Source organism: Dromaius novaehollandiae, chromosome 10 (assembly GCF_036370855.1).
Source record: "Dromaius novaehollandiae isolate bDroNov1 chromosome 10, bDroNov1.hap1, whole genome shotgun sequence".
In the NCBI taxonomy this organism is placed as follows: Eukaryota; Metazoa; Chordata; class Aves; order Casuariiformes; family Dromaiidae; genus Dromaius; species Dromaius novaehollandiae.
This window is the reverse complement of record NC_088107.1, coordinates 16,443,702-16,587,880: the sequence shown is the minus strand read 5'-3', so window position 1 is coordinate 16,587,880 and position 144,179 is coordinate 16,443,702. Positions and strand designations below refer to the sequence as shown.

The window sequence follows — 144,179 nt, the reverse complement described above, 5'->3', positions numbered from 1 at the left end:
CTGTACCACCCTGAGAATTAATCCGAGATATCTGCTGATCATTTCTCAGATGAGTGCTTGTAGCCGACTTGGAGCTAATTTCGCAAAAATGATTCTGATCTTTTATAGCAGTCTTTATTTTATCATTTTTTCTCCGAGTCCTCTGATTTTCAGAAGCCGTATTTGTGGCATCTTGCTGAGTACATTCTGCCTCCTGTCTTTGGGAAGCGATCTTAGAGACTTCTTTAATATTAGAATTTTCATTAAAGGCTGAGGAATCTTCCTGGCTGGGGACGTCCTCATTTCGGGTTGCCTGCTGCTTGCTCTTATGAACCTCCTCCCGTTTCGCCTGGAACTCCAACCTGACAGCGGACAACAGCTCGGCTGTCTTTGCTATTTCTTCCTCTTGTGAAATGGCAAGTGTCAGCTTTTCAACAAAATCAGAGATCTTCTTACCCTTATCTGGAAGCCTAGCAATAAATTTCCTAAAAGAAAATAAGTAAGTTACATAAGAAGGTATAAAAAAATTGTATTTCAACTGGAGAGACAGATAGACTCTACTCCATTAAAGCAGCGAACGCTGCTTTAAGCCTCACTGTGACAGTAGGCTTCACCTCTGCGTATCGGGCTTCTGCAGACCGAAAGGGCGCAAAGGCAATCTCAGGCGCAATCTCGGGCGCGTGCTGTGGTAAGGCGAGCGCCACGCTTTCCTGCTCGGATACGGAAGCGCTGCTCCGAGCGGCGCAGCCCGCAGTTTCCCCGGTGCCTCCGGCGGGGCGGCAGCACCGACCGCTCCTGCCCTCCCGGGAGCAACCGCTCCGGTTTCACCGTGAATATCCGCAGGCCACAAAGTTACAGCCTGAGCTTGCGCCTGCCCCCAGCCGCGACCCTCGCACAACCGCGCGTCCCCAGAAAGCCACAGAACCGAGGGGGCCGCTAGAGCCAAGCGGGCGCTGCCGCCGCCCCGGCCGCTGCCGCCCGGCCTCCCGCCCCCCAAAGCCCAGGCAGCTCCCGAGCCGCGCGGCGGGTAGAGCCGTTCCGGCACACGCAGCCGCGCCCCCGCCGCGCTCACCGGTCCGCCAGCAGCCGCTGCTGCCGCCTCAGCATGTCGCGCAGCTCGGGGAGGCTGCGGCCCCGCAGCTCCGCGGCGCGGCCGGCCGCCGCTGCCATGCTGCCGCCGCGGGCCCGGCCGCATGTCCCTGCCGGAGCCGCCCGGGCCCGCCGCCGCCCGCCGCTTCCGCAGCGCACTGGGGGCCGCCATCTTACCGGAAGGGACGGCGGGGCGGCAGGGCCGCACTTGGTTGGAACGCGAACGGGGCGGGGGCGGGAGTGGGCCGCGCGCCAGGCGAGGGCTGCGGCCGTTAGCGCGGGCCCGGCGAGGACCGCCGCAGCGCGGCGCTGGCGGTGCCGGCACCGTGCGGGAACCGCGCCGCAAAACGGGGAGGGGGGAGCATTAGAGGCACAAAATGGAGATGATTCTCACAGTTCGGGGGGCCTATAGGTAGATTTCACCCCAAATCCTGGGGAAAGTCTTCCTGATAGATAGACACGATCCTAAAAGTAACGACAGGAGTGTTTCCTGCGCGCTCAGGCAGGCTGTCAGGCTCCAAGGGGGAGCGGAGCAGCAGGCCCAGGGCTAAGGCAGGCAGAGAGGGGACCGGGGCTGGGACGCGGCTTCCTATCTCGGGCTGAGTGTCGCAGGTGGTGGAGGAGATCTGCGGCCCGGGAGGCGCCGACTGGCAGCTTCTGCGCTGGACCCATCGGGCAGCATCGTTTTTTAGCCGCAGGGTTCTGCAGACACCTGAATTAACGTGAAGTTGGATCCCTGTGTCACAAAATCCCTGTTCTAGAAAGTTGACTTTGTATTCAAGAAACATATTCCATGTTAGCTGGGGTGTGGGAAACAGTGTAGAGCAGGGGCAGATTGCTCTTCCTTGAACTCAGCAGTCCTACTATACTCAGAAGGCTGCAAAAGCCTATGTTTTTCTTACTTACCTTAATTATTTTGGATTTTCATTGATGAAAGCCTTGCTATTTCCAAGGTAGGTAGCTTTCAGCTGAGTATAGATTCCTGTTTAGGATTTAAGGTTTAATTTTCACAGAATAAAGTTTTCTTTATATTGTATTTATTTTTAAACATATTTGTGTATAATACAGAGATGGAATGTGGAAACGCAGACTGTAATACTGGTTTGTTTACTCCAAACTTTCCTAGCTGATACAAGTGCCAAGAGCTTTAGTAAGTCTATTCCATCTAGTAGTAATAATAATAATAAGGTAATTAGCTGAATGGTGGTTCCCAGGTGGTAGATCTTGGTCTTTTTAAGTTGACCCCAGTAGAGGATTATTGGTCCAAGTAATAGTAAAGAGACACATTTCTCAGAGATTGTTAAAACAGTTGTTTTATGAACAGGATGAACTGAGGGTCTATCCCAGAGGGATTAGAGGAGGAAGCGTTTTAAAATGGCTACCCGCCCCTTTGTTTGCTCAGCTGGAAGGTGAATGGAGAGGCTGAGGGCCAGGGGAAATGAGATTAATCAAGTAGGCAGCTACCCATGGAAAAAAATACCATGGCCAGGGTGAGAAAAGCCAAGTTAACTGGCTGGTTCAAGAGACTGTTTCACTGTCTGTTGCTCGCAGCCTGGATCATCTCCCATGGAAAATCCCTCAGGGGATCTTCCCTAAGAGTTCAGGGAAGAGGCAATCACTGTGAGATTTTCCCAGGAGAAAAGCTCACTGCTGTAGGACACAGGTTCTAGTCGTCTGAATTGTAGCCTCTGTAATGCAGTCCTAAATTACCTTACCTATGTTAACATTTCTGTGACTTGCAAGAAGGAACTCTTCACCTTGTTTTTTAGCCTTTCTCCTGTGCAGATTGGAGAAAATGGAAGGCAAAATGGAAACACAGCACTGTTTCTGCCTGTGTGGAAGTGATAAGTCTGGAAGAAACCATGCTCATTAGACTGCTGTTCTGCAGTTGCATGATAAAGGTTCATCTCAGTTCAACTGCTGTTACTACATGTGCACAGAAGTAACACCAGTATTTACAGTGAGTTTCAGCTTATGTGCTGAACTGCATAAACACAGCAAAATAGAGCAAAAGATGAAGAGAATAAAGTGTCCTAATAACATGACTGCTGGGCGTCATGATTAATTGATTGCTGTGTAGCCTTACTTGGAACACCTTTCACCAAGTCTTTTTTTGAAGAAATAGTGTTCGTCTTTATTTACAGTTTGGGAGTGCTAAGTTTTGGAATACCATAGTCCATTTATGGATAACACACAGTTCAAGAATGATGATCAAATAGCTGGAATTCAGCAAGTGCTGGAACAAACATGCTCTTCTTTATGGAAAGATGGGCAGTAGATAATTTAGATACAAACGCTCAGGAACAAAAATCAATTTAACCTTTCTCAGTCAAGGAGCAGAGGTAAGCAGTTTTGGGACTGAGGAAAGTTACATAATTTTAGGCTTTGCTAGCCCTGGGGCCAAATACAGGTGTGTGGGAAAATCCTTAATAGCTGCATGTTGAGCATGGATAATCACTATCCAGCAATGCCTTCTGCAAGTTTCATCTTAGGACTTTGCTGGTGTTTCTCTTGGGAAACTGACACAATGTCATATTTGCAGTGCACAACAATACCGCTTTTCTCTAAGAAGGCTCTTAGATAGTAGAGCATGCTTTGCCTCTTGATTAGAGTTTATTTTCTATCACTTTCTTGAATATTTTGATCAGCATTCATGTGGGCTAAATATAAAACAAAATTATCTTTTTATTTCTTACATAATGGACTTTCCCATGTTCCTCCCTTAGGACATTATCTCAAGAGCTATTATTAGATACTACTTTAATACAGTCTGTTTTCTGTCACATATCTGAAGTTAATTATAGTTTATTCTAAAATAACATGTCTGGAATTGCTATGCAATTTAGTGTTATTTCTATGGCAAATGTCTTAGACACCATAAGAAAAGTAAATTATTAGTACAGCAATGGAGGAGAAAATTGGGTACACTAACAATAAACTACCTGAAGAAGAGACAACGCAATCCAAGGCTTGACAGAGAAGTATTCATCTTCGTAGAGCCTAGCTAAAAGGAAAGACAGGCATTCAGATAAGTACTGTATTCTAGCATAGATTTTTTTAATAGCTTACACCAGTCTATGCAATGGACATCTATGTCTGAATTTCTAGTATCTCTGTTTTATTGATGCCAGTTACTACTAAGCTGATGTATTCTAGTCACATATTTTGGGAGAGGTGGCCATGAAGTGCAGCTGGCTGAATTTTTTCAGGTGGAAAGATTTCCTGTCAGAAATATTTAAGTTTGACCAAAATTAATTACAACTTCTGAAAACTGAGAAGGTATTTTGTTACATAAATCATTTTCCATTGTCTTTTTCTCATTTCTTCCATTTCAGTTAATACATATCACTCTTCCTTCCCCTTTCTTTGGGAAATGGGGGAAAGGAGACTTTAGAAAGTATGACTGGGAGGGGGGGGAAATGTATTTTTACAGTTTCTTTGTTCCTAGGTGGAATTTTTTTTTTGGAGGGGGGGGCGAAAATCAAGCCACACATACAAAGTAAACCACCACCAAAATAATAGCAAAAAGGGGTATGAATATTTTGAATGAAAATGAATCAAAAGGAAAACTTTTTCATCAAAAGAATGCATCTTTGTAACAGAATTGTTTTATTTCTCTTTAACTTAAGAACTCCTCCATTAACCTCATTTTTCTCTTAAAAAAAAAATCACACTTTAAAGGCAATCCTACATATCCTTATATCCATCAATGTACTGTTTTAAATTTGGGAAGCAACTATCAGACTATTGCAGCATGTCTACACATCACTCACCTTTACAGTGTACTGTAACCTTGCTGACATTCACTTTTACATATTTTCTTTTTAATGCACTGGTCCCTTTTTATTCTGAAAATTTTCACATACCTCAAATTGTAGATGATTGCTACCACTTCATCTTGTTTTTCTTTTTTTTTTTTTCTTTTCCTCCAAGTTCTAGTGCTTGAGGTGGGGTGGTGAGGCCGTATTCATCAGGGTTCTTAAGCATATTTCTGCATGTGCAAATAGCCCCAAGTGTTTAAATAGCTTGTTGAACAGGAATGAAATAAAGTGTATTAAGTGGAACCAAAATCTCAGCATGTATGTCTCCATTCTGTGGAGCAGGTATCTCCTGTACAGAGATATGGTCTTAACAATATGGAGAGAAGAACTTACCTATTCAGTTTATCTATCCATGTATAAAAAATTTCAAATGTCTAAAAACAAGGATTTAAAGTATGTCTCCAAAACTTTAGTATGTAACTCATAGAATCTTACGTTGTAGAGTTTCAGCATTAAATGTTGTTGATCTCGACAAGATGTTATGAAGGCCTTTTGGCAATCTCTACACATACACAGGCAACCATTAGTTAAGTAAAAACTTCACATTCTTTAGCTAAGCATTGCAAACCAGTAACACTGTGATTATCATATTTCAAAGTCATCTTTTTATTTATTTGACACGTAGCTTGTTACACTGTGACTGTCTAAAAGATAAATCTCTATTATCAGTGAATGGGTAAGAATTGTGTAAAAAAAAAAAAGAAAGAAAGAAAAGAAAAAAGAAAAGATGGGCCACATTCATATCACTCCCATTCTGCTGAAAACAGAGCATCACAGATATATTTAGATGTTACCTGTGGGATTGGGAGGGTGGGTTGTTTTGTTTCGTTTTGTGAGAGCTACATTGCCCTGTTCTTGTTTATCCAATGCAATTCAATAGTTCTTTATTTGAAAAAAGACTTCATCTACTTTTGTTATTTGGCTTTGAGAAGAGTCTTTAGTCTTTAACGAGGGAGTGTCTTCCTGTTCTCAAGAGCCTGTCTGCCAAAGGAAACACTGACAAGAACATCAAGGCTCCAGAGTAACCACTTTTGCGTTCATACATGCTTTGAACAAAAAAGATTATGTAGAGTAAGAGTTTACAAGTTTTTAAGGTAAGTTTATTTCTAAATGAGTTTTGACACAAGAATAGAAAGTTTAAATACAGTATTTATTGCAATTTATCCTTTTCAAGCCCTACATTCAAGATGTATTAAAAGCATACAATGTAACTGCATTATTTATACAGCATATATGAAAACTGTATCCCAAAATACTTTCCAGGAAATCTGGAATAAATCCCAGAAGAACACTTATCACGGTACAAATGAAGTCATACAATCGACTTAAATATTTAATGCACTTCCTGGGGCCTACCTGTATGGCTTTTATTGAGGGCTACAGAAATTTTACTAATTTCTAATGTTATAGTACTTATTAACTCAATCCCAAATTGACAAAATTTATACTGATGTATTACAGTCTTTTCAGTCAGATTTGTCATTACCTATGCTAATTTTCATTGCTGCTGATTTGACTGGAAGGCTCCATATTCTCATGTAATATACTCTTACGTAAATACTCTTCCTCTTTCCTTCACAGTTATCAAATTAAGGCCAGTAGTCCAACCAAATGATGTTCATCCGGCTCATTGCACATCAAAATACTCTAAAAATGTAGCATAGGCTTCAGCCCTTATTTGGTTTAGAAAAAAATACCATATTCTGTCAAATAGTTCAGACAGATTTACACAGAAAATTTACAAGAAAGCTTAAAGCCTTGCTGCAGTCTCTGTAAAGTTTTGAGCGGAGGATCATTTTGCAAGTCTCAGAGCTAGGATATCTTGCACTATTTTCAGAAGAGACCCTCAGTAATTTATTCAAAGCAGAATGAACTTCCTTTTGAAGTCTGTATCAAAACAGCATTTTTGATATTTCATCCTGCTCTCTCCTGCCATTCACTAAGCACCTCACAATCATCAAGTTCCATTTTCTCAATTTTGGTCAAAGCCGTACAGAGGAATAAAGTATTTTTAGTTATTTAAACTTTTCAGTTAACATTTTTTTACAATCACACACATTTCAGCTCATCTATAAATTTAGCCTTTATCCATTCACCTTAAGTTTGATGGAAACTTTCAGAAACTATGGTCAAGAATTAAGCCCCAAAATACAACAGGATTATTCTGGCACATAGGATGGTAAAAGGGATTATGTATGAACTGAAGCTGTATCTCAAATGGACATCAGCATGGTCAGTTGGGATTAGTCTTCAGTTTCTTTCTCTTCAAAAACAGATTTGTCCTAATATTTGCCGTTAGCAAACACTAGAGGGAGATAAGATCACACATGTACAATGTTTGTGCCTGAAATCTGGGTTGCATCATTCCGTTATCTTTTGGGCTTGTCAACATACACTTCCAATTTAAACGTTTTTCCCATTTAGAGTTTCACTTCATGATCTCAATTGTCCATAATTAACCAGTATTTCAGAACCTTGTTGAGCAAACTCAGTCTCTCAAATCCACTCAAGCATCAAAACTTCATTCAAGGAAAAATACTCTATGCAAGATTAGAACTAGAGCTTCTCCACATCTCAGATGTTTCTATACTTTTGGTATTCAGGTAGAAGACAATTCCTCTGCTTTGCATAATGAGAGGGTGCTTTATCTGAAGGACTGCTTTTATAGGCAGCAGAATTCCTTATTCTCAGGGACTTTCTCGTCAAGCCCTAGCCCACTATAGAAGTTTTGCACCTCATCTCTGGAAGAAGCAACTTAAGCAAATATGTGGCATTATTTCTGTTCACTGATGTGACAGCTGAGGGATTTTCTTTGCCCTTTTGATATCTATGAGATCTTTCTCAGTCCCTCGTTGCACCCAAAGTAAACAGATTTTCCTTTTAGCACTATTAGTATTGATATGATATATTTTAGAATTATTCTTTTGAAAAGAAACTTTGAACAGATGTTAGTATTTACAACTTCTATACCAGTGAAAATTACAGGCCTCTGTCAAACAATAGTTAATTTACCCTTTTGTTATTGGTTTTCACTGCAGTATTTCTCAAATTTTGTGCATACAAAATCCAGAATGTTATGTAGGACTTTTTAGAAAGAATGAACATTTTAAGCTTTTAGGAGTTGAACAGTATGTGAGGGAAAAAAAATAGCTTATATGTAAATGGATGATGATCTGATCATAAAGGCGAGGGAATTTTGAGCTTCCCATTTTATTCTGTTTATATTTTGATTACATCAAGCAATTCATGTTCCTGCAAGGTACTTACACTGGATCAAAATATCCTCTAGTCCAGGCTTCTTTATTTGATAGTTAAACAGCACAGTTACAGGATAAACAAAGTTCTCTAACAAATTCAGAAAAACATGAAATACTGCAAGAATAAGTTTGTGATTATGAGGTGAACATTACTATTTTAAATACAACTCTATTGAGTTTGAATTTGAACAGGCAGTACTGAATTTAAGCACTTGCACTAGGCTGGAGACAAAAGCAATCACTTTGTGAAACCCTGTGGCAAGGTGAGTGCCTTCTAGGATTAACATTCAATGCAAGAACAACATTAATGATACAAAACATAAGTTGTTGGTTTTCTACAGCAGTAACTAATAACAACAGAAAAATACCCTTCACTCATGTTAACAGAACCACCAGGAAATACTTGTAATTCATTTTAGTTCATTAAAACTGGGAGATCAAAATAGAATGTAAAAAATACCCTATATATTAAAATAAGTTCAGTAATAGAGGCAGTAGTTCCTGCTGGTACATAGAAGTCAGGGATAAGATTAAGTGTTTTGGAAGAAACAGTACTCAAAATCAAAATCCTTATTCAGATGAGAGAGAAACCAGCGATTGCTGTAGGTGAAATTCTGTTTAGTGAAAATTCCTTCCTCCAGTGCAAAAGGAACTTAAAATCTAAGCGACAGGGATTTTCCTACAAAATTACTGTTGAATGCAACTTTTGCTTTACCCCATAACTGGGGAAGTACAAACCAGTGCCTCAATCCCACAAAGCAAAGTTCATTATAAAGCTGCTCTATTGCTTACTGTTTGGAGCAACAAACATGATATTCACCTGCATGTGCTGAGGGGATTCGTGGAGAGCAGCTGCAGTTTCCTCTCTTGCTCCAGCAAAAGGACACTGGTTATTAGTGGCCCTCTCCCAGGTGACTGGAGCCCCAGCTACAGCAGGTCTCTGCGAGAGGGGTGAGGAGCCCTCACGCTGTGTATACGGACAAGAGGGGAGCTCTCAGATTAATGCCCTTTGCCAGGGTACTTTCAGATTCTGCTTCTAGTAGTATTGAAAATAAAATATATTAGAGCTTCATTGTACAAATAGAATTACAACACAGTTGAAGGAAAAAAAACTGTACAACTATACAACTCCCTCCTTACTAGTATTTGAAATGACCCATTGCACTACATAGCTTCTCTCAAAGAAGCAATATTGACTGCTGTTTCACTCATCCTGTTTCTTCCACATCCCCCTCACAGTTAATGTCAGTAATAACTTCAGATACGAAGTTACTAAAAAGCTGCTTTCAGGATAAATTTAGCAAGACTTCATGCTGCTGTTCTTCTCTATGGCTTGATAAAAATTTATCTAACCAAGCTGCAAAGGCGCAAGATATTTGCTTATATTTAAAAAGCACATTGACTTGAATGCTCAAGATGTACTGTTCTTTGTGCTAAACTCCAACACTCTCTTGAATGGGGTGTACGTCCTCACTGGCCTTGCACTTTCAGGAGATCTTCCGTTCTCAATACTTGTACTGTTAAGGAGACAAGAAAAAGCTTACAGAGAGTTTAGTGTTAGATCATCAGACAGCTGGCCTGGATGTGCCACTGCAATAAATTTTTGTTATTGATAGGCTAAAGAGTTTAATTTTAGCCTATTTGATATGTTCCTTTTTTTTTTTTTAATGCCACAAAGAATACTTGATAAAAGCTATGGACAATACTGACAAGTTTAGATGCAGGCATCAGCTGGAGCTCGTATTGGAATGGACAGCTAGGACTAAGGGTCCTGCGCTGATAAAGACAGCAATGTTACATTTGAGAACACAATTAATTGTAAAGTGCAATTGCATAAAAACTAAACCGCATACCTATTAAAGATAAATCTCAAAACCAGAAGAAAAAAAAGAGGTAAGTAGAGGCTGCGTTTATGCCAAAGATACCACTGAGTGAAAAAACTGTTTTCAAGGTTTCATAGCTTATGCCATTAAAATATGTTCTAGGCTGAGCACTGGCAAATATACTCAAAACTGACTGTATTTTAAAGTGAGAAGGGAAAATTTAGTTTGTATAGGAGTTTGCTGATTTCACATACTAATTCACACTGCTCAAACTAAATGATTCAATTTGCAGGACAGTTAAGATGAACTAGTTTACCTGTGAGTAGTAAGAGTAATGCATAATGATCGTCAAGAATTGGCCAAAGACATTCACTACCTTACTATTTTGGTTTCTGTTTTCCCCTTCCCTGTGACGACTTGTTGGAGGAAGAGAGGTGCAAGTTGACAGCCTTGCTACCAGGGCTCAGTGCAACCCCGCTGCAGTGCCCAGAACCCAGGAGGAGGAGGAGGAGGAGGAGGAGGAGGAGGAGGAGGAAAGGCACACATATATGCCTTAAGTTTTACAAAGCTGGGCTATGGAGCCAAGGGCCACCACAGAAAATCGACACCCCTCCAGATAAGGAAGCACTAACGTGCTTGCACTGCTTACTTGGCAATCCTCCACTTAGGAACAGGGTATTTCCAAAACCTGTTGCAGCCCTGAGCTGTACTGTAGTGACCAGGCAGCTCTGTTGGAGTTACTTGCCCTTTAAAACAGTCCAGGAAGCTTCTGCCAGAATACCAGGAATAAAACATGCATGAAGCCAGCACTAACCAGGCTTGGGGCAGCACTGGACGCTGCAGCAAAGCTCTACCAAGATTTCCCCTATTTCACAAAATCACATCTCTTGACTCCCAGCTTAATTTCTTGCTTAAATCATGTTACTGCCAAGAAGTACACCCAAGGGTTTGCATCTAAAAAACCCCACACAACTGTCTATTGTAGCTATCAGAAATTCAAGTCATTGGTAGGTCGGCTTCATTAAATATCCTACTCCACAAATCATTAAGTACATTACAGCTCGTAGATATAATCTTTAAAAATTACTAAAATTTTGCAAAACTCCACAATCTGCTCCAGCAGTTTACTAATATAATGGTTTATTACTGCAGCACCAATAAAGGACACTGTGAAGAAGCTTGCTATGAACAAGTAGAAAAACTGAATACCTGAATGGAAGATCACATCCTACACCAGTATCTCTGGTTTCTATATTAGTCTTTGGTTGGTTTTCCATTAAATAGTCCAATTTATCTTGTAATTCTTTATTCTGGAAAACAGTAATTTTCAACACAAGTTTGTTTTATTTAAATAATAATAATTAAAATAAGAAAATAAAACAGCAAACTGGCTTTTCTCCGTAAGAAATATTTTTATTAAGAAAATACTTTGGGGAAAAAAATAAATCAAACCAACAGTCTTTGTTCAGAATCCTCTGTTTTAAGTACTTATAATATTGTTATAAAATTATATATTAAGAAAACTAGCATGAGTACTGAGCCTTTGTATTACATACATTCCTGATGTGATTGATGTCATAAGTTTGATTTCCATACTGAAGAACAGTAAATACATGTAGTAAATATCCATCTGGATAACATTAGACAGCATCAAATCTACCTTTAATGGGTTTCATAAAATAATCAAAATAATATAAACTTAAAGGGTCATGGCTTACCTCGCATTCTAAGAAAGAGATTTTTTCTAAAAGCTGTATTATAAATAATTCCTTTTCTTTTACTTTCTTCCTTAGCATTTCAATCTGGGGAGAAAAACAAAACAAAGACATTTAATCTAATGGTGATGGGAAGAGGATGAAAAAGATGTAGATGCTGCAGGAAGAAACGAGGTTTAATTTCACTGTTCAGCCACTACTGAATACCTTTCAAATTGCCTTAATCCATGGGTTCTCTACCATCCCATATGATTACGATAGTATATATAAAGACCATACATGCCTACTAATATGACTTTTAAGAATCTGTATTTCTTTGGAAACAGAAACTCAAATGTTGTCATGTGACAAAGTGAACTAAGGAAAATGCCATCTCTCACTCAGAGGCCTTTGCTCTTGTCCCGAAAATAAATTGCACATTTGCTAGTTTCTTGAAGGTCCTATTTATTTAATTTTTCCCTGGTATACCAGATACTCATTGAAAAAAAGCACATTTTCATTTTATACGTCAGTGAGAGGGAAGAGGTTATTTACAAGTGAACATGAAAAAAAGTAAGGTTAGCTGCGTCAAAAATATTGTGGCTTAACACTGTCTAAGAAACCTCTTGACTAGCACAGACGTCTGTTGTTTTCAGGTGACCCCATTCAGAGGACAATAGCAACTGAGCATCTCGTGCAAACAGATTGCAGTTTCTCCTCACATCAAAGAAAACCATGTTATTCTCTCTCAACCCCTGCTGACTACAGCTACTAAAACAATGGCTCGTAAAAAGAGCAAAACGAAATAACAGCTAAACAGAAGATGCGAATGTTACTACTGCTCCTCGAGGAGATTCAGGTTAATATTCATAGACAGCTGTAGGCGTGCACAGCTTTACAAGCACAAAAGACAAGGTGCTCCCTAAATCCATAGTTACAGTCTACTTCAGATGCAGAACACAGTGTAAAATATCTCTGCAGAGGATGTTCAGAAGTGCACTGAAAGATCAGCCTGCGGGGGAAGAGGGATCGTCTGCGTGCAGGGAGGAGCGGGGAGAAGGTGGATTTGACGCTGCCTCCTGGGCTTGTGCAAGGCTTGTCCTACAGCAACAGCAGTGAAAGCTGGTAATGGTGGATGATCATTTTGCTCTCAGTGTCAAATGGTGTCTAGTCAGTAATTTTTCCAGCTGTATTTCAATCCACCTTCCTTGACATCTTCCAAGTCTTTTGACTTGAAATCGCTTGTTCAGAAGACAGGATTCTTTCCCCTGTTCAAGTCCCTGGGAATGTGCCTCTTTCCGCTGAGGTCCCAGAACGCCACCGGCTAAACCCCTTTCCCTGGCAGCCGCTCCGTACCGGCTCTTAAACTAGGCAGAGCCCAACCAACTTCTGCTTTACTAGACTGTGCATTATTTAAAGCAGTTATCTCTACAATTCATTAAAGTATATTAGAATAAATTAAGATACAAAAAGCTTCTGATCTTAAGCCTGAAAGCAGAAATAAAAGCAAACCAAGCCAGTAAATGGATGGCCCACACCACAAATGGAACGCCAGAGTCTGCCACGCGCCATCTTTAACGAAGCCTTTATTACTATATATATAAATAAAAAAGCGCACACCCTAAAGCTGTGTTAGATGAGGAAAGAATGATATTCAAACTGCACTGAGCACTAGAAAAATGTGTACCCCACACATTCCTTCACATTTTTGGGTAGTATGCCAACAAGGACATTAGATCTATGCCTAGAGCTTTTTGTCACAAGAAAACTATAAAAATACCCATGGGTAATAAAAGATAGGTATTTTCTATAAAACTTCACATAAATGAGGTAGCCTTATTCTGGCAGGTTATTGATTGGCTGTGGGCTTCACTGACACAATTTTAAGGAAAAAGTAGAAGTATTTGTTCAGTAAAACGTAGTTTAGTGGACTGTAACTTAAAACGATTAAATTTTATAGAACAGCCAAACTGAAATCAAGCAAAGCTCCAAATACATTCTTTTTTCCAGCAGTCTTTGCATTACATTGATGCACAAGAAAGACAGGCCATTTCCAAATGCTTGGTCAAATTTCCCATCTGCTCTTGCCAGTTACTTTTTAATTCTTTATTTTAAAAATATTTTTAATCAATCTTGTGAAAGCCTATTAACAAATCCCCTCAAAATCACCAATACAAAATTTTTCAGTGCATCTGGAAACAATGACCAATAGAAATGGTCACACCCTGCTACAAGAAAATGAGAATTCAGAGATACTCAAAAGTACAATAATCAAAACAACAGTATTACTATCATGCCCTGCTCCCCCCTCCAAATCTATTGCAAGGTATTAAGAAGATTGCAACCAATCCTTACAGGAGTACCAAAAAAGCTGCAGCAAAATAGATGTATAAATTAAACCAAAGAATGAACAGTTATAAAACCACCAACCCAACTTTAATTCACAGTCTTCATGATTTCAATTATCATGTATTATTTAACACTATAATCAGTTATTACTGGGAAAAGATAAAATGTAAATTCAATACAGAAAGTGTTTTCAGGTGAATAGTAACATAATACATAAAGTAGGCATAAGTGCACTCATCATCTGTCTTTCTCAAAATCAGGCATTTCCTTTCATTGCATGTTCTTTTTTCTTTCACCTTAAAAGTGCATACAAAAACTAGCCATGTAATCTAAAGCTGTCACCACTTCAGTTTTTGTATCATAGAAATACAAAGCTTGTAGCGTATGCAGAACCATGCAACATGTTTTGATCTCTGTCTTCAATCACAACTACGTTAATAGTATGGCTAGATTAAGTTCTGCTGCATCTTCGTTATGAGTAGGTTAAATCCTGTCAGTAAATTCCACCTGGGAAAAGATAAGGTGCTGTTCTAGGGCTTTCAGGTGGGTCTTCTCTGGTAATACTCTGTTCTCCTTCTGTGCATGCAAGGAAGCAATTTGAACACCAGTAACTGGGATGCTCGCAAAGAGCAGAAGACTGAAGCCAGGTACAGCTATGTGATCAGCACGTTTTGCCCTTACTGATATCCATTCCTGTTATTGAAGTTAACATACCTCATCAGCTGCCTGTTCTGCTTTTTAGATCAAACACAGATACTGCTGTTTTCAAATTAGGGATCGAATCAGGCACTAAATGCTTGGCCAAATTCTTTCATTTCATAAAAATTTAACAAAAGTTATATTCACCCTATGATACAAAGGCTTTAAAGAAACAGTGAACTAAACTGTGACAGGAACCATTATGTTTACCGTTATTATGTATAAATAGATTTAGTCTAAGTTACAATTAAACTCGTATCTATTTATTCTTCACATTGGATACAGACATCTGTATGGATGTTTCTGAATGACTTTAACTAGAATAGTCTGATGGCAAAAATGAATGTGGACACCTCAAAATCCAGTGAAGAAGCCAAATGGGAAGACTTTGACAAACAGCTTCCTCCCCTTTCCAAACACAAACCTCATCTCCAAAAAGACATTTTGCAATTTGACAAGAATGTTGCTGCTTTAAAATTTTTTTTGAGAATCATCTAAGGACTGACAGATTGAAACATAAACAACAGTACTCCCTGACACCTTTTCACATGTTTTCATAGCATCAGTCAGAACCCATTAAATGTTCTACTTTGTCCTTCTGGAGAATTATGACAGAATTTTAAAATAAACCTTCTCTTCCACAGCATGGAGAAGAGGCAAAAGTTGTACTATATCATCACATGCACAACAAAGTTACAGAAAGCTTTAAACCTACCCACAGGCCTGATGTGGATGACACGTCCCACCAGAGTTGTCTACTACATAAAAGTTAACTTACTGGATAAGGATTTGAATACACATCATCTTATGCCATTAGCTTAGGGAAGATCAGGTGTGATCAAACCTGATTTGATTACCTTTCAAGGGAACATGCCACTTACAGGAAAGCAGGCAAAACAGGAATAACTTTGGTGGATTATAAATCATTTATTATATGAAATAAAACGAAACCTTAATTCAGTACATTTGCCTAAGTTACACTGCATAAAGTAAAAGTGCAATGGCTTCCTTTGAGAAACGAATGTAACAAGGACACTGGCTTGTAACACTGGTATCGGGTAAAGCATTTCAAAAATAAAATGAATGCCTTCCTACTTTACACTGTTTCAAATTTTCCATAAAAATGTTAGTTATGGCAATCTACTCTAAAATGATAATGCTTGCAGCACCACACACACACGTATTGCACAAATCTAAGTCTGGAGAGGGTCTTTGTTCCAAGGAGTTGCATAAAGTGAAAGAACAACTAGGCAGTGATAGAGCAGTAGATTTTGACTTTTGATTGAACATAAAGTAAAGAAAAAGAGGAGAAGCAAGGCAAGTCAAATGCAATAATGAGTTGAGGGCCTGAGTGGTGGCCAGAGCAGTCTTGTGTCAGACAAAAAAGTGTGACCCAGAGAATCTCAAATTCCTTGGACTGACTCTTGGATCTGAGTCACTTCTTGACTGACTCCAGGCCAAAATTATCACCAAGATGTTCTGACATTTTTTTTGGGCAAAGCCCAAGGCCTATAATCCACCTCAGCCTTGCTGTGTCTGCAGACTTTAGCACTTCATTTCATTGCTGGCTCAGCAACCTGCTCCCAAATCTGGCTTTTGTGTGATTACCCTCTCAGATTTCTCCATCATTTTCTCTGAGCACTATTCGGGCATATCCTTTAAATTCTCCTCTGCCAATCTGCCCTACAAGGGCCCAGACAGACTTTCCCTAGCACTGGTCTCTTCTCTTGCCTTGTATTTTTGGAATCACGAGCCATTCCTTTTCCTCCAAGCTTCTACCAGCACTTTTACAATCTTCACACGCACATTAGGCAGCCAAACAAAACTGGCAACCTGCTCAGTAATACGATAGGCATTAATGGCCCACTCCTTTGAGGACAGCTGCCCTGACAACAGCACTCTGAATTTAGCAGTCCTGGGCCACATCATCACCCTGTTTTCAGACACGGCATTCCCTTGCCTCCCCCACCTTGCAATATTCTCCATCCTGCGCTGATTGTTCCTGCATTTCCCCCTTCTGTTGGAGGGCAGATGACTATTCCAGAAACTGGGTGGGAACAGCAGCAAGGCCCAGTTGTCACCCATTTGGTCTGTCAGTGACTGAAAGGCATCGCATGCTCTTGGACCACCCCAGGGCTGAGGAGCAGAGCACAGTCCCAACAGTGCCACACAGTCAGGAGTGACAACCGCCATAGCTCAGTCGCTCGGCACGTGCCCACTGCTCGGGAGCATCGCGCCTGCCAACGGGCTGGCGTGGCTAGGAGCTCTGAGGCCACCGCGCTTCATGCCGTGCCACCAGGCTGCCCAGTGCAGGAGAAGGCACCTGATTTTCCTCAGCCACGGGCCCAGCGATGAAATCCCCAGCAGACCATGCTGGGTGTGCAGCTGCCATTGCATACGTTTACTGCAGCGCTAATGATGCAATTCAGGACGTGAGGTCCCACATGCAGCAGGAATCATCCTGAATTTACTCACTGTCTCAGGCTTAATAAGGCCTCAGCACTTCTTTCCAAGCTCTCTCCTTCTTGTCACTGACCTACTGTTGACCACCACTATACTTTTGCCTCTGTTTTAAAGTTCAAGATCATCACTCGCAAACTCTTTCTACCTCCAGATTATCACCTTATCTTGTAGCATCTCCCAGATAATTCAATTCCTCTTGTCCATCGCCTTAGGGAAGATATGTTTCTTTCTCACTGCTGCACCTTATATGGTCTCCAATGTCTCCTGAAATACCAGACAAGATTGTCATGGTACTTGCATGGACTGTGTAAATACTTCTGGGAAGAGTTCAACTTCTGAATGCATCTTGCTCCATCAACGAACCAAACTTTATTCCAGTAAAGACTGAAAGCTGGATGCACAAGTCAAGAGCATTAAACCGACTTCCTGATAGACCATCTAAGAAGAATAGTCAAGAAGAGAATTGTGAGACCTAAAAGAAATGTAGAATCCTTCTCTAAAGAAATGCTGGAGAAGCGAGTAGTGAAATTAGAAGGGAAATCAAGACAAAGTAATTACAGCAGAAAGAAATATAGTCTTAAAAGAGAGTGAAAGTTGTGCCCAATTGTAGAGCTTTCATAAGGAAAGTGAAATAGCAAGCTTTATTTTATTCTGTCTACTCAGTCACAGTACTGGAGGCTTGAAATACACATTGATCCATTGAATTGGAACAGATCCAGCTGTTACATAAACTCAGTCAACATTTACCTCTTGAAATTATCATCCATTAATTTAAAATATTTATCAGAACATGACATAAAATATACTTAAGTATTATATATTATTCAAGTATTGTGTATTTTCCTTATTCATCTACCATTAATGGATCTGGCATCTGTAACACTGATACACAGACATGAACCAACTGGTCATAAATATGACTAAACACAGGACAAACACTTATTACATTATACAAAACAAGAAAGGCAAGACGTTACAACATCAGCCTGAACTCTCAGACATAGCTGCTGTACAGGGAAAGATTTTACTCCAGAGTCCACTGTTTCATTGGACCTTAAGTGATACTTATCAGAGCCTAGACAACAGTATTGAATTTTTTTTCAAGTATATAACAAAGTAGGTAGGAATGAGCATCTTTTCCTTTAAACTGCTTTAGTCACCCCTCAATACTTTTGTTCTAGCATTTTAAAATTCCTACTACATATAAAGAAAAAGTGACAACTTAGTAACTGACTTAAGTTATTGCACTTATATAAGAGAGCTTCCTAAGCTAGTGAGCTATATGAATACATTACATCAGTCTTTGATGTGTGTCTGTTGCTAAAGCAGGCCCATAGGGCCTAGATGTCCTAATGGGTTATAAATACCTGCACATTGGCTAACAGTTCAACCCACCTTATTAAGAGCTACCTTAGTAATGTGCAAGTCTTCTAATTAATGACTTGACCAGGAAATCCCCAGCTGAGAAAGCTGATGCTGTGCATGTAGAAACACTCTCCCCAAACACCAGCAGTGATTCTATTTTTGCCAATAGATAAGCAATGCATTGCATTGCTCAAGTCCACCGAGGCAGTCCAAACACATCGGATTTTGGGGGGAGTGGGAGTGGTATTTATGTGCTGCTGTTTATCTTTGGCATCTGTCACTGATAATTCCATCTTCTCATCTTCTGTTTCTGTGTGGCTTCTTTTACTTGAACTAAAATTGAAACTGTACCTCTATATTAAGACTGGGATATTTTGCAATGCATCTGGAGTTGGAATATCTTGACAGACAAATTTTCAGCTGGTTAAGTCTTTGCTGGGGAAATTTCTTCTTTATTCCACATTCGTGCAGTACAATGGATCTTCTGTATTTGTGATACCATTTGCTTGCTAGCAGGCAATATATAAACTTTCATGCAAGCGTCTTCCACAACAGAACAGGATACAGCTTCTCTCTGGTGTTTGGTCACCATTTATTATCCAAGGAATCTGAGACTAAAGGTGGAGAACAGCTCATGGGCCATGACCTAGAGACAGTTCAATTCAGTAGTTAGGGGAATTTCATGTGAAATCTGAGTTCTGTAAATAATCTCTTGCCATGGAATCAAATATGCTTTTCTCCTTTCAGTCACTTTCAGAACAGCTCCTTACATCTGTATCTACTCACTAGCCTTGCTTACAAATGTAGATGTTTGTTTTCTTCCCTCTCCTGCTTCTTAGCAATGAAACACTTACATATAAGCTTTTTGCGCCATGAAAATGCGATCCATTTCTATTGCACAAACTTCAAAACTAAAGCTCTCTTAAATCTCTCCAGCTTTGGAATGAAGATCAAGTCAGGAAATATTTCTGTTGTTGCTGATTTAAATTTTGTATTTCTTTTGAAGTTTTAGTGAAGACACTAAACAGTCTCCCATCTCCTACACCGGCACAGACAGATAAACAGATTGACGATATAGAATATAAAAGAGCGAGCTTTTACTCATCCATCTGAACAACAGCAATTTCAGTCCCTAAGGAAACAACATGGTAGTAGCTTCCCACATCCTCCCACAGGGCCTCTACAGGCATCTGCCTGCCCAGTTGAGTCCCTGCTCTTGAGCCCCCTTGGTGGAAGACTTGAAGCTTGGGTCTTTCCGCCTTTCACACTGGGAGTCCTGCTGCGAGCTCTGCCTCTGACCAAACAGGCTTTTTCCTGAGCTGCCTCAGAAAGCCTGTCGCTGCCCAGCTGTACTTTAAGATGGCTAGAAAAGAGAGCAAAAAGAAGACTAAAGGGAGAAACTAACCGAGTCTACCATTATTAATTTCATAGATTTCACCACTGAGTGTGAGTGATCTACTCTGTCTCTTCTCACTCTTTTTGAAAGCCAGAAGTGTACAAAGAGTATGAGAACAGAGTTTGGGTTTCTGCACATCTGCCAGTGCAGGTCCTTCACTTCCAACCATCAGCACTCCATGTGAAATGTCCTGCACCAAGCTGGGAACAAACAGGTTCATTTAACAAACAAGTTCAACACTGCGAAAAACCTGTTCATCTTAAATCATCTGTAATGAGAGCATCGGGCTGTAAGACTGTGCAGGAGAACCTTCTGGTCAGCTGCTCTTCTAACCAGCTGCAGCCTCAGTTCCCACAGTGGAGAATCCCTATGTGGCCCCAAAATTGCTGTGACTGGGATGAAGGCTTTAATACTCTTTTCCTCCATGGCCTCCTACATTTGGTGCTCTCTGCCAGCTTCCCCTTTCATGCCCACCTACGTTAGGGCTGACTGCAGCCTTCTAACTCATTTTTAAATGCCATCAAAGCCAGCAATAGAGGTGTTAGAGCTACCCAATGCACCACAAGACTCCACTAAAAAGCATCTTTTTCACTTCCTTCTGACTGCTTCTGACCCTTCAGGATGCCTCACATCCTTCACTTGCTAAGGGTCTGTCATCTTTCCCTAAAAATGGCCTGAAAAGGAATCTATTTTGTGAATTTTCAGCCACAAAACTCTTCTCTGTACTTCTTCAGCTTTGAGAGTTCTCCATATGAGTTTGAAGTAGCATATCTTGTTTGTTCAGCAGCCCTTTCAAATGGGGTTCATTGCTGCTGCTGTGCTTTGTTTAAATTGGAGATGCTAACAGCACAAACCTGTTGCTGTTTACACTGAAAGAATAAACTCCCATTTACACTTCAAATCTGTATCTGAATATACTAAGATGAATACTTTTACTAAATAAAGTTCATTCTGTAGTCAAGTAAGCAGATGCTGTCCCATCGTGCTTACCTGGTTCGTATAGTATGTTTTGGGTCAGCTTCTGACAAAAGCACTGCTGATAATTTTGACTTTTTACATTCTTTCCACTACTGTTGTGGGTTTTCCAGGTTAGCCTGTTCTCAGTCTATTCTCATGCCACAGGGAAGGTAAGCAAAGCAGGCTTCCTAGATGCTTTGGTCATTCTTTCTCAATTACATTATTTAAATACAAGTTATTGATCATTGTAGTACCTTCAGAAACCTTAAGATCAAACATAACTTTATAGATACCAGCTATTGTTGCACTAATGAGTAACACAGCATTTCTGTGACTCTTCTAGATATTCCTAGCTATTATACTGTGTATTAGGTTAAATTTAATGCAGAGAGATGTGAGTTCAAATACACTTTGATGAACATGTTTTCTGGGATTTAAATAGTAGCACAATTCCAAAATCTTCTCTATTTACTATATAAAGTATATTTTAGTGCTACTGCTCACTAGTTTTTAATTTTCCTCCAAAACAGTGTCTTCAGAGCACATTCCCTTTCAACATCCTAGCTTTTAAGAAGTATTTTTGGTCTGATCTCTCAGCATCTGTGGCATAGTAAGTGATGCTGAAAGTCAGCCTAAGAATTCTGTTCTAACATTTACTTGCAGAGGCAAAAAAGCATGACAAATACCATGCATGGGTAGCTCAGGTATTTAAAGGGATGCACATCTGCAGTGCTCTTTATCTTCTGCATGCTGGACAGCTGCTCCATTTTGTACCCAGACAGAGCTGCTATTTGTAGGCTTTTAATTAAAAGAGTTCAGTTTAAAATAGAGCACGCGAGCAACACTGTAGAGATTTTGTGAAACAGAGTACTACAAACACCATGGATAGCACAAGATTAAAAATCCCAAAGTGCCAATTTGCTTGGCACTGTCTAACCTGATCAAACCTCTTCTACAGGAGTCATTAGGTAGCTCACTAACCAAGACATAGATATTGTTACTGGTGTACATGTAGCTCTTAAGGAAACCGCTTAAAAAGAAAAACTAAAATATACATGGACTAAAAGAGAAAAATATAGTCCCTACAGCTACATGGCAATAAAAGAATTCTACAGAGATTGAACCGATACTGAAAATCAGGTAGTCAGACATCAGCTAAAAGCAAACATACTTGAAAGTTAAGAGAGTTAGTCATCTCACATTCTACTCTTTAAAATACGATAACCAAATGTATGAAAAGGCTTGCTGTGCAGATGAAGGCACTAACAGAGATATTATTACAAGGAATGATCAAGCTAAACACACTCATTATAACTGATATTTATGAAATAAAAGTCACTGGCCCAATCTTTATGCGTGCTTTTGCCAACATACTCCATGGAATTGAAAGCATTTGTTATACCAACTCTGCCCACTAGAGGTCAAGTTATACTGAGCAGTTTACTATGCATTTGGCAATAAAGAAGAAAGCTTAGGCCATCATCCTCATATTATCAGAATCATCTGGTTGCCACAGATAGCACGAAGTGACAAGTCCTCTAGTACTTTTGGTTTGAAAAAAGAGAAGCCCATAAAGTGATAGTTGGCTTACGCAGACATGAAACAGCCTCTGGATAAATTGTTTGTTCCAGTGAGCCATTACTTAAAGAGACATGATTATTAGATTGGAGATGGATTCCTTAGTAGAATATTGTTGTATAAAGATTTTCAGTCCAGTTTTAGACTACCTGCCATGTTGCTTGAAAATTGGGAAAATTGCAAGCTGGACTAGAAACAAAACCGTAAATCTTTATATCAGTCTTCTGTACTGAGGATATGACAGAAGAACTTTAACACAAAATGATAGATGCTTTTAAGTTACTTTTGCATCCCACTTTTTTTCCTGCTGTTTTTGCATCCTTCTGCGTGCAAGACAGGATCGCTCAGTATCACATATCCGATTATACAGCAGGACTACCTCAGAATCTTACAGCCAACTTATAAAACAGGATAGATATAGGTAAAAAATTATTATACCACCTCGACAAAAAAAGGAAAAACTTCATGTCTAATCAGAAACCCTATGATAGCAAATCATTAAACATGAACATATGAATTGAGAAAGAATGCCTTAGATTATAATCAGTTCCAAATATTTGGTATTGTGGATGTTGGATATCCAAACACAAATGAAATTCAATCCTCCCCCCACTCAAGGTATGTCACTAATGCCTACCATCTCTGCAGTCTCAGTATAATAGTGATGCCCATCTGCTTTGTGAAGCTCTAATTTAAACTTAATCTACCTATTTCCCATATCACACTGTTTCTCTGGAAACAGAGAAAAGTTTGCAATCACAGCCTTCTCCTGGCTGCTGGAACAGTTCCTGGGCATACAGGTGGGCAGCAAGTTTAAGTGGCTTTCTAGAAGAAAACTGCTTAAAACTTTTTGGAAAATTAGATCAGGGAAGCACAAGAGTGATGAAAAAGTGCTTTTGTGCCTCTATTTCTGTGAAGAACCACATTAAAAAAAATTAAAAAAAGCAGCTAATGCCTGAAACAGAAGTGCTTTTGTACAGGAAGGAAACAAATCTATTTTACTTACTACTTCCACCCCTAATGACTAGTCTGCATTGTTTCTTCAGTTACCCTCTGAATGCTTCAAATTAAGTTGTATTTCCTGAACTACCATAAAGAGCTCCAGAATTAGAGTTAGCCTAAAGATCACAGTATATAACCTAAAACAGTGGTTATATAAACTGGATTAAATTGCTTTCACCTAATCTTTCTGCTTCACTAGGTCCAGATGCTTAACTCATGCTTAACTCTTCTATTGCCTCTTGTAACTATGGTGGTATAGGGAAGTCTTACACAGCACACAGCTCTCTTTGGGTTTTGTACTGAAAAAATTAGCATCCCCCAAGGACTCGAAATACATTGTTTTACAAAATCTCACCTCCTCAACCATGTGCTTGACTTTCTTCTGTTGGCAGTGGACCATATCATCCAAATGTTTGATTCGCTCCCTTAGGCTAGCTGCTACCTCCTCCAGATGCTGTGACCTAGCAGAAAATGGAAAAATTAAGCACATTAAGTGGGGAGCTATGCAGTCTAAGCAAAACAAGAACCCCCACTATCTCACCATGAATCAGGAAGACTAGGTCAAGAGGTACCTCACTAGCAAGTCAAATTCCACTAACAGATGTCACTTTTATTTGTCTAAAGTACATTTTAATGGCAGTCTTTCAGTCAAAGTGTCTGTCCCCACCCAAGTTAGCTCACCTTTGTCTTACATACTGGCTTGCTTACTCACAGCTCGAAGTGCTGACAATTAAATAAGGCGAGAAGCTCATCTCCTTGAGATGTCTCTTTTCCTTGAAGTGAAAGGCATTTAGACAAGTAGATCTCTATCACTAGAAAGGCACACTGATTCTGACCTATTACTGCCTGCAAACTTTGGGGGAATACATACTAAATAATCAGGAAGCACATCTGCTGGTATCCTTCTAAGTGCCTTCCGACTACAGAGCAGCCTTGGGTCAACGATTTGGCATAGCTGCCAACAGCAGCAGAACACTAACTGGAAGAGTATTAACTCATCAACAGTCAGCAGTAATTGCTGTGGTTGTTTTAAGTTTACATGTGTGAATCTGTAGATAGACTCTGGATTTCTTCAAATCCACTCTACACAGAAGTTGAACACCCACAGGACTCCTGCCACAAGCTGATTTGGCAGCCTGACAGAAAAGTAGTTTTAGAACGTGCAAAGGAACAGAAGGCAAGGTTTTTAATAAGTTTTTGGCATGTTGGCCATGGGAGCCTCCATTTTTATCTGAATGTACAATTCCTGAAATTATTAAAAGAAAGCAGTCTCTTGCCTGCAAAATAAATTCCTCTACTCCTAGGTTCAAGTCTAAAGAGAATTTGAGAAGTGGAGGAGGGGAATCAAAAACAAAAAAGCTTTCTCATCTTGCACTGTGAACAGCAGATGAAAGTGCTGAAGCTGCAAACAGAACAACCATTTTAAGGCAAAGCAGCAGATGACACACTGTATGACACAATTCTAATGAATGACTGAATTGTAGGCTGTTCCCCCCCACACACAAGAAAGAGTCCCTATTAAGAGTAAGGTACTCTACAGAACTGTAACTGCAGCACTTTGATAAAGACTCAGAATCAAGACATTGCTGTAGGTTTTTCAATCCTGCATGATATGGCAAAAAACACAATTTGTATTTTGATTACAACTGTAACATATATTTGGTCTCTCAAACATGCAGAATTTTAAACTCTGGTAGCAACAGAGCAACAGACCAGAGGCTCATTCTCACCGGGGGATCAGAGGGACAGTCAGGGGCTGGGGGCAGACAGGTGACCAAGGAATAGACTTCAGCATCTAAACCCCGACTGCTTTCTTGCATTGTACAGATCGCAACTGCTTGCTTGTTTGCTTGCCCTGCACAGGTTCCTGCCTGAGCATTGCATCTGCCTTTTTTACTGCAGCATACTCTCCATGCTGAGTGGGTAGGGCAGGCTTCACTGAAGGGAGAAGAGTACCTGTTACCCAAAGGTGAAGGAAGAAGGCAATTATCTTCGATCTCCATGTTCTGTGTTAATGGAACATCTGTATACTTGAGGTTGTTATTTTAACTGGCTGATGTGAAAAGCTGTTATTACCCTGAAACCAGCTAAACTGGTCACAGACCCATACAATTAGGCCTGGAGATGCTCTGGGCAGGGACTTCCTTTTATGTATATACTTCCTACAGAACAGCGGGATGCCAAAATCTTAAAACTGAGTTTCTGGGTGCCACAGAAATATAAGTAGTAATCAAGTATGATTATTCAGTCTCTGCTTATAATTCATCTTTACTCACACAATTAGTGTCATATAAATAAGCCTTTGAGAGCACTGGATGCAATTCCAATTCCAATGCCGGTTACACTACTTCAGTGCTGGATAGGTTTCTCTTGAAACTTTGCCTCTGCCTCAGCTTCAAACTTGTCTTTGCCTGGCCATGGTGGTCTGCCAGTCTCAAAAAATTAGCAATGGATGCATGTGCCATCGGTGGGTACCACAGTGTGCCCAGGCACCACCATGCCACTAGATCCTCCTAAGCCTCATGCTTTCCACAACAACCATTTACAGTAGTCTAATTGCCAAGAGCATCGCCCTCACCTGCCCCAAATAACTTCACAGTATTTCTGCACTGTGATACCACATGCCAGAGTCTTCCACACCTTCATTTTATTCATTCAGCTGGACAATCCCTACTAAATTACAATTTTAAAGTTAGTAAAATGTGTCTTCAAAAACAAAGAGAATCCTAAAGTTTCCTAGCTATGCTGGAAGTTCCAGAATTAAGACAGATCTCACCTCTCACTGTCCGAGTTAGTTTCAGATTTTGCTCCTGATATTTGTATTTCATTTAGTTCCAGTTGTTTTTGCAGCTGGTGACGCTCCTAAACAACAAGAAATGTTATCCTTCAGTTCTCCACATGTTAAAATGTAAAGGCTTAACTAAGCACATTTCACTGCAATTCAAAAGATCGTTTGTGAATTTAAAATAGAAACTAAAACAAAATTTACAGCTGTCACACAGGATCCCTGCATTTCCTATAGCCCAGGAGAACCGAATACAAATAATAAAATCAAATTCCCAAATAAGCATGAAAATAAGATCAGTGTTTTCAATTTCCCATTTGAAGACATACAGTTGCTCTTGAAACTGAAATTTTTGAATAAAGACCTGAGTCATCACCATCCTTAATTACATGAGTGTCAAATTGCCATGTTATCCCTCCAAAAAGATCTCTCAATCCAAGGCAGAGATGAAATGTACTGCTCTATTTTCTTCCCCAAAATGTCCCTATTTATTTTTAGGTATCCACCAGCATTTTGCTTGTGAAGATCTATGACCACTTGGAGACTGACTCAACACAAATTAACACGAGTCTGCTATTCACTTTAATTGGACTTTAATGGAGGCATTCAATTTTACTCTGCAAGTATCAGCTGGATAACAGCAAATTAAACAACCAACATGAATAAGCTCATCTATACTTTAAGAACTATACTGCAATCCTTTACTCACTGCATAATACTTACAAGTTGTGGGCTGAAGCCCAGATGAAGTCTACTAAAGGGGCCACTAAAGGGGCACATTAAGCTAAATCGATTCCTCAGTGTTATCACTAATTCAACTAATAGACTTGCATGAATTGGACAAAAGAGGCTCAAATAAACGTACATGGGACTAACCAGTCAATCCAACAAGACTGGCTTATAAACATCTATTTCTCAATAATATCAAATATTTACTGTATTAAACTAAAGTTGGTTAAAAATACTTAACATGGAAGAACAGAGTACTGTATTCTCTCCGCTTATTAGAATTTTCCAGTATGTTCTTCACTTCTGTATTTTAGATAGCAAGGCCCAGATCTTTAAAGATAATGAGATGCCTGCTATTGAATGAAATGACAGACACCAAAGTACATCTAAGAGCACCAGAGTCTTTTAGAAGGACCATTCTTATCCCTTTTAGAGTGAGACTATTCAGTCTAAGGACTAAACAATAACATTCATTCTCAATTAGGTGAATGACCCCAGAAAATGAAGAGGAAATTCCACTGTAACTGTTAGATACAGGGGAGGTAAACCCGTTCCAGATATCTGAGAACGTCCAACAAATGAGGTTCAGATAATAAAGTATACTACGTGGAAAGAGGTATTGTGATACTCTGTGGCTTAACAATACTTTAAAATAATCATCATCTGAAAAACAGTGTGAGTTTTGCCCTGGAGCAAAGTCCATAGAAGAGAAGAAAGGCAGGGCAGGAAATAAAAAGAAGCGACTGCTACAACTAGTTTTACAGTAGTGCTGCCAACGTCACAAGGAGAGTGTCTCAAAGCATTTCGACTTTCAGAGGTTTAAAAGTCAATTGTAAAAAACTGCTCTCAACTACAGTTTGGTAAAGAATATTTAGCCAGGGAGAGAAATAATTGAAAGTGTTTTAATGCTGGCAGGAAAGGAAGAACCTAGAGCTTGGATTAAGAGGCAGTAAAAACTGACTGTTTTTCTCCCCTTCCCAAAATACTGTAATTGAAACCAGTAAGATATCTGCATAAACGATTAAAAGCCCTCTACAAGCCACAAAAATCTGAAGTCAAAATTTCAAAACCTTTCAGTCTGAAGCCTTCGGTTTAGCATTTTGTCCAAATGTGGAGAAACTTGGAGATGCAATTCCAATTATTTAGCTATAGATAGCTAAATAATAAGGTAGACTCCTAATTAAATTACATTTTAGTGGACCTACCAACAGCATTTCTAAGAGACTTTGGGTCATTTATGGGCACTAGTTCATTTGGCTCAGGAGACCTTGTAGACTCGAGGAGGACAGAATGGCCTTTTAAAACTCATTCTTTAAAATGATGGTTTACTAAATAAACCCTCACACCTTAAGCAGCCCTGACTGTAAACACCAGAAGACAGACAGAAGAACCACTTACAAGTGTCTCCTTGGTAGTCCAGGTGCATACTTATATGAATACAGTAACTAAGTGAGATATAAACAGCAATAGCATGTCATGGAGCAGGGTACTGAGTAGCAGGCAACACATACACACACAAAAAATCAAACTCCTTCCTGTACTTCTCCATTTCCTTCAAAGCAAGTGAACAACTAACTCTCATACCTCTTCCATGCGTTCAATCAGCCGATCCAGCTCACCAATTCTCTGGTCTTTCTCCTGTATGCTTGTTTCTGTAATCTGCACCTTCCTATTTGCCTCTTCAATAGCCTTCAGAAGTCGATTTGTTTCCTCCTTCAAAGAAAGACATTTACAGCCATATTAACATACAGCATATAACTGTGGAATAAAAATTTTTAGGCCACAGAGTCAGGCTAATAGTTCTGAAGCAGAATTCATAAAACTTTTCACTACACCTGCCCTAGAAGTCTGGAAGATTTGTGACCCTAAAAGTGAATACTATAGAATATTCTATAGAGTATAAAAGATTTGGGGCACTTTGAAGTGCCCATAGGTACTTGTAAAACATGATTATGAAAGTCTGAGAAAAGTGCTTACACATTTCTTGGATGTTTGTTCTCCCTTCTGAGGATACATGCTAAGTTACAGCAGGAAAAAACATGCTACTCCAGAAAATAGTATTTTAAACAGCAAAGTTTGCTAGGTTCAGCTCTGTACTTTTCTCACATGTAAAACAATATGAATGAAAAGAGGCAAGAGAATCTACCTTCAGTTTCAGTAGTTATCTATCTTTGTCTATCAGGTAGAAAAACACAAACTGCGAATAGAAAGGTTTTACATGTGGTGGAGGGAAGTGGGAGACAGGAAGAGTTCTTGCCCCAGTAGCATCCAGGTAAGTTGACTTTTTCCATCCTTAAACTATCACTAAAACCAGACATTATATTTTACACTTCCAGAGAATCAGAAGTAAAAAACAACTAACTTAATTTCAAGTTTTGAAATTTACATCGTCATTACTACGATTGTGTTTGAGCACATTCTTTTGTCAGCCTTAGACCTCCAATAGCTTGCAAAGCTTGGTAATGGTGGCATGACAAATCACAGAGACTGCAGTGAAGAAATGTATGTCAGCTCTGGAGTATTAGGTGATTGAGAAGCGATGCCCAAGCTGAGTGCCACTCTTGCAGATGGGCTGTACATACTAGGAGGATTTCTTTCTCAGCTTTATGTTTCTGCTCCTCTTCTCGCATTTTTTCCTCATACTGACTATACAGTTTTCTTGTCATTTCTCTCATGACTTCAGCATTGGCTTCTTGCGATGATTCCACCTATGAGAGGGGGCAGAGAGAAATGCACAGTTGATCCACAAGTCACTAGAGCACTGCTGGCAGCAAGAGAAAGGAGCTCACATAATGCGGGGACGGCACCTTGAGCTTCAGTCCCACCTTGTTGTAAAGCTCATGCTGCTGCAGCAGTTTTCATTGGCATCCAGACCATTTAAAATATTCCTCCAGTCTAGAAGTCATTCAGATTTGTACAATGCACAGTTACATCAAGTTTCAGGTTGCCTGAATTTAACTGGCCGTTGCTTAGCCAAGACCAGGCCACTCCTCTGCAGTCAGCCCTTCCGTAACAGCCTCCCAGTTACTCAGTTTGCTCCCCATTGAAAAATAAAGTCTTCCCTCATATTACAAAAGTGTAGGTTAGAAATGGTCTAGACTCAACTCCTGTTTCTAAATGGCCGTGAACTCTCAAAGTGATGCTTACTTTACGCTGAGCCTAAGTATGGGTTGCTAACTGTAAGCTGCACCCTCCCTCCTCTCTCTTGCTTTTTCCTGCAGTGTTATTTGTGCAGGCACAGAACTAGGGTGACCATAAAGCAAACTAGATCAGGGAACAGATCTGGCTGAAAAATAATATACCCACAGGTGGGGGAGGGTTAATTTTTAACCACAGGACCAGAAACACTGCTACTGGCACAGGGAAGAGGGCAGGAATAGTTGTTCAGAGACAGGATTTCCCTTTATACTGGTTTAAAATGCTTGCTTGAACCACACCCTCAGTGATTAAACACTAGATAGGACGTTCACAGCTTAAGCCCATCTGCACTGTAAACTTCAATAAAAGCAAAATAAAATACCTTAGCCATAACATAGTTCTCATACTTGAAATGCTGTAAATCAGACAAGGCTATAGGGACGTGCTACAGCGGTGTCGGGGGGGGGGGGGGGGGAAGAACACACTTATCTGGGAGAAGATTACAGTGTTCCCTGCTGGAACCTGTATCGATCACAGCCATGAAATATCTGGCTTTGATGATCAAGTTTTTTTCATTTCAAGGACTGAAAGATTTATTGAACCCTTGCATCTGTCTTGCCCAGTGGGAACCAGATGTTTTACTGCCCTGTAGAATAAAAACAGGGTATGCCATCCTTGGAAAAGAGACCGAACTCTGAAAGACTCCACCTGTACAGCAATCGCCTCCTCCAGCATCTCACCTAGACCTACACCGGTGCAGAGGCAACAGTTTGCACTTTGTGAGAGGGGCTGGAGTTAAATTAAGTTTCAGTACCACATGAAACCTCCAGTGTTACAGGAAGCCTGAAAGAACCACATCATTCAGAAAAGGTCAACAATTCAGCCGTAGAGCCCTTAAGATACACTGAACTTGAACATGATCCCTGACATTGTGTCTCCATCACTCCTTTGCTTATAGTTTGAGCAATGAGAACAGTGAAAACAAGCATAAAATGGAAGATGCAGCAGGGCAGCTGCTATAATATTCTTAAACCTCTCCAACCTCAGCTACTCGGTGCTTCTATGAATAAATCAAACCTAGTAAATAAGAACCATGGGTGTGGTTCTCCTACCCAGGAAATAATCAGGGCGTATGGTAGTTACTGCTTTTCCACTACTAACCCCCTATGCTCTACACCGTCGTCTTACATTCTCCCCTAGAATTAAATCCCAGGTGTGATGGGACATAAAATTTCACTTTTAACTTTCAAAGACAACAGCAAGGTATTTTATCCACTAACTCTGTAATAACACTGCAACTTTGAGGGCCAAATTTAAACACCTTCCTCATTAAGGTAGGGCTCATACCCACATTCTGCTGACCTCAGCGTGCTCAAAGATAAGCATATCCTTAAGCACTCAGCTGAGTTGGGACTTATCTGCTCTTGTCTGCCCTTAGAAGCATGCATACCTTTCCCTGACTTGTTGGTGCATGTCCTTAAGATTACAGTAAAGTCCAAATTTCTGTTTTGAAGTCTAAATAGGATCAGATCAGCTTTCTTCTTTTAATTGGCTTTTCCCTCTTTTTGTTTCCTGCTCACAGTATCAGGCACAAAATATAGCTACTTTTACAAACTTTAAGGCTTCACTATGAAAGGAAATTAGAATATGTACTGTAAGTTGGAATACGCTTCTGTTAGTGTTTTCTCTTTCAGCCATTAATCATTAAGCATGAATATGTCACTAGAGAACTAAAAAGAAACATCTGTTCCAACAAAATTAGACATGAGTAAACTAGCAGTTACAGTGATGAATTCTCATAAACTACTATATCCAAATTATTCTATTTTGAGCAATTTCAAGGGACAAGGGTTTCCAGAAAAGTTTTTTTTTTTTTTTTTTTTTTTTTTAATGAGACTAAAGGAATATATTTGTCAGGAAGGAAGAGAAAAACTGTTAAAACTTTCTGGCATACAAGACCTTCCAGTTTGTGTTTTATTCCCTTGCATTTCTCTGGAAGAAATAGCTTAATTCTCTATCCAAGACGTTTGCTGTTACAGTACATCTCTGCTGACTGTATGTTCATAAAACTGAACAAGTTACCTACTAAAAATTGGACAATACCAAATAAATAAACTCAACACCAAGACATTTTTAAAGCACTGCTTAGAGTTATAAAGTTTCTTTACTTACAGTAATGGACCCTAAAAAACAATTAATAGTTTGGATTTTCACCCGCCAGCCTGCCTGGTTAGTAATGCCATGTTATGGAAAAACTAATTGCTGTCATCTGTGATTCTTTACTATTAATATAGTATCTATTCACAGCAGTATGCCAGCTCTAGGGAAAGTCCAAGGCATGATGGATGAAGAATCCTTTACAAATAAGGCCAAGGAATATACTCATAATGTCTTTATTGTGCAATATTACTAGGGGAGTATATAGGCTGTACCTTTAATTTCAGTAACTGATTTTCAATTTGCGCTGTTTCCAGTTGCTTTTGTTTCTCTCTCAGTTTTTCCATAGATTGCTCATGTGTGTGTTTTAAATTCCTTATTTGTTCCCTTATATCAGTGTTCTCCAAAGTAACATCCACTAGGGTTTTCTAGAAGAAAGAGGCAAGCCACATATTAAAATAACAAAAAATGGGGGAACTAACATAGTCAAAAGATTATGGCACAGGCAGAACATTTAAAAGTTTCCTGATTTGTCAGTGCTGTGGAACAGCTTTGCAAACTTTAGCATTTTAAATTCTGGGTTTTGTTGTATTTGGTTTGCTAAAAAGTATTTCCACAAGGAATATGCTCACTGAAGTAAAGCCCTGGAACACTATAAACAAAGAAAGGAATATGGATTAATTTCAGTATAAATGTTACTCCCAACAGTCTTCCTTTATTCTCTCCAAGAACCACACCATACACACTGAGAAAAACTGTGACGAGAGGACAGAAGCATTAGGTTGTTCACCTCAGCTACATGAGAACTGGGAAGTCTTTCAAATGGGAAGTGTGTTCCCCCCTTCTGCCTCCACCAAACATTCCACAGCTATGAAAAGCCTCACTAGCGGTTAGCATCCAAACATGGCACTTCCATTTCTATTAACAGGTAAAGGTACAAATAAGTCAGGAGATGTGCTGTTTTCTGCAATATAGGATAAATCACACTTTCACCTTAGATATTTCACAAAGACAAGGCTAGAGGCATTAGTCTGCTGCAGGTTAGTATCTCTTTATTTTATACTATTTTTATAGGCTTTTAAAAAACACAGTTGTTGGATTTTTCTTTCTTATTTTCATAAGTTAGGTGCCTCAGATATACAAGGTAGTGTTTCATGGGCTTATTTAGTGTTAGAGTCTCTATTTGTCATCCATGTTTTATGCATACGCTCAAATCCATGTCAGAAAAGGCAACTGTCAGCTGTGAAACAGCTATTAGAAATGTACCTGCAAGTCTATTGATGCTGATGTCAAGGAGCTGTTCATTTCACTGAAACTATCTAAGGCTGCAGCCTGCACTCGCACATGATTCTCTAAGGATTCCTGATGAGCATTTGTCACCTGAGCAGAAAAAAAATAAATAAAAGTAAAATCATGTTCGAGTTTATGTATTCTTTCAAAAAGAGCTACAAAAGAGAAGCAGCCCGTGGTTAATTTTCATAAAGATGCTTAAAATATACAAGCCCCAAACCATATCCCTGTATCTCAAAAAACAAACAAACATGTAATCCAAATAGGCAAACAGAAACATGGCGCCCGTATGCGTGTTTATTGCTAGCCTGTAATCCCTCTAATAGCTGCCCTTTTTGGCGGAGCTAGAGGACACTTCGCTGATGCCACTCCAGAAAGCTACTACACACAGAGCGGCCCAACTGCGGAAAGTCACAGGGTGGAAGCCGGGCGAATGCAAGAAACGAGGCAACCTAGAAAGGTTTGGGTAAACTGCAGCATGGCCTCAGTTATGAAAGAAATGACTAATGAGGTGTGTAAAGAAGCAAACCTCAGGAAGGCTCAAGGATGAAACAACATGAAGCAGGTAGGAGAGCCCACAGCTTTGTTGTGTGACAATTTGTTATCTTCGGTTATGTACACAACGCGCACACACTTAAAAACCGGGGGAAAAAAGCACAACAAAGTGACATAATTTACGAAGAGACAGAGACCCGAACAGTATAAATGGTTATGAACCATTCAACAACATATAGAGAAAAATGTTACTAATGAAGGCTAGCCTGACTCTCATTCTCAGACCAATCAGATTTGTTTCTCGATAAAAACGTACAAAGACTAGGGACGAATCTTGAGAACAATCGGTGTTTAGTAACCAAGCCACACACGGATTAGACCAGCACAGGGAGCAGAAGCCAAGCAGTCACTGGTAATTCTATATAAGTGGGTACTTATGTTAGAAAAAACAAAACCAAACCAAAAATCAAAGCAAAAATGCTTTGGATGGATTAAGAAAGATAAAAGATAAGAACCTGTAGGAAGAAGCATACTGCTCAGGGCAGGATATTTGAAATACAAACTTCAAACAAACTTCATGAACAAAAAGTAGTCCTGGCAATTGATGGCAGAAAAAGTAGTGATCCAAAACTGACGTGAAGAGTATAGGAAGGATTTTAAATAGGATACCAAAACAGCATGGGAAATGGTGGTCATATTAAAAAAATAATAATAATAACATATAGTTAGGTAGAAGAACATCTGTGCTTTCTTTCAGGTACTCTAAAGCATTAAAAAGGAAGGGGCTCAATGTGCCATTTATGTCAGAAGGAATCCATCCTAAACTATTAATTTGCTTAAACTAGAGATTCTGTTAGAGCTGGTCAGAAACCTTCAGTAAGAGAGATTTTCAAAGCGGGCAGGATTTCTATTGATTGAACGGGAGATCTGGAAATGCAGAATTTCGCCACTGCTACTCAGTAACAATCAGGAGTAAAGTGGACAAAACTGCATCTGAGTTGGTGTTTGCCTACAACACTTACTAGCTGGGAGACACAACTTCTTGGTGCCACTAAGACTATTTAACTTAGTTCACAGAAATTAGGCTTTCTCTCCCTCCTCCTCTCAAATCAGGATGAATTTTTTGAAGACTAAAATTGCCACAGAGTAAAAGACGTCAATTTAACAGTAAGATTATTCAAGATGACATCAAGATTACTGCTTCATTTCCAAGAAGGAGGCAATTAGTAATTCCATATGCAAAAGCATCCATGTCCTATTTTTCCCTTTCTAGTAAGTAAATAAAGAAATAAATAATTAAATAAATAAAGCAGATAGACATGACATGTAAAACAATGAACCAGAATTGTCTGAGAATTCATTTCTGTCCTGCTGAAGAAAAAAAAAGTCTCTAGATAACACTGGAACAGTTATGCTCTTATGCCTTCACTATAAATAAATGTACACTTACTTTCAGTTCATTGGTAAGCTGCTGTATTTTTCGTTTCATTTCATCATATTCCCCATACATTTTCTTTCTTACTTTTTCCAGAGTTGCTCTCACCTGGTGTTAAACAAATCAAATGTCTTTATCAATCAAACTTATTGATTATATTGTTTATATTGGGACACAATATTTTGTTTCTATATCCTTCATTGTTACTTTTAGTATTTTCCACTATTAAGCTACCTTTTTGCCAAAAGCAATTTATGCTAAGAACTGCAGGACTTGTCTATATAGGGATGATCTGAATAAATACCTCCAAGTAATTCTAAATTTCACTATACACATTTAAAACTAGTAAACTAATCATTTAAACCCATACATTTCAATTAAATTATCCATTATTCATTCTAACCTAATTTGATTAGAAATAAATTAAAATTAATTTAAACATATACATTTTCCTGTCTGAAAAAAAGCATCCACACTTGAATTCAATACAGCTTCATTCATTTTAAAGTGGTTAATTCAGTTCTCCCCGAGTGTCCTTTGAAAATAAATTCTTTACTTTCACTGCATTCGGACTTTAAGGCTCATAGCTGGCTAAACAATACATTAACCTGAATTTATCAATGTAATTTCTTCTCTAGAATTTGAAGAGCAGAGTACGCAATCTGATTTCAGCCAAGAACCACGGGTGTAAATTATACCTCGCCCTTCTAATAAAGGCACGCTGGAAGCCAGCTTGTGTTTGCACAGCGTTGCGAACAGGCGCAGGCCCAGTCTGCTCCGGAGCGTGCACTGTGAACGCTGTAGCTCGGTGTTTGCCCACAGTCTACCTTCCAGCTATGCACTTCAAATTCTTTCTTCCTCTCCTCTATCGGACACTGCCTGATTGCAGATAATCTGGGGCAGCGAGATTTCCTCACCTCTGCAACACTGAGGTGAGGCTTGGGAAGGGACGCGGGGAAAACCGATGTCAGAGGGGATGTTTCTGGCAGCTGCCCCGGGGAAGAGGGGTGACAGCCGCCAAACACGCTGCAGGAGCGGGCGCGAGCCTCCCCCGCCACGTGCTCCCGGGGGCATGAAACACAGCAGGAGGCCGCCTGTACCCCTTATCAAAGCACTCCTCGCCCTGTCCCTGCACACGCACGCACACACGCACATGCACGCACACACACGCACGCGCTCTCTTTTGTGAGATGACTTGGCTGCAGAAGAAGCCACCAGCAGTTCTGACGTGGGACACCATTTTTGGTCTACTGAAGTCGGCACATACGTGGCATGAGCAGGGGACTCTTATTTAAGACTCTGATGGTCTCACTTAAGATGTGGCCTCTCTGGCAGACCGAAGTTCACAAGCCGGCTTAGCTGAGCGCAGCCTTCCCCAGGCAGCAGAGCAGGGGCCGGCTGCTCAGCACACCTCTTCCCCAGCCTCCCCACTGCTTGAAGGAAGCAGTGGCACTGGCATTCCCCGCGGCGAGTGCAGGAGTGAGAGCAGTGAGCCCGGGCTGCTAGCACACCACGAGTAATACAGCAGAGAAGCAGGTGCTGACAGCTCGAGACCCAGCAGATGTTGGGAGCCCACATAATGACGGTCCCTTACGCTGCTGGCCTGACGCCGCGTTCCTCCCTTTTGTATCAACACCATTCTCCGGTGCTTGAGTCACCGTAATATGATAAGCATTGACCGATATCTTCCTGGGTGGTGAAGGTGGATGGGCAGAGAAGGTCAAATTATTTGCTCTGGGTGAATTAGGGGATTGCTGCCGAAGGCCGAGAGCCAGAGCCTGACAGGTGAAGAGATGCCGAATTTCAAGCACAGAGACCAGCAGCATCAGAAATGCACTTTTCTTTCAGGAGAGCTCCTGCCAATTATGATATATGAGCATGCACAGAGAAACTAGTACAAAGTCATCCTTACTAGGTCGACTATTTTAAGGCTGCCCCAAAGCACACCCAAGTGACTTTACTGTATCACCTAATTTGGGAGCTTTTTCAAAACTGGGGTGGGGGAAGGGGAGAGAGCAGAGGAAGACGGGAGGGAGTTTAACTTTCCAGGTGTCTGTCTGCTTACAGTTTCTTCTGTAACAAATTTGATATTATAAAGGCTTTGGGACGAGAACCCCATGGTCTATTGGGCAGTTTCCTCGCCTGACTGCAGCCCAGCTGGCGAGTGTAAGGAGCATCACTCAGTATGGAGGAGCTGAGTGTGGACCACACAGCTTCCAGGTATAAAACAGGCTTTTCTTTTTTTTTTTTTTGTTTTAAACTCAGGTCCTAGCAAGGCAAGCCTTTAGCTTCAGAGTGGGTTCCCAGTTCAAATCTAGATGTTGGCCTAGACAGCAGCCATCCCACGTACACTCACAGCGCTACATGAATACAGGGGAAGGATACTGAGCAGATTTTGGAGCTGAAAGCATAGCTCACTTCTTTAATGTAGTTCATCTCTTCTTTCAGCTGATCCGCTGACCAGCCGTAAACCACCATTTCTCTCTGATGGTTGTTGTCAGTCCGGTGCACAACTCCATACACCATCCCATGAGAGAGCTTCCCTGGAGACATGCCATTTGGTACGTGGTAGAGTTCCTTAAAGGCAAATAAATAGAAAGTTATTTTTAAATCACTACTAAAACAAAAAATAACAAAAACACAGTAATATAAGGTCAGGAGAGACAGCCAATGATAGGGAAAGCGTAGCAGTATCTAAGAACACTAGTTCCCAAACACTTGGGGGCCAAACTGTCAACCTTCGTATTTTTTGGAAGATCTATGATCAGTTTATCATTGATGATACAAATGTCTAATTTCCACTGGCTTTAATGGAAGTGGAAGTGACAGAAGTGATATATGTACAGCCAGGGGAAACAGGCTGCATCTGCGGAAAGAGAAGTAAAGGCATGTAACAGGAAAAAGTTATCTTGGCTTATTTTTATTCACCAGCGTATGCTCCTTTTCTGCATGTTTCTGGAGCACTGTTATCTCTGACAGTTTCTCTTTAACTCTTGCAACCTTCCACCCCCACAAAGTCTCTCCTGTGCAAAATATCAATATTCACAAATTTAATCAAACTTTGTAGACACCTCTCAGAAGAAACGGAAATTAAATCTTAAAAAAAACCTACAGTTCAGGCAAGGTTTCATATGCAGAGCTCAAAAAATATCTAATTATCTTATATTTATTTTGTTGATAGAGCTAGAATTTCAGGTTGCATTTAAAGCTAAGGACCTCCAAAGTAATCAAACATTCATTTCAGGGCTACATTTCTCTTACAGAAGTTGCAGAACTGATAAGGCAAGCAGAGCTGTGAAATACAGCATTGGTGTGGGTAGTTGAGCATTATCAACTTGTAGCAGACAAAAAACTTTGAATGCAGGTCTTGGTAGGTAAGTAGAACTACAGTTTTAAACTGCCTATCCTTCTTATTTTAATAATCTGCAGGAATTTGTACAGCATACTTGTAATAATTGTATGCCTTATTTTAAGGCTGTCTTTGCCAGAGACTCCTCTTAGTAGGCACATCAATGCACTTGGTAAGAAAAATAATCATGCAAAAAGTAGGAATTGTCTCCCATTGCATATAAATATCTATCTGTAAGGTCAGATGTAGCCACCTGACCTGACTACTCCCTCAGCCTCCCTTATAACCAACGGAGGGAAGCGTACTTCTAGGGCAGACATCTCAAATGAATCAAGCCTCAGAAGTGCTTATTTATCTCTCCCGATTACAAAGGGTCTAAACAACTAGCTATGCTAGATGGACACACCCACATTGTGGCTTTTTAAAAAACAGTAACAAAAAATTAATCTCACCTAACTTTCAATATTTGCAAACTAGGAACCTAAAATTAGTGATTATTTCTGTATATAAAGTTAGAAAGACACAGTCTTAAGAACACAGCTGTTAGTGCTTAACCTTGCATGTAAGAACAGTCTTTTGAAGGCTAGTACTGGGTACAAATCAATTACGGTTTTATTTAATTCCTTTTTCCAAGATTTACCAAACACGGGTAGATGTATTGGCCTTAGAATGTGTGTGGGGGGGTTGTTTTTGTTTTTCCCCCAAACACTGTTGTTCAGCAATGACACAGTATGAACTCTAACAGGCTTTGGGACTCTTTGCTAAATTAAAAGTCTAAGCAGTGTCTGAAAACTCTTTGACACCAAACAGATGCAGGAAGAGATGAAGCTCAGCATCTTGTATCCACCTGGGATCACATCCTAGAGAGTCTCCCATCTTTACCATGACAGAGGGTGAGGATGGTGCCTGCAAGCTAAAGCTCCTTCAGTTTTTAGCAGCCAAACTAACATAACTTCAGTGATGATGTAGGAATAAATATTTCTTAGGGTAGGGGGGCAAATGGATAGGAAAATGTGCTAGGATTTGGAAAAACAGGTAGCGATAGACATTTGTTTTCTATGGTAGAGAATCAAGGAAAGTTATGTTTCTCCAGCATGGCACTGACATTTTCTCAACACTGCAAAGCCTACACATTGTCCTTTATTGTACCATTAATGCCTTAACCATTCTGCTAAAGCTCAGTTGGGTTGGGTAGGGCTAGGAGGGGAACAACAATTTAAAAAGAAAGCCACAAAATCACTCAGTGAAAAAAATATTGGGCAACAGCCCTACCTCTATCTGATACCATTTTGCACTTTGAAGATATTATATGCAAATTTCATAGCCTAATAATCAAAAGTTACATAATTAGTATTATGGGGGTTTTTGTTTTGTTCTTTGGACATGTACAAACAAAAACCTCACACCTGGTATTTTGAGAGTGGAGAAAGTGAGCATGTTTTACAGGAACTAGGTGGGGACATGACTCAAAAAAACTTTTTTTTTAATTTGTTTGCTTCCAGGGTTGCACAGTTTCTTTGGAAGTTTCATCTCAGCTCCTCCCCTGCATTTGAATAAAGGGATTACAAAGTTTCCATCTTCCAGATAGCCAAATGAATAATCACTTTGATGGTCTAGATGTTACTGAGGCCCCAGACGCTGAACTCATAAAACCCTTACCCCTCACCCACTATTATTCATTTTTTAGGAGATGAACAGCTGAATACCAGTAACTACTGAGATCCTTTGTGCCTCAAAACATTGGCAGAATTGTTTAAAGTGCTGTTTACAGAGTTCTGTATGAAGATTATGATCAAGTTCCTTATTTTTAGAATATTATAAACACATTCCTAAGGAATGCTTTGAAGGATTTCTCTCCCCACCCCTCAAAGGAAAGACCAGCAGATTCAGACTACCAGGTCTGCAGCCAGAGAATCACCCAGGGCACTTATATATTTCACAGATGAACAGAATTACATTTACAACTTAATGGGCAGTACATGCAGGATTAAGTACGTTCAAAACCAGACTGGCTGTACTTCTCTTGCAACAATGCTAAATTTGTCTGCTGTCTATATTTGCACAAGCCTCCCAAGATGCCTTTATCACTTCTCTTTCAGAAGATTTAAATAAATTTCCATCATCTGCTGAGTGTTACAGCTCTAATATGTGCTACTTATAATACAGGATATTGTTTTTACCCCCCTTTGTATCACAAATCTCAGGCAAGCACCTGTTAAAATTTCAGTACAGCTCTTGCTTGATTTATAGCTGCATGAATCAACAGCTATACACATAGCAGCTCTCATATTTCTTCAGTCCTTTCCCTTGCTGTTCCATTCCAGCTATGCTTATCTTCCTCACTCCCCTTTTCCCTGCTTGGTAACTCTTATTTTTCCACTCCCAAGACCACTTGTCCCAGGATGCAGCACATGCCCTGACAAACACGGGCTAACCTAGGGCAGGTTCCTTCCCCTTAAGGAAGGATTATAATCAGGGCACAAAACAACTGGGAAAGTTTTGTTCCATGCAGGGGTGAGAGGTGCAATGGTTTTTGCTTTGCTTATTGACTACTTTCTTGTAATACACTTTTGCCTCTAAAGGAGGACTTGCTGACCAGCTCAGTCAACTGCATCAAGTATACACCAATCACTGCCAGTTTTTCTCCTCTCTTTAGCTACTTCCCCCTTGTACGTTTTTCTCCCTTCAACATTTTTTCCTTTTCTTCCTTGCATTCTCTTCCTGTTCCTGTCACATCCTCTCTCTCCCATGTTTCCTCTTCTACAAATCCTGGATTTCCCACATCTGAGGATTATAGAATCTTTTTAAAATCAAATACTTTTTGTTGGTTTCTTCTATCTTGCATACACACCCCCTCTAAACTCGATATTTTTGTGAGAGGGTCCTCACCTGTCTCTACTCTGATCTGCAGTGAGGCATCTCGGTTAGGGATAATAATGGAGGGAGCAAACACAGAAGTATTTAGGAGCAAGTAAATCCTGTAAAGCTAGCTAGGCAAAGTGGTTGAAGCTGGAAGGTTTCTTCAGATTCATTAAGCGTTGCTGCTTAAAGTCAAAGTATCAGCCAACTCTACAGGGAAGTTCCTGCTGCCCATCACCCATTGCTGGCTGCACTGGAGGTAGACCTTTCCCGAGCACAGTCTGCTGCACCAGATGCAGCTCAGAAACCCTCCTGATGTCAGCAGCTGGGCTGAAAGAGCAGACTGGGTTCAACCAACTCGGGAATCTCTCTTGGTATCGATAGTCAATTCTATGACAATAAAAGTTACCAGCAACAACACACCATTTTGATGCACACGAATGCTATAGCCGCTTCCAGGAATGTGCTTTGTCCAAGTTGTAGCAACAGTCATGTTGCACCTAGTGCGATCGTACAGCATGTACTAAAAAAAAGCGGACTGTGTATTCTCAATAAATATTTAAAAGAGTAGCCTACACCCCAAGGTTGCAAAAGTCTCGATAATTGCTGTGCATCCTGTTTATGTCTCTGTCCAAATGAGTAGCATGAATAGCAAATAAGTAACAAAGCAGAGACACTGTAAAACAGACCCTAAATACGAGCTGAGAGCTGTTCTTTTGTCTCATATGTGCAACTGTATTGCGCATGGTTTTATTAGCATTGTGTAAGCAACACTGAGGGGAGATTTTCTCCTAATCTATCTCCATTACCTTTTTAAATGAAAGTGAGATACCCTCATGCTTCATATGTTCTCCCTGCCAAAAATTGGAAGTAGAAGCACGGAAGAGGTATCTTATTTTTTGGAAAAACACATCTAATGTCATGAGTAACACAATTCTGGGGTTAGTGCACATATGGATTTAATTTAGTAAGCACCTTAAAATTTTGCTAAATCATGATCTTCCATTTACCAGCACCATCTAAAAACTCTTCTTTTAACCTACTACCAAATCAGTTAAGCCACACTTTTTCTTTTCCTCAAATGCTACACCCCTGGGGTTTCTGAAATATCCCTTTATGTTTTGCTTTTTAACTAGTTATACAAAGAACTAGATCATTCACATTGTTACTTAGGTTACATATTTCCTGTCCAGTAAAATGATAAGTTTCTAATATTGATCTCACCAAGGAAAGTTACTGTGCTGTGAGAAAAGGCAGTTATGTTTCTTTATATTTCCCTACAGCTGATGAAACTCATGTTACATTCAGGGATGCTTCATATATAAACAGTATTAGAATATGGAAAATGTGCCAAGACAGAGATATGAGTGTTCTCAAACTCGTGATGCTAAATAAGAAGTATCTTTTAAACACATTCCAACTTTTAAGCTCCTTGAAATGTTGTAGAAGTTAGATGCCCATCTCAAAATAGAAAGGACAGGCATTACACACAAAGTCACATCTAATCAGTGAAATCTGCACCCAGAACATCAATGTTTATACACTAAGAAAATAAGATACAGCAAATAACAGCAGTAGCCACGGAAGTCAGTGGAATTTGTTCTATGGTCTTCATGTAGTGCTGGATTTAATGAAGGAGTCACTTAATTAGCACACATCAAAATCAAGTAGCCAGTACTAAAATTGAAGCACTTGAGGATACACACAGCCAGAGTACCAACTGGATTTATGCTATATCAAACTAAGACACTCAAACCAAAATAAAAGTATGCAATGTTATGTATTCATATAACTGCACTGGTTTAAGCCTTAACATTGGTCAAACTGCCACAAATACAGGAAAGTGAGACAAATTTCTAGTGTTTTCTTTCTTTCATTCTCTTGCCATGTGCCCATCTGAAAGACAGAAAAAAATCTGTCTGCACGTGTCCCCATATTCTGCCCTCGAACACCTAGCTGCAGCTTGCACTGACACTTCCAAATTTAGCCGTGACAGTGAACTGCATGAAGAAAGGTACTTACAGATAAAAATAAAGTAATCCCAAACACAGCCAACAGAATTGTCTGGTAGTTCTTTGTTATTCAAGACAATTGATTTTGCATACAATCTGACCAGGACAATATTCCTTTGTACTTCCTGGTGAAGTAAACAGCCTCACACCACTGTCGCCCATTGTCCTTCTTTAATGGAAGTAATGCGACAAAATTGCGGTGGTTTAAGATACTCTCTAGCTACAGCGCTAGCGATTCAGAGATATTTAGCAGCAGGCTTTTAGCCTGTAAGAAGCAAAGAAGCAAACCTCTACACATGACGTTAGTTCTCATGTTTCTTTCAAGGTGTCGCAGCCTAAATACAAATATAAAAAACCAGCCTGACACACAGGATCACAAGCTCTCCCTTCAGTTTTTGAGATCACCCTCTAACTGTGTACCATCTGCCCATCTTTCACAAAAGGGGGGAGAGGCAGTCCCACTACGTCAGTGCTTGCAGCAATTTTGTTGCAACAGAAGTGCCCAACTCCATCCCTTCATTTAATCTCTTATGCTATTTTATTGTTATTCCATAGGCATACAGCGACTAAAAAAAATCTGTTAGAAACGTAATACTAATTTCATCTTATATGTAAGATTATACATACATATAAAACTAATACTTAATACAGATTTAATGAAACATAGCATACATTTTCTGCTAAACTTGGACTGCAATGAAAAAGGCTACACTAACAGCTACTCATGTAATCAATAAAAATTGAGACTCAGTCTGATAGCAAGCACTAAAACAAGGTATTGGGAACCCTTAGCATTAGTGGGAGCTTCTGTACAGTTCACTAGCTGATTCTGCAAACAAAACATCTCCTAATGGTGCTCAGCCCCAGAGGTGCCACCATTCATGGAAGATATACAGAAAACCAACAAATGGTCAGAACGATATCGCGATGTCACATTAGGGCAGCTCAGAATCACCTCCTTCTCATGAAAGATTGGAAAGGGAAGATTACAACCAAATGCCAGGCCAGGGTGTATTTATAGTTTTCCGGCATTCCCGCTGGGCCTGGTCTCCGCCCTGCCGGGCAGCGGGCAGAGGCAGGGCACGTCTGCAGGACCGTGGGGCTCGTCCCGTGCGGACGGGGCCGGGAGCGCCCCAGCAGCCCAGCTCCGAGCGCCCCGGCAAAGCCTGCACATCCCACTGACTGCACACACAGTCCGCTCCCCGTGCACCACACTCGGGCTCTTTAATCATCAAATACATTTTCCAAATGCTTTTCCATTATGTTTCTTCTCCTAACACCTAGCATTTAAAGGTACCACAGAACTGTGGTTTCCTTCAGAAACTTGCTGTTTTGGTTCTTGGCAGAGCTGTACTTTTTGACCTTAAATCGTAAAGCAGAGGGCATGGAAGTGCCTGGTTCCCTAATCTCTTTTTATTGTCCCTGTTCACAAATGGGAGACATAGTTCTTATAGGGGGGGTTGAGGATTATCTAACATTTATAACATTTTGTTGCTCTCAAAGTACTTTAAGGGATTTCATTGACACTGAAGATCAGATCAGTTGAACATGGGTAGATCAACAGAGACACTGGATCACTGCTTTTAGGAGATGCATTTTCTTTAAAGATAAAAGTATCACAGCTGACTAAATAGTAGTTCTGTGTGCACTACAAGTTACATAGTAACTAATCCAAATATATAAAGCAATACATTACAGGGACAATAAAAATCTACCAGCAATAAATTACTATCTTGTTTTAGAGGCATGAGGAAAAAACAGTTCATGACCAGTGATTTTTTGTAGCTGCTTCTGTACATTATGATTATACAATCTGCAGGATACTTTCTGGATTACACACAAGCTATGAGACAGAAGTTGATGGCACAATTATTACATGTATTTTTTAACTGCTATTAGACTAATTAGATGCCATCTAGCTCTGAGGGCTTTCTATATGCTTCCTAAAAGTCTTTAACTTTGAATTTTGTAAAAATATTGAGCTTTAGAAAACTACTAAGAACATACAGTAATTAAATTATATATAATTTTTTTTTGGTCTCAACTAAAAAGGACCCATCTCTTAAAAGATGTGTAGTATATTGAAGGTAACATGAGCACAATAATGTACTGTGCCTTCATACCCCCTCCTTAATATTCTCTGAAAGAAAATCCACTTGTCTTAACTCATATTAAGGGGGAAGTGCAGCTCTCATTAAATACAAGGTTCCACAAACCAAAAAAAAAAAAGTCACGTAAGAAAGTGACTAAGAGTTGTCTCAGCCCTAATCATTTACACTTCTTTCTCATCATTACACTACTCAGCCCAGCAAAGTGAGTAAACCAAGAGTCAATATCTATCCTCCTCAAAAACAAACATATTATTCTTAGGGCAATGGGCCTACACACCTTCGGCTAGTCCAAGGGTTTCTGCAGTCATGTACAAACCAACAGAGAACTGAAGGTGGTGGGAGAAATTACTCTAACTGCTGCAACTAAACCCCTCTGAACAGAATGAATTATTACAGTTTAATGGTGGCCCAAATTTAGCTTGTACTAAGGCCTCTTCACTGCATTCTGTAAGTAACATTTATAGATCCTCAAAGACCTATAACTCTGCCAGAGTGGTGTCTGAAGAGCTCAATGTATACAAGATTCCAGCACAAGAAGTATCTGATAAATAATCTTTATTTTGACCACTTAATTTTGCATTTATTTTTATTGTTTTAAAATGTTTGTCTTTCTGTGTCATTTTACAGTTACTTTCATTTATGAGAACCGCTAAGCAATTATTTCAAAGATACACTGCTGTTGTATTGCTTCCTATTTTCATATGGCTATTTAGACATTTGGTCTGGTAAACGCAGCCAACTTCTTGTTTGGTTTTGGTTTATCAAAGTGTAAGTGTGGTTAAGTTGTGGAGCCTATCCAGCTTCCCTTTTTATTTTTCATCCTTAAGAGAAGTTAAAAATAATCTACTGCACTGAAACAGCTCTTAGAGCTCTTGGCAGCTCTGCACCAAAGAAGCTATAAGATTTTTTTTGCATGCATGCTACTTGCTTCTAGGAAAAACTGGCCTTTTGAACCCTTAAATCATTTCTACTTCAGAACAATCCTGAATTCTTCATTTTGTATTTATTATTGGTGCATCATCTGTTACCAAAATTAACTTACCTAGCAAAATACCCAAGTCCCAGGCAAGCCATACACATTAAGACACAAATCTTGCACAGTGCTAAGCCTACATGAACCACAAGATCTCCTTCAGGTGAGAATCTTCTTGTACAATCCTTAATATAAGGCCCTGCTCTTCATAGGGGTTTCCTTCTCTTCCTCTGCATAAATATCAAATAAACCAGCTGGTACCTCAGCCATATGTCAGAAATCTACTACTGTCCTTCTAGTCTACATGCAGTTTTGCTGTCCCCAACTCCAGAGCTCAGTTTCAAAGCTCACAGCTAACTTGCTGGGCTTCCCTGTGTCTTCCAGGGTGATCTGGTTCCCATCACAACTAATTTCTGCTTCTGCAGGTGACAGTATTTACTCCTTGTCTACACAGAATTTAACTTTGAATCTTAAAACTTACTTTTTTCTTTCTCTCAGGTTCCTTTGTTACTTGCTCAGGCTGTGAGCCTTCATCAGGTGGTACTGTTAAGCGCAACCTGCAGACATTCATCTGCAAGGAAAACAGAAGTTTGCTTTTAGATTTAAGAGTGTTATAAAAGTTTATTTTAGTAACTTGCTTTATAATGAACTGTGCTAGCATTCAAGTTCTAATTTACTATTTTCTACTGTCTGCCACAAACCTAATGAAAAAAATTATTATTTAAAAGTTGGAGGGTTTTTTAGCTGGCAAGAAATAATTCAAGGGCATCCCCATAATTACATACCTGAAATAGCAAGAATCCATTTCAGTCAACAACATGTTCTTATGTTCTCGTAAGTGACATTGAGAGCTGAGATATCAGAACAATGAACATCATTTTCCAGTTTCTCAGCTTTGTTCACAGTTTTGGCATGCTTCTAGCCTTCAAAATGGATTATTTAGAAAAAAAGGCATATTCTGGAGTGAATGTCCCTTTTCTGCTCCGTATATATCCAAGTACTTAATTCAGTGATACCTCAGTACTGCAATCCCGCTGAATTTAAACAGAAATGCTATTGAAATGTGTTACATACCAAGACGTTGGTAAAAACTAAGCTTCAACCTGTTTCACAGAAAACTTGAGCGGTCTTGTTTCCTATCGGATTTCAGAAAAGCCGTTCTCTTGCTGGGGAAAAAGGGCAAGAGGGTTGATACCTTTCTACCCCCAGCGACACTGTTTGCCTTGCTTAAACTAGGAGATCTTTGGTGTGACGAGGTTTTTTAAAAAATGCTTCTCATACAAGAAAGGCTTTGTTACAACTTTCAGTCTTAGCAATATTCATGAGACCTTGCAGTGGAAGACAACCATAAACCCTAAACAGTGGATACCGAATGCTGAAATGAGAAATTCTTCTGTCAAAATTCAAAGCTTCTCAACACCTTGCTGTAAAAATCCAGCTCTCAGTTGACAGCAAACATGACTCTTAAAACTGTCCAATTTGTCTGAAATACCTTCTTTCATGGTTACTGTGGGCCCTCAACACTGTTCTTCTATAGCCCAGCATCTCATTTGATCTAAATCTCTCTAGTTTCTCCCAACTACTCTACATCCAGCCATCGCAGAAGGTGTACCTGCTTGTTGAAACAGGCCTTTCCACTGCATCCACAAAAGCTCTTGCCCAAGCTCAGAGTTCATGCCTTGATCACTGCAGCACTTCCTTTTGCCTTGACAAAGGCAAATTGCATCCTGCTCACAGGTGTTCAGAGTGTAGTAGCAAAGTCCTTTTCATGGACCACAGATTTCACCATTTCATTCATTCACTTCTACTCTCTCTCACATCAACTAAGCTAATTTTATTTCCCTCTCAAGGCTCTTTACAACACAACCTGTTCATAGCACTGCTCTTCAGCCTCCTAACAGGGATGCCCACTTTCCAGCCACACAATTACTCTAGCCTCCCTCCAGTAACATTTTCAAACATGCACCTTTTAGCTTTTTCTTCTCCCCAAGCAAAAACAATTGGGACAACTGCTTGCAAATACCTGCAGCAACTTTATTATTTTTCTTCAAGCCCTGCTTTAAAAATGTCCTGTTGAAATGCCTAAATAAATCAACAGCAGTTAGACTGCGGGTATGCCAAAAGCACAGTCGACTATACTAAACAATGCCACTTTGTATTGCCTTCCATCTTCCTCTCTCAGTTTGGGCTTTTAGGTCTGCAAGGCCTTCTGCCAAGAAAGAATGATGCCTTGACCTACAGGTGAAGTTCCTAAAAATGTGTGGTATGCATCTGTACTATAAAGATGAAAAAAAGAGATGTCTATAAAAAGATCAAGGTGAAATAAACGTAATCTTTAGACGCATCTGTAGAGGCTACGTTTTGTGCAGTGGGCTCCGTATCATGAATTCAGCAGTCAGCCATAGGCTATGAAATCTAGAAAAGGAAGCCACAGAGAAAATTTAGTACAGAAGTGGGTTATGCTTTCATAGTTCCCAGAGAATTATGAAGCAATGGAAAGCATTTAAAGAAGTTGAGTCCATGCGCACCGGCTTTTGACACTGAGTGCTATCTGTATTCTCCATGAGAAGAAAACACCAGATTCTTCCCTCGTACTGCAGGACTTGAAGGTGCTTCCTGTTTACAATTTAGTTATCAAGCTATGTTAATAAACTCCTCAGATTTGGAGCTTATTGGCTCCCAAGGTAATTAATACCATGTTTTCTCTTCTATTAAATTTCCATTTTCCCCTGCTCTTTCTTCCCATTAGCTCAGCAACGCTCTTTCCTCTAAAAGGCGCATTTGTAACAAAATGGGAAAGACAGTCTGGCATTCCTCCATGCAAGTAAAGAAAAAACAGCCCCTAAATAGGAAATAGAACTGAATTTGTGCTGTTGCATGTGATAGACGCAGCCAACTCTTTCTTGCAGTGGTTTCAAATGAAGGAACACTGGGCTAAAAGGAACAAAAAGACTGTTAGCAGAAAACATGGAAAATACTTCAAACCAACAGAAATAGATAGTGACAAGCAACTCAAAGATAGGAGAAACAGAGTTTGCTTGTGATTCTCCGAAGCTGGCAGACGGCTTGCCTGTTAGTCAGTATAGGACTAATTATAGCTGTCATATTTACAGATTCACAGTGCAGTAATTGTAAATGACTAATTATCCATATACCTGTATACTAGTTAGTGAATCATGATTGCCAGTCACATTACAGCAATTCATGTGTTACAGGGTTACTATGAAACAAATCACAGAAAAAACTATGTTGGAAATACAAACCAATAGCAGTAATTGGTGGAGACTAGGAACGCTGTACAGTCAAAGTGTTATTACCACTGAAACTAATTTTCTTGCCCTTTACTTTTTACTTTGCCTTCTCTGTTAGCCCCCCCAAATCACACTTCTACTTCTTTTCTACTTCTTCATTTCTGTGCTAGCTCCTTGCTTTTAAAACACCTCAAACCAGGATTGTATTTTCAGCAGTATATCTGCCACAAAATGAAAAGTTTTAAGGCTTCACCTTGCAGCCCGTTGCATGTAAATGCCAGACCGTGGGTGGCATTGGCAGCCGTCTGAGCAGTCCAGCCTTGAAGTCAGGCCCAGGGAGGCTTGTACAGCAGCAGTAAAGTACCACCAAATTTCATACGCCTCTCTAGGGCAACCTTACACAGGCTATTGTTTATAAGCACAGCACTTCCTCAGCATCCCTGGGGAAAGAGCAGCAAATACATAAAGTAATCATTCGCAAGGACTCGTAGACCACAGATCATGCGCTCTCCCCAAGGACAGAACTGCAGACCAATCTGTTGAAATTCAAGAACACTATAGGGATGAAGAGGAAGAAATAACAGACCCTACTTTTTCCTCCAACCTTCAGAAGCAATTACAGATATGATATCTATACCGTTCTGAGAACACTGTGTTTCCTACGGAAACAGCACACTATACCATTTGTCCGCAAGCCTGCTTGACCAAATGAATGAGCAGGCTCATTTGGAAATCACAGCTAGCCCTCCTCCCACAGCAAAACAGGCTCCAGTGATGCCTTAAAATGGAAATGAAATCACAACAGGAAGAGCCTCGACTCAGTGCCAAACAGTGGCGGAATAATGTGCAACTGAGGATGAAGGAGTAATTCCCATAAACAATGGGGTTATGCAGAAAGGGAGCCGGGAGGAGAGTGAAAGAGGATTCCTTGCGCCAGGAGAAGCTGTGATTCAGTTTCCTTCAGCTGCTGCCTGACAGTAAGAACAAGGCAGAAAAAACAGGCAAGGACAAAAGTGGCTTCCACACTACCTTTATGTCATCAACAGTGTAACTTCAGGAGCATAACTTTTTAAAAGAAATAGGAAGTCTGTGAGTATCAGGTATTCTAGGCTATCAGATTTTAGTTCAATTTGCAGCATCTGTGGCTTTGGCAAGCCAACAACATAAGTAATTGTAAGCATGCCAACGTTTTATGTTCACGTCTGGCGTTCTGACACCAATAACCCACAAGCAATATTTCCAAAGCTAATCTGATATCATTTGCTAAACAAATACGCAGACAGGAAAACAAAAACTGACAGGCTCACCCCAGTGTAACACCAGACAACAAAAGTTTGCTGAGTGCAATGGAAATTAACAGGTGAAGACATGCTCATTTATCAAATTTCTAAGAGGTTAGCAGGATAGCGTAGGAAAGAACCACTGCAATATGGCACCTAAGGAAAAAGCCCATCTAGGTTAGTTAAAAATGTTAAGAATTCATGGCCCAGATCCACAATCCACATTCATATTTACCATCCTACTCAAATCACTAGAGTGCAACTTAAAGACAAATACAGATGACAGACTCAGTTTGAGTAATGTTCTCCAGACTCTTCTTCACCCCACTTTAAAAAAAAAAAAAAAACAAAACAAAAAAAAAAAAAACCACAGAAAGACATTGTTTGTTAACTATATACTGAAATAATTACAGCGGTATAATTAGAATAACCAAAGTTATTAACACAGCAATAGAAAAATAGAAGGTGTTCTACTAGCACCAGTTCCCACTCTAAGTTTTCCACGGTTCCCCCACCACGGGGGATGTGGTCCAATATTGATCTAACTACCAGCAAATCAACTTTGCAGTTAACAAGGCCAGAATTTAATTCTGTTGGTCTTTTCTATCTCTGACAATTAAATGGTTTGGGGATCACACATCTGTTAAGCAACTCTATGCTTATCAACAAGCTCAATGGCCAAAAATCACTCCCTTTGCCTAAGACCAGATGTTAGCTTTCGGCTTTCAAAGGTGAAAGCAGAAAAGAAGCAAGTATTTAATTTCAGTCAATCCCAAAAGCGTGGAAAAGCACTTTCTTCAGGCATTTATCTGCTGACCAGTCTGCTCCACCATCAGATCTCCACTACGAGACTTCCCGTAACACCACAATTAAAGGGCACTTCTCCTGTGACCACAGGCAGGTAGGAATGCGACACACATCTTTCATTTATTTAGCAGTTACTCTGTCTTCCTCCTCCCTTTTTGACAACTCATGGTAAGGGACTCACATTTCACTACAAAAAGACAGCAGCTTCTCAGTGGGTTTTACTTGCAAATTAGCTTTTACCAGTTTCTTTAAGAGAATGTATCAAATAAACTCCATTTTACATTGCCCCTGAAAAGTACACCATGGGGATGAAAATAAGAAAATTAACGCTCCAATTTGCTTAGTTTTAACCTCTCCATGAAACACTAGAGCAGAAAACTCAACAAGATTGTGGAAGACAGAAGACACTATAGGGAAGATAATAGGTATGATTTCCAAGTCATCTTAATTTTTCCACATATGTGAGCAATTTGAGTTTTACTGTGAACCTAAAATTCTGTATTTCCTGAACTCATTAAAAAATTGAGAGTTAGCATATGAAGGCCAGAGATTTTCTCTGTGGAAAAGCCCAGCTTGCAGGTTATGGCATAAAACATGCGGCCACATGACATTCTTCACTGTTTTTATCATCTCTGATGGGCCCAAATTTTTGGAGCGTCCAAACAATCACTAAACAACTCAACAAGTGTCATGGTCACACAATAGCGCGTCTCTGCAAGGGAGAGCCTGTCACTTGATTCACTTGATTTATTTCTTCACACGCGGAATGCGCAGCCACAACGAGAACAGCAGGGCCACAGCAGGGAAAAAGGCTATTTGGAGCAGGGGGGCTGCAGGGACATTCCTGACGTACCTGCCAGAGTTTTAACAACTTTTTAGAAACGATTCCCAGCTGATTAATTTACCATCGTTGTTCATCTTAGTTACGAAAACTACAGAAAAAGAAATGTAACTAGTATTTCTGTATCTGAGGAGCTCGTTTGGAAAAGAAATGACTGTTTTGCCAAGAGCATCCAAGTCATTGTGGTGGGCTTCCTCCTTACCGTCAGCGCCTGGACGGGCAGTTCTCGGCTGGAAATGTCTAGAGGTGCTTCAAGGAGAGCACAGGCAGCCTCCAAGATACGTCCCGGCCGCAGGTTTCCTGCGGGGCAGCCGGAGCGGAGCCGGCGCAGGGACGCGCCGGAGCCCAGAGCGCGGCGGCTCGGCCGGGAGCCGCGGCAAAGCGCCCCGGGGGAAGCGGCAGAAGGGAAAGGTCGGGACGGGAGGGGACGGGAGGGGAAGGGGGGTCCGACCGCGCTCCGGCCCGCGCCCGCGCCCCCCGCGCCCCGCGCACCTTCCGCCGGGCGCGGCCGCCGTCGCCGGGCGGCCTCCGCGGGGTGGTGGCCGTGACCGTGAGCCCCGAGCTGTAGCGCAGCATCGCGGCGGCCGCCGGCCCGCGCCGGCAGCGGCTCCCTTTGGCCGCCCGGCGCCGCTCCGCCCCCGCGCACGCGGCTGCAGGGGCCGAGCTGCTCGGGGGCCGCCCCCGCGGAGCCTGCGCGCCCGCGCGTCCCCCTGCTCCGGAGCACCCCGCCGCGGGCAGCGTGCAAACGGCCCCCGGCCTCCCCCCGCACAGAGCCCCGCTCCCGGGGCCCTGGGCCACCCCCGCACCACTCCCGCGGGGCAGCGGACCCCGGCGGCGCCACCCCCCCCTCCCCGCGGGTCCGCGGACCCCGGCGGCAAGACCCCCCCCCTCCCCGCGGGTCCGCGGACCCCGGCGGCAAGACCCCCCCCCTCCCCGCGGGGCAGCGGACCCCGGCGGGCGGGCTGCTCCGGGGACACTGCGGGTCGAGCAGGGCGTTGCGCTTCCGCTGGTCCCGGGAATTTCAGTTCACCGCGACGCAGCTTTGAGAGGGGGCTTTGAGAGGGCACCCAAAGGTGTCCATGTGACGCCGAGGCACCTCCTGGGAAGGGGAAATGGGAGTTGGAGCCGGGGGAGGCCACTCCATCCCTGTCTCCCAGTACCAGCCTGAATGCTCTACCCAGAGAGCACCACGTGAAACCCGGGTGGTGATGCCTCCTTGCCGCAGCGGCAGTCTGTGGCCCCCTGGCCTGTCGGTTTGCTGGCCATGCGCTGAGAACGGGTACGGACTGCTGCAAAAGCGCCTGGATCCCAGACAGCCTTGGGTGAGCGGTGCAAGAGCAGCGCAGCTCAGTGCACGTGTGACAGCCTTGGGGCTAGGGTGCCACGGGGAGGTGGGTTGGGTGCCCTGGCATCAGCTGGCACTCAGCAGGCACTCTTAGATGGCAGGTCTGGATTTGGGCAGTGCAGGCACTCAGCTCCTCCTGGATCTGGCCTAAGGATGCTGTAACCCTACACCATCGTACACAGCTCTGGGCACGCACACCAAGTCTGTCTGTGGCCTCCCTGTCTGTCGTGAGCAGTACGTGCCTTGGAAACCAGAGGAGTTATGATGAAGGAGATGCTTTTGTGGAAAACAAGTTGCAGAACAAATACATATAACTGCATTTTGAGATAGATTATCCTCTGCCTCAATGTAATTACCTTGAAATAATTAAGTCCATGAGAGGATCCAGTTATGGCTATATGATGTCCTTACCTGTTACGATGTTAATGATCATAGTGCTGTGGTTATATGCTGTTTCCCAGTTTGGAGAAAGCTGAAGAGGGAAGTAATTTGCAATGGAAAAATGGAAACTGCATTAAACCACTGGTGCCTCATCCTTTGTGTACAAAGCGTCTGTCTTCTTCCGCCTTTCAGTTCCCTGTCCCTAGGGCAGAATACAGAGCCATCAACATGGCACAGATCCAAGGAAGAGAGGAAGAAAGCATTGCTCAAGCCCAGAGGAGAGAATGAAGGGTCTGCATTTAGTATTCACCATCTTTTCTGTTTTCTCCCAGCTACTGTTCTCTTCTCCACTCAAGGAAAGTAATAGCCCACGGCAAATAATATAGAACTACCACCTGTATTTGGATTTCTCTGAACTCAAGACTGGCTGCAAGTTACGTGTACTGTTTTGTGTGAAGGTGTCTTGTGCCCACAATCACGTTTTCATACGAGTCATCCACTATCTTAACTCCTGGCAGCGTGTCTGCTTTCCAAGTAGGTTTGCAGATAAAGAATAGGTTTATCTCCAACAGCAGGGCTGTGCTCCTTCTCAAGCATGTTGCTTACCTGCTGGGCTGTCCCGTGGCACTGGTGGTTACTTGTTCCTGGCCATTCTGGTCAACTGTAATGTCTCCATCCAAATGCTGGTAGGTAGCCAGGTGGTGGCTTTTGTGGTTTTGGCTGGGAAGGAGTTCACATACCTGGGAGATTCTCCTGGTTAGTTGTGCCTTTAGGACTTCATTCCCCTTTGGGAAAAGGCATATACACTGAGCTGTCTAGTCACTGCAAGGCACAGACAGGAGAACTGCTGTCCTAAGAACGAGCACAGAGACTATGATGCCATACTGAGGCAAGAGATTGCCAGCTACAGCATCAGAGAGTGAGGTACCATTGTAGGATCTCCGGGGGAATTTGCAAGGTCTGCATCAGCTGAGGATTTTGGTATTTTTTATACAAATCTTATTGGCGCAGATAAGGAAAAGGCTGGTCCACAGATAATACAAAAACAATGCAGTTTTCTTAGTTTTGTCTGCCTTACTAGCAGCCTTCGCTCTTTCTTGGAAAATAGCCATGTCTTGCTGACTTACCAATATCTCTTTGAACAGGACCATTTTCTGGTTTTAGGCATAGCTTCAAAGTAAAAATCTCCAAGAAAGAATAATCTGCATGTGCATTTAGTGGTCTGCATTTTTGGATAAATCATATAGATCATCTCCATCTCTTCCCCCAGGATTAGCAAACTTCACAAGTGTAGCGAAGAGTCTTAGTTTGCTCTCCCCATTGCTAGCTGGCTGTGTATCCCATGTGCTCACCTGCAGTCTCTTCAGGCCTTCTGTAGGCTGTGTGGTCCTACATGCATAATAAATGTTTGAAAATATACCTCATTATCTCTAAGCTTTGCCAAGGCCGAGATGAACCCATAGAAGTGAGACCAAGAAGATCAAGAAATATCACTCTTTGCGTGAAGATAACATTTTGATTAATAACTTTTCCCCCAAAGTACCCAATACATTTCAGAGATTGTGGATGGAGCTGTAATATCAAGTAAACACCTGGTTCCTTCAGACAGAAAAAAAAGCTGAAGAGAAGATATAGCAGAAATAGAAGTATACAAAGAAGCTCAAAGGTATGAGATTATTTTTGGATGAAGACAGGATAAATAGATTTGGGATCTTCAGCTTAGACAAGAGACAGTGGTGGGGAGAGGGGAATAGAGGTTTAGAAGATAGCAGGTGGTACACAGAAGTGAACAGGGAAAGGCTATTCATTATTTCCCACCCTTGAGAACAATGGATTTGAAGTGAGCTTCCTGGGCAGCACATTAAAAATCAAATAGAAGGAAGTAGTTTTTTATAAAATGCAAAATTAAATTATAGAACCTATTGGCACAGAGCACTCTGAGTATCCAAAGTATATGTACTCTCAAAAAGCAGTTGGATAAACTCATGGAAGAAAATCTAGCGAGGGCTATAAAACACAAAGACGTGGTTACAACTACTGATTCAGGAGGTCCCAGAACGTGCGTTTGCTTTCTTGATAGCCCTCTTGTGACAGTACTGCTGACAACTATTTTTTCAGCTCTAGCGTGACTGGCTATCTGCCAATAGCGGTGACGGTGACAGGAGGCTTCTGGCTAGTGACAGCTCTCCTCCACGCAGACAGGAGTTCTGGTGCAGTGTCTGTCCCTGCCCAGGGCGAGCTCTGCGTGTGTTTCTAACTATGGCTCGTTATTTCGTGTTTGCTGTTCTCCTTCACCCCTAACTGAGGTTTAAGCCAGGAAGCGACAATCCGCAGTCACTCCCTCTCTCGCTCCCCGAGAGATCGAGAAGAGGTGTCTGCTGGATTGTTCCCGTTAGCCTGGACCCGTGGCCTTACCTTTCTGGCTCCGATGCTATCTTACACTCTATTTTACAGATTTGCCACAATTCACAGCTCTGGGTCCCTGCAAATGTTGTCACACCCAGCTGCGATCCTTTCGTGCTGTCTCACTGTACTTTGAACTTGGCACCAGCATACAGAGATGGGCTGGGAGACTGGAAAGCAGAGCACCACCTGGGAATTAGTTTGACTAAAAACACAACATTACACAATTTCTATGATTCTACAGAAGGTACATACAGTTGCACAGATTGCTCCTAGACTGTATACAGTGAGGTGGCAGCTCAGTGTACTGAAGGATATCTGACCGGGATGCTGAGCTTTTCAACACCTGCCAGTGCTTTGTGGATGCAATGATCCAAAGGCAGAGTAGGCTAATTACGAGATGACACTACAGTGTGAATATCTAGGGCAATAGTTGTGAAACAGCTAATGCGATTACATAGAATCTGCAGCAAGTTTGAAGTGTAGGCACCTTCTTCATGTTTTGCAGACTTCCCTGTCCCCCTAAGAAAAATGTTTTTTCCAGAGAGATCAAAGATAATTATGCTGTGGGGGAATAGATGTCAGGAATTATGCTGTGGGGGAACAGGATGTCATGGAATTAACAGACCTTTATATAAAATGTCCCTGGTCCCAAGGTAGGCAACCGTGCATCCAACACATGGCGTAGGAAGTAGGTCTCCCCTTCCAGAACAGCAAATCATGAACAGTCCTACAGGAGTGGGCAGCCTGGCCTTACCTCAACAAAGTGCACAAATGTGGGCATGTTAAAAGGCTGAATATTTTTCATCAGAATGTCCCCTCCATCTTCAGGCTAACTGCTAACAGAGTCCAGAGGAAGAGCAAAAGTCCCAGTAACACCCTCTCGGCTGGAATATTAATCCTGTGGGATTTCGGAGTAATTGCAGAGTTACAAATTGATTGAGAACTCACACCTGTGGTCATTAAGGTTATAAAGTCCCATTTGTATTGCTACAAAAATGAAGAGTTATAATTAACTTCTAATAGCCTTCACTTTCCAGAGGGATTAGAAGCTATTCTGCCTTCGTCATCCCTAAGGCATGAAACCCATTTATAGCAGAGGCTGTCAAATGGACGGATGCATGTAAACTATTTCAGACCCAGACTCAGTAAGACTTTGGCCTTTATCACCTATTTTTCCTCACAGAGTTGTTTCTTTTTTTTTTCTGCTATCCTGGACCCTTGTGTTTTACAGACATGCACTTACCTACGCATCATGTACAACTCTGAAGTTCTCTTTTTTGGGCATTACAGCTAGGACAAAAATGTTGGCATGTTTATGGTCATACAACAACTGCTTAGGGGACGGTCATCCCAAGACTGAGTCCTAAATTCACTAGCCATAGGTTCCCTTATATGCAATAAATACACCAACCAATGTATTATTCTGTTGCACAGTTCTTGTGTTGGGTAGTATTTTCATCTTGCACTGGCAAATACATATTTGCTACATTTGCAGCTAGTCCAGTTTACAGTTAGCCTTTTGAAGAAACATAACACATGTAGCTATCTGCAAGTCCAGCTTGGTTTGGCTACAAGCATCATATCTCTTTTCAGACGTATTGACCTTAACTGTTTACTGTCACTTAACGCTCTCAGTACATAGCTCAGTACAGGATTCCTGCAGAAACTCAGAGCCTCCCCTGTTGATCTCATATAACAAATCTAGAGTTAGGAATTTCCACACCAGGAATTTCAAACACAAAATAAACATTTGCATTTTCGAAGTCCTGAGTACCCATTATATGTGATTATTTCAGTTATGGTTGAATTTAACTGAAAAAGAAATTCCTGGAGTCATCTGCAATAACAGCTCAATTCAACCTCTACTGGTGAAGTAGTATCACAGACTGTATCATTGGCATACCACAGTTTTTCTTTTAATGTTTTCTGCTTGTAATAGTTGTCCTACTTCATACGTACAGTCCATCTTCCTGTTGAGGTCCTCAAAGTACTTTATAAATATAAATCAATAAATTCTCAAAATGCTAGAAAAATTAATAAGGATACAGTACAATATGCACTATCATTTCCTGTGGAAGAGATGAAAAGGACAAAACAGTGGGCTAATCACTCAAACCATATCTGAGTCAGTACATAGAGTAGTCCAATGAAGCTAATCAGGTAATGATAATAGAAACAGGATTCTACCATGCACCTTTATGCATTTGTGTGTATGTCTGAGCTGCTAGTTAGAACAATGACAATTACACCTGGTAGCTAAAATTTGCAGAATCAGACTGTTAATACGCAATTTATAGTGCAAGAAAAATTATAGCTAAGATTTTAAAGAAAGATGCAAAACCCAAGAAGAGCATGTTTTTCAGAAAGAAAATAGATGGTTTTAGCTTTACTTGGGAGGGTTTTTGATTGGGCAGGTCTACAGATCATATTATTTATACAACTGTAGTCATGCTTTTTTATTTTATTAAAATAAAAGCTTGGATTTCACTAAAATCAACTGTTATCTAAGTAGATAGATAGATATGAAACATATAGAGACAAATATAGGACAGTTCCATTTATTATTAATATGTGACCACATATGAATGAAAACAGCACCATTGTTTTTCAACCACAAATTCTCAGGGTTTTATCTTGCATTCCTTCTGATTTTGTTGAAGCACATGGGGCTTTGCTCCAGTTCTGAGTCAGCAGAAAAGTACCAATCATTGATTCATCTAATTTCCTCTTTCATGTAGGTCTCCTATTCAGTGCAATGATAGAAGCCTGTTTTTCATTCTTCAGCAACAGGATTTGTTTTAGTCAGTCCACACTACGCAAGCAGAGGGGCAGTTCAGCATAAATATCACATAAAAATAATGCAGTGCAGGAACAGCAGCATTGTTCACCCAGGGGTGTGACTTGGCCATGCCATGTAATTGAGCTGGTTAAGCTGGGCAGGAGAGGAGAAAACAGGCACACCCCACCATTAGCACCACAGCTACACTGTTATGGAAGCTGCATTTAAAGTTATATTCCACTCCCTCAAGATAATATCAAAGGATAGATCTCTTCCAAAAGGCTATGTTTTCAGTATTGTTAGTGTGGCAGGAAATTTTAGAGGCAAAAATGAACTGTGGAGCGCAAGTTATTCTATGGGTGTGAGGAATGGACACATTTGAGGGAGTGAGAGAATAAGAATAGGAAATCAGTGCCTATGTTTCTTTCAGCTTATAAAGGTAAGGAAGTAACACTTTTTGTTTTTATTTCTCCATAAGAAAGGAAACATACAAGGGAGAAGAAGGGGAAAAAAATGCATTCTGCTTCAACTCTATTTTATGGTAAAAGGCCAAAATGACAAGTGGTGGACTTCAACCAGCTTCTTCCAGGGCAGAGGACAATGGAAGATTTTTCTCAACAATGGAGCAACCAGGCATTTGTCCCAAGTATCCACACAGACACTCCAGAAGCTCTTTGCTGTCTGGCTGTGCTTGTTTTAGGCCTGGTTTAGGGTCTCCATTTTTGTGTTCCCTATCTGAGGATGATGCACGCTGGAATTTGGCAGCTCTTACCACTCTCTCAGCCCATTGCCCATTCCTACCTGTAGTTGAGACAGGGAGCTGTGCATAAAAATTGTGAAGTATAAGTGGAAGATTTGGTTCTCTTACTTATTTTCTTTCTGCATACTAAAAAGAAGTTTATTATAAGTCATACAAACAGAAAATAACATGGAAGGGGAGAACCCAACTGTAAAATACCAGGCCATAATATCTTATGATATCAGGGGACTTGCATCAAGAAAACTTTGGACCCCAGCTCCAAAAAACAGTCTAGTGGACCTATCCGCATCTGTAATATAAGGAAAATTTCTTATCATAATATTTCATTGCCTCTGTAAATGAATCATTACAATAATAGAAAAAGGTAAAGTTATAATCAATACAGAAGATATTGTTGGGCCTTACGGTGGTTGGTTAAGCTACTAGGAGAGCAGTTTACCTAGAGATGATTTCAGGCTGAATTTAGGGAGGACTACATAGTTATGTGCACTTACTAACAGCTCAATTAGAGTGACTAAATATTACTTACGGAAATGCCCCTCTAACAACAGATCCAGTCCTAGGAAGGAAATGGGTTCACACACCTAGTCACTTAAATACTTGGTCACGCACCGTACCTGTGAATCTGAATAGCCGCTCCCAAGGTTTCCAGCGTGTCATCCTTCAGTCCTCTTCGATTACAAGGAGTATGATTTTTCTTCACAAGTGCGTGGTGCATCATCCAGTTAGTTTAGCAGGAATACAGCTGAGAGCAGCATCGTTCTTGGTCCTGATCACAGAGCAAGAGATGTGAATGATTCCAGGAAGCCACTTTCAAGAAACATTACAGCCTTCAAAATGGATCAAACCAACATCAGTGACTTGGACCAGTACAGTAGGATTTCCTGATGTTCCACATGCCTGATGATAATGCGAAATCCAGTTAAGCCTGTGGCTTGCGTAAATAAGAGTACCTCTTGGGTGACACAGGCTGGTCTACAAAAGGAAATAAGTCAGTTTGCAAGATCGCTCATTATTCAGAAATTAAAGTTGCTATTCTGAAATTAGATTGTTTCCACAGTAGAACTATTCCCATCAGGTTTCTCTCTCCACAGAAGAACACAACAAAAAGTAGCAGTTGGACTTTGACTTACTCCCTAAACCTATTCCCTTCTAAAGCCATTCAGGAAATTTGGAAGGCATAGTTGTCCACAATATTTTTCTGCTTTTGCTGTTTTTCAAAATGTGCATAAAATTTACCCTCTAGGAACTACTCAGATCCAAGGGAAATACAGAATAAATATACAGAAAGCAGAGCAGAGTCAGTGGCTCTATATTATGACATACTCTGCAGGCTCCAGGGCAGGCTGCTCCTGTCTTTAGTGCTTCCACTATGCCTCTGTAAAAACATTTCAAACTATGTCTGCTGATGAAGTCTTCAGCTCCCCAAACTCACTTTAGTAATATATATTTAATTTTGCAGATATAGATTCAAAAAAGAACATCTTTAGCTTGAAGTGGAAAATTGAATTTCCCCAAATCATTAACTGTTATCTTCTGTCTTTCCTACCATAACTTCACCATGCTCAGGCATTTTGCTGTGCTTCTGGCCTATCCAGATTACTTCTTTGAGGAGTTTATTTATTATAGGTTAATAGAGCACCATCCCCACTTCCGGAAATCTTCCAGAGGAGTCACCCGAGAGCTTGACAAGCTACCAGAGCAGCTGCATTGTGTAAAGCAAGCGATTCTGCCAGGCCTCCTTGAGCTGGCCTAGTAGGACACAGACTCTGGTTTGTCTGGACAGAATCTCATCTTCTTCTGTCGGGGGAAATAGAAATGGTCTGTCTCAAGAGATGCCTCATAAAGTCTTCTCTTTCGCAGGTTTGTTTTTTGCACTAAGTATTTCAGCACAGAAAACCAGCCTTGTAGAGCTGTTGTATTTTTTCCAAGATGCAAGTTCTTCAAGTAATGCTCTTTCAGCTTTAACTTTTTCCAAGACTTGGTATAAAGCACAAGGTTTCTTTTTAAACACACACATGTATAAGTTGTAGTTAATGCTGATAGCAGTTTTACAGACTCAAAAATACACTGAAAAATTAACAATGTCTTTTAGTTAGTAAACCTTGGTCTTGCTGATTTCAGAACTGCAATGTTATAATGTAGGCAGCGAAAGCAGATGTGAGAGGGATATGCAGAGCAATGAATGCTCAGAACAGACCAGGCTGGATCCCCTATTCTCCTCACTGCAGAACAAGAACAGGAAAACACAAAATATCACTAAAAGACAATTGCCCTACTTCTGCTCTCATTTTTACTGGCATCTGCCTGGTAATAACTGAGAAGTTAACAGTGGTGCTCTGGATATTAATGTGGGTTAATAGAATTAAAATAGTATGAAGGAAATATCTTATTGCTTTTTATAATTAACCTAGAGATCCATTGCTGCTGCAGGTCGTTGTGCAAAGATTTTGCTAGCATTCAAGGAAGAGATACATATATATATGGGATCAGGTTTGGATCAGACAAAAGGGTGACTTAGCTAGCGTGAAAGCAGCCAGAGCTATCGATCACGTTTACCCGGATGGCTAGCAATGATCAGAGAGAGACTGACAACAGTCTCCTGTGACACACTTGACATGTGACATTACAGGGGAAGAAGAGAAGGGGATTTGCCTTCCTGTGAGGCACTGGGAGTTGGCCAAGGTTGAAAACAGGATGTTAGACCATCAGTCTGTCCCAACCCGGAAATTTTTATATTCCTGCCTTTTAGAGAAATGTTTACCAATGTACAAGGACTAATTCTCCTCCCACTAAAATCAGTAGCAGAATTTCCAGTTATTTCTACAAAAGCTGGATAAAGCCTATAATACATTAGTTGTGTGCACTGGATACGTAGGAAACACTTGATGTTTGTTTCATTTTCTAGCTTCATGTTATTTCAGTAAACTATTTGGAGGAATAACAAACACTTCAGAAATCTTCTTCAATCAGCTGTCCCATGGCACACATGTACTTTTGTTAAAGCATTAGAATGCAAAGCACCCCAACATATTCCGACTGCAGACAGGCTAGCAAGCTTTTAAGGAGGCGGCTTGGTGAAATTCCTACTTCTCCGCACATGATTGGCAGTGCGGAGTCTCTAGGAGCTGGGGGGTTCTCTGTGTTACTCTGCATGTTGGCAGCTCCGCTGAGTTAATGGGAGAGAGAAATCTTTTTGCAAAAAAGATTCTACAGAATTAAATATTGGACCAAAATGGTTGAAACGCCCTCCAGAATTACGTCTGCTGAGCAGCACTGTAGGACAGCATGAATAGATAAGCTTCCTGTCCTTAAGGAGACAATGCTAGAGCAGATTTTCTCAATAGGAGATTGTTTTCCTTTCCTTGGTTTATGGAAGGTGGCAGCGGCCAGCATGGGCAGAAGCTGCAAGAGAAGATGAGTGTAACAAGAACCCTTTCTTGAGTCCTGCACAGTGGGCCAAATCTTCCTGTTTAATGCTATGCCTTTTCTCCACAAACTGGATCTCACCCCAAATTTAGAATAAATTCAGTATAATGGTGATTTGCTGATGGCAATGGTCTAGGAAGATAACCAACTGAAACACACATTTGGATCTTTGGCTGAGGTTTTCACCCTGATGGGAACTTGAGGTTAACTGCCATGTTTCGTGGTTGCATTTCTGCAGTGCAGGTCAACCACATACACACACACACCAGCACTAAAGATATCTGAAATAAACTATTTTTTGCCTACTTATTACTGGCTCAGTTCCACAGATTTCTTGAGGGCACGTTGTTGACTACACAGCTTTAAGATTATTCAGAATCTGTCTCTGTATTGCCAAAATAGCATTGCTGACATAGTTTCCCCCTAGCTACAGAATGTATACAAAGCTTTCACTTTTTAACCTTGTGTGGCTGATGTTGTTTAATAATTTTCTATTAATACCACAGGTGACTGGCGTAGCTTCCGCAGATCCCATCAAATTCTCTGGAAAGTTTTCAGCCTGTGGTTAGATTGCTCTTTGTCAGACAGTACCAGAAGTAGCTTCAGTATAGAGGTCAGATTCCTTAGCTACCTTTAAGTTAGCTTGTTTGGGTAGAAGTAGTAGCTCAGCTGCACCAGCACAAAGGTTACAATGTGCTAACTTACCCTATGATGTAGACACAATTTAAATTCTATTGTTTATGTAGCCACATATGGTCCAGAAACTGGCTTAGCTCCTGAACTGTAAATTTAGTAAGCCCTGCCAACACATTTTCATTAATAATGGGTATTCTTACCAGCCATGAAACTTTTCTCTCTTGCTAAATTCTTGCCATCAGCAGCACCAGCAAGTTCCACAGTCTATTTGTGTTGTATAAAAAAGCACCAATTTTGATTCTCCTTGCTTCTTTCTGGCGATTGTCTCCTTGTCACAGTGTTATGAGCCGGAAAAAGTAGATGTTGGTCTTTCTGTCCATCACGTTAAACTCCTAAACAAGCTCAGTATTTCCAGTTGCTCTTCAGATTAATTTCTCTAGACCCAGGACTGCTCTCATCTTTCTGCAAACCTCTTCTAGTCATGCGGTACTATCTTTGAGAGGAGTACTTCTTATAGCTGCAACACTTTTACACAGAAGCATCACGCACCTTCTTACATTAGTGACCTCCTGCGCGGTAACATCTTGAGTGCTGTTCTGACTGTGGCTCTATACCGAAAAAGAGATTTTTGTTGAGCTGCAGATCACTTTCTGTACTGAATGCACTTCTGTGAATGGCAACCTGTCTTTGTTCTGTATTGTAGTTCATTGCTGGGGAATTGAAATCCAAGGAGGATTAAAAAATTTCCCCCATCCTGCAAGAAAACTGTGTTGTGGCAAGAGCTCAATCTCAAGTTTCCCAAGCCATAAGATACCCTTTAGCGTGTCAAGCACACTTTCAAGGTTGGTTTATACGCATCCTCTCTGCAGAGGGAGCATCATGATTGGCTCCACACCAGTTGCCGCCTGGGAAAACAAGACAAAAGCTGTATTATTTGGGCACAGTTAACACAAGTCAGCAGATCTGCAGGGAGGGCGCAGTGACAGCCATAGCAGGACTCCCTGGCTGCTTAGCAGTGTGAGGGGATAAATTTCACAGTCCTCACTATATTGAAGGATGCCAGGAACAAAACAAGAGAGCAGTGCCACTAGGTGATTTATTGCCCCCCTGCAGCAAGCAATTACCTGCTTCACAGACCCAAGTGTGATATTCTTTGCAGCAAAATCCTATATTTTGGCAAAATGTATAGCCACAATTTACCAAGAGCATCACAGCATGAAATGTAATTTAGGACATGTGAAGATACACCGATGAGCTCAGATTAAGACCTGCATTTGCACAAGGACCTGCCAGAGTGACTCAGCGGCCATCAGGATGGCCACGGCCACCCCTGGTGCTGCGGCTCATCCGGGCCCGCAACCCGCTGCGGAGTGCGGTGCTGCCCTCTGTGCCATGGGCCGGCAGGCCACAGCCAGCTGCTGGCTCTCGCCTTCCTGTTTCTTCCTTTCTTCTGAGATACATGGCTCTTTCATTCTACCTTTGGCGATAAGGACAGCTTAGCTGAAGCAGTCATGACTCAGTTTCCATGTTTATGACTTTCAAACATTTTTCATGGAAAAACTGTCCTATCACCAGAAAATTTGGATCAAAGCTTTCCCTATTGTTCTGTGCAGTTTTGTTTCATTTTTCTCATGAGCCAGAAGTCTTGAGCTTTTTTGCTAAGCACAGGAAAAGTTTCAGAGGAGCAGCAAAGTTAATGTGTATTTATTTCCCTTTGCCACTCTACTTCTAAATTTCTAAAAATTATAAAGGCGATGCAAACAACTGCACTGTCTAGGTAAAATGGCAATCAAAATTAAACGTGTGCTGCTTTTACCTCATTCTCTGCATTCAGTTGCAGATTGTCTCCCACTAAAGGACATCTGACAGTAAACAGCCACGCACAACTCAAGTTTGTAGTCAGCAGCCCGTCGCCATGTGTACACTTTGGGGAAGTGCAATTGCAGTTTGTGCAGTGGGTATCACTGCTACAGTGACACCCGCTGCACTGTGGCTGGTTAGTATCTTTGTATTCCCAAGAAGGAGAAAAGCTAAGATGGCAAGGCTTATAAGAGTCTGTGGCATCAAAGGTGAGGGAGCCCAAGGCAACACGCCAGGCCTGGCAGGCATGGGAAGTACAGTCCCAGTGAACTGCCCCACGCAGAGACCTGCTCTTTCCAGGAATTACTCATCCTGTGTGCCCGTGGTGGGCTTGTCATGACAGCAAACCTAGGCAGCCAGCCTGCCCCGCTGAGCCTACAGGCATTCACCTCCCTCCTGCCACCTCCACTGCCTGCCAGATGCAACCGCCAGTGTCATTCTTTCGGTGGCACACTGACATCTATGGATGCTGCTGTTTATACACAGGCTCCTGAGGCTTGTATCGTTGTCCCACTTCTAGTCTGCCTTTCCTGGAAACAGCCCTGGGAAGCTTTGCAGTAAAATCACTCCAGGTGAATATAAACACATTGCAAAAAGAGGTTAGGTAAGCAGTAACTGCCTGAGTACAGAAAGCTCATTATTTTGTTTCTGGAGCTCAGATAAGCTGAATGATGGGTGCCTAATGTCATGCCCACAGCATGGGCCTCTCACTTGACTTGTTGGCACAAGGTGAGCTAAAAAACATAAATAAATAAATAAAGTAAAATCCTACACATAGTCAAGATTTCACCCATGAGAGGAAAGAGACCCAAAATGGAAAGACACCTAGACAACATAACCAGGACAGAAGTCTCCCAAGCCTCAGGGTTTTTGTCAAAAAAAAACAAAAAAACAAAAAGGCCCCCTCCAAACTTATGATAAAAAGTAAAATGTCCCCATGACCACCTATTAAACAGCTAGACATTTTTGTGACTGCCTGAGTTTGCAGTGAACAAGCTAATGTTAACTCCGTGTTTTCTAAACACCTCATGGTCCGGACTCCTCACTTCCTCTCTGCCCTGGCGCATCAAACACCGTGCACTGGGTCTTCTAACAGTGTCTCCTCTCTCCACTGCTGTGGCTTTGAAGGACCATAGCTGGGAACCGTAAGAAGCCCCTCTCAGCCAGGAACCTCATTAGGAAGCACCCCACAGCACAGTGCAGATCGGTAGCCCTGACACGTTCCCCTGCACCACTGCAGGGCTACATCAGGTGTACTGCTTCTGCCACAGCATCTACCAGGTGGGCACCTTGTGCAGGTACTTGCACTGGAGTCATTCAGGTAATCGATGGCATCCAGTAGGCAGGTACACGCTACTGCAGCACTCATGGGTCTTGGTTTTCTGCAACTTTCATGCTATGTTTGTGAGTTTGTACATTGCTCAAACCCTTCTGTACCTGCAGCTTATCAAGGTAGTTCAAGTAGTGATGTCCAGAACACATCTGGACCATGTTCCTTTTGCTCAGATCTTACAAAGGTCCCGGATGAGGTATCTTACATCGCTGCAGCAGTTTCTGTTCTGCGCTCTCTGGTAACAGCGGCAGGGCACCAGGATGGCAGTGTACTGTAAATAGCTGACCCAGCAGAGATGGTGCTGGCGCCTAGCATCACAGCAGTTGTCAAAGGGCTAACTGACAAAAAGCCAGTTTTGTCTTTGAAGCAATTTCATGGAACCTATTGCAAACATACACCTGCTGACATACACATGCCTTTAAATGGAACCTGTTTCATTTTGAAAACATATAGCTGAGTTTTTGACTGCTTTGAGTTCATCTGTCATATATATACAAACTTAAAGCAACCTTTCATTTGCAGAGAGGTCATAAAGGACTCTAACTTACTGAGTAGGGGTTTCCAAATGCCACTGTAGGGCATTTTCTCAGTAGAGAAGCCAGTGATAGCCAGAATAAGGGGAAAGGAGGTTGCTTAAGCAGACTGCAGCTTTCCTCCTGCCAACCCCATTCTACATCAGTAGTACCAATGTGGTGCATGCATATGGGAGATCTATTGTGTGCACACCTATGTACATCTCTTTCCCCTAATTCTTGCTGTGCCTATAGTAGCCCTGTTTCTTACTCATTCTTTTCTCTTTGCTTATCCCACTCCCACAACACTTATTAAATTCAGTCCATCTGAAAAAGTTGCCTAGACAAAGGATGCCAGGCAGATCAGAGGCATGAATTCTCTTGTGCTCTATAGGAGGCTTAGACTGCCTTTGGATACACTAACAGATATTTATCCTTGTACGGTGTCACGCACTGCACCACAGACTGTGGTCTTCCATTGTGACTCTTAGTAATGCTGAAGAAAGCTATAGTTTGGAGAGACATTTTGATCTGGATCATGAATCTGATCTCATCTTTAAAATAGCTGGATACCACACTGAATATGTACTGAACTAGCAAGGCACAGTGAGCTGCGTTTAAAGTAAACACCATGGCCCTATTCAGGAAGTTCCCTTGCTTTGTTTGGCTGGTGTTACAGCTTTTACATAGTTCTTTGGACTTGTTTTAATTTTTCCTTCCTCTTTTCATAGACATTCTGCCTGTAACACAATAAACCATTTTTCTTCTTACTTGAGAAAAAACAAAACTCCCCCTAAAGCAAGGCAATCTAGCCTTAAAGCAGCAGCTCTGCAGCAAAGACTCTGCAGAGCTTGCTTACTGCACAGCCAGCATGACAAGACCTATCTCAGATGTATAGCAGGTAAGATAACTCCCAACTTGGAGAACGGTGCAGCATATAACCATCTGCAGGGTGAAAGGCTGAACACAGCACCAACAGAGCAGATTTGCTGAAAAATCACATTCTTGACATTTCCTCCTAACATTTTTACCCAGGAAACTTCAACCTAGATACAGTATCAAGTTTTCAAGGAGGTCTAGTTTTGTGTTCCGTTTTCTAGGCATGTTGACAAAAGCACAAGGAGGCCAAAGAGTGAACCAGCAGCCCAAATGAATTAGAAACTAGAATCTTCCTGACTCCCAGTGCTCTACTTCCAACTATCAGACTACCCCATCTTCTCTATGCGATTCAGCTTCTTTTGTTTTCCTTTTGATTAGTGTTTAAAAGACAAATGGAGAGGACTGTTGGGACTCTGGGTCAAAAAGTTCTTTTACACAGGAAGTACCCGTGAAAGCGCCAGAACTCAGATGAAGGTGCTCTTCGTTAGGAGGGATTTGCAGTGCCCTCAGTGTGACAGTAGCTGCTAAATTTGGTACATCAGTTCTAAACAGATGGGATTATATTTTCAGGCAGGCACTAAACCCTGATACAGCACTTGCAGAAATGCACTCAGCTGTCTGTGCCCTCACTATGTGCACATGTCTGTGCTTGCACACTCCAGTCATGAAGATGGATACCCAGTGAGCTTTTTTCTTAATATTTGCTCTACTTTAACCAAAAGACTTGAAGAACATCATCAAAAGTATGTCAATCTTAATCTCATCTTTAGTACAGAATCACACACCAGAAAAGCGCTGGCAGCCTCCGCAAGTCAAGTTCAAGGTCTCAGGCATTATCTTCCAGGAAAACAAAGGCCAAGCTGAGCTGAGGACAGCTGACTTTGTCGGCTTGAGAGGTGTACTTCTGGCCAACAGCTCAGTTCTCATGTGCACAGTGGAACTGCCTTCTAAAAAAGTATAGCTCATCCCTGGCACAGAGACCAGTTCTAAAGAGACCAGTTCTAAACAGCAGTCTCCTCTCCCCTTCCTCTCCAAGGGCAGCAATGTCTTCTTTAATCTCTCCCAGAAAAACAGAGCAGTAAGCACATCTTCAACCAAAAACCCAAACCAAGTGAAAATAGAGCACCACACACACAATTTATTGCTGGAAAAGGGATAAGAAAAAAGGTGAGTCACAGAAAATAGATGCTTCTGATACTGGAAGGCACTTGAGTATTCAAGGTTTGAAAGAGCTGAAAGTACTTTGTAAGACAGAACTACCCGTATTGCACAGGGGAATGCAGTGAATCGGCCTCCATTCCCAGTGCAGCCACAGAAACACATGCTGCTCCATTTTCAGCACTATCCTTTGGCTCAGCTGGACTCTCTTAGGATCTTTGCTGCAGGGACACACAGGCAACAGGCATCCCCTAGGTGCAAGCATAGCTTGTGCCACTCTTACTTACACTCTTACAGTGTGTTCCCTCCCATCCTTATCTTGAGCCTTCAGAATGTTTCTCTGGAAATAAAATCTTACACCCATCCCAGCCTTAGTTAGATCTCTGGAGATTTAAGCTGGCTTAAGTGACATTCAGTGCCAGGCTCTTTAAGGAGGATGGATGGAAGAACAAAATCTGTTCAACCAGAGCTGGATCCCCATTGATCTTTCTTGCTATGTTTTCTCCCTTATCTTGCACTAACCCTTTGCCAGGTTTCATCCTAGCTGGACTGCACGTAACCAAAGTAAAAGGACAGCTCGGTATGCTTAACACTAGTGAAAATAGCTTTGTAATCCAATATATAAGGTATTGTTCATAAAGCCTATTCTGCTGAAGCAGCAGAAATAACAGAAAGCATAGAAAATCTCAGAGAAGTTACCTGTAATGAGTCCCTTCTCTGCACTCGCACAGAAGTGTTCCTACAGTTTTCCTTACTGGTGGACAGCATAAACTTTCATCATCAACCTGTGCTCACAATTTGAGGAACATTTTTTTCTTGCCTGTTTTTTCTGCTAATGACATGGAGCTTCAGCATCTGAATAAAACAGCAAATTGTTATTAGGATGGAGGAATGACTGAATGTTCCCTCTTACACAAAGCATACTATCTCTACTGGTATCGTCTGTGCTTCATTAGTACTAACCAGTAAAGGACTGTCAACTGGTACTGATGCACAGGAATCCAACTCACTGACACCCTCCCAGTGAGCCAGCCTTTGGAAAGGAGCAACTGAAAGACACCTGGCATTTTGTCCTGAAAAATTTTGGAAGCTAGTATTTCTCAGGAATCAGGTGGCCACAGTCTTTTGAGGTGAAAAGAGGTTTTACTAGATTTAAATTCTGAGTGTATGAGGTCCTAGACAATTTCTTAAGAGGAAAAAAAATTTCGTGTCTCTTCCCATCATGGGGCCCTCTGACAAGCTAATTCAGCAGCTTTGCATCAGGGCTAAAATCACTGTTACTCTTGCCTTGCAAATACCATTCTCAGCACACAGTCTTGCACAAAGTGCACTACAGTGTGCAGTTGTACTTTATATCACACTTCATCTCGTCTTTTAAAGGAAAAGACAAGTTGACAGACAAAGCCTTCTCAAGTATGCTTGTAACTATATCATTGAGATAATTATTTCTCTTTGCTCTCATGTCACAGATTACCTAAAATGCCTAAGTGCAGTAATGGATACAGTAACACATGGAAAAATTAACTGGCATCTTCATACTGCTCATTCAATACTGCACAGGTCCAACTGAATACCGATGAAGTTAATGGGCACCTTCCTCATGATTTCAATGGATGGTACTTTGGGCCACAAGATGTATTATTAGGGGCTGTGATTTTTTTTTTTTTGTGAAGGGTTTGTAAATTTACAGGAACTGAGTAAGAACGGTGGTGATGCTGGAAAAAATGTGGGGAGTAAGGACTGTCAAACCTGCACCAGGTGGGGAAGCCAGAGTTCTCTATTCAGCTTTAATTTGGTTCTTACACTTGCCAGCTGTGTGATCTCTGTCTCACTTCTGTCTACATCAACAACCAGATTACACTTTCCAGGCCTGCTGTGAGGCTAGTAAATATTGCAGAGTCCCTTAAAACAATAAGCGTTTACAAAAGCTAACAACAGACAGCTGAGCCTGACTCTTTGAAGAATAACACGGAAGGACATAATAGCTTCTTCTTCTTTTATTCTGCATTTTTTTAAAAATGCACCCACTATTTCCTGACACCTCTTTTTTAAGCTAGGAAGACAGGGAGGTCTATGCCTACCTTTAAAACATACAGCTTTTACCTGTACTTGTTCATTACCAATCACAACAAATGTGACAACAATCTGTTGTCACAACAGATAACCAATGTTTATTCAGTATGAAACACAGTTAAAATAGTTCAGCTGTCCTGCAGTGTAACACTTGGTGTACTCAGATATACAACCTCTAGAAACAGCAGCTAACCACTGCCACGCTGACTCCTGGCCTTTTCTAGCGTACAACAAGAAGTGCCTCTGTACCAGTGAGCAGATGAAGCAGCATAAAGCACTGACTGCAGACGGGGGACATACAGAATTGCTGCAAATAACTGAATCACAATAGTGATGTTTCACTTAATGACAGAGATTCACAGAGGAAAGGATGACAGTCCACACAGACATTACTAAGCCAGAGAGCATTTTTCATCTGACAGCCACTGCCCTTGGCCTTGACTGTTGAACCTTGCTTCCCTCTGCTCATTAACTTTTCCCTTTCTTACATGTCAAGAGAAAAACATTTACTACCAATAAACCTTGCTATTCATTTTCGTACCTTTTCTTCAACAGTCCAGTCTTCAGGAACAAGTTTTGAAATAACAACGAAATTTTCCTCACTATAACACAGCAGAGTCAGTAGGTTAAATATGTGACCTAATCAGCACATTATACAAACAAGAACAAATTAAATGTGTTATAAACTCTGGCAATCTCTACAGAATGTTGCTTATTCAGCAAAGTCTGTGAACATTTTGTGATGTTACTTGATAACTGCAGTTGGTAAAAATTAAGCAGCTGAAATGTGTTGCTCCACTCATAGGATAAGAAGCTCCAGTCAGCTAAAAACATCAATGTTTTACTATTGAAATATGCTGCCTGATCCAGAAAAGGCCTAAAAGCTGAAGCTATTGCACTGTGGAGCTCACTCAGCAAAGCACACAGCTGGCCTGTACAAATGAAGAGTGCACATGGCTTCTGGAATAGTTTAGAAAATCAATTATAAATCAGAACAGATTATTTAACTCAATCAGGAAAGAAGGAAAGAATTAAGTTGAAAAGGATAAGGATAAATCAGAGGAATATGCAGATTAATCAACAAGTTATACAATCTAATCACCAGGAAACTGTATCTTGGGGGAAAAAGCTGTCTGAGGAACGAAAAATAAAAACCAACCCACAACACTGACTTAAGAAAATATTCTCCTCATCTAGGGCTTTCCTTAAATCAGGTAGGGCATGGGGAAGTAGGTGCAGGGGAAAGCAGGAAGATGAGAACTTTTTCCTTTTTCTTTCTCTGTGCAGTAAAAGGAGAGAGAGGATATCTGAAAAACCTTAATGCTCCTATGAAAAGAGATGCCTTCCAAACTCAAGGGCATTAAAATCTTTTAAAAGTGAAGAATATTCTTGATTTTATTACTTGGACAGTGAGAGTGAGAAATTAGTGGAGGACAGGAGGATTTTGTTTGTTTGTTTCAACAGTTTGCATTGTATAGCAATTGCCATCGAAAGCTCTTTAAGAACTTGCTAAATGTTAGTGATTTAAAAACATTAAAACACCCCTTCCAACTTAGCTTGTATTCTCGTATCTACAAAGGTAGGCTCAGAAAACTGAGAGGCTCTGCCCGAGCATAAAAGGCTAGGGAAAAAGCTCAAAATAGAATCTAGACTGGAGTCTTAAAACAAGGAATTATGAATAACTGCACGTGTCATCTTAAGGTGTAAGTTGTCAAAAACTGAATATGGCAATATTAATCTTACACAACTGTTTTAAGAACATGTTTATTTAGGCAGAACAGAATCTTAATGAGAGAGATTTTCTTTGTAGAAGGTGTATCTCTTATTACATACAAATGGTCAAAATCTCAGTGAGATAAAAAAGACGTTTAATCTCACAGATGGCATAAAGTTCATTGTTCATCACAGATTATTAAAGATTGAAAGAGAAGCATCCACTGTATCTGTCATCAGGTTAGGTTCATATCATAAACAATGTTGCTTGTATCTGCTTAGTGTATGAGATGTTATGGTATCATCAAAGAAAACAGAAAGACCTGTTGCTGAAGGCCTCTACAGCGCACAATAAAACTCATTTATGTAATATAGCAAGAGCTCCGATGCTTCAGCAAACCTCTAGGGTCTGAAAGTCTCTCATCTGATGTGATCCAATTTGAGTGCATCATGTATCAAAACAGAGCTACAGACTGTTCTGTGAATGAGTCAAAATGTCCTTTTCAATATCTTAAGAATTTCTATGGTTTTAATCATATAATTTGACAACTCTAAAAAGGAAATGCCATTCTCAAGTCCAAAAGAATAGACATTCGAGGCAGACATGGGGGCGGGAGTCTAATAGGCAGGATCTCTCCCACTAAAAGTTCACAACAATGTCTCAAGGGGGAAACAACAAAGGGGGAGCCCTTGTATTTTATTGTAAGTTCAAATGAGAAAAGGAGTCTTCTAGATACTGCACATGCTTTACAAGTAACAAGGAAAGTAGCTATCCAAAAAGAATAAAATGCAGAAACTTGGTTACAGCATTAATATTTCCTGGATAAATATTTTCCTGTTTTATTTTAAACACAAACATTTTCCTATGAAATTCAAATGGCAGATCAAGCTAAATGCATCATAAAAAGCAGAACTGAAAGAGCTGGTTGACATTTTATTTTAAGTGAATTTTATCTTTTACAGTTTAGTGTAACTGGAGGTAGCTGCAATATTAAGTAATTTTCTTCCAGTGGCTTGAAATAATAGTCATCTATGAACATCAGGACAGAATGCTGCAACAGAATGAAAATTGGAATCTGCTGTTTAAAGTTAAGCCTAAGATAACATGTAAATGAAGCAAAAAATAAATCACGGCAGGTTATATGATGATTGTCAGTACAGTATAGTGCAGATCTTCCTGGAGGAGGGCTGGTTGTATGTTGTCAAAGTAGTAAAGCTAGCTCCACAAAAGAATAACATGCCCTATGCCTGAAACGACCTGAAAAGATGTACAAGATTCAGAGGCAGGTTATTACAGCTATGCAGTTCATATTATTTCCCATGTATTTCAAAACATCAAAATCATGTTGAAAGGAATTATATGGCAAAAGAGTCTGTAATTTACTATGCACAAATAGATTTCTGATCCTGCAGGCAGTAGTTTCATTTCATATAACCATATGAGAACTGCCATTGTCAGCACTTGTGCCTTACCCAAGTCTCTCAGGCTCACTTTCGGAGCTGCTAAATTTATCCTTGAGTAGATGCCTATGTGGGAGTAATGGAAGCTCCCAGCAACTCCAGGTTAAAGTATTTTTACAACTACATTAAATTATTATTTGGTTCATTCAGCAGAGAAGTACTCACTTAAGTGTAACTGGGAACAAATGCTAACAATCAAACAGGACTTAGCTATGACTTATTACCAAAATTATGTAGTAGTGCACTTTCCTTAAGATTCTTGATTTGCACAAGAGCAAGATTGTCTGTGTAATATAAATGGCACAAAAAAAATTTTTGCAATAAAATGGAAAATGCATTTAAAATAAAACTTGCAATGCTCTTTTTTTATTTTCCCTCAAGTTTTGTTCACAGAATAGATCTCCCAAAATGCAGATACTGCTATAAACCAAAACACTAACATATATCTGCATATATGATCATATACTGCAAGATCTCACAAACAGATGCTAAATAACAAATTAGGAAAAAACAAAATCAGATTATAGGCTTTGTATTTCCTGAAATTGGTGCAGTTTCTTGCCAGGTGCATAACATTCCAGGATCAGTTAACCAACACATTTAGACACATACTTAATTCAAATGCCACATGTAATTTTACTGGAATGGCTGGGATGCCTCAGAGGCTTTAAGATAAGCCTGTCTTGGTGCCCTCAGCTGAGCAGGCCTACAGCGTTCTGCACCTGGCAGTACAGAGCCCACTTTGGGAAATGAAAGATGCCAAGTAGTAACTCACCTCACTCTCACCCTACCCTACTGAGAACAGAAAGCTTCAGAAACAAAAGGTTACAGTAACAAGTTATAGGCAAGCCTCACTCATCATGGACACATGATGGTCCCTCTAAAGTCAACAGGCAGTATCTGAACTTGGAGATCTAATTCTGCATGCTAGCATTTTATCCCTAATATACAGAATACGTACAATAAAATGCACTGATTTTAAAATTGGAACATACTTCCTGGCTCAGGAACTGTCAAACAGCTCCCCAGTATACAAAATGTATTAGTTTTGTTTTATTTTTTTCTTAAAATTCAAATATAATATTCAATATAAATTTATGTACTTTACATATGGAACTGATTTATATAATATTTGAAACTTTACAAACTTGTACTAAAGTAGTCAATAAAATGATCAGTTTTAAAGTATTTACATTCTATACATCATTTCCCCCTACTTATAATTATTAAATTATGATGGCTTCCTTAATTTTAGAGAAAATCTTTTAATAACTACAAACTAGTTTTGAATTTCTTTCGAATGGCTCTTTACTTGAACAGAATTTTAGCAAAATCGTATTACCAACATGAAATGTTATCCGTATGTTTTCAGTAGCAGGTATATATATATATCCATGTTTCATAATGCAATCCTGTTTTCTACAATAAACAGAGAAGATCTAAATAAGAAAATGGCACAGTATGGATGGAAACATTATATTCCTAGCTCTTAAATCCCTTTATGTCATTTGGCTTCTAGAATATCCAGTCTTGGTAATTTAGGTTATTCTTCCAGTACTTTAAAGGAATCACAGATTCAATACTTATTTAGATTTTTGTGTCGTCATCTTTTGACAAGTTGTTTCCTGAAGGCGCTTCACAGAGACTATCTCCATCCGTGCTGAACTCATCATCATCATCATCATCATCATCAAAATCAGTCAGCACTTTACTTGGTGACTTCTTCCGTCTACTAAAACAAAAATACACAGGTATGTGGTATTAAAATTGCACATCTACATGTGGAATACTTATGCAAAGCTCATAACATTGACAGATAGTATCTCCATTTTTGAAGGATGTCAAAGAGACTTGTGCTCCAATAGTGGCAAATTATCATAGACTACATCTTACACAAAATAGATATACAAGAGAATGAAGCTGAATCATTTATATCTTCAAGCACCTCTACCTAAGGGCACAATCAGGGGAAACTGTAAACTTTGCACACCGAGATGTTCAAAGATGGCTGAGGAAACTAAATGCAAGACAGCTGTTCCTCTCAGTTTTTAGCAGGAAATTTTCTCCACTAATAAATGGTTAGAGTGCTGAGTTCCACCACTTGTTTCCATTTTCTATCCCCTGCCTCAGTGACTTTACTCAGCAGACAGATAATTGGAAAGAAGGTTTGGGTACCCAGAGCACCCAGGAAGGAGTTGGAGAATATTTGTAGAGAAAGGTATTGCAAGAGAGTTTCACAGCTCTGCCTCTGAAAGTCAGTCTGCTTACGACAAACTTGAAGTTTGTTAGAGGAAGTCCCTGGCTCATGGACTGAGGGAGCAAGAGGTCAGTGCTGCAAGCGTTTGGTAACAACTGTAAGGTCCAACAAGGCACCCTACCTCAATTCCTTTTTCACAGCATTAAGCTGTCCTTGCAATTGTTCATTCATGTCCAGTTGCTCTTCCAGTTCTCTCTGGAGTTTCTTTTTGGCACTTTCCAGTCTGTCTATTTCTTCTTCAGCTTCTTCAACTTGACGTTTCATTGCTTTCAAACGCAAGCTCAACTGAAATATTTACATGTCAGCTGATTAGAGGACTATATTAATAAAGGAATTTTATTCTTCCAGCATCTATGAGAGGGAGAATAAAGACAGAACTTTGCGAGTGTCATGACACTGCAAAACTGCTTCAAAGTATTCAAAAGTCAGCATTAGATTTTGAGACTAGTCAAGTGATGGGAAAGTTTAAGAAAGAAAAAAAAGACAAGCAAACACAACCTCGATAAGAGTAAGGCGGTATTATGTGATGGAAAGAACAAGTTATCAATAATGAAAGACCATCCAGAGCTATTATTGTGTCTTAGTAGCAACTTTACCAGACAGATACTATTAAAAAAAAAAAAAATTTTTTAAGATTGTTCCCATGACAGACATTTTGAAACATACTATTCATTCTCTAGTCAGAATATTAACTACTTGACTCGTGTACTGAAACAATTCATGTTTTAAGCAAAGAATCAATGAAGATCTCAGAAATGGCATAGCATATTAAAATACCAACATGTACCTAACATTTATAGCCTATATTTAATAACTACACATAGCTTCTTTCTTGAAGCAATATTTTATAGCAAGACAGAATATACTATTTGTTGGTGTATGTATTTATATGATTATATTTTCTGCTTTTACCTTTATTTCATAAAAAATATAGAATGCCTTTATGCAAAGTGCTTCATTTTCATAATTTTAGAAATGATTTAAAATTTACTACTAGGCAGAAGAATGATGACAATGGGAATAAAAAAATCTCATTAAATTGGAGTTCTTAAACAAAAACAACATCTACTTATATTCCGAAATATCTTTTACATAAAATGATTTAGGCTAGTAGGATTAATATCAGATATTTGCATATTAGTCTTTCCTTCTACCTGGTCCTTTTGATCAGTCAATGAGAGATGTTCATCATCTACTTGCAACATTAATTCCTTCACTTTTCTCTCAAGTCTGCGGTTACTTAGTTGGAAATTAGCTCTATCCCTGAAAAAAACAAACAAACAAACAAACAGGCTTGTAGAAAGAGGAACTGGGATACTTCCAATCCTTCTCAGAAATTTCTTAGCAATATTCCAAGTCTTACATAAATACTAATGGCTTCTGCTTTATTCACTGATTTCATGCAACATACTAGAGTTTTGTTCAAAAGCATGAACTGGTATGGAGAATTTCTTTTGTTTTCAGAGAAACATTTAGATAAAAATACATTTCTCCAAGTGTAAACTATGCAGTGAATAAGCAAGCTGGAACGTTAAACTACAGTTAGTATTTTTAAGGCTGTTATTGATGGCAGACATTGATAAAATAATGAGGTATGTAACCATGTTACATTGCTGCCCACTTCTAAATTTATAAGCATGAATTAAGTATTTTTAAAATTTATAAGTATAAATAATTTACTGTATGTAACAGTAGCCATTTTAATTCAGTGCTTGTCAAAAAAATTAAATTCATTGGCCTAAAAACTTACCAGTAGCAAGAGGTCATATTAACATATATAAACACAAATATTTTGATCCTAAGAGAGCTAGTTTTACCTCTCTTCATTTTCAAGTCGTTCTTCTAGCTCTGTGATCCTTGCTTCCATTTGTGCAACAAGTCCCTCCTTACTGGATCGGTAAGAACCTTCCAGGTGAAGGATTCGACTCTTCAAGTCCTTGTTCTAGATTCAGAACATACATGATTACTATATACACACTTATGTTAGCAAATACCACCTTAACACAAAATAACTTTCTTTAGAAAAACATATAATGATAAGTATGTTTTTATTTGAGGAATATAGAAAAAAGAGCCAGTGACATTTTACTGCAAGACTAGGTAAAATCTCTGTAGCTAAGAGCAAACACATCTTCTATAACTGCATTTTATCAGTGAGAGTTTAATATTAGTCCCAAGTTAAAACTGTAGACTTGAAGGTCCCTCAAACTTCAGATGGATGCCAGGCCCTTCCAACAGCATTTTAAAAATTGTCAATATTGCTTAAATAACTTTAGATCTATCTTATTATCCAAGCTTAATTCTTTTGTCAAATTCTGAGTCCCTCCCATGTAACTCACTAGTGCATGGATAATACAAGCAGACATAAAGAAACAACTTGCACCCAATACCACTTTTACTCTATCAAAGCTGCATTTGCCTGCGTTTTTTTCTTTAAGTGTCCAAAGCTACTTTGACAAGGTAAGTAGTTCAAAGAAGTTTTTGTCTTTGTAAGCAGCATGATTTGTAAAAGCAGGTTTTTTTTCCTAAGATTTGCACTTTAATCTTTATGAGGTTGGGCAAGTTAGGTTTTCAACAGGGACCTTAAGATAAAGTTTCAGAAAAAAAGAAAAGTTACACAAAGAACAGAAAATAAGGCTTTGTTGTTACATAACTTGAAACCACAATCTCAGATTTCTAACACTGTAAAAAAGGTGTAATAAGAGAAAAGTCAGGGCTAAAATAGAAGGAAGTATTTGAGATATACCAGTAGGTGGCACTCATTGTTCTCAAACAATTGAGAATTAAGATGGGATCCCATTTAAGTCACCAAGAAGTTAGGTGTCTGCTATAAACTTGTTGTCTAAGTTTCCTTTACAATCTGTTTTTTGTTTTGTTTTTTGGTTTTTTTTCTTGAGACTGTCAGTAAGATGCTCACTTGCTAAGACAGCTGTAGAATAAAAAGTCACAAAAAGCTAGAAAGTATTTTAACATACTTTCCATCACAAATATTGAAACATATAAATCATATTCCTTCCTAGGCAACAGAAAGTAACAGTTCTCCATCAAACCTGTATCTTTTCTTTCAAAGGCATGTCACTTTTTCATTTGTTTGCTTCTACAGAAGAAAACATTCAACCAAAATTGGAATTGCTTGAAATGCTGGTCTGCCTTCAAAAGTATTCCTTAAATACTATTAAGAGTTTGAAAGATAGTTCCTCCAAAAGTGGTCAAGGGGTTTACAGCTAAACTAGATAAATATCTTTGATATTTTATAGTCTTTCCTCTGTATTTGTCTTTTTAAAATTTCTATATTATGGCTCAATTTTATTCTACTAACAAGCATACAAAAGCAACTGTTCCATGTCTTAATTTTAATGTCTTTGATCCTCAAATGTATAGACAGAACTTGTGCGGTGGAGAGATGCCTGCACTCACTATTTCACAAACATTTATTAGATTGTATAAACAGGTATATACGTACAGTTTGAATGCTTATTATATAAAATTTATAAGCTGTAACAAACCTCGAGCTACAGAGGAGGTATACAGAAAGAAAAAATACTAAAAGCAGAAGTAATTTAAGATTCTAATATTGTAAAAATAATATGATCATTTTTTTTGAGTACAAATGTCAAGATACTCATTTTTAAATCTATTCTTAATACAACACATACTTCTACCAGCACACTCTGGTGGGATAGTGCCTGAATACTCTAGTCCTTAAATGCTTAGTTCCTAATGAAGGCAACGAGCTGCCCTATCTTGCTAATGTAACATTATGGCAGCAATAATTACCTGTCTTTCCAATGAAATTTTGTCACACTCCAAATCTTGCTTTATAGCTCTTTCCTGAAGTAGCTCGGTTCTCATTTGTTCAATCTATTATACAAAGAAAAGCCAGAAATATTAAGAAAAGATTTAAATTATATCTATCTATATGATATTGTGTATATATACACACACACACACAGAGTCCATATCATATCTCTATAATGAAATAAAATTCACCCTTTCTTAAAACTCAGGACATATGAGTGATTCCCGATAAAGTTTACAACTACAATCTTGGACAACGTTTTTCCCTTCAGAAAGCCCACATCATCCCCAGTGCTTTTTACAGGTATTTTCCAGCCACATGGGGGATTACTGATGACCAGTAAATATTTTCTGTATTGAAATAGCAGAGAACTGACCTCTAGAGTGTCACATCAGTCTTCAAACACCTTCTACAGCTGTTTTCTTCATACTTAAGTCTGAAGCTCTGAACTGGCACGTTACCTTTCAGCTACTGGCTAGTCTACTTTAAAGTTTTGACTTTACTAAGCACAAATTGGTGTCTGCAGAAAAGTGCCCATAACTCAGTGAGAAATGCTACAGACAATTTATCAATTTTCTGTGCTTGCAAGAACAGTAAAAGCTGTTTTTCAGCAGGCTCTGATGCATACTAGCTATTAAGATTCTGTTCCACAAAACTGCACAATGTCAAGTCTGTCACACTGCAAGAGCACTGACTTCTGCATTTGTTTTGTTGTTGTTGTTGTACCTGCTGGGGTTTTTTAAGCCTCTGCTACAGTTTCTGTAAATATTTCAGTTGCACTTTCAATAACAAAAAACAAAAAAGTATTCTTCATGCATAAGATGTTAAAAAAGAACCTGATCAATAAAGAATCAACATAAGAACACAGAATTTCTGTTTATCTCAGTATTCATTTTGACTGAAAATAAAAATGTTCTGAAGATCAAAGAGAAACTCTAAATTGCCTGACAGCTACTGTTACAACTTCTTTTGGGCTAAAGGAAAGCCAGCAATGTCCAAATACTTTTCTTTTCCCTTATTCCTACTGAAATTGCCCTCAAGTGTTTACAAATGCCTCTGCAGACACAATTAATGTTACCACAGCATTTGTGCTACTCCCTGCACAATGTTTACTGTGATGAGCATCACCTGGGGAAGGCAGTGAATGCCTACATCAATTACTGTACCTGCAAAATGACTGACAAAGGTTTCAGTGGCCACAGCATTCTGTTCTACTTTACAACCATTAGGGATGAACTTGCATAAACACACTTTCAGTCAAATAGCTCTAAGTTACAGATTTATCTCACTAAGGGTCTTTCAAAAGCTATCGGGAATTCTCGGATAAAGAAAGAAAAAATGAAAGCAATGCTGAGAATGTGAAGGTTAAATAAGTAGAGTACATAACAATTTACCTTAGGCCTTTCTTTTTAAAAATAAACACACTATAATCTTAAAAGCCATATTTTTAGTTAATCACATGTTAAATAGTAATAATTTTTACTGTTCCTATAGCTTATAAATGAATGTATGAATACAAGTAATGCTGGTAACACATGCGGCTGCATATGTTATGTCCCAGTATGGTTTTGGAACGGTAGAAGACATTCCTGAAAACTAAGGTCATATCAATCACTGGACTACAAATGTTAGGACATGGCTGTGTTCTCGCAACAGCTGAGTAATTTCCTAAAAGGTTTCATTGTCACATTGAAGCTTAAAGACACTGATTTTCCTTTTCCTTTAAATACACTAATTAAACATCAGCAAAGTTATTTAATGAGGGATCACTTAAATACTCTACTCTTCTGTGCTCTATGAAAATATCTTTAATGGGGCAATTACCAAATCAAATAACTTCCAGATAACACAGGCCCATCTACATTAAACAACTATTTCAAAAACAGCCCCAGACAATCATTAGGAGCTGTCAATATGATCTAGCTTTTGTCTTACGAAAGAGAATGAGCAGCAACACCTTCTGAAAGATTATTTCATGAATAAATGTAGCCATCATATACATTAGTGACTCTTCCATTCCATACACAAACATATATATGAAAAGAGGGATTACACAGAAATTTATTTTGCTATAATTGCTTCAGCCATTAAAACGGACACAGAAAAAAATTAAGAAAATGAATGACTAATTAAAAATACAACTGTTAACTAAGGAAAAGCTTTGTGTTATATGAAGGAACTTGCTTAATGGATTACAATGTGGTTCCACACTCTAAAACTCTATTGTGCTCTCACTGTGCTCAAAGGCTGTGACGAATTTGTGCAGCCTTCCCCAGATCTCAAATTAAGGAAGTATTGACTATTATATTTCCAAGATGACTGCTACTGTGGCTGGACACTTCATGGTAAAAGCAACCTCACAGAAAAAACAGTGGGAAAGGGAAAAAATACTATATCTGATTAGGATCAGAAAGCCAGGTGGAAATACATATAAAAAGCTCATAAAGAGAGAAGAGCAACAGGCCACAAATCTTGCTGGGGGAAGGGGAAACCGTTTTCCATCATCTCCTTGCACTTTTCTTTAGTAAACACATAATTAACATGTGCAAAGGAAAAAAGCAGCTGTCTGCCAAAACGTGCTCTGAAAGATTCCACTCCTTCCACAGCAGCTACTCTGGGTAGGTAACATGCAGGGTTTTGTGCTTCACATTCTACCTTTAATATATCTAATATATATATCTAATATATTCTAATTATGTTAAAAGAATAAACTAGCTGTGCAGCTTAAGGCAACAGTTATCACAGCTGGATTTGAAGAAAGCTAACAACAGAACATTTTAAAAAGCAATAGTATCAGATTCTACAAAGCTTTATTAGACATAACAGCATTTTGTGCCAGCTTTAGGATTAGAAGCAGCTGTTGAGTTCATTATTAGTGAAAGTAATTTGATTTCTAGAGATACGTTAGACTCTGTCACCATTCTTTACTACCTCCCACTGGGTTCACAGCCTATGTTTCTTTTGAGTATCTAAATAGGGAAAAGTAAAAAAATATATATGTGCGTATGTCTATTAACCTATCGTACATGCACAGTTCTCAAGTACGTACACAATTCTCAGGTACATGACAGGAAAAATGATCTTTAACAAACGAACAAGCAAAAGGCAGACAAAAGCCTTTTATTCTTCATAACTGAAAAGGAACCTTCATTTCCATGTTTTCATTTATTTGCTTCACACACCTGGTGCCAGCTAAGGAGCAGGTGTACAGCTATCCATTGGGAATGCTTCACCAAAAGCAAGTGAATGATGCAGCCAACGTGACTTTATTCTTCTATGTTTATTCTAAAATTGCCATGGAAACTAGTCCATTTTTCACATTTACTGGAAGCAACTCTGAAGTCAATAGACTCAAGTTTTCATTTTCACAGAACACAAAAACTGATGAGGGTATCTTAAGTATGTTTCAATTACATTTGCAAAATCAAAATGGCACAAGGTATTCTATTTCTTTGTAGACAAAACTATCACGTATTAAAATACTTGTCTTCTTCCTGCTCCCTTTAGCCTGAAAGAGCAACAAGAGTGCGCTAGCCTGTGCGCACGCGTGTGCACGCGCACGCGTGTTGAAGCCTTTGCTTTTACCAGAGTTATTAGTACCTAATCATTTTAAAAATAATAGGATATGATCCACCTTCCTTCAAAATCTCAGCTGTTGCAAACTTCCTCAAAGTTTTGATCTATTTACACACAGAATTTGGATTCTAGACTATCACTTTTCAAATACAACAAATAAACATATTAATTTTCTGATTTTTTGAGGAAATGAGAATTACAGTCCTGATCTATGCTACTCACACCAAGGACTAACCAGCATTTCTCCTTATTAGTTTCAGGATATACTCTTGACGTGTTTTTTGTCTGTCTACTTTGGTTTGGGTTTTTGGTAATTATACTGTGTGTGCACGCAGAAAGAAGGTATTTTCCAGTACTAGGAACCACTAGGATTAACAAAAAGTAACAGGAGTTTATGGGACACAGGCCAGCCAATTCAAAGAAAATACACACAAAATCAAGATCTGAAGCAATTACAAAAATCTATTACTAAATTTAGGTTATTAAACAAACCCTTTAGCATTCCAGTATCAACAAGGATTTGACTAGACGCAGGTCTGATTGCACAACACAGGAATACACATCAATGCTTGCTTTACCCAGACAACCTCACTTTCCAGAAAACAGGAAGAAGAAACAACATATGTGCAGCATGGCAGTCCTATACTTACCAAATAGTTAATAAAAGATATTGAGGAGGAATTTGCAACAGAAGATGGAAAGCAACCTAGTGGATTAACTTAAGAAATCCATTTGTGAATGCATAATATGAGAAAATCATGTGATACAAAAGTGACAGCTGGTTGTGGACAAAGGAGAAGACAAACAGACGCATCTCCATGACAGAAAGTGTCTGATGCCTTCTTCAGTCATGGAAAGGACCAAAGGTTAAGTCAAGACTACCTTCTACAGAACTGAAGAGATGCAACAGAGAACGACTGAAATTAGGTTTCTGCAGCTATGTTTGAAAAGATCGTAACAGCCAGAAGATATTTAAGATTAGAAAGAAGAGTTTTGCAATTATAAGGACATTAAACTATTGAAGACAGGATAGAAACTTATATTATCTTGCTAGACTTTCTGTAAGTTAGAGAGCTACAAATGTCACCATAAGGAACTAAAAGTTACTCCAAATCTACCTTTTAGCTGAAGCTATACAGAAGTTTGCTAAGTTACTGGCATCCACTCCAGAGAATTTTTACTACAAGAATATTTATTCACTGAGAGGTAGATGGAGACCACTTCTTTCACATAAGCACTTTCCTATCCTAAGCACACACAAGCAGACTATAGCTGAAGAACAGGATTCTTTGTATTTCAGCAATTACATGGCAGAGCCAAAGGACAGTCTGACCAACCCACATCGGATGAATTTTAAGTGATACCCACAGATTTTTTTTAAAAGTAGGCAACCCAGTGAAAACTGGAAATTTTGCTTTGCTGCAGTATCTCTCAAGAATGAGGTAGGGAAGACGGAAACTGTGTCATGCACTCCTTCCCAGATTCCAAGGGATATTTAAATCAGAAAGGGAATAACATTTCATGGTAAATGGAATGTGAACCGTCAGCCTTGACAATGTCTATTCAAACATTTAGCCTTATACAAAATATAACCAGTTGTTTCAATTTGTTTTTACTAGAAATTTGCATAGTATACTTCATTTTCAGTATATTAAAATAACACATTTATAACAACAAACATTTACAGAAACACAGATATTACCAAAATAAATCCATTATCATTTCTCATGTCATTATAAATGCTTAGCAGACCCTGAAATACTCTGTAGTAATTTGACTACTTAAGTCATTCTGGCATAAAATCAAAACAAATCAACCTTGTGTGTGTAACTCACACGTGAAATGAGAAACTCCAGATCCCAAAATAAACATGCCTTTTGCCCATTATGTAACATTTTTGTCATGATCTGTATTTTACATTTCTATTTACCTAGCAAATCAAATTACTGTACTGCCCACTGTTACAGCTATGACCGAGATTATTTCATCCCAAGCTTAAAACACAGGCATAGACTCTAGCATTCAAGGTTTCCTAATTAAGTAATAGCATGACCCCAGATTATCGTGGGACCTTTACATTCTATTTTGCCGCAGATATTAAGAGCATTTCACACACACACACAGCCTCAGAGTCTGTATTTTATCAATGAAATAACAGCAAAGAAACTATACTGCAATCAAATAGAATCTCAATAACTTGAGTCCCAATAAAGTATTAACGGTGCCTTGGTGTTTCAAGGATGCATGAAAGGAAGCCGAGCTTTAACTCATTTTAAAACTCTCCAGCTGTCTTAGTGGAAGATACAATTTCATTAAAAAGACATGGAAACTAAGGCTTTATGTTCTATTCTCCTTCTGAAATTAAAACTATTCAAAAGAATATCAATAATTTTTTTCCTGGAGAAAGAAAGAAAGAAAGAAGAGAAAGCAGGTTAGATTATTGTGTGCTGTACCTCTGCGAGTTGTCTCCCTGACTTCTAGGGAATTATTAATGAAATGTAGTACTTAATGTAAAGCTACAGTAGTAGATGTGTTGTAATGAGCTATATGTATCAATCTCAGATCTTTCAGAATGGAAAACTAAGGCAAAAACCATTTTCTAGTCCCCAATACTGCAAGACAGCTACATCAACACATTCCTTTTCATGGAGTTACCAAACCCTGCGTACTACTGACTATAGACCTGTGGTTGCTCTCTTACTTTTTTTTTTTAGTAATCAAGCACTATTCTCTAGTTTTCTGTAGAAAAAAAAGATTTGTAACAAATCTTTGTTACAAGACCTATAATTTCAAATGTCTGTTCTTCTAGAGATCCAGAAAGACATTATTCAGGCCTTTTTCTTCAACACAGTGAACAACAAGTTCTCTTAGGCTTGGTGATTTCCAGCTCAATGGTCTCATTTCCATTAGCATATTCTGCTCCCCTTGCCCCCACCTGCATTTTCATTGGCTTTACTGAATACAGAGCTCAATATTTCCTTGCTTTTATGTTTTACAGTCTACAATATAAACTTAATGTTTCTTAATTTGAGAATATTTTAAAATGGTTTACCCAACTTTTAAAAGCTATTTACACATATTATTTAGAGTCGAGTTTTTATGCAAATAAAATGGTAGGTGCACGCACGTGGACTTCTTGCATACAGAAAAAGCTAGGGGAAGAAATATTATGTGTGCAGGTATACCGAGAGAAAAAAGGGAGACAAACTACGTGGAATCTTACACATTGCCTGGAAAAACCTATGTGTAACCAGCCATATATATTTCTATAAATAATTCTGTATACAACTAATTTCAGTACAAAGAGAACAAGGCATTTCTTGATAAATAAATGTTGAAACTGTTAAATAAGTATGCCACAGTCAGTCCCTGTTTTGAAGCTAGCATATGGCATTAACAGAACATACAATCATTTGTGTATGTTGCCTGGGTGCAGACCAGAATCCCATGTATTAGTCACATTTTATAATCACACATTATATAAATCTAAAAACTTTTCTGAAACACTGAAATTTCAAGCTTTTGTGGTTTAAGTTAGTACAGTCTGTTAGAGCATCATTAAATAGAAGATAAACCTATCTGCTTCAAAAACTAAGTGGGGAAAGGTTGTACACTGTTTAAAGAATGTACAGAGCAGTAAGGTCTAAAGGAATAGAAATGAGAAAGTTCGGGTTTTGACTGTGATCTGAAACAAATTTTGTGGATGATCCTGGACAATACATAACTGCTGTAGGTTTCACTTTTCCAGTGAGGAAAATAGGAAAAAACATTGGTCTGTTATGATGTGGAGAGTCATATTTAATCATGTTTATGAACCATGGCTTTTTGGATTTAATACTCTGCTTAAGTATAGCATATAAGCCCTATTGCTGGTCATTATCTATTTACTTAATAGTGTTTGCAATCCTAATAATACTTTTCCTTGTTGTGACACGACAGTTGAACAACATAAACTGGTTCAAATACCTGTTCTCTGCATCTACTGATCCTCTCAGACAACAAATCTGAATTAGTCTTTTCTTCATCAAGCTCAAGTTCCAGGTGAGATAACTTGTCCTAAGTGGAACAAACAAAAGTAATTTCAACAGATTAGTCTCCCATCCTCTTCAGAATGCTACCAGGCCATTCTTCCATAAACTTCAAGGACTTAGACTGTCTGAAAGAGAAGGCTTGAAAAGTGAAATGCCTCTGAATACATGCAGAAAATCTAGAAAAAAAGATAGTAGTAGATAAGCCTCTGAAAATAAACTTGCTTGTCTGATAGACATAAAACAGAACTTTTTTAAAAATCAATTCTACCAATTTCAAGAAAATAAGAGAAATTCTGTAATTAAAATGCTTGTTTCTAGAAACTTTTCAGATTTTCCAAATGACAATATACATTTGAAAAATTTCTTTTCAATAACCAGAATACATGAGTACAATGATATGAAAGTGTTTATGGAAGTCGAATTCAGTCTTAATCAAACTGAACAATTAAGCTAAATTAAGACATTATTTAGGCTCCTGAAATGAACTGATATTTGATGCTAAATATAACTTACACTCCTACATACTTTTGAAGGCCTGGGTGAAGGGCCTATGAATGAAAATATTCCAATTTTGCCTGATGAACTCTGGATTAAGTTAATTAAAAAGAACCTCCCTTTGTCATCAGTTAAAGAAAGTAACGAAAGAACACTCAGCAATTGCTATTTAGAATACATTATGCTATAACAGATTTGCTAACAGATCACCTTTGAAATATGTTAGAATAATTCTTGCATTACTACTGCAGGGATTTTCTACCACATCAAGTTAATTTGTTTCTTCCCAAGCAGAATGCATGGAAAATAACTAAATGATTCTAATCAGTTTAATAAAATACCACCCCTTAGAAATGGCTTTTACCTCCATTAATTTGATTTGCCTTGCCCGATCATCTTTCAAGTGGTTTTTAGCCTCTAGTTCATATTCCAAGCCTCTCACAGTCTGTTCCAGCAGCTGAGTTTTTGTAATTGCCTCATCCTGAGCTCTCTGGTGGTCCCTCAAGTTTTCTTCCATAAGACGCATCTGAAACAAAAAGAATCACTATAATATGCTTTATACTATGCTTTTTATAAATAAGTGGCATCTGTAAAGGGTATTACAAACTTAACAGATCTGGAAAAAAAGACCCATAGTATGATAGGAATTGCATAGAGCGACGTTTTTCACAGTAGTTTTTGTTTTATCCACAAGATGGCACCAACCAAAGGAACTTGGAATTAAGGCTGATACTGTAGAGGTTCTGAGGCTCTAAAGATGCCTTGAACAACACGTTTTACAGTCACAATTATACATAGCCCTACTTTTTATTTATTCATTTTTACCCGATTACGGCCAACCAAAATTTTTACAACTTTGTAAATGGTTATATCTTTGGAACTTTTCCAATACCACTCCTTTCCTTTCCAGACACCAATAGTTCAGCTTTTTCATGCTTATTTTTGTAGTGTTTGAGGCACTTCGACGACATTATACCAATGATATAATTGCTAACATACCTATGTCTAATAAACATAGCTTTTAAATAGAGTAGAGATATCTGCTGAGGAAAGAAGTTTCCTATTCTAGTCACAATGCACACTCAATAAAATTATCTAAAGACTTCATAAAAAATATTATTAGTAGGTGGGTTTTAGCTTTTGTTTTTAGAGGAGATTGTGATGCTTCCTTATGTTTGTAACTTAACTTGCGACGTGTCTATAATATATGATCAGAGGTTTCTTTTTCAGCATGCATTCTTCTGCAGTTTAGTCAAGTGCTGACTTCAGTGATGAAGCTAAACTAATGTATTAGTGACTGTTTATAGAATTTGCTATCTATTCCTAAGTCCTAACAACCAGTTGGACATCTGCAAAGTGCATGATCTGGTGAACAGCTAATAAGTGCAGAGATCTGTATGTTAATAAAAGTACCTCATATGTATTTAACATTTGGACTTTGGATTGACAACTCTTAAGATGGGAGCCTTTTATGTATCTACACAGAACCTGTAACAGAGGCAGCAGCAATGAAGAACTCCCATGCTGCCTTGCCAGAATGTTTCACAAATTTACTGTGGCTTCTAGAACAAGAAGATGTTTTTGTTGCCATGATCAATACAGTCCTCAGCTTTTTAATGAGACTCTCAAAAAGAATATTAGGTGTGCTATGACACCTACCCAAGAGGATCTTGTTGGACAACAGACTCTTTCGCATACGCTGTGAATAGCAGGACTATCTATTTGTACCTCTTGTTAAACACAAAAGACAAAGACAGAATAAAGATTTTCAACTGTTCTGAATGTTTAGTTTAGCTAGAAAAATCTGTTTAACCTGCCTTTTCTGTCATTTCAGATTTTGCTTCCTCTTCTGCAGCTAGTTGCCATACTACATTTTTAATGCCCTAGCAGTTTAAATATTACTTTGTGAAGATGTAGAATTCTACAGCCAGTAATATTTTGTCCTTTTCAGAAGTGTTTTGATTGTCTTTTTGTCAAATAAGGTTTACTTTGCTCTGGCCTTTTTTCTGTGTTATTTTTGGTAGTTATATAATGCTAGAAGGATTTTTCATAATAGTTATAAACATATAGTGCATGTTTATGTATACATATATATTTATATATATCATACATCATTATATCTTTTGTTCAAGTGGTTCACTTTTGTTTATTCAATTTAAGAGCCGTGTTCTTAATATCCTGGTTTTATCTTTCACAGTTCATTGTGACTCTTCAGCTCTTTACAGAAGCTCTCCATCCCTGGATGGAATAAATATAGAAGGAAGGTAGAATTAACACATAGGAACTACACTTCCACTTCTGTTACTGTTCTTTTAAAATAAATTTAAAACAAGTTTGTTAAGGGAAGAAGGAAACAGAAGTCCTGAGCTGAAAAATCAAACTATTGAAATACTCTTTATACAGAAAATATCTATGGCCAGTACATTCTCATAGCTTTTCCAAGTGCAGAACAAGTATATGTAGATCTTTAAAAGTCTGGATTGCCTTTTTATGGCAGAATTTACATGCTAAAAGGCAGACGCTTCAAGACTGTGGCTGATTCTTGGTTGCACAGACAGCTTTGTCATTTAAATTTGCAACTTGGCTCACACAAAGAAGAGAATGTATGTCAATTCCTTTAAAAGATAGAGACAGACTTTGGTTTTGTTTGTTTCTAAATAACTACTTGTCTTTTTCTAATTCAAGGATATTTTCACATTCTCAACTCCTTCGGAGGTGGGCATTAAAAGAGCAACAGATCATTAAAGGAATCCTTGTCATATCACTTTGATACATTCATTTGTCAACCGCTCTGCACTTATCCATCCATCCACTATTCCATTCAGGAAACCCCATTTCCCTGGCAGAAATACCTCACTGATGATCATCATGAAGAATGAAACACAAAAGCACACTGATTGAGATCAGTCTCCCCTGATGAAGTACACAAGAGCATGATAGCAAAGATTCATTGTCTTGAAAATTATCTGAGCAGAATTCTAGGTCAAAGGCTAAAATATATCATTGAACTTATGAGCCATTACCTCATCCTGCATTTTCATGGTTGTCAGGCGTGATTTTTCTACCTCAAGGTTTTTTTCTTTTAATTGTCTCTGCAGTTCTGCAAGTTCCTTGCGATTTTTCTCCTTGTAGTCATCAAGCTGGTTCTGAAACTCCAGAGCTGATGTTCTTGAGACCTCTACCATTTCAGCCATCTGGGAAAAAGTGCATATAAAACAGAAAGTGGTATAAAATATCATGTTTAATATACCAAAGTGCTTTTTCTTCCAGCTTCTCCTATGTTCAACCCAAAATTCACCATTTGAGAATACTATCAAACTTGTGCACAAATGAATTTCTATGTAGAAATGTAAAAACACAAAATGCCAAGGTTTTTTCTGACAGAATGTATGGCCAGACTATGCTCTTTTTGTCTGTCAGCAGTTCTTTCAGTTGACTGACATAATGAACTGCACTGTCATGCTTTAGGATATCAATATCAAGTTGTATGGTTTACACACAGATGGCAAAACTAAAGCTCTAATACGGTAGCAATTTGAGGAGTCAGTTGTAAAACAGTGACATCCAGCTGATCAAGAACTGACTTTGATCTGTAGCATACACTGGAACTAAGCTCAAATCTGGAATCTTGTTTTAACAAAACAGAACTGTTCTACAACAGTATTTTGAGATAGCAGTGTTCCAACTACTGTTCCAGTCCTGAAAGCTTTTATTGATAGTCTCCAGGTTAAAGAAACTAATAGCAAAGTTCAAATTTCACTTCCTTTTACACGTAAAAATACCCCAAAACTTATTTTGCAATTTGGCAGCTCATTTGCTTCTGTCTGTTAGATATTTAATCTCCTGCAGCCTCTTTGGAATGCACTCATACCTCCTCCTGTAACTTTTCAATGGTCTTGTTTAGCTGCATTCGTTCATTTTCCATTTCATTTTTTATCTTCTTCAGCTCTTCCTTCTGGTAAGTTTCATCTTTTAGCTGCTCAGTTAACTGTTGTCGTTCCTGTGAAATACAACTAATGTTCTCCTGCAGTGGATTAAAAAAAAAAAAAAAAAAAAAGAAGATTTAATTAAATATACACCGTCTTTTCCAATATATTAAAGAAATGTTATGTAACACATTGTGCAGCAGTAATACTAGCAGCTGTCGCAACTTGAGTACAAATTTAAGTTGGAAAAATAGAAAAGTTTATGGACTTAGAGTTTGCTAGCTAGTGTAAGACAAACATTATTTAGTGATGCAGTGCTTTATCCTTCCTATAAACTTCTGAATCTTGCAACATTTGTAGGATATAAGGCAGTCCCTTTTCATGGTTCTATTATTGCATATGTACTGGCAGATCTTACCTTCTGCACAAGCTTCAATACTGATTTCAGGTTTCTTATTTTCCTATATGATCCCCTTTAATTCAATCTTAAAGGATTTCCCAACAAAATACTCTTCCTAGGTTAAAAAAAAAAAAAAAAAAAAAAAAAACTATTCCTACCATGAGTGAGAAGTAACTAGTGAGGATTTTCTTCCCCTTGCTGTGCTTCTATGGCACCCAAAAGCCCTACTCAGGAGGATGCCCCACTGTGATGGACACTGTGCGACCAGAACTTCCTAGCAGAGATCCCTCCCCTTCCTGAACATCTCATGTTAACATTCAAATAAGATCTCTATATCTGGATTAAATTTTGAATGATCTGCAGAGCCATGATCTATGTCCATCTATCAGGAGCTCCAGAACACACATATACAAACAGACCAAGTGTTCCTGCTGTCATGCTCAGGATGTTTAAGAACTTGGCACCCCTCATCTTCTAAATCCTGTCCATGAGCAGAAGAACTGACTGTCATTAGCTCATTCCAGTGCAAGTAAAGCAGGCTGGCTTATAGCTGCACATTGGGTCCCTCACCTCTTCCTTCTCCCTCCATAATAAAATACCTTCATAGCCCTACTCTAAATAGATCTTACAAGGTTAAAACAAAGTTTGCTTTTATGAAGTCTGAGAGGCACCATGAAACTGACTAAAACCAGATTACAGACACTTTAAACTGTTCAAACAGGAAAACGTAAAAAAAATGAAAATCATCATGAATTGCAAAAAGCACTCTAAAATATAGCTTTAAAATTTAACTCTGTTTTAAGAAATGCAAAACTCTGCTGAATATCTAATACTCATGCTGTTTAATTTATTACATTTAAAAATACTGTAAATGTGAAAACACGTTAGCACTTCTGTAGGCATTGTAGATTACATACGATACGAAATAAAATTGTACTGTTGCAAGGGAAAAGAACGAACATCATCAAATGTTAAAAGGTGGAGTTTTTTTAGATTTTTGGTATCTCTTACATTCCTGTATTTCAGTATTTTTAACCCATTAACAAACACACCTCTGATACAAACAGGAGTTAAGGGCAAATACCAAAGTAGTAGACACATAATTCTAAAATATGCTGGGGGCTACTAGATGCTGTTCTGCAAAGCCTAGTTCTACCACAGAATTAATTTAGCTGACACCACAGGTTTTTAAGAACCTTAAAAAGGTTCGGCTTTAGCATTTCAGTGCTAAAAACTGTTGAAATCCTGGGACCCTGCTAATGTGCCATATTCCAACAGGCTATAAAAACCTCATATGCTCCCCTCTATCAGTCTTTCACAGATCATTTAACTTTACAGTTTGTTTACACATCCTTCAGAAACAAACTGTGCAGACACAGATCAGTGAAATATTTTGTGGCAGAATAATGGTGCCAGCGGGAAGTTATTCTGCATTTGCAGCATGCTGAAAAGGGAGGTAAACATCAGAGCAAACCTGGTCACTCTCTGTACTTCAGAATTATAAACAAAAATCAGTCACTGATATCAGATAACACTTGTTCTACCAGCTAGGGCAATTAACAAATTAATAATTTATTTATTATTTATATTTATAGGATTCATAGGAGCCAGTAAAGAGGGGGTGTGACACAAACACCTCAATTTTCATTAGGTCACATTATGCTAACTTTTGCCTTATTTTCAGATATGCAGCAGATTGAGACCACAGAGTTTGAAATTCAGCTTTTTCTCCTTTGGGTTATATTCTGGCATCCTGAAAAGAAAATGTATACTTTCTACACATTGCATCTGTATGTTTCCATTCTCATTTTATTTTCAGTTTATTACTGAGAAGTGTCGGAAAATCAATCCTAAGCACATTACTAAAAATTAAAGACACTAAATTTTTAATTGTAGTTATTCTGATGGAAAATGCAATTCCCCAATAATCAACTTTTTCCAAGGGGAAAATGTCAGTTTTGCTAAATTTATTTTTAGTTTGTTCAATAACAAACTGACAACAGCAATTTTGTTTCCGAGTGCCATAGGATCTGAAGTTTAGGTGCTTCATGCTCTCATTATCCCACATCTGTTAAAATCTCGTGTCCCTCGCTCTCTCATGATGCACCAGTATCTCCTGAGCCACTTGATGTGCAATAGGAGTCACAGGACTAAGCATTTCCCGGGCCCAGTGGAGATCCTCTCACCCTCCAGCCTCCCCTTCATTACATTTACTAGTGACTGGAGAAAGCAAAGGTTTCTCTGTGCACACAAAAGAAGTACGTGGCTGCAAAAATGCACACCATTGTTCTTTCTCTCTGAGACCAACAAGTTATTAATGCACAATCAGCTGGTTGATGTGCACAGTGAGCACAGTTATGCTCTTCGGAAAAGTGTGTAATAGCCAATCGTTCTCTGCGCTTGATGAATTCTACTTGGCTGGAAGTGGTGGGTTTTCCCCATGGTTCTGCGTAATTTTCTTCTTAAGATCTATTTAATAGGTACCCATACTAAGATCTGCATTATTTAGCTAGTAACCATTCCACCAGATCATTTATTCTTGAAGTAACAAGATTATCACCAAAGTATGACAACACCCTAGTTGTTTTGCTAAAATGTAGCCAGCTGATAACTTGATAACACAGGTAGGTAAAACTATTCCCACTGAAAACTGAACATTGTAATAGAAATGATCTTGTTTTAATAAAAAAACACTCTATACTACAACAGACACTACCATATTCCTGTAATAGCATGGGAAATAGCATGTCTTACACAGTTTCTGATTGAGAAAGTAGGACATTGTATTTCTCTGCTCTAGATAAGCTGATAAAAAAAGAAAAATACTGACAAAAATTAGCATGTCTAACCTAATATACTTGAGAGAGATGCTAGAAACAACAGAACTTCTATTTATGTCATTTTTCTTAAGTATTAAAAAGGCTGACGAAATGAAAATCTTGCTGACTATCCAAACATTTCAGTTTCCTCAGTGTCTGCCTTTGGATATACTTTACAGAATTTCAATATTTAAAATTTGGAATATCCTATAGGACAACTTCAACACTCAACTCCAGTTGAGAGTAACTCAAGTCTGACTTCCAATTTCAGTCCCCTTCACATACAAAAACCCTTGAATTCTGTTAACTGGAATTGACTGGCCTTTCAGTTACAATGTATCCACAACTCAAGTCAAAAGTTTGTCAGTTGCCAATTTAAAACCAATCTGTACTTGCAATCAATTATTTTGTGAAGAAGCTTATGTGTTATTTCAGTGCAAGTAGCCTAACTCTACAGCAGTATTTCTCAATTTCAGGTCAGTGGGCAGTTAGTCTAGAAGACAAGGAGCCATAAAATGACATTAAAATATGCCCAACATTTCCACATACCCAAAGGAGTAAAGAAAACAAAATAGGGGAAAATAAAGCGGCAAATCAACAGTGTTCAGCCTAATCTCTCTTTTCATAGTAGCCGAAAAGTTAGTATAGTACTTGCATTAATTTTTCCAAACTATATTAGTTGAACCTTCTCTTTACAAAATTAAGAATGTCTTTTAATTGATAACTGAACATTAAAAACGCATTTCAACTCTATTTGTCTACAGTTATTTAGCACAACAAATACATAACTTCCATATATTTCACCCATGGAAAGAATGCTATATTCTGATCATTTAATTTAACAAACACAGTATACTTAGCACTACCATTCAAAATGTTGGTACAGTAAACATTTTTTAAAATATATTGCAGTATCATGTATTCTACAGTTAAGCTGCATAACAATTATATTTAAATATTTTCTTTCCTAAGGGAGTTCTCAAGAAACTTCCAAAAGTGTTCTCAATGTTGCAAAGATTTTAAGATATATTTCTTTTTTTTTGCACAGCAGGCTACAAAGAGGAGGCTATCACAAAACAAGTTATAGTGTAGGGGTCATGGTACTTAACAAAAAAAAAAAGTATGTGAGCATCATAAAATTGCAGTATATACCAAGGTTGATTTTGGACAAAAATCATTAAAACTAATTGTCTATGATAATCACTTATGTGTAGTCCAGCTTCAGCTTTTCTAAGTACAGATCTGGGATGGAGGAGGACCAGATTTGGCTATGTTTACTGTAACTTACAATTCTATTCACATTTCCACTGTCTTTGTTATGTTAGTCTATCATTAAAAGTTATTTGCATTACATAAAAAGCAAGATGGACTAGTCAGGAATTAAGTTTCCACTGTCATAAGCATTATTACTGTGCCAGAGTTTGTGGTCTAAATTGTCAAAGGTAATACAAGGCTAAATCAACCTACTGCAGAACATTGTTCATGAAAACAAGCACGACTCTAAAGATAGAAAGGCTGAATTGTCTCAGACAAAAGGGACCGCTCATTACATCCTGAAGTCTGTTAGTGCTTGCATCCGGTGGACAGGAATAGTGTAGAATCAGAAATGGAGGACTAAACGTGGTGTGCCAGAAATTCGGCATAACTCATACGTAAAGTGACATGACAGACTTTTTTTTTTCCCCCCAATCTGACACTTTTCTTAGCATTCTTTAATTTGGAGACCCAGCCAGGAGGGAGGAAGGCCTACTTGCTAGGCTGTGAAAAAGGCAGTTCTTTGAGCACAGGGCTAAATCCAAGCCACTGATGAGCAATGGGTCATCTGTTGTGCCTGTGCAGACTATCAGTGAAACCTACAATCAAATTTGGAAAATCAGTGAGGTAGAACAGATAGAGATTTTAAAAGAAAAAAAAAAATCACAGATGAAACACGGAATTCCAATTATTTACTTTCAAAGAATGTCAGATTTAAAATGTTATTTTGTAGAAATAAAATATACTTACGTGTACTGTTAACATCTTATATTCTTGAAGCGAATATCATTTTAAAGACATAAGATTTTTTTTATGTTGTTTTTCCATTTTACCATACTTAATTGAACAATACAATTGTCCCTTGATCTGTTATACACTGGTAGCCAAGTTTCCTTTTCAAAATTCTCAGTATTGTAAAACTTGTGTTGAGGACAACAAGCAAAAACATCCATTCAATTTAAAAAAAGAGTATCTAGCAACATGTATAACCTTACATTTGTATCTGACTTGTCTGATTGAATCACTTAAAAACTCTGCTTCTAGAAGCAAAAGCAGGGGAATTTTAAATGATCTAAGACTGCAGAAACAAATGTTTTTTCAGTACATGTAAAAAGTGAATTACGAAGTTTGCACCTTTTTCAGATACAGGATATGATGTCAACTGCTCTGAAAGAACCACACTCTCCACACTACTCATTTCAGGGCTAATCTGGGAGAGAGCATATCCTTCCCTGGATCCCGAGTAGAGGAAGGACCAAGGTGAAAACAGGACTTCATATACAGTTTCAGCGGCTACCAGCCCTTATGATAAATGCTAATTTTCTGTGGTTTTGAGATTAACTATACCCGTTCCATGCAACATTTGCAAATAAGACAAGTTCATAAAAATAAGAGAAGCCACTTCGCTGATCTTTGTGACTCCTACTTATACTGTAGTTTATATTGAAGTACATCCTTTCTTTCTCTTGCATGTAAATAGCTACCTGCAACACAGCCAGAGTTGAATGATCGTTCAAAATTATAAAACAGATTTATAAAACCCTAGACAGTTCCTTTTGTGATTTATCTCCCTCAAATGTCACTAGATCCATTAAAGGGAAAAAAACTTCAGCAAGAAAACAATTTTAATCAGATGATGCTACAATTTCAGGAAATATTTGAACACTGCAGTGAGACTGGGACTTAGAAGAAAAGGTACTTCAAAAAGAATTAGACGTTATTCTGCAGGAAGCAATGGTAACTCAGGAAAACATATAGGAAACTTTAAAATTTAAATATTCCAAGATTGCTCTTGTCCTGACCTGCATATCTTCCAGTTGGCTTTCCAAAGACTTCTTTAACACCACCAATGCTTTTTCCTCATTTCCAGCATGTTTCAAAGCTTCTTCTAATTGTTGCTTCTCTTCCTGCAATGATATGATTTGATGCGTTAAGAAATAGTGGTAAGGCCTTTCATCTGACATCAGAAGACCTACAGTTAACCAGTACCATTTAAGTAGTGCATGCAAAACTGCAAATACTTAGCAATACATTCACTGGATTCCTTGTACTTCCCATTTCCAGATATCCACGACACAACTCTCACCTGTAAACTGACCTATAAACTATGCTCACTGTTGCCTATCACTGACATCCTCATTTCCAAGCTGAGACTTGCTTTTACACTGCTTTTCACCAGAGAAATCTTTCATAGATCTGCCAGTAAACTGCATCCTGCTTCCTGAAAACCAAGGCTTTGCTTAGTTTTCTAAATGACACTGCCCATCCCTTTATTCTTCAGCTTTTGTTCTTCTACAATGTATTGACCACATCACAAATAGGAAGACGACTACTTCAGGACTTGAGGGGCTTGTTTTCTTGACATACCTCATATCTCTTTATTTTTTCCTTTGCTGAATCTTCTTCTCCTTTCATGTTATTGATTTGGTTGTACAATTCCTTAATTTTACTCTCTAGCTCATCAACTATTCTCTTCAATTGTTCGTTTTCCTCAGTCAGCTCTTTGACTTGATTTTCTAGACTATTTCGCATCTCTTCCACAGCATTCCTTTCACTCTCAAGGACAGCAGCACTCTAGTGAAAATAAATTATGTAATGTTTAAAAAAAAAAAAAGTAAAAATAACGTATGTTGTTTCCTAACACAGGTTTCACCATGGTACCAGAGCAAATATGAATAGGATATAATGTTAAATTGTCAACACAGAATTAACATTAAAATCTGTATGTATTAGAAACTTGTATCATTATTCAGATTACTGCAGGAGAATGAACAAAGAACTGCTTTCCTCTCATGCATAGGTACATGCTAAAGTAACGCACAACCTCTGTACAATCTCGTGTCTCTCATCCACATATTCTTACCTTAACATCTTCCTTCGTATTGGTCCAGATTATTTTCATTATCAAATCCCATTCTTACATATTACCAGGTAACCTAACAGATATCAAGAGCCATGTGGGCCTTTAAGGAGGCCAAGCACCAAGGTACAGCCCTTTACATCCACACAGCTATTTGTGGGGCTGCACAGTGAACCAGCTCTAAGGAATAGAACCAGTTGAAAGAAATCTTTCCCCCCTCGAAAGGGGGAGGAGGAGGATGCTTACCAGAAAAATGCCACAACCCATTCCAAAACACAGTTCCACAAACTGCTGTGCAAACACAGCAGAGCAGATGGTGAATGGGCAGGAACAGGCAGCAGAGGCTGCGAATACCTCACAGTAGTATTGGTGCAGCTCTATCTGCATAGTGTTCAACCACCTCTTCGGACTGTACTTATTCACAAGAAGTTCTGCTTGGTTTTCAGTTGCTGTCTGAGAACGGAAGGAGTTTAGCTACTGAGTTCAATTTGTGTTCAAAAAGATATGCTTTATATATTTTTTCAGAAACTGAAATCAATATAGAGCACAAAGACAAAACTGTAATAAACTATTCATCACACAGTTTATCACGTGATGATAGACTTTATGGCAGGGCAACTGACTGCAGCATGTAACTTTTCAGAGCTAATCACTTAGTCTCACCACTTAACCTCTCTAAAACATGCTCTACCATTTAAAAGGCTCTGCTTTTCCCTTGTTACAGTTAAATTCGACACTTCAGTACTATCGTGGAACCCATGAATGAAAGTATGTTTATACTGTTATACTACACTATATTGCTATAGTATAACACTGACTTGGTAGGTATGTGTAAACATACATTTCCATGGAGTAAAGAGCTGAAAGGATCGAATCTCTGTTCTTCATTGACTTGTCAGTCAGAATTCCCTCCAAAGGAGGGGGAGATAAAATCTGAGATAAAATCTGTAGTTCTTGCTCCTCAGCATTCAGAGTCTGATCTGAAGCAAACCTCTGTATGAGATCTAGCTCTCATGTACAGACCCACTGCCTTCTGCGTTAAGACCTTGAAGAATAATAAGCACACTAGAACTACCATGTGGGTCAATCCAGACTAGATCGTCTCCAATAGCAGCCACAGCAGGTGCTTATGGAAGACAGAACAGGAAGAACAACTACAACACAAGACTTTCCCTATTGCACCCTCCACCTCCTACTGTTTTTTCCTGTAGCAAAGCATCATTCATTAGTTTCTCTAAATCTTTTTTGAATCCATTTGTACCTTTGGCCTCGACAGCGTCTGGTGGCAAAGGATAATTATCCATTAATTACTGAAGCATAGCATTTCTGCATGTGAAATCATGTTTATCTGAGTGAAAACAAAATAAATAATTTGGTGCATCTTTGTAATTAACTATTTTGTAAAATATTTGATGGAAATATGAAAACCACTTTTCAGTTGTCACTTGTGATTGTAGTTCCCAATTCTCCCCTCCCTCCAAAACAGGCTTAAGCAACTTCATATAAGAGGCTGTTTACAAACTGTGCCCTCACTAGATTGTTTTCTAGCAAGCAAGAGCTTTAAAAACATGCAAATTAGTTTGAGAGAGCAGTAACTCAGAGAGCACTCAGGCTGTCTACAGGGCCAACGAACTCATACAAAAACTGGCAACATAAGCAGGCTGACAAGCTCTTTTGAAAATACTGAGAAAACTTTTTTTCCGAGTATACAACTGCTTAAAAAACTCTGAAATAGATCTCCATTGATGCTTTAAATTCTCACATACTTTTCAACAGCAGTTACATATTCCTTTAATTTTTGCTTTTTGCATACTGCGCAGTTTTACTAATTAGCAAGCACTCCACCAGTGGCTCCTTTTTGTCTCCTTTCCAGGTTTTGGAGCAGAGTGAAAGCAGCCGAGGCATGCTGGGGAGCTCAGCGACAGGAATGTTGATTCGGCTGTTCTTTTTCACCCAACCGCCTACACAGGCTGCACCAGAGACGAGCACCACCACAGAGCTGTGCTGCACCTGACCAGTCCAGCACCTCATCTGCCACGTTTCGTGCTACTTTCCCCACACAGGAAGCACTATTTACTCAGAAGAAAGTACACACACATGCACAAAATATAACCAAAACCCATGCATACACACATACATATGTAACTGAATGGGTTCAAAATTAAGTTCAGCCTACATTGATGCAGTCATATACAGAGATCTACTCCAAACTGTCTTTTGCTGTATGTATCTTAGGATACCATTCAAGCCACTCTAAATAAACTACACTGGTATTCTTTTGCCTCCTTCACTATGGATTTCAGTAAGTAAGCAAGATGCAAGCTGAACTTTTATAAAAGGCAGCAAAGTATAAAGGGCAAGTTCCAAGTACTGCCTTCACTAACCTTCCTTAAAACCTTGGAAACAAATTGGGTGTATAAGTAGTACCTGCCTAAAGTTCCAGCTGCCTGTGTGACCAGCACTTAATCAGCAGATCTCCACAGGTCTCTAATGACCTTGGCATTTTTACAAGGGTCATACTTTCACATGAGTGAACTGTTCACAGACACATTATCTGACATATTAAGTACAAAATTCCTTTCTTATACCTTAATGGGCTATGTCTTAAAAGGTACTGATAAAATATATACACATACTTCTTCAAGATCCTAGGAAAACTATTAGCATATATAGGAAGCTTTACTCCTAATTGTAATTGAACTGTGGATATTTTGCTTACACAGCTTGTGGGGAGAGTAGAAGTTTTCTTCGAAATTCAAGTGTTGCAGTACAATATTATTTCATCGTTCTTAAAACCTGTTCTGGATGAGACTGAAAAGACACACAGGGGCATCTATCCTATCAGTTTATCCTGAGACAGTAGTACAATAGTAGTACAGCGGTACAACGCATGGAGGATCACCTTCTGAATAGCATTCAGGATGACATTAGAAAAAACAGCAGTACATGCGTATCTTCAATTCGATAGTGAAATTTAAACAAAGTCAAACCGCACAAGTATCACCTAGATGTGCTAGGTGATGAGAGCCCAGGTATCATTAGAAAGGACACGCAAAGGAAACAAGCACTTTTACACGAGTTGGGGAGAAGCTGTGTGTAGAGATCCCTACTGAACAGTTACGTACGCTTCTGAGCAGCAGCTATCAAATCATACACGGACACTGCTGAACCAGAGATGGATCTTTGGCTATAGAACCCTATTATGTGGGCAGTGAGCACTATGACCATAGGCCCAAGCAACTAGAAGGCAAAATTACTCACATAAAGACAGTAGGTTAGATTTACTGCTTTGTCATTAGAGATGGCCCAGAAGAAATGGCCTACTAAGTTCTGCATGAAATTCCTCTAATAAACCATGCCAGGAGAAGATACGAAAACCACTGCATTGAAACTACAGGAAAATTACGATATATGTTGATGAATTCTGAATGGCAATTATTGTGTTTTGTAGGCTAAAACTGAAAGTGGCAACTCCACAGACAGCTTAAGGTTGAAGAAAGATGGTATTTACTAACGGTCAGTGGTAATCCTAATCTCTTTGATTCTGTCTACATGAGCAGAAAGGCACATCTTTCATTTAAAATTCAGTGACCAACTCACACATTCAAAAAGGAGTTGAATGTTGTTTGCAAAGGCATGAAGCTGGGGCAGGTTAGACTGAAAAAGATGAAAGCAAGATAACTGAACACAATAGGGCTAGTAAGCACAACTGAAAAAAGCATATCTTTTTTGCCCAGACAGGTAAACTTCACATGTGTAAATCATGCTGTGCATCTGTACCCCTTTATTCCAAACATGACTTAATTGTAACGACACTGTACACGAATAACGCGACTGTCCTTAAGGCACAATGATACTACATCAATTAATGATTGCTGTTGTTTCCCATTCATAAAGCATTTACATTGCTACATTTGGTATACGTGGACACTGGAAAAGTTTTGGCAATCATTTTAACTAAGTTTATACAAATTAAGCTCCAAGTAACAGAAACCATAGAAAGGTCAGAAAGTAGTTACTTAAATTCAGTATGAAACTTTAACAAATGTTATTTAATATAACATACACTCTTTAGTTCACTAGATTGTAGAATTGTACTCTTCAAAGAGCTGAAATGTGATTATGTATGTAAACACATGCAAAGCACATAACAAGATACAACTGGTCAAGCAAGATTCTTGAAGACAAGAGCTGGAATGAACTACTGTATATTCTGACATATTTGCCATACCCCACCCCCACCCCCAAAAAAAGGGTGGGGATTATCAAGCATTGAAGTGGACTCTTCGGATCTTAAATGAACATATCTCAGTTCCAAGACTGCAGTTTCTTCCCTTTGGTATATAAGACATGCTTATTCCTTCTTACTCTCACTTGCTTGTTGTGACAATATGTTTTAGTTAATCAACTTTCTAAATTGTGGAGTTATTTTTATTTAAGGTAAAAACCCTGTAGCATTTTCCTTGTCACTTTTGCTTGCCTACATTTTAATTTGTCTTTTCTTCCAATCTGTCTTCACTCTGTCTTCCTGGGCATTCAGTGCCTTTTTCTCCCTACATGTAGTCTATTTCCCAGTCAGATTCCCATCTCTTCTACCCATGAAAGGATAATACCTTCCTCTTAATAGCCGCATCCTTGCAGATTTCTTATACACATTCACATTCATTTATTATTTTTGAACGCATTAAATGTTTCATTATGCTTTCTCAAATGTAGTTTTATCACATTTAAATTCATGTTTTAAGACTGAACAAGCCTCATCAGCAGAGTTAAGCTATGGACAATGGGTAAGGAGTAGATAAATGAAGTCGGCGATGAGTTGTAAATTTCTGAGAAAAAGTTGAAAAACAAAAAAGAGAAACAAAAGACCAAAGGAGCCTGTGTAGAAGAAAGCAAGCATAGTCGTAATGATGAGGTCCCATAATGCAAAGTCCTCTGGGACTGCTTGAAGATAACAACCTACATTTGTTATACAGGTGCTCAGTTCTCCTAAAGGAAGGAAATTTGAAAAGTAAAGGTTAGTTTTAGATGGTACTGATTTATTTCTTTTACTAAATGTCACACACTGCTCAATATAAGCCACAAGCCATAGCTGAAGAGGGCAAAATCATAGGGAGTATCAGTAAATACAGTATTAAGTACAAGATCTGCCATTGAAAACTCAGAAGTTAACATGCTGGATGCTCTATTTATTTCCTCTCATTATAGGGAAATACTGCATTTCTAAAAGAATATTGGTCTTGCACTGTTGTATCAATTTAATTTCAAGTATTTGAAATAAAATTCACTCAAGTCACTGCCACATTTTGTGTGGACATTCAAATTAACTTACATATCCATACAGCATTGGTGCTTACAGACGCATAGTTAATGTGATACATAGACACGGAGTAAATATAAATATACCAATACAGGTGTAGGCAAACAAAACAGATAAAGATAGGCCCCTTACTGTAAGACAGTATCTGCTTATCATCTGTTAACTGCGAACGTTTCCAGTTACAAATTATTTGCAATAGAGTTTAAAATGTTTTTGTTCACTTCTCCCATAAAATAAAACAGCTTCTGCTTTATGATTTTGTCATAGTGCCACGTAAAGGGGCAATTCAGAAAACAGCCTCTGTCTGCACATGTTTATTAGCCCAGCACTGGAACTGATACATGGTACATGTGCACACCAACACATACATTAAAAAAAAATTATTTGAAATCTCTATAATTGAGTTCAATCCTAGTAGCAGTGACTGAATTTATCCTTAGGACTATCATACTAAAAGTAGTTAACAAGATGTTGACAAAGTCCTAATGCAAATTATTGTTCAAAAGAAATGGATAATGACTGTTATTAAAAGACCACAGTGATTATCTCTCTGAATTATAGCAGTATCTTATTGCTGATATTAAATATGGAACATGAAATAATTTCATACAGCCTTCAAATCAAGGCATTAGTTTAGTACCATGGGCTCAAACCACCATATATAAAACAACTTATCAAATCCTAAAAGAAAGGTCAAGTGTGAAAAATCAGTTTCTGACAACAACAACAACAACAGATCACGCATGAAGGAAAATAATCTACTTCATCCAACAAAAAACACTGAAATCTTTTAAAAGAAGTTCTCGTAGATTTTAATTCTGGAGAAATATCAGGTCAAAGTAAACCTTGCACAAACAGCTTAGAAGATTAGTCAACCAGCTTTGTAGGCAAGTACAGATTTTGAATGGCTGGTGTGACATTAGACAAGAAGAATGAAAACTTCTCTCCCAAAATAAAGATATGGGTGGATGCGAGATATACTGGTTTTCCTCAAATATAAATTCTGAAGGTAAAATGTGACAAAACGTTGCCAAATCGACACAATATTCCTGGCACTTCATGTAATTGAAGTAATTATAATCACTTCTGAAGAGTTTAAATATGATGCATCTCTTAAGACAGTTAAAGAATTCTCCCAAATGACAAGTCAACTTGCACGAGTCTACGGAATCCACAGCAAAATGACTGGAATGAACATCTTAAGTAGAATGAAAAAGGATTTGGGAAGATGCAGGACCGGAGAAAGAGTACATTAAAAAAAGGAGCAAAGCAAAGGAGCAGAAGTGGTAAAGATTGTGAGAAATGGGGAAAAGTATCGTACTTGGTAAAATACTGTTTTTTCCAGTAGCAACAAATATCTGTGAAATCTTTGAGGAAAGTCTCATCTTCAACAGCAGTGGGCCAGATAGAAAACTATAAACTCCTATTTACCTCTGGGAGCTTAAATAGCAGAGGACTCCATGTCATCGTTGATGTCACCGTAGAGTTTCATACTTGTATGAATGCATTATTATACATCTTTTAACTAGATGATGCCATACAGCAGCATTTCCGCAGAATCACTAGCTCATTTACAGCGCAAAGCAGGTGATGGTTAGAGAACAAATCAAGGCTACACAGTGAAACAGACTGCTGCTGCAGAAATAGAAAGGAGTGAAATGAATGAAGCAGTAAGAGAAAAAGTGGTTTCACAACCAAGGTAATTGAATGCAGTCCTGGAAGATCTGGACTCTGTTCTTGTCTCTGCGAAAAGGTTCCTACACGATGAAGCAAGTCAGTTAAGCCAAACTTTCCAGAGGCACTCAATAACTGCATGTTCCTTAATTTCCAGTGTGCTTGATTTGAGACCTAGGGTCTGGTTTCCAAAGTGCTGAGTGCATAGCTGCAACTGAAGTCAACAAAAATTGTACTCTGAATGTATCAAGGACTACACACGCTTAACATTATGTCCTAAGCACCTCAAATTGAACAACCAAAACTAACGGATTCTTTTGACAGTAATCTCTCTGCCTCCTACTTTTCTATACATAATATGGGAATTAGATGACTCACAGAACTCACAGATGTTTTGAGAAGATTAAAGCTCATGAAACAATCAATATAATTCTCTTTCCAGATCAAGTTTTGAAAAGTGTATACTGAATGCAGGAACAGACCAAAGTCTGAGCAATGTTGAAAAAATAAATACACTGTTAGAATCAGTCTTCATTAACGAGTACCAAGCTACTTCTAACTTGCAGCAGGAGGGATGAGAAGGCAATGAGAGAATGCATGCTATTTAATTTGGTACGTCCATCTGATCTATAAAGTTTCACCTGGCTTAAGACTGCATGTCTGAGCCCACATGGCTGCTGGAGTTCATAATCTCTCAGAATTTCATTTTCAGCTTCAGGCCTAGGCAAATTAACTCTCAATAAGGGAACAGCAGCAGTGGAATTCAATTCCCTTGCTTCCCATCCATCTCCTTTCGGGTTATTTTGCCCGAGAAAAAATGAATCTAATGAAGTTTGGCTTTGTGTCCTTGTATATAATTATATACACATCCAGAAACATTTTAAAATATATTAAAAATAGTCAAGGCAAGTTTAAACAAAACAATAAAGATTTCTACAACATAGGATTTGGGACAACCTCAACAAGGCAAATGTATTTATCTAGTATCTCACTCTCAATTTGAGTGAAAGTAGTGAACAGCCTTAAAGAATCAGAAGTGAAGCTGTCAGTACAGAAGGCATTCAAATCTTTCCCATCACCCATTACAATATCAAACCCAAAGAAACCAGACAGAGCACATGGGCAGGGTCCTGCAGTTTCAGATGAAATACTCTATTTCAGCTTAAAGAGAGCAAAAAACCTCTTGGATAAGATTGCAGAAAATGTTCTGTGGCTCCACACCTTCTTTTCTACCACACCCTTAACACTGGCCAAGACACACAAGCAGTTATGTAACTGATCATTAAAAATGATTTGGGCTGACTTGGTGCTTCAGCTGGTGAAACTCCTCCTCAGCAATGACTTTGTAGCACAGGAACTTTACAGTCCTTTCACACTACACAGAAGGGTCTGAAGTGAGGGGAAGCTAAGTTATCTCAATCATAGTTTATAAGGATTATTATATTTTGGCTAGATTCAATGTTTGTTAGGCGCAACTCAGCCAAATTTTCTGATAACCTTTAAATTTCCTCTTAGAATCAAGTCCAAAAAGTAAAACTGAATTCAACTAATTAACTGTTCACTCTTTAAATGCCATATTTGAAGCACAAATCTAAAGAATGAATTTCCATTCGAAATGAGCTAGAGCACAAATAAAGCTTTTCTTTGAACAGAAGTAACAGACTTTCATATAGTCATACTTGTAGAATCAAAGTAAATGACATGATAATCTTCCAAAACCTCTTGAAAGAAAGGGAATTGTGTGGCTGCTCCCTTCACTTTCGTCCTAATGTGGAACATTTAAGGTACCAAAGAAGATAGAGTCTGCTGAAGGCAATCCTAAATATCCAGTCACATGGGTCACATTTTAAATTTGATGCTGGAGTAAAGATGGTTAACTTCATGAACTGTACCTAAAAAATTTCATGTGGCCTCAGGGTTTAAGGTCTACCCACCTGTCTCAGCTAATCCTAAGGGTAGCTGTAATGCTCATTACACCTTCAGCAAAGAAAACATCTGAAAAGATCATTATTCAGGTATAGTCATCCAGCTTTTAAAGCTCATGAATGAAAATAATATGTCTTTATTTCTGTTTGTAATTCTGTTTTCACCCCTGCTGTGTAGCTTTGGGCAACACTTTTAACCTCAAGCATTATTCCTTCAAGCAGTTAAAGGTCCTGGGAGAAATAACATGGTAATAATTATATAACTAATAAAATCTCACACCTCTAAAAAAGGAATGTGAAAATTGTTTAAAAGCAAAATGGGGTATTATGTCTACCAAATTAAAAAAAGCTTCTGGAAAAAGAAACTAAATGGCTTTATTTATTACTTTTCTACCTTGCACCAATTATATTTATTCTTCCCATCATTTCAAAAGGAGGCCTAGCCTGCTTCAACACATGACTATGCATTTGGAAGTTAACTATGATTAGTTACCTATTAAAAGGGTCAGTGTGTTTTTATCTCAGTGGGGTACACTGCAACCAACCTGAATTCTCAACTACACTTCAAGAGATTACTCAGTAAGCAAATGCACAAACTTATGAAAAGGTCAGACTATTTTTCTCTCCATTTCAGCCAGAGTCATTCTATTAACTGGTTAAAAATTATTCACTTAGGACAGTTTAGGGACAAGATTTTTTCTTGCCAGGATATTTTCACTGATCTAAGTGGTATCGTATCCTTAGTATTATTTTCAAAATTATTTAGGTTTTGATTTATGAAATGTAATGAAAGATTTAAATGCATATATTTTTTAATTGAGACTGCAACCCTTCTTTACATGGAACTGATTAAACAAAATTTCCTAATATAAGCAGGACCTAACATTCACACAGTTACAATAACCAGAGCCAGGAAAGTATTAACCTCTCAATGAGTAGTTATTTCAGTGTCATATTATCCTCTTAGCTATGTATCACGACATACTCGCATAGGCTCACACTAACAGTTTTGTCAAGGTCAGAAATTGTTGCGAAGACAAGAGTAAAATATTAACTAGCTTCTATGCTCATGTTGTACCCTACTGAATGGACTTATACAGCCACACACTCCGCACACTTATGCAACCAAACATATACTTTCACAGAATAAGCCACCTGTACATATATACACACACAGGCTTCTGCTAATAAGGATTTGAGATCCTCCTGATGATATTAACAACGTATCTGGTACTACAAGCTTTTGCCATTTTTCAGAAACCAAATAAATAAATAAATAGATCTCCCAAACCCAGATTAACTGAAATAGTCCAGGGTGAATTGGATTAACAATTGTTTATAATGACTATCACAGATAAAACAGATGTAGACAGATATATGATGCATGGTGGGAAGAAGCACTATCATATTTGCAGCTGTATTTCTTGAGGATGCTCAGCACATGCCTTTCCCCAGGATTAGCAAGAGCCATGTTAGCCACAAAGGGGTAACAAGCCAACAGGACACGGACTTCATGGCAGCTGCCTTCTGTTTTTCCCCACCTTGTTTAGATATGATACAATCCAACTCAAATAGAACTTTACAGGACAGTTTCGCTCAGATTTTCTTGACTTTAAATGCAGTTAAAAAAAAAAAAACACTTGTAATTTGATGGGACACTGTGTCTGTAGCCTCCTTTTTACAGCATTACTTTAGGAGAAGCCAGTGCAGATTTGTTTTTTGGTGCACTTGCACAAACATATGTCCCTGCCAAACAAATGGAAATGGAAGATCAGAGGAGCTGTAACTTAAAACCTTTCTTTACCACCAAAGACAAAGTCACTAGGTTGCATCTTTGGTGTGCTTCTGCAGCACGTTTATTTTTCTAGCTGACAGCACAGCTAATATTCCACAACTCGTTTAGCATTTCATTTAATGGGTGCCTAAAAACACACATGATGCTATTACCAAACAACTTCCTTTCCATACACAGAACAGAAATTCATGACAAAACAAATCATATCTGTGTCCCAGGTTTTCCATATACACTTCTAAATGTATGTTTACAATGGTGATGCACCTCTGTGCACCCTCTCTTCCCTCACCTCGTTTGTGGGATCACACTGGAACTGGATCAGAAATGTACCTGGCTTAAAAACGAAACCCTAGAGACCAGTAAAGGAGGGAAGAAAATAAAGAAGTGAGATAAGTCTTTTTTGTGGTTTTGGGTTTTTTGGTTTTGGGGTTTTTTCTTCTCCCGGTAAGCCAAGTCAATCCACTGATCCACTGTACCATGTGGCCTCACAAAAATTTGACAACATGCAACAAGCTACTAAGGAGAGAGGGAATTTCCTAAGCTAGCGTTCTTACCAAGAGTTTCATATCATGAAGTGGTTTCAGGCTATGTGCAAATGAGAAATACCAAATATTGCAGGTGGTAAGGACACATGAAAGGACACGGGAGAAACAACGGGAGAAGTGTGAAGAAGAACAGCAATGGAAACATAAGTACCCCTGTCATCCTTTGGTTCAGCTCTGCCACTAAATCTTTTCAGTATCCCCAAAGTACCAGTGAACTTAGAAGTAAATTACCTTGTGGATGACTTTTGGACCCCAAAACACAGCTTAAGTAGATTACTGTTACTCAAACTCACTTAATGGCATGACACCGATTTTTCTTACATGGGATTCAGGTTGTTTATTATCAAGGTGTCCAAAGTGGTTAAAACCATAACTTTGTTGCTGTTAGTGGAGTGCACAAATAAAGACATTCACGAACTGTCTGTATACGTCACTAGATGCAATTTCCATGGAAACACTGGCTTGGACTAGTCACTCCACTGCCCATTGACTCTATACAGTTTAGATCAGTAACTACCTGGCTTCTATCATATATACCAAAAAGTGTTATCTCAACATGGCAACAGCTGCCTCAGGCCAAGAGAAAGGGAAAATCCACTAGCGATATTTTAAATCCTTGTTCATCTTCTCTAAATCCTTTCCAACTGTACTCTATCTTGCTTGAGGTGAGTGGACCAGAATTAGACACAACATTCAGGATGCAGATGCAGGTGAGTTACAAATATCTATATACAGGAGCATAATGATGTTCTTAAGTTCAAATAATTCCTATAACTTCCTGCTTTGATGCTATCAAGCTGATGTTTTTATAGAGCTATCTACTGTAACACCAAGATTTCACCTTAGAGTGGCAGAAGTTAGTTTGAGGACTATCATTTTATATGTAAAATTTTAAATTATTTTTCCCTGTGTATCACTTCATAGTTCTATACACTAAATTTACCTGTCAGTTTATGGACCAAACTTCTAGTTTCATACAGACTCTCTGCAAAGCTTCACAATCAGTTAACGTCTTCACTTTACCCACAATAACTTAGGCACTTAGGTCACCGTTATTGGTTTTGTACAGCATTGTTCTACAATAGCTTCTCAGGTATACTAAGCTTAGTTATGTTTCATTTAAATTTAAACTATATAAGTCAGGCCATATTTACAAATAAGACTTAAACAGTATATATCAGTATCATTTACAACACTTCAGCTCGTTCTTGTTATCCTTTGCTATTAAAGAATATTTCCTTCTGATCTACGTGGGAGATTTTTAATGCTAGCTTTGAAGAAGAAACCTGATACTATCAGGTCAGGCAGAAAAGACACAGTATTCACAACCACCTAATACACATCCAAAAAAAGGAAGTTATCAAAGCTTCTTCTCATCTGTGATACATGATACTTAATATTATTTTAAACAGAGGCAATACCTATGTAGTCTGTAAGGCGCAGAACGTACCTACTGTCTTCTGCTGTTCCTACCACTTGCTCTGATAAAATCCCTTCTTCCCTTTAGTCACACCACATGTCTTAACACATGCCTATCTGTTATAGTTCACATGACCACAAGCTTCATTGCATTCTTCAAGTGCATTGATAAATGAAACAGCTTCTAAAGTTTGTTTGTCTGTTCCACCACTTTGTGGATCAGGTCAGAAGTATAACAGACACTGAATAAGTCAGTCAAGGTCAGCTGGATAAGCCTCAAGGTCAGATAGATAAGCCTCGTCAAAGTGGTGGTTTTTAATGTGATGGTTACAGACTTCTCTGAACAATGTAATTTGTGCAGCCTGCTTCTCAAAACAGGTCACAATTTGACAGCGCTGTGCAGTTAGCAACTGCACTTTCCTGAGCTGATACGATTTCAGTGGAATTTGAACAGTACGAACTGCAGTTTGCTGCAACCTTTTACCTACAGTATCGTATTCCAACTAGTTCCAAATTTTGCTGAAACAACAGCCCTTCATCTACACTGGCAGCAAATTCATGGCTAAGTAATACAATTTTGGCCCCTAATGTGTCGGAGGTTCATATTAAACAATGTAAATTTTTATACTACACTAAAACCAGGAGGGGATTCTTAATTGTTTCTCCGATAGAACTTGTAGTGATAAACTCATCCCTTTTTAGTTAGGGAGGCATTCATTTATCAATTTATTACTAAGTTAAATGCCTTTATTATCGCACAGAGATACGTTAAGGAAGCAGAAACTTTTTACTGTTGTTACATGGAAAACAATTTGGTCACAGTTTTATTAAACAAGCATTAAAGAAAGAACAATCTAGGTATCTCAGTAAAAACACACGCAAATATAAAAGACAAAAATGACTTGGAAAGGTAAACTGTAGCAAAGAAAATGTAAATCTTAAGATTAACAGAAATAAAACTTAATTCACTATTTCGATACCACTGAGCTTCATATAGCAATCTCTCCCTCTCAAAGAAAAAAAGAAAGAAAAAAAAAAAAGACACCCTACTACTACCACATCAGTGAGCAGGAAAACAGAATTGCCTATGAAATATCCTCCTCTGCTCTCCCATCAGATAACCTTGACTATGTTTCTAACGTGATCTGAAACAGATCCATGTGGCAGTCTAATTACACAGACTAAATGCTCTCTACAGTATGTGCCAACCTACCTGATGCCGCCAGTTGCCAAAAATTCTGTTGATTAAACACTGGCACATAAAACAGATTAATTATAGGACCAATAATTTTCATTGTACATAAGATTGTTCGTTACTGTAGAGTCTTTCTCCCTGCAGAGACTGGTTATACTTTTCTCATAGATGATATATTAAATACAACAACTAATATCAGGCAGCAGGCATATAGCTAATGTTGTGCTTTAAAAATCATTAAGGATATTAACACCAGAGATGAAGATACTTCTAAATGAACCTGATAAGTTTTCCTTAAATTAAAAACAACACAAAATCACTTAAAGAAAAATGGGAAGAGCAGAACTTGGGCTTACAGCAACATTAATTAAATTTCACTTTTGAACATCTTATTAAATTTACTATTAGACAGACTGTGCCATGCAAGAACAGCTATTTATAACTATCCCTAAGCCACAGCAACCCAGTCATAGAGCCGTTTCCCAGACTATGTTATTGTTATACCAAACAGACTACTCTTTCATTTCTTGTCAGTCGTAATTACAGTTCCATAATTGAAATACAGTAAATTACCATGCGGTACCTTTGAAAGATGGTTCACTGAGGTTAAGCTGTCACTACAATTACTGTATAATAAAAAATGATGATTTTAAATGCTCTAGTTTTCTCTCAAAGAAAAAATATGAATTTAGTTCAAGTAGCTCAGATGAGGCAGGTACTTCCAGGATGATGTAAACAACAAAAAACAACAAATTTAAGCAAAGCCAAACTATCTCAAGTAGAAATGCTAAGCTGTATAAATAAACTGCTGCATATAAACTTTAACTGCTCAGGAAAATTGCACATTTAAAAACAATTCTTTACAAGAATACTCTTTATCAGAATTCACAATCTTACAATATCTATCTAACATTTTCCATAGGAGCTTCATAAAGCTTAAGAGACTTCTTTCAAGTTTAATTTTAGTTCAATTCTACATTATGTTTTCAGACATGACTATGGGATAACTACAACTCACCTAACACCAAGGAGATATGGGTAAAAGGTATAAACTAGAACACCAAGGAGGTGTGGGAAAAGGCATAAACTAGCACAAACATTTCTAAGCATAAAACTGGATCTATAATTTTGACTTTCACATTGGTCAAGGAGAGCTTGCTTTTAGAAATTTCCTCAACTATTTGACACAAACATAAAATGAAAAAAGACACAAATAACTGTCACTATAAAAATAATACTCAAAATTTTGTAAGAACTGTTTCCTTACAAAAATATTCCAATAAATTGCTAGCTGCTGTCTCTGCAAGGACAACTTCACAAAGGACATATTTTGGAAAAGAGTACCAGATATATACTTCTGCAAACTGTCCTTATTCTCCCCAACAAAGACTGCCTGATCATGCTGGAAAAGGCAATTCTTTCAGTCCTCTTCTCCTCCTCCTCCCTGGTTCCAGCCACCCACTCCCTGCTGTTTCCCTTTTGCTAGCATTCATTTGACCATTTAGTTATCAAGATCAACTCAGATCAGAAAAGGGGAGAGAAAAGGAAAGAAAGCAAAAATAGAGAAGCCCTGCCAGATGCTCCAAAACTGTAATTTCAGGAGCATCAGTGGCAAAGCACAGTGGCACTCCTCAGGCCATTCTCAGTGTTTCATTCTACTCTGCCCAAGACAAGCAAATGGTCCTCAGCACCATTCTCCCGTCCATTCTCTCTCAAAAGTTTGTGATGAAGCAAAACTAAGCATGTAGTAAATAACTGTTTGAAGAAAGGACCACAACTTCAGCTCTGATAAAGAATCAAAGCACTAAATAACTGTATGAAATTAGACTTATTTTCAGCAGCTAAGAATCTCCTAGCCCAAATCTTTACCCATATGCTTTGCCAAGAAAAAATTAGGATCTGAAAGCATGCAGTACACTACATCCGTGATAGGTATGATTTTTCTCTGTAAAGATTATTTGTAATTAATTATTTCACCTCTGTTACTTTCTCCAGGCTCTGCTGTAGATTCAGCAATTCTTTATCATGTTGCTCTTTAATTTTATCCATCTCCATGTCATGGCTAGACACTTCTTCTTTTAGTGCTCCTTTTAAAGCTGTAAGCTCTCGCTCTCTCTTTCTCAGTATCTCTTCTTGTTGATCCTTTGCTACTAATACTTCTTGCAGATCCTGCTTCATTTGCATCAGCTCCTAAAAAACATTAAAAACAAAATTAAACACAAATAGCACCAATGACTCCAATAACTGGGAATTAAGGCAACACATAAGAAGTTTCTTAACAACTCTGCATATGTTGCAGTATGCTAAAACTATCAGTGTTAACAAACAGATATAGCATTTCCATTCTCAGATCAATTCTCTTTCATGTTCATGAAAAATATTAAGTTCCCAGGTACTACTGAGATAATGCTATTGACCGTGGTGTTAACATGATGTTCATGTAACAAGTAATTCTTAAATTATACAGTTATACAGTACAGCTACTGTGCAACTCAAGATATGCTGAGAATAATTCCCAAAGGAGAAATTAACTGTTCCATTTGTGTTGCAGAGAAGAAAAGCATTTCAGTATAAGCCCCACAGGGCCAACTTTATTTCTTGTACGACTGATGCATCATTTACAGCTTTTATAGAAAGCTATGGATTTACTAAAACCCAAGATTATTAGAAGTATTAATGTATAACGGATACTTTATACAACGGGTCGAAAGATCTGATACCACAAAACTAAGAAAAGATTTTCATAATGTGTGTTATACTGTCTGCAAATAAAGCAGGAGTCAAAGTAAGGTTACAATTTAACAGCTCCCTCAGTCTCACCTCCACTAGCAAAGAAGAAAAGCCTTTTTATTTCTCACATTGCAGGAGAAGTGAACCCAATGATAATTCCTTGTTGGCTTTTCCATTGAAAAGAAGAGAGAAAGCTACTTCTGCAAGTTAAAATAGTCCAACTTCCTGAGCTGCTGAAGGCAAAACAAGTGCTTCCCAACTGAGTCCATGCCTCCATACCCTTTCTCTTCCCACTGTGTTTCCCCTAGAAGTCATTTCCCCTGTCCAAATTGCTGGGAAGGAAGCGTAGAGTCAGTGACTCTCCGGTGGACAGCCTTCACCTCTGCTGCACTTGGCTCAGCCCAAACTTCCAACTGTCTACCACGCAGAGTACTAGCTTAATACTTAAGATCCTTAACAACTGGCATCAGAATCAAATTATGCAGATACAATATTGCTTTGTATTTCTGTAATTTTACTTTTAACTTTGTAGCCAGATACTCAGTCCTTTATTTTAGAAGCATAAACCTAATATCTTTAGCTCTTACCTATTAACAGGGAAGGTCTCCCAGGGATCTGACAGGCACTACTACTCTGTTCCTGGAGAACTCCAAATTTACTTACAGGGTGAAGTGTCAGAGTGAGAACTCTGCAACATGTGCCAGTAAGTTAGGAACAAGCAGGGTAAGTGCTTTCTAGCAAGCTGTGAGGGTTGGGTGGCTCGGGTAAATTTGGGTGCCAAGAAGGCAGAAGTAGGGTAGACTCTGTTGGAAGGTCAAAGTGCCTCCAGGTATTTGTGATGTGGGAAAAGCCGGCTCATAACTTATCTTTCTCATGATGATGGTACTTTGCTATAATGAAAACTATATACCCATGCTCTTACGTTTAGTAGCATTTTTCAATTAGCTCTGATGTTATAACCCTCAGGTGGTATGTTCTTGCTTTCCCTTCTCTCAGTTCTTGTTGTTGGCAGCTGGATGGTGCATTAAAGAACTTTTTCCACCATCTGTCTTTTGTTTCTGTCTTTTAAATGGGTATTGTTGTTACTATTCCCTACATTTAAATCATGCCATGGTACCAACTGTATTTCCCATTTTTCCTGCTGTCTTCAGCTTTTTGAAATTATGGCCTTGCCTGAAAGGAACCAAGTAGTTAGAATTTGGTCTTTATTCTTGGATCAATCATGAAATTGTAACTTTAAACAAGTCACATTCAGACAATATGCCATTCTGTATAACTGCATATTTCATTGTGTAAATTAAAATACTGCTTATAGTCCTCATGTGGTTTATGTGAGTACCAATTAATTGTTATGAAATTCTTCAGTGAACATTCCACAGCCATTGATCATAGGATTACGGTAAAATCCTGGACCACACATTTTTCTGTTTTCCATCTGTCACTGTAAAAATCTATCTTTTCATGTTCAGACCTTCAGGACATAAAGGAAGGAATTCACCTTGAAGAATGGCTGCACTGCACGTTTGTAGGCACAAACTACACAGTTTGTGGGCATATTTTTCATGTCTACCAAAAGAACACAAACAAACTTTTAATTCTCACAGCAGCAGCACTGGACAACTCAGTTGTCCCTCATCCATAAGTTATTTCTTCTCCTTTTCTGTAAAATAGTAGAGCTTATACATTGTATTCTTTTTAGTGCTAATCTAGCTATTTTAACATGCCCTCTTAAGTCTTTTACTAATCTTAAATTACTTTGGATAGATCAAATGGGAAAAGCTAAAGCATGTGTTTCTTCTACTCTATCTCAGTCCCCACTTTTTGTACATTTTTTGACCTTTTGATCCTTTTTCTAGTACTTTTTTCACTAACCTCAATCAGAACTTCCTTCTCCCCTTCATCAGTATGTTTTGCATTGTCCAGTTCATCATGCATTTCAGACAGCTGGTCCTGAAGATCTCTGATCTCAGTTTGGTATTGTTCCCGCTCCATCTTCACTTGAAAAAGCCTCATCAGGAAAAAGAAAAAAAATATATATATTTTTTTTAATTCATAGAAATGCTAATTTGTTCTTCCAAATACTAAAAAGATATGAGTATCTATTCCCATGCTCCCCACCAGGTAACGGGATAGAATGAGGCAAAGCAACGATATGTCAGAGGGGTAAAAATGAGAACTCTTTTTAATATTTAAATGGAAAGTTTGTGGAGTTTTTTTGACCTAGCACACAGACAATTGTCTTGACTAGAGTGCTCAAGCATTTCTGTATTTTAAAGACTGAACTATACCTTATGGCTATGAAATATTAAAAACAATTTGCATTTAGAAGAAGACTATGAATCCAGCAATCTTGCTTTTACTTCAAGATATTTTAAAAATACTCAATTTTTAAACAGATTAAATACTTCCTATAATAATAAATGCCATTCTGTATGATTCCATTCATCTAAACGGTTTAAGAAAAGGAAAAAATTCCAATGAATAAGTTTTCTAGAACAAACTCACTCCTCTAGGTTCTGTCTAAGTTCCTTCTCACTCTCCTCCAGCCGCTTTTGTAAGGCATCTTTTTCACATATACTTTCATCAAGTTGCAACTGAAGTTCTTTCAGGGTTGCTCGTGTAGCATCTCTTTCTTCTTTGGCATTTTGCTGATTCTAAATTGTGTACACCGAAAGTTAAGCAAGATAATAAACTAAGCATAAAGAAATTAAAGGCTCGTTTATTATGATATAAAAATAGCCATCTCAAGACTTTGTTATTTTCAATTGTAAAATTGTTTATTAAGTTATGAATATTAAAACACATAAAGCACAGCTTTTGAATTTTTATGAGAAACAAGGAAAGAGAAGTCTCTTCAGAATTAACTAAAGAATTTCAAGTATATTGGTTCTTATCACAGACTCAAAATGGAAGCCAACCTGTCCCTCTCATGCCTTTAAAGCACAGTTGTACTTAGCTACTTTGCATTCAGTAGTGAAAATTAATGCTGTAATTAATAAACAGCAGTTACATAAGTAATACAGTCTGTCTCCCATTCCATATACATCTCCCTGCAGCCAACAGATTTTAATATCTACCTCTGCAGATTTAAGAAAATTTTTGTACATGTGCCTAATATTTTTATTCACTGCTCCAAACTCCCTCTCAAATACTACTAAGAAAGAGATCTCTTAAAAAGTGTAACTATGCTATGAGCAGCTATACTTAAAATAAGAAGTCTTCTGTAAAAGCACAGGTATGTCTGGATGAAAAAGAACATGAAGCACAATGATCCCAAGTATCTGATACACCCATAAACGCATTTCAGGCGCTCATAGAAGAACATTAACATGCTTTTATCTAAAACTTACCGGTTACCCCACAGGATGTTTTAGAAGCCACTCAATGCAACAAATATTATGTTCCAAACCCTTAACTACATAAGCACCAACAGCGTACAAAACATTCCCAATATGTAGTCTCAGATAGAATACTTAGTGAAAATTGAACAAAATATATCATTTTCTTCTGTACAAGATTGAGTAGGTTCATTAGTTGTCACTTATTTAGAGAAGCATATTTGAAACATTCAAAAGCTTTCCAGCAACAAAATGCAGTACCCTAATTTCTAGATCCAGTTTTTTCTGCAATTCTTCCACCTTCCTTTCAAGTTCTGTTTTTTGTTCCGACAAAGCTTTCACTTCAGCTGAAGAATCAGAAACCTACAATTAAATAGAGATGCTTATTCCAACAAATTCGAGATGTTTGCTGACAATTTCCTTTTAAAACTTAAAATAAAACCACAAGCAAGGCTTATAAAGTATTGCATCAAACACCTGAGCTCACCTGGGACTTTTCATATGGGTCAAGCCAAGCTAATATTTTCAAAAAAAACATGATTTGATTTTCATATAACTTCTTAGTAATTGCTCAAAGAATGTTGCCAATAATACAGAAAATACTGAAAACCTAAAAAAAAAAAAAAAATCAAACTAGGCAACATCTGAATTAAATCACTAATACTTGGGGCCAAACTTCACTTTGCGATATCACTGATAACACTCAGAAAGGCGCGTGTGTGTGCGCGCACGCATGTCTGTGCGCACGTGTGTCTGTCTGTGAACAGATTTTCAACCTCTGTTTCTTGTAATTATTCACGTGCTTTATATTTGTATTTTAATTCCTTATAGGCCAGGATAAAATAACTACCAAAAGTAAGCATTTAGTCCTTTTTATGTTATCATTGCAACAACTGGGAATTTCTTCACTTTTTCTTTTTAATTGAAAAACTAGTGCATCACTTATCAGGAAACAATAACTTTTTAATAGGCAGCTTATCAAATGATGTTATTGTAACATAGCTTTTAAATAATATCCTAGATTACTGCTATTTTAACATTACACACCAAAATACTCTCTCCTCATACATACCAATTTTCATCATTAATATGAGAAGATGCTCCAATATTATTTTTAAAAGCTGTGTATATTAGCTTTTTCTTTGGTCCAACAACCCTTCGTTCATAAGATTTACTGTTAAGCTTTCATCTCTCTCTTCATCTAATATGTAGAAGCAAAATGAACCCTAAGATGGCCCTCATGGCAGATTCCTTTACATTCTGTTTTAGCTGTTACCAGAAAGTCTTCCCACAAGGCTGATTCAGTAAAGAACTTAAGTGTGAGATTATCATTAATCTACACTACTGGGGGACTACAAGAACACTCTCACTGAAATCAGTGATGGGATACACATATTTGAGGCAGAACATGTTTAAGCACTCCTTGTAAGAGAGGTGCAAAACATTCTTCAAATTTATACTTATGTATCTTTGCAAACTGTGCACCTCAAAGATATCCTAAGCAAATTACCAGATTTAGACAACCTAAAGGTCTGTGTTTGAACGCTGCATCACTATGAAACAAATGAAAATAATTAATTATTTACCTGTGCATTTCCAGCAGCTCTTGACTTTAACGTCTGAATTTTCTCAAAAACCAAGTTGACTTTCCTCTTTGTGGCATCATCATTATCAGCACTTCTGAAACACAGACACAGTGTAAGTGAGCAATGATACGACCAGAGACACTATTTTGTCAGCACAAAAACAAATTCAAAGTATCCAAACTATTGAAAATCATCACCACAAAAACCTACTAAAAACAAGTCAGAAATTATCTTAACCATTATTTCATTAAGTCATCTAAAATAAGGTTGTTAAAAATTTTAATTGCAAATGTTTCCAAAAAATAAATAATAATTAAAAAAAAAAATCACTGAACTCTTTAATTACAATTCTTTTCTACAAGACAATGGCTGTGAAAAGACAGGTATTCAGCATGTATACCATTCAAAAAACATACTGAAATTAAAAGTAATTACTACTAGTTTCTTCAAGTCCTGACTACTGCACAATAAAATCTCTCTTAAACAGCTACCAGAAACTGCTACATCAGTAAGAAACTTCAAGGATGCACAGAAATTTAAGTGTATCACATATATTTTAATTCATTTGTCCTTCCTTCCTCATCTTTAAATAAGTTATCATTAGAAAACACAAAAGTCAAAAAAAAAGGATACAAGTGGAGAAAGGATTTAATACACAGCAACAAAAGAACTTCTGTCAAACTAAGAAATGCAAGCACTTTTTTTTTAAACAAGCTTAAATTATCTTTTTTTTTTTCTTTTTTTTTAACCACTAAGCTCACATGAGGTATGATTCAAACTTCACAAACCTGCTTATCACAGGAAGTTCACTTCCAGAAGTATTTAAAAGAAAAAATCAGATTCTGATTCACAATTTCCAGGTACATTTAACCAGATCCTGAACAATACCTCATGTAAGTCCTGACTGCATGGGTATGTTGAAATCCTATAGTGCCTTAAAGGATAAAGCTGAGATACACAGTTATGAAGTAGTCATTTCATTTTGTTATAGTTTTGATTTTACAGTTTCAAATCTTAAACATAGTAGAAAATAAATGTTGAGAAGATACAATTTCCCCTCTAGGAGTTAACTATGTTTACTAACCCTTCTTTAAGGTAATTGTACAGGATCTGCTTAGCTGTCTCTTCATTTGTTTGCTGTGCAAGATCTTGCTGGCCTTTTAAGAGATCAGGAGTTGCCTAAAAGAAAAAGATAAAATGTCAAAAAAAAAAAAAAAAAGTATGAAGGTTTGCAAATACAACTTTTACAATCAAAATTCTCTGTTCTGTTCTATTATAAAGAAATATACTTACTGTGGACCTCCTTGTCCCCACCATATTCATTCACTCAAACAAGAATGAGACTGTTTTCAAAAATATGTTTTGTACAGCCTCATCCAGGGGATTACTTTTTGTATTTACAATTCTCCAGAACAATCCTGCTATCCCATTCAGAAGGATTACATGATAGGAGTTTGCTCTACTGAGGAACAGAAAAATATACATCTAACAATATGACAGCTTTAGTATACTACAGTGCAAAATACAACTTAAAGAGTAAATTCAAAATTACCTGTATACTGGGGACGGATGAAAATGTTTTTACAGAAATCTTCTTGGCTCCTGTATCTGGTGGAACTGTAAATCGGTTTGGCAACAACAGAGTAGAAGTTACTGTTTTAACTTCCTCACTCTTACTCTGTCCTGGGAGTGTAGATGACCTAAACATGAAGCTCTCAGCATTAGTTCTATTTTGTTTATGATACTGCAAAGAATTGAAATGGCTGTTCTGAATGTCTTTATTGGGCATTTGCAGTTTTACAGTACTTTGAGCTGAAACTTTCATCTCTGTGGAAGGCAACTTCTGATCTCTAGGTATCTGCTTATGATGGCAAACTTCAGATGGTCTTAGCAAGTGCTCAGTTGACTTACCCAAGCTTTTACTGAATTCATGCAAATAATCTGAATTTACCTCAAGGCCTAATGACAAGGCACTATCAACACTTCTTGATCTTTTACGATCATCTGGATGAATCTTATTCCTTTTTCCCATCCTACCTCTTCTCTGAGGATCAACTTTCTTATCAAACTTTTCAATTAGTTGATCTACTCCTGGCAGCGAACCAGTGTCAATATCACGGCCAGTTCCAGGCAAAAATGGAATATACCTTCTGTTTTCATGCCGATTAACATTGTCTGCATAGATGGCATACTCTTGGTCATCAAGTAAAAATTTGTACAAGGAATTTGCAGAAGTAGGAGTAGCTGATGAGGATGATGATCTTCGTGAGTCATCCAACACTGGCCCAGCTGAATCTTGTCTGCGGAAAGGAAGAACATCTGGTCTAGGTTTCCTTGTTTCCAGATGAGGACTAACACATGAGGATCCTCCTGTGGATGAAAATGAATCTGAAACATGTACTTCATTGGGACTGGTCACGCTACTGGGACAATCCAATGTCTGCTTATTTTGGTCTTCCACTGACCTGTTCAAGTGTATTTTTTTTGCACTTGCTTTGGTTGACTCTGCAAGATATGGATTTGTTTTCTGTAGGGACACTACTTTGGATGAGGAAATCCAAGGCCTTGCTTCAGTTTTACCTTCATCTGCAAAAGACGTAGATTTACTGCACATAGAAGATTGGTAAGTATCCAAGTTCAAGTTATTTTTTTCAGGATCATAAGGCTGTAAAAGCTCAGGATGTCTTTGAAAGTTCAATAAATTGGTGGATTTCAGTGCCCCATCTCTAAAATTCGATATTCCATTTTCTTTTTCATCCATATTGGTTGTTTTTAGGCTTTTAAACACAGAGGGTTGCAGATGCTGGGTTCCAGGAAACTTTGTGTGTTCACTGCTTTTGTCCTCCAACTTAAAAGCAGTATCAGAGTCTGTAGTTGGCTTACGTATAGTCTGAGAAATGACCTGCTGTTCTTTTCCAGATGGAGGACGATTTTCTGACAAACATCCTTCTGTATTGTTTAGTACTATGTAAGGATGTCCATCAATTCCTTGGACTCTAATACTGACACCATAAGACCCTACCTTAGAATTTTGTGCGCTGCTAGTTTTTTGAGTCTCCTCATTGGCAAGTTCAAGAGTAACTTCATAGTCCTGCTGCACGTGCTTAAAGCCAGCAAAATACGGCTCCATGACTATCAGAGGATTGTAGCTGTGCAGAAAAAGTATATATTTCTAATTAATTGTTTAAAATACTTCAGATTCTTTTATTAATTGCTTTATTCAGCCATTCAGTGTGACTCTGAAAATTAAGTGATATGCAGTGAAATTAATACATAACCTCAAAGTGACCACATTGTGAAACAAAGACAAATGGCTGACTGACAGATTCTGGGTCAACGACATTTTATGAATGTAAATATTATGAAATAACACTGGTGCAAGATTACCTACTTATAGCTCCCGCTAGTTGCTTTGAAATCAAAATATTTCAAATATAAGCAAGTCTAGTATTTTCTGAGTTAACGCATCCTTTATTTTCGTAATCTCCACTGTATTTACTGAAAGAGTGTACCTTCACAAACCAAAGGTCATTTTACAGCCAGCAGTTAGTATCAGCCATACTCACACCTAAATGTAAGCCCAGGAGAGTAAAACAAGCAGGCAGTTTTAGTTTACCAGTTCAAGGTAACTAAAGCACTGCAAGGAAGGTCAATATCCTCATGCCTCTAATTGTGCTTTTTATCTGCTTTCTCAACTTTTGTTTTAGAAATGGAAATGTGTCACTGTTTCCTCTTTGTCTCCCCATGTCCTGTAAAACCTTTTATGTCACTATCATATTTTATAGCAAAAATATTATTTGTTTCTAAGCACATCGGAAAATAAACTTTTTCATCTACTACCTCATTGTCATCCGTAAGTATAAACTACGCTACAAATTAATTTAACAATCTGATTGTGGGTTTTTTCCAGAAAACTCCAGCTGGTGTTTTAAAACAGATACTTTGTGGAACAACAGAAACGGAAAAATACTTTTAGTATTTCCAAAGCTGATAGTTCATTTTTCAGGAAAAACAGAAATGCTAACTCAATGCTATATGTGCCAAAACTGTTTCAAGTCTAGAAAACAACAAATTAAACCCTACTTGCACTTTAAATACTAAATCCTGCTCTTTCTTTCTGCAGGCACTGTTTTCTGGGTGGTTTTACTTCACCATCAGTTGTGTATTATGAGCAAATAGCCAACTGGTTAGCTACTCATGGCAGAGGTAACGCGGCAACATTAAGAGTTGTGTCTATAGAAGACTGGAACAGAAGAGGGTAACCGACTTGATATGAAACCTGAAAGGAGTAAACTTTTGAACGAAGCTGGAGACTTGAGTACTGACAACGAGATCACTAAAAAAAGGTGAATAACTGACATCCAAGGGGAAACTGAAACAATAGTATCACCCCTTAAAAAACAAGCCTCTACAGCCAGTTCCATTCTTCTTATGTATCTCAGCGTGAACCATCTTCCTCAGATACTCTAATCAGCAGCAGAATTACCATTTTCTCACAGTGAATTAAAAAGCTTGACTTGATACTAGTAACACGCTAGTCTCCAGCCAATTCCTCTTCTTTCTAACATGCCAGCTCCCCTGAAAAGCCTTCTCCTCTCCCTAAAAAATCACCCCAGGTATTCCTCAACTGCAAATTCCCTTAATCTGAAGGAATCAGCATGTTCTTCCCAAGACACAAGGCTAGACATTAATTGATTGTTTTAATGAAGGAAAAAAATAAAGCGGTCTCCATGTCAAAGTTTTCCTTAGATAAAAAAAATTTGGTAAACTAGTTATCACAGGAGTTCACTTCACTTAGTAAAGGGAAATAAAATAAACGCCATGAATCTGATCTCAATTTATGATTTCCTGCAGTAGGAAGAGAAACAGAACAAAGAGAAAAGCACGGATGAGCCAGCGAAGGCCAAGGGAAGTGCAGAAATGAAAGGGGAAGAACAATGGAAGGAAACACAAGTACCAATACACTTCATTGTCTTGGGTCTCCATTCTATAGATTTCTCCATAGTATTTGACCTTCTTTTCTGATTACTTACAACATCTCACATTAATTACACTGTTTCTGCGAATAAGCAGAGGAAAAATGGCAAATACAAATGGCAGAAGCTGATTTTAATCACTCAGAAGTCAATGAAGAGAACCCCATTGATCTGCTGGGTTTTTGATGAGGGCACTGAAATCTGCTACTGAGCTGCACTGGTGCTGGCTGAGACAGCAATGAAAGAAAAACAGATAATGCTGTACAGAGTTGTAACTTAAAAAAGACATACACTAAAACAAAACAGGCTACACAAATCTAATAAATGGTTATGCTGAAGCTGGAAAAAGAATGCAGGCTCTCCACTCTGTTCTTTAAACTATTGAGCGGATCCAAATTAACAGGGTTTTTTTCCCTCCAACAGAAACACCAATGTCTTGGTATATTTTTTTGTTTCAAAGCAACAAAAATAAAGTAATTTTAAAAAATCCTAATTACTTTTGAATAAAATAAACATTTTGAAGCTTTTATTCTTTCAATTTTTATAAGATGTTGATCTGGAGTTACTACTTCAAATATGTTAGGAAATATTCAAAATTTACATCATTACTAGTTTTAGCCTATGGTTGTCTGGGAAGAAAAGAAATCAATGTCACCAAGGCATGATCTAAAGTTCTAAAACAGTGAGAATTTCTTAAATAAATTTTTTTTTCAAAACCAGAAAAATGATCAATCCTCACTACATCTAAAAAAAATTAGTAAGACAGCTAGTGTTACAACATATACTTCAGATGAACAAGTATACATCTGAGCATCATTAGCTAAAATTCAGACTCCATTAATTAAATCCATCTTTCAATGCTGAACTAAATTTAGACTCCAATATTACAAAAAAAATCCTTAATTTTCCCACTTTACATTCCAGTTCACATGGTGACAGAAATAATTTGCCACGCTCAGTCTGAATGCAAAAAGATGCACTCAGTTCTAGCTAGGCCTGATCATACCTCAAAACCAGTGGGGGGGAAAATATTCATTCATAATTTTGATTGTTAAAATATGTGTTTGTTATCAACTATTTCACCACTGAACTTTCTACAGATGTTCTCTGTCCCATACTCCCACATTCCTCCTTGTGTTTTCAGGTGTTCTAACAGTCCTCCATGCCATCATTCCCAAGTGTCTTTCCTGTATGTAACTCACTTAAGCATTAGCACTACAGAAATCAACATATCTGGAAAAAAAAAAAAACCACAAAGATTTAAAAGAGGAAGCTTTGAACTAATTCTAGTGTTGTTCTTTTTTTCCTATATTTATAGGCCTTTTACATTTTCAACTCAGACCTATTACACAGTTTTTACTGAACAAGAGCACTCTAGCAGAAAAAGAGTATGTACTTCAAATATAAGAAATAAGTCCATATCATACTGATATGTTGGACAATGTATTATGTTGACTGATACTACTATCAAAATTGAACAGACCAAAATCCAGACGTGAAAAACCACTGTGGTTCAGAAAATGTGTACTGGTCCTGCTATTCAAATATTTGGAGGCTTTACTTAGTCTTCATATTTTGTTAGACGTCAAGCCACAGTAGATGACATCCCACAAACTACATACTGTATTATCAAAGTGTCTTTTGTACAACATATGAAAATTGTAAACATTGGGGGGTTATTAAAAAAATGTTAACTGTTTAATTACAGTTACATTTATATTTTTATGCACACATTATACAGTCTGCATCTCAGGCTTTGGCAGGCATGCAGCAACAGATTAAGATGAGAGGCCTGAAGCTACTACTCTCCCATCTGTCTGCCCCACTCCTCGGACGGATGTCACCATCTCAAAAATGGGGGCATCTGAATCATTCATGAGGCTACATCTCAGCCACCAAAATTTGCAGCCTGGCATGCTAAGGTAAATGCAATTAGTCTCGTTTTTCCATGCTACAAATGACTGAAATTCTGGCCTGTGACAAAGGGGAGGAGCTGGCAGCTGGGTGCACTGGCAACTACAACTGCCTGCTTTTAATCCTCTGTAAGCCTGCTGCAGCCCTCAAAGGTCAGGAGAGAACAGTTTGTTTATTGCTAAGCTTATGAAAAGAGGTTAGATACTTTAACAGTAGTTAAGAAGAGATTTTTTCCTATTTCTGGGGCTGCTTATTGTCTCCTTGTAGGTACTTGTTAAAGGCAGAAGCTTTTTCTTCTTTAACACAGGGAGACAAATTCAAAGATCGGGATTTCTGCCATACCAGTTACTTTTAAACAGTAGAGTCTTGTTAGTAATTTTATTTGCAGTCTCAAAAGACTTTAAAAAAAAAGATATGATTTTCAGAAAATACAGAAGCAGTGATTCTGCAAAAGTTCTTAATTAGTTAAAAGACAATCTTTCTATTATTTTATAAAACCAATTTTTATCTCCTATTTGTGAAGTAAATGTTATCACAACAGCTTGTACCAGTCAAGCAGGACATAAGAAATAACTACTTTAACAAATTATTTTCTTTTGAAAATATTCCATTTGCTAAAATGATGGAGAATATTTATAGTTAAGGATATACAACCAGCAATATAGTTCTGAGATGAAAAGTTCAGCTGCAGTTTAGAACAATGACAGTACGTTGTCGTCATCTGATTGGTAACTTTATCTGCTGTTCACAGCAAGCCAAATTTTACTGAGCAACGAAGTTTCACCTGAAAACTTGAGAACAGTCCAGAAAAACAAATAGCCTGACTTTCTACTGTTACATGGTATTAACTTAAGCAGCTGGATTTACTAATTACCAAGCTCAGTAAATCCAGTCATTATCTCAAGGAAGTTTAAAAGAACACCGAATTAAAGATCCAGGAAACCTAGTCAGACACAAGCGAAGCAAATGTACTCCACTAGGTAACGCACAGTTCTACAAGTATCATTGGAGAGGATATTCCCTGGATACCTACACTTTTTTTGAAATTTCAACAAAAAAGTCATTTTCAATCAAATACCTCCCTGAAAACTGGAAAGAGCTGAAAGAAACAGATTTCAGAAATGAGTTTTCCATCGATTCAGCCTGAGCTTGCAGGTCTTTGGATCTACACATACACACATATGTGGCCTTTCCTCACTTTGAAATCTAGTGAAAATTGTGCATAGTTCCTGCTTCATTAGGCTACAGGATCAAATTGCTTAAAAATTCAGAATATGTTGGTTTGAATGATACTTTACTTCAACTTAGCATTTTCCCAACCAGCTTAAAACACCGTAGGCCACAACATGCTGCCACTGAAAGCCATAGTTCTGGCACTCCGCTGCTCTCAGCTGCACATTCCCCTTGCTCCTTTGGTGACAGTGCCAGCCACTGTGCAGCCACTCGGCAACCCAGATCACCTTTACTGATCCACCAAAAAATGGGTAGTTTTCTATCAGATCAGCGAGTAGGGCACCAGGGGATGATGGGATCATCCACTTTGGCAGAAAAATGAACTCAGACTAGCCTGAGGCCAATCACAAAATCCCAGACTGAATTTGTGTTTTAGCCCCATTTTCAGGGGACAGAAACCTTTAAGCACTTCTGCAAACAAAAAGATTTGCACAGAAAGCTGTTCGGGCATTTGGGCTTGCATATTTCTTTTCAAAATAGCCTTCACAAAGGGCCTTAAACACTTATTTTTAAAAAAATATTGGCCTCCACAGTGCACACGGAAGTCCCACATTTTATCACTACTCAGAAATGGCTTCATTTTTCTTAACAAATTATTCTGTCCAAAAATTGAAACTATGACTTTTTTTTTTTTAATTAAAAAAAAACTTGTCAGGAGAGGGTCTCGTGTCTGAAAATCCAGTACTCTACACTGCAAGCTATATTCTCTAACAGTTTGTTCTTCAGTGGTGATATGATACTTTACAAACTACCATGGGAGTGGAACACTGAAAGTTTAACAGGTCAAAAACTTCTAAATGCCTGCAAAACATGCCCTTTCACAGCTGCTATCACCTATTTAAAAGCTAGCTACCAGTAGTTATTTGAGATCCTGCCCTGTAAGAAAGAAAACCCCTGTAATTTGCTCTCCTTGCCAACAAAAAAAAAAGAAAAGAGTGCCTTTGAGAAACATATTCCTGTCCCAGAGATGTCCCCTCTCCCTGGCAGCTCTGCAGCGCTCCTAACACTACAGCATCAGAGAGGCAGGGAATTACAGCTGCTCATCGGTAACAGCTCTTCCTCAGCCAAATCTACAAGCCAGACTTGTCCAAAAATGCAGCTTTCCAAATCCCATGCTTAGCATATGCAGCTCGCTCACCTGTCCCCTGCCTCATGCACACTCATTACCAAGTGTGCCTCTAACACATCTGCAGTAAAGCACCCTGCACTCTTTCTGCTTCCAGCATGTGGGCTGACTAATTTTCCTAGCGCTGGATAGCCAGGACTCCTGCAAAGGTGTTGACCAGCATTTGGGGGCACTAGCAGATATATTCCCTGGCCTCCTCCTTGAGCGACACATCCTTCATAAGCGTTGGCGCACACATACGTATATGCTCCTTAGCATGTATCTAGTAAGTGCACCAGCCCTCTCTCACATACAGAAATATGGAAAAATGTAAAGAATCTCACCTTTCCACTTTTTCCATTGCACTAGAATGATTATCTCTTGATGACAGAAACATAGAAACTCCTTTGTATCCAATATCATAATCCTGAAACTCCTAAGACTGAACCAGGCAAAGATTCTTCAGTAAAGAAAGATTAGGCATATCTTTCAGAATTTGTACAATTCCAAAAATTTCAAGATACTGAAGGCTAACTGATCAAATTAAATTTTCATTCCATGCAAGTTACTTCCAACACACACACAAAAAGATGAAATAATTCGCTGGCCCATACTACTTAATCAGTGCTTTAAAACTGGACTCACTATACTGGATTAGATTTCTAACCCATCAAGTGCAGTATTCCACCTCTGAAAGTGGATTACCCCACCTGTGCCAGAAGAATTTATTTGGAACTGGAGAGAAATATGAAAGAAGAGACACAATTGATATATTAATGGAGTGTTGATTTAGCAGTATATATTCCTTCTTGCCTCTCATATTAATCAATTGATACACTTGGTATTAATGAATGCCCTAAGGTACAAGATCTGAATAATCTAATTTTGACAGGTGGACAAAACTACTGTTAACTTTTAAAACTCAGCTGCAGCATTTAAATTTCAGATGGCTTTGTAAATCTGACAGAACTCTATTTAGGAACACATTCAGGACCCATAGGCCTCCTGCTATCAAAGACAACTCCACACAACATTGCATGTAAGCCTATGCAATATGCAACACTAACTTAAAATCTTAAAAAATTTGTTACATCTCCACCCACCCACTTCTCTTTGAAGCCTTTCAGAATTTCACTCATCTAATAGTCAGTAACCTTCCAAATTCATAAATTAACAATGCATAAACATCTGCTCTCTCTGCCTGTTATTGATTTAATCAAATGCCCTTGCCCTCATTTTATTTAGCTCTTTATCTAATTCTTGCTATTGGACTGATGAAAAAGGATGCGAAAGCTGTAGAATGATATAGAAAAATTTAAGCTTACACAGCTTTATCCATACTTTTTTTTTTTTTTAAATGAGGGATGTAACAATTTATGGATGTTTACTCCAGGTTTTTCACATATGCACAGCAAAATGCCAGGAAGAAACTACAAAACTTGTCCTCCAACTTTACATAAAATTGAGCTTACTCTCCAAGCTAAATAAGAGATTCTCCACGCAGCTGACTATTCACAAAGCAGCAGCTACAAAGGCAACCTGGGTGTTAGGGCAATAATAAACGATAGTGCTACGGAAAAAAAAGCACAGGAAATAACTCTGGGAGAGAAGAGGAAGGAAAACTTGCATACTGTGAGGGCAGAGAAAAGGAAACAGAAGATAATTCATGGAAAGACCAAATGCTGTAATGTTTTTACACTTGGTAGAACACAATCTCACAAACACGCCTTGCAAGCATGAGAGAAAGCTGCATTACTGTCAATCCTACCTACAATCGGAGGGTTCTGCAATGGGAAAATGGGTGTGGCTGCTGTCTACTCCTTTTAGTCTATATGGAGGATGGCTCTGGGCAGCTGAGTTCACTTGATCTTCTGCTTACAGAGGAGCAGAATAGAGAAAAGGGAAATTTGAAAGTGCTAGGTATGTGTCTGTAAAATGGCATAGGTGAACCACAGTCATGATGCAAGCTGACAATATCTAGCAATAGACAGTCCTCTGAAATGACCAGCTCACCATCTTTCCAGGATGTTCCTTCTCCCCAGTTAAGATTTTTTTTCACTTGAAGCATATTTTCAGTCTATATAAAATTATATATATATATCTAGAAGCCACTCCCTGCAATTACTAGAAAGTAAATCATGACAGCTACAGAACCCAAGAAAACTTCCAGATCAGTTTCTTTTTGTCCCTATACTAACAGTCTGTAAACTACCATTTGCTTCCTAATGGTCAAAATTCCAGAGTTTCAAAAGGCCTACCCAGAGATTTTCTGCAATATATCACATAATAACTCAGTATGGGGGCCTCTAGCAGGCAGCTGTGGAATAAAACGAACCTGAGAGAGAATTATTTTATGCTTAGTCAACTTTTCTGATGACAGCACCAAAGACCTAGCTAAAGCTTCTATTCATGAAGAACTGAAAAACAGACCACTGAGTTTTAATATAGTCACTCCATTTACAAGCCGCCAGAAGGCTTTATGTCCCACCTCTTCTTCCTACCTATTGGAATGAAAAACACTGACAAATTCCATGCTTGAAAAATCATGGGCTGCTGGAAACTCAAGCCATATGACATGCATTATTCACAGCTCTAAAGAAGTGCAAGTGTTATAGGTGCACTGGCACGACAGACCAAATCAAGGTACCTTTTCAGCCTTGAAGACACAGACAGAATAAATCCTACATATTTCAAAGCCATATAGCAATTTATATTCTTCCAAAATGCTATGTATAAATGAAATGCACAACCTATTCTAAACTTGAGTGCTGAAATCCCATCTACCACCTTAGGTAGAGTCCTTCCTCATGCAGTCCCTGCATGCATCTGCACTCCTTACAGGTGCCGTGCAAGGGGAGAAAAACCAGCACTTGATCTGCTGCAATCCTTTACAGCCCCCAGGACTGCAAATTCACATTTCACCGTTACCAGCAAAAAACTTCATACCAGTTGTCAGCTCAGGCTGTCTGTGGTGCCTGTGTAGAGAAGTAAATGTTAGAGGACTTTGCATCCACACTGGGCACTGAGATTATGCAATGTTTAACCTGGTTCCCCCAGGAAGGAAACTACTTCAAGTGCAGCTGTGGTGCCCTCACATGCACTCCACAATACTCCCAAGAATTGGCACAATGTATGCTTGCACCACACAGAACGCCTCTACTGTACTAAATCACAACATGCAGACTCACCATGTAGTCTGCACAACAAATTAGGAACGTGCAGCTCTTGGCTACTACTTTTCTTGGCCAGTAAGTCCTCTGTGTTGTTTGTAACCCCTTCACTTATTATCAGGTATCTCAGCAATCCTTATTCACGTTTCTGGTACCAGTTGTTTTTCTGTCACCAACTAACTCTGAAGTCTGCTGCCTGAGTAATCGCCACAGCCACAAGAATCACAAAGCCAGGAAACAGACCCACAGCTACGTGTACGTGATCCAGCTACTTACAGCTGGTCAGATAATCCACTGAAAAAGGCAGTTGCTGCATAATCAAAAATTTCTATAAAAATACCTTTTTTTCCTCAAAATATTTAATGTTGAGTAAAGTCAAAATGCAACATTCATTTCAGTTTTTTTTAATCCAAACCAGAATATTTTGCACTTCTTCTGACCTAAAACATAAAAAAAAAAAAAAAAAAAACCAGCAAGAACAACAAAAAATTATCTCCTTATGAAAGGAATAATTCCAGCATTCACATCAGGATCCATACAGGTCCATGCCTCCCATAAATACAACGTGTTTTTTTTCTTTGACCAAGATGTGATTAAATACAGTAGTTACATGGCTCTGGGTGCATAATGAAAAGTGGGGTCCAGTCATGAACACTGACCCATATCTCTTATATTGATTTCAGTTAACAATCAAGGGATGATAGGTCAGAATTTCCTGAAGGATGAAAACTCCAAATATCATTTTTCTTTCATGGCCATTAGTGGAAGCAGTCACATTTAGCTAGCATGGATTACACAAATTATTTTACCAACTTCCCCTGAAAAGCGGTGTAGCAAAGCATCTTGGATTTGTTGCCTTAGAGATGAGAATTTCGGTTTCAGTTCTGCCGAAATATTAAACAACTTTACCCAGATGCTGAACCTATAAAACAAAAGATTGATAGTCACCTCTTCAAGGACAGGAAGAGAGTTGTGGTTATTGAAGACTGGGAATGGAAGGAAACGTCGACAGCAGTTAGAGCAAATGCTGGGCCTAAAACTGCTCTTCCTTTGGCTTACAGCTTGGTTAATATTCCTACCGGCTGAAAAATGTTGCGTGTGAGAAAGTCTCACTCTCTCAAAATGCAAAACACCTTGTTAGTCCTATGAAAGTATGTGACAGATCAGCCAAATGCTTGAGCTCACAGGTTTTGTTAGTTTATTTACATTTTTTTCAGAAAGGAAATTCTGTTTCAATTGTTGTAAGTCAATAACAAGACATCTTGGCAGATCCTCAGGTCTCATAAATTGTCAAAGTTTAATTGAAGATAAGGACATAATATATACCCCGTTTTCTTAACCTGCTATATATTAATTCAACTAGTCATAATTTTACAGGATTTATTCCCAGAAGAAATATAGCATTACCTACTGAGCTTGCTTACTGGGTGAAAACTAAAGCCTTAATTTTTGTTCATCACAAAAATGTTTGAAAACTCATTTATTCCACAATATGCTAAACTGTATTTCCCTTGAAATATATACTCTGCATCATTAGTTAAAAAACTCTTTTTCTTTATTAAAATAATGGATTTCTAGATTCTCCCAAATTCTAAACAAGACACAATCAGAAACTAAAGGCAAATTAAAATTCTACTAACACAGAAGTCAATTTGTATCTGTAATATAGTTCTAAAAGACCAATTCACGTCATCTGCCTCCACTAGTCTCAGGCCATGTATACTATGGTATACAGTTAAGCCACCGGAGGAACATGGAAAGTTGCCTTTTTTTAATAGTTATATTGGTTCAAGTCTTCTTTGGACATAGACACCTGTATAGGCATACTCATATCACTATACTGCTCCATTTTTCACAGAGAGTAATATATACCTGTAAAAGCTCTTTTATGCCAGTATCGCTGCATCCAATCTACTGGGGTTATCTACTTGCACTTTAAGTATACTGACACCATTACAGTACAATTAGCATTTATAAACTTCAAATACAGAAAACAAGCAAACAACAAAACGTTGTAATTATTTATCTCCGTGGTTAATTATATACAGATGATCTGACCACATTCAATTTTTCCTTCATTTTATGACAAACTTGCAAGAGAGATGGAAAGAAAAACATATCAACAAAATCACCAACAGGAATTTTTATTTTATATATTCTCCTCCAGTTTATCAAATCATAAATGTTCATTTCTACTGAAGAAATTCAGAAACATCAACTGAGCGACACAAGGATACTTAGAGGTTCTAAATGCAGCTTGTGATTTCAAATACAATAGCTGGTTTGTATCCAAACATCTAATACTATAGTTACTCCACAAGATATTCTATGTTGTTTTACTACATTTTCCTCCAATTGTCAGCATTAGAAGCTTTACATTTTGTTGCAAAGGAAATAATCGTAATATAACCCAATTATATCATTATCGTTTAAATAAAGAGTACCCTGTGCATATTTCCAGAGGTTGCTGCAAAAATCTCAAGCTCGTTAAAAAGTCTTTTAGAAAGCCTTTCTCAAAGAAATGGAAACAGAGTTAGAGCCAGCTTTGTTAAATAAGTTTTGCCAGTACTTCAAGGACACAAAATTCTTTTTTAGTATTATCTAAAATGATGTTCCCCTACTCAAAAAAAATATATATTCCTTTGTTTTAGATGTTCACATCACTGGACCTTCTCCACAATATCTCCACCCAACAAAAATATAATCTTGTCTACACTAATTACAGTTAAAACAACACAACTGAGCTAAAATAGATGCAATCAGTGTAACTTTGATTATACCAGTGTAGCTTATTCCCAAACAGAAATAAGACTGAACTATATTAGTACAATTGCATGCAGAGAGTGAGGTGTATTATTACACCTATATAAAGACACAAGAAAAGAAGGGTTAATCTCTAAGGAAGTGCAACTATTTAAGTACAAAAACTATATGTAAAATAGACTTTAGGAGTCCGATTTATACAGCCAAGATAGATTCAAGCTGGTTATGGCTCCAATTTTTCTATTGTTAAGCTTTGTCTTAATTATCATTGTATTTTTTAAACACTTGGCTTTATACCCATGTAGTTTCTTTCAACTAACTCAACCATGCATTTTAAATTTAAATATGCAGTCAGAGCCGTGGGCCTTGAGCCCAGCCACCATGAGACAACAAGATGATATCATCATATTCAGCCTGGGAAGCATAGGCTGGTAGAGAGCAGAGGCCAGATACTCCACAGAGGAAAGGAGCTTCACGGGGCCTGCCAAGAGAAGCAGCTCTGGGAAGGCCTTACCAAGCCGGCGCAGCCAAGGCTGCCTAGTGTGGAGCCTCCTTGCACACTGAGCACAAGTTTAACCAGCTTCGCAAGCTACCGCTCTTCTCACCCTCACGCTGGAATTGCATGATTGCTGGGGGGGAATGAGAGAGATGGGACTGCTTCTTTATGAGGCTTAAAGTGCTTGTGGAATTATAATGTAACACTACATCCCAACTGTTCTCGCAAACAAAGGCTCCTACGGCTGGACCAATTACAGGAGCCAGACATTTGTTCTCTGGGTGGAACAGCTAATGATCTGCAAATGACTGTATGAAGGCATATCTCAACCCATCAACAGCTTCAGCAAGGCCTAACAACATATTCTGAGCTAGATTCACATCACTGAAAGCACTCCCCCATAGCCGTAAAAAAAAATTTATCCGTTTTTGCATTATGCTTTATGTTGAGATGGCTCACAATTCATTTTCCACTTTTAACTTTGAGTGCTTTTATGTGCATAAAATACATTTTTCCCCTTCTAACAAACTTCAGTAGCTCTCAAAAACATCTTTCAACATAATTTAAAATAGGGCTGAAGCATTCCTAATGGCTGATAAGTACTTACAAGACTTCTGCAAGAGTGTATGCGTGCACACACAGAAAAACACATACACACATACAAGTATGAATGAATGCGTAAGCATGGGCAGCCAAGCCAGTGAGTCTCATTTTTGTAGTATAATTATATAGTTTTAAAATCAACATTTTAGTTTCATTAAAATGGTGCATGTTATTTACCTAAAACTTAATAATTCTTAAGTTCTGCAAATGCCTGAAGTCAAACTCCTGTCATGCGCAGACTGCTGAGAGTCATGCGGCCACTTGAATATTAATGATGCCTAGCACACCTGCCTGGCAAAGCACGGGCACCCTTGCAGAAAGGGGCAGCTGTGCTAATAATTCAGGCATGTTCCAACCTTACCAATCTTGATGATGGTTTTTAAGTGAAAGTGATTTCTAAGAAGCTTCTCTCATCACCATTATTCCTCACTGCTCTCTGACTTCACCAAAATCAAGCACCGAAAAAAGTACTATAGAATATTCATTTTAGATTTGATACTGTCTGGTTAATGTATCTCAAAAATACAAAAGATGGAACAACTTATTTTAAAAAACAGAGTTCATCTTGGCTAAAAATTTAGTTATAGGGATACATGGAAAAACTATACTAGGTATTTCAAATGTTTGACTACGGATTTCACCATTCATTCTATTTCACATAAAACAGAAGTTTTTGTATTACGCCTACGCTTGGATAAATTTCTTCCAAGAAGGCTGCCAGCTCTGTTGGCAGAGATGGTACAAGGTCACAGCAAATGCACTGAGCTCTAATCCCAAACAGTGGTGACTCCATGACTACCACTTCACTAAATCTTCAACCCATGCATTCCTAGCTTGTCAATTCCTCAGGTTTAAACATTAAATTGTCATATTCAGCCATACTGAAAAATATTACCATTTAAATTTAACTCCACTCAGAGAGGCAAGGCCAAAATAGTTTCTGAAATGTGTTAATGTTTCCAGTTAAACATGTCCGAAACAGTCACTCTATGAGCACACAAAATACCTACTCTCCTGCAACAGCCTGGTAAGATAACATTCTCCAACAGGGTTAGAAACATCCTTTTGCCAAAAGAGGACAGAGAACACACAAACATTTTTTTCTTTAGCACATACTACCAACACAGCCTTCAAGACTTGGGAAAAAAAAACACGTAAACTTCCAAACCGAAGCTGAGGATGAGTTAAAACTACCACCTCCCTCAGAATGCAGTTTGTTGAGAACATGGCTTCAGCAACAAAACTAGAGAAATTCTAACATCTTCACCTCATCCTGGCCATTCATGATGTAGTTCTTCTTCATCTCTATATCATACAGAGGCAGCTTTTTGTAAAGCCCAGTTGTGAACCATGTCACTGAACTGGTAAGGTAGAAGATAACCTCCTCCCATCGAAAAAAGGAACGGGATGCGGGGCAGAGAGGAGAGGGAGAAGAAGAAGGACACATACTTCTAAGCCTACTTCATCTTAATACAAAGGCAGTATGTAACTCAAAAATTTCTGCTGCTGTTCAGAATTGCATACACAGGCTACAGAAGTGAGGAAACTGGTCTATCTTTTTACTTTTCATTGCCGTTTTTCAGAAAGCTGCTGGCATCAGTGATCTTGACCAGATTCTTGCTAATTCTTCTCCAGCAACACAAGTAGGCGCTGCCCTGGATTGAAAATCATTTTGCATAATCGGGCTTACATGCTTGGTATTAATACAGGCATTTTCAGGTTACCATCTCAGTGAAAGGGCCAGGTAATAAAGACGACATCAAAAAGCAGAAATGGTTAAACTTCAAGCTGCAGAAACTACACCAGTCTATTTTCAGTTAATTTCTGACATCAACAGAATCATTTGGCCCAAAAATACATAGGGTAGCTATTTTAAAATAATAACGTGCCCACCATGATGTAGGCTGAACGAACGCCTTGCAACAAACCTTTGCAAAAATGTTCATCTCGCATTGCTCCATGACAAAAGATTTAAATATTTAAGTTTGAGGTCATGCCATTTCACCTACACATTTCAGATGACACTGCAGACACTAGACAAACCAGTTTCACCAATACCCCAAGAAATATCAACTTCCTATTACACAATACAGGACAAGAGAAGGAACACAAGCATACTGTCATCCATTCTTTTTTTCTGCTTCGCCATCCTTTTATTGAGGTAAAATTCTTTACACAGGATCCATAACTGCACCACAGACCAGGTTTGCAGAAAACTAAATTCCACATCTTCCATATCTATCCTGTCAGGGGAAACCCTAAGCGCGTTCTCCAACATTTTGCTAGCGACAGTGAGAAACTAAAAACGCAGTTAGCAGAAATTAAAAAATGCTCAACTGCTTGGAGACAATCAGGCAGCCTAAACATGACGTCTCTTAGATTTAGAATAAGCATAAAGCAATCAAGTCAGATACTGAGAACAAAAACAGTTGTGTTACACACACCCATACACAACACAGTCTCTTCGGGAGAGCACCACAAATTCTGTAAGCAAACAGGTTAGCGATGATTACCCCTCCCTTTTCATTGCTATTATAACGTTACTGACATTCACTAAAACAATCCCCCCAGTTGTGTATTTGCAATTGAAGTGGGGTTTGGAAACAGTTAATGTCATCTGCAATTCAAGGAACTTTTCCAGTGATCGATACATTTGAAAAACACCACTAAATATTAAATACATACATGTATACATGTAAAGTTATTAATTTTCATAAAATATTTAATCTGAATCACTGCTTTTTTTTAGTTCGTATCAAGTTTGTTAAAAAGATCACCTTTCTTAACATGACAGACGACTTCTTCATGTAATATGCTGCTTACCACACTACTAAGAGTACACTCCAATACTGTATGAAAAGTTTTAATTTTCATTTATAACCTTTTCAAAAGAAACAAAAATCCTGACGACAAACTTACACTGTAATATAAAAACCTACCAGCGATTTTGTATGCTTTTATTTTAATCAGCAATCACCATAGTACACATTATGTGCACAGTGGAATTTATTCTGGGTCTAACGTGGGGGAAAAAAAGATGAGACAATTCAACGACATTTCTAGAAAATATAACTCTTAAATGATTATTCTTGCTAGTCAAATGATTTTTCACAAACCACCAAGAAGAGGTTACCAGTGGTTTGGTTCTCCCATCTTAATTACATTTTTACAAAAGTTTCAAAGTTCTGTTAAAACCAGCTCTATAGAGCAAAGCTTAAATATGAGCATGTGACAGAATTTGTTGTCAGAATAAGCATCAGACACTGAATCTGTCAAATTTATATGGGTATACCACAAATCCTTATATCCTAGGCGATTTCTGATTCATCTACAGGATTCATCTTACATAAGTGTGTGCAAGTCAAACACACTGTAGATGTTCAGATATATAAAAGCACCTTCAAGGGTAAGTTTCCAATATTTCTACTTTGATAATTATTCCAACTATATTGCAGTGATTTTTTTTTAATATTTTGCCCCGAAAAAAAGAAATCAGAGTGTAAAGCGAAATCACATGCAAAAAAAAAAAAAAAACCAGGAGAAAGATAAAAGCCGTAACAACTGTTCTTCTTCCGCCAACTGCAAATGCTTATCCAAATTCACCGCACAGCCCCCGCCGCCGCCCTCATCTCCCGATAAAGTTGTCACCGCGGGGGCGGGAGACAAATCCCACCCGCTGCCGGCAGCAGCCACAAACGGCCGAGGCGCCGCTCGCAGCCCCCCCCGGGAGAACGAGCCCGCACGGCGCGGGCACGCCCTTCGGCAAAAGAAACAACCCAACGAACCAAAAGAGCCCAAAACACAAGGCTAATTCGCGGAATAAAGAGGGAGACGCAGAAGTCGGGGCGCCCCTGACTGAGGAATGCCAGGAATCCCCGGAGGAATGTGCGCGGCGGGAGGGCGGGGGGCGCCCAGCCCCGCTCCGTTCACCTGAAGCCACGGGCCGGGCCGCCACCTTCCCGCCGCAGTCTCGGCGAAGGAGGCGACGGCGCCGCCGCCCCCCGCCGCGGGCTGGAGCCCCCCGCGCCCACCCGGCCCCCGGCACGCCCGCGGCGGCAGTCAGGCGTCGCTGGATCCCCGCGCGGCGCCCGGAGCTCCCCCCGCCCCTGCCCGCGCCGCCGCCGCTCTCCTCACCCGTCCCGGGCCGCCTCGCCCTGTGCCGCGGGCGCCCCGTCAACTCCGCGCCGCGCTCGCCGCCGCCCCCGCCCCCGCCCGGGCCAGGCGCGCTCGCAGCCGGAGCCGAGCGCCGACTGCCCGCCCCCTCCTGCGGGGGAGGGGGCGCCGGAGCGGCCGCGCCGAGGAGGGGCCGGGCGGGGGGCGCTCCCTCAGGTGAGCGGGGGGCGGGCGAGCGGCCACCTCGCGCGCTGCCGCCGTTTCCCGCCCCGCCCCGCGGCCGTTGCGCGCCTGAGGGCAGCGCGGCGCGCGCGACTCCTCGGGCCGCGGCCGTTGCGCGCCTGAGGGCAGCGCGGCGCGCGGGGCTTCCCGGGCCGCGGTCCTCGCAGCCGCGCGGCGCCAACTGCCGGCGCCACCTCGCCCGGCGCCCCGGGGGCCCAACCGAGCCCCCAGCCCCGGTGCTCCCGGCCGGGGGGGGGGGACGTTTCTGCGGGCAGCGCGGCGGAGGTAAGCGGGGGCTGGGGGAACCGCGGCTCCCCAGGACGCCCCCGGGCTCTCTTCAGCGGTTTGGATGGTTTTCGCAACATCTTCCACCAGGCCAGAGGTATCACTGAGAGGTGTTCCCAGATTTCCAGAAAATTCTATCCATGTGGGGCGACTTGAAGCGCTGCTGTGCTGCAGTGTGTCCCCCTCAGCCCATGCGCAGGGGAAGGCTACCTGCCGAGGGCCCTGGTTTTAAAAGTATGGCATACAACACATCCATGAGTGAATGTAAGCATCTCAAAAGAACCAGGCCTCTGTTAACCCTTTCCACCCTCAGAAATTTGTTCTCAGGGTTTAATTGAAACAGCTAAAACAAACAGCAGCATTGTCTGAAAAAAAGGCTATAGTAAGTACACTCAAATGCAAAATGTAATGATAGGCCCATGTCTAGAACAGAGAGAGAAACGTAAGGCAGTTAACATGAGAAGGAAGAATTCAGTATATGAGCTGTGAAAACCACTTACAAAGTTGTTGTATAGAGCAGTATGTATAGGCACACATCCTCTCCCAAATCCAGCTGTGCTGGATTCGCTCCTCACAAATCTGGCACTTCCCATACACTTCTGCTACTTCCTATGTCTCTGTCAAAAGAAGCCGGTTAGCAAACACC

General features: G+C 39.0%; 2 protein-coding genes and 1 long non-coding RNA gene across 6 annotated transcripts in view; all 3 read right to left on the bottom strand.

Moving 5' to 3' along the window:
• MYZAP (myocardial zonula adherens protein) overlaps window positions 1–53,614 on the bottom strand; it is a 59,122-nt gene extending 5,508 nt beyond the window's left edge. Inside the window, exons 1-13 of the mRNA XM_064517428.1 lie at window positions 53,477–53,614; window positions 47,287–47,376; window positions 37,920–38,078; window positions 35,517–35,609; window positions 33,548–33,661; window positions 32,557–32,709; window positions 29,569–29,694; window positions 28,571–28,699; window positions 26,249–26,334; window positions 23,828–23,933; window positions 11,688–11,771; window positions 11,179–11,279; window positions 1–464 (exon numbers count right to left, since the gene is read on the bottom strand). The exon at window positions 1–464 is cut by the window's left edge and continues 232 nt beyond it. Coding sequence (XP_064373498.1) covers window positions 1–464; window positions 11,179–11,279; window positions 11,688–11,771; window positions 23,828–23,933; window positions 26,249–26,334; window positions 28,571–28,699; window positions 29,569–29,694; window positions 32,557–32,709; window positions 33,548–33,661; window positions 35,517–35,609; window positions 37,920–38,078; window positions 47,287–47,376; window positions 53,477–53,560 — 1,789 coding nt within the window. The 5' untranslated portion in view covers window positions 53,561–53,614. The remainder of the gene's footprint in view (window positions 465–11,178; window positions 11,280–11,687; window positions 11,772–23,827; window positions 23,934–26,248; window positions 26,335–28,570; window positions 28,700–29,568; window positions 29,695–32,556; window positions 32,710–33,547; window positions 33,662–35,516; window positions 35,610–37,919; window positions 38,079–47,286; window positions 47,377–53,476) is intronic.
• Window positions 53,615–59,667: 6,053 nt separating this feature from the next.
• LOC135329360 (uncharacterized) lies at window positions 59,668–65,914 on the bottom strand. The gene is made up of 3 exons (XR_010390782.1): window positions 64,921–65,914; window positions 61,273–61,424; window positions 59,668–60,944 (listed from the first exon to the last, which is right to left on the bottom strand). It is a non-coding gene; the product is annotated as an uncharacterized LOC135329360 (long non-coding RNA).
• Window positions 65,915–74,283: 8,369 nt separating this feature from the next.
• On the bottom strand, window positions 74,284–143,131 carry CGNL1 (cingulin like 1). Of its 4 annotated transcripts, none has more exons than XM_064517429.1 (19): window positions 143,048–143,130; window positions 124,206–125,802; window positions 123,738–123,832; window positions 122,654–122,747; window positions 121,329–121,430; window positions 120,235–120,383; window positions 119,602–119,737; window positions 116,977–117,189; window positions 100,634–100,840; window positions 100,069–100,173; window positions 93,739–93,891; window positions 92,891–93,061; window positions 90,232–90,393; window positions 89,308–89,397; window positions 81,744–81,827; window positions 79,784–79,908; window positions 79,121–79,229; window positions 78,088–78,251; window positions 74,284–77,441 (listed from the first exon to the last, which is right to left on the bottom strand). In XM_064517429.1, exons 2-19 carry the CDS (start codon window positions 125,781–125,783, stop codon window positions 77,297–77,299), a joined length of 3,882 nt encoding a protein of 1,293 aa, XP_064373499.1. In that variant the 5' UTR covers window positions 125,784–125,802; window positions 143,048–143,130; the 3' UTR covers window positions 74,284–77,296. The 4 variants fall into 4 exon arrangements, with proteins under 4 accessions (XP_064373499.1, XP_064373500.1, XP_025969180.2 ...); XM_064517430.1 differs by having other exon boundaries at window positions 74,284–77,438; XM_026113395.2 differs by lacking the exon at window positions 143,048–143,130 and having other exon boundaries at window positions 124,206–128,085.
• Between the last annotated feature and the right edge of the window lie 1,048 nt (window positions 143,132–144,179).

Coding starts and splice junctions, on each gene's coding strand:
- CGNL1 (XM_064517429.1), bottom strand. CDS start 125,783: ATGGAGCCGTATTTTGCTGGCTTTAAGCACGTGCAGCAGGACTATGAA. Junction 123,833..124,205: donor CATCCGTCCCCAGTATACAG/GTAATTTTGAAT, acceptor TTTTTCTTTTAG/GCAACTCCTGATCTCTTAAA. Junction 93,892..100,068: donor GCCAACTGGAAGATATGCAG/GTCAGGACAAGA, acceptor AATCCACTGCAG/GAGAACATTAGTTGTATTTC.